The following is a 115,111-nucleotide window of genomic DNA, read 5'->3' as shown; positions in this document are numbered from 1 at the left end:
CTGATGCGTGAGTGTGCAGTTGTGGTACAAATCAAATAATGTTTTGCTGTGTGAAACCGTGTATTGTGGATACGTGTTTACAGTTTTTTGTTTATTTTATTTATTTTGTTTAGGTAATATATTTTTGCCGGTGGAAGAGTTGATTATTTTTGTACAGTTTGGGACTCGCTTGTAAATAAGTTTCACCTCTTTATAAATAAACCATCATTTTGCACCATAGTGCATTTGCGAGTTGGGCCATCATTTTTATCTTGGACCATACTACGTCCAGGAAGTGGGCCATCAAAACCCACTTCCCTACAGTGCATACGAGGCAAGGGGGTAATCCATCAGCCAGAAACCGAAGCTTCCCTGGGGGCCGCCATTGATTAGCAAGCCATCACCTGCTGTTAGCATTCCATTGACTCCCATTAATTTTTGCGTCACTTTGACAGCGAATAACTTCACATCTGAGGCATTTAAAGAGTCAAGACTCCATTTGTCCATTGTTTATTTCTAAAGAAACACGACAATGTATAAAAGGCTCCATTACCTTGTATCGTATGTTATGGCCCCGAAGAAGCAGTTTTTGTAAAAATAGGCTAACGATTGTGACATAACCACACGACTCTCTGTCGCACAATAGAGAAATTACCGTATAGACAGGAGGAGAAGCTTGCGATCAATCGGGGGGACATGGAGGCTTTAACGTCCGATACAATCAAGGAAGAAGCCCATAGAGAGTCATGAAGTTGATCCTGCTGATAGCTCATGGACAGCTCCTACTCACGCTCTCAGTCTCTGCAAGATTCGGAAGGGAATGATTCAGATTCCTCTTGGCACAGCTACTAGAAGACTTACAACTGTCAGACAGGTTGCTCACGTCACATCTACGTCGTCAAGCTCAGTTTGAGCCTGCGCAGTACGCTCAGCCATCAGCAAGTGAGTGCTTCTAATTGACTTCACTTTTCTCCATTGAAGTCTATGGGGTCGCTGTGTCCATTTCTTATACTGTCTATGATATGAGGTATTCCATTCGGTGCAGGGCCATAGATGGGTAGATGCCCCAACATGCCTAATAGTGCCCCCTATACCGTATAATAGTGAAAACACGGAAAGCCATGATTTTGTACATGAACCTTTCACTATTAGAAATGTCTCAGGTTACGTATGTAACCCTGGTTCCCTGAGAGGGAACGAGACGCTGCGTTGAGACGCCCCTGCATGATTGCATCGTGAAGCATGTGTATAATCAGTCCAATGGAAAGACGAGACGTCACGGGTGACGTCACCGACCAGGAAACTATAAAGCACACCTGAAAAAAGACCGCACTGGAGTGGAGCCAAGATCCAAGTCATAAAAACGAACAAATGTATGCGGTGAGGACCAGCCTGCCGCATCACAGATGCCATGGAGGGAAACCCCCGATAATAAAGCCTTAGAGGCAGCCATACTCCTGGTAGAATGGGCCCGGACAGCCAAAGGTGAAGGCTGACCGGCTGCGTCATAAGCAAGTGAGATAGCCTCGACTACCCACTTGCTCATTATCTGCTTGGAAGCAGGGTAACCTTTTCTAGGTGACCCGAAACAGACAAATAGTTGGTCCGAATTACACCAAAGGGCAGCTCTGTGAACATAAGCATCCGAAGCCCGAACCGGGCACAGCAGATTAAGCTTTCCTGATCTGGTGTAATAAAAGGTGGAGGACAGAAGGCCTGCAGCACGATAGGGCCCGAAACATTAGTAGGGACCTTAGAAATATAACCCGGCCAAGGGTGAAGAAAGGCTTTCACCATACCCGGAGTAAATTCCAGGCACGAGGGAGCAACCGGCAAGGCTTGCAAATCTCCAATTCTCTTGATAGAGGAAATAGCAATGAGAAATAAAGTTTTTAGAGTAAGGAACTTTTCTGAAACTTTTTCAATTGGCTCGAAGGGAGCCAAAGACTGGCCCTCCAAAGCAATGGCCAAATCCCAAGCCGGTGCTCTATTGCGCAGTGCAGGCCTCAGCCTCAGGGTGCCACGAAGAAAACGTGTAATAAGAGGATCTCTCCCCAATGATGCACCACCCAGAGGAGTGTGGTAAGCAGATATAGCCGCCACGTAAACTTTCAAGGTGGAGGGGGATAACCCCGCAGTTTCCATTTCAATGCATATAGTTTTCTCCTGGAGGGAGCTCTAGATTGGAGTATGGTCTCCACGACCTCAGTCGAGAGACATGATTCTATGAGCTGGGCCCCCTCAGGGGCCAAGCCCACAGTTTCCTCAACTCCGGGCGAGGGTTAAATATCATGCCCCCTGCTTGGGACAGCAAGTCCCTCCTGACAGGAATCTCCATGGGAGAGCCGTCCAGAAGGGACACCAGGTCCGAGAACCAGACTCTGGCCGGCCAGTACGGGGCTACTAACAATAGACGGGCCCCTTCCCGGCGAACCCTCTCCAAAACTCCTGGAAGCATAGATATCGGGAAGAACGCGTACAGGTGTAGCCTCGGCCACACCTGAACTATCACATCCAGCGCCGAGAGGAGCTGGATGCATGAGGGAGAACAACAAGGGACAATGCGTTGTATCTGACGATGCGAAAAGGTCGACTTGAGCTTGACTGAAATTCTCCCAAAGGAGCTTCACCACCTCGGGGTGAAGTCTCCATTCCCCGGGCCTCAGCCCCCGCCTCGACAGGATATCCTCTCTCAGATTTAGATGCCCTGGAATATATACTGCCCTGAGAGACAGTAACTTCCCCTGGGCCCATAGGAGGATCTGATGAGCCAGTTTTCAAAGATGACGTGACCTCAGACCCCCCTGATGGTTGATATAAGAGACCACCGATGTGTTGTCTGTGCGGACAAGCAAATGGTGACCTCTCAGGTCTGGCAGGAAGTGCTTGAGAGCTCGAAACACCGCCATCATTTCTAGCCGATTTATGTGCCAAGAAAGTAGATGGTCCTGCCAAAGACCTCTCGCCGAGCGACCACTCAGGATCGCCCCCCAACCTGTGAGGGAAGCATCCGTCGATAGCGTTACGCGTCGACAAGAAGCCCCCAGCACTGGGCCTTGGGCGAGGAACCAAGGTTTGTTCCACATGACTAAGGCACGTAGGCATCGCCGCGTGACCATGATCATGCGAAACTGATTTGCCCTCGGAGAAAACCCCTTGGTCCTGAGCCACCACTGCAGGGGTCTCATGTACAGGAGGCCAAAAGTAATTACATTGGACGCAGCTGCCATGAGACCCAACAGACCCAACCCATCTCTGAAACTGTTTCACAGTGAGTGACTGGCCTAGTTTTACCCCATTTATGGCTGAGAGAATCGAAGTAATGCGTGTTGGTGACAATTGTGCCCGCATCGATATCGAATCCCATACCACACCTAGAAAAGTGGTCCTCTGGGATGGGAGGAGCACACTCTTCTTGGCGTTGAGCCTCAACCCCAGCATCTTCATGTGGGACAGAACGACATCTCGATGCCGAACTGCCATCTGCTTGGACTGAGCTAAAATCAACCAATCGTCGATATAATTCAACACGCGGATGCCCTGGAGTCTCAGAGGAGCCAGAGCTGCATCCACGCATTTTGTGAAAGTGCGGGGTGATAAACCTAGGCCAAATGTAAGGACCCGATACGGAAACGCTTCGCCCCTAAAAGCGAACCTCATCATCCTCCTGTGATGAGGATGGATGGATACACGGAAGTAAGTGTCCTTCAAGTCTATCGTGACAAACCAGTCCTCGGACTGAATCTGTGACACGATCTGTTTGAGTGTAAGCATCTTGAACTTGAGTTTCTGAACCCTGCGGTTTAGTAGGCGCAGATCTAGAATAGGAAGCAGCCCCCTATCCTTTTTTGGGACAATGAGGTACCGGCTGTAAAACCTTGACTCCCTAATGGGAGGAGGAACCCTTTCTATAGCCCCCTTTTTTAGAAGAGTCTGTACTTCCTGCTCCATAACCAGAGCCTGCTCGGGGTCCACCACTGTAGGGAGGACCCCTTGAAATCTGGGTGGATGAGAACCGAACTGAATTCTGTAACCCTTTTCTATTATATGCAGGACCCAATGAGACATATTTGGCAGTAGTTTCCACGCTGACAGAAACATTTGTAAGGGAACCAGTCTCTCGAGATCTAGTCCTCAGATCTTGCCTGCCTCTAACTGGCTTTGACTGCGACCGCCACTCAGGCCCCCCCCCCTAAGCAGATCAGCCTGGTATGCCTGCAGAATTGACATAGTGTGCAGACATGCCGCAGCCTGACCTGCTGCCGAATACGCTTTACCCACCAGCGCTGAAGTAGCTTTTAATGGCTTGGTGGGTAACGCCGGGGCTTTAAATGATGACGCTGACTCAGGAGAGACATAGCTCGCAAGCGTCTCTTCAGCCCGAGGCATTGTCACATAACCATGATTTCTAATACCCATAACATTGCTGTAATTTGATGTCTGAGGATTAAAAACTTGAAATGAAACCTGTTTCTTCCACGACTTTGACACCTCAGTGTGGAGATCGGGAAAAAACAGCAAACCCCGGCGAGGAGGCTGTGATCTAGATGGTAGAAATCTTTCATCTAGTAAACTCTTGTTTTCATATTGTTCCTCGGCTGGCCAGTCAATATTTAATCTGGCAACAGCGCGAGTCACAACCTCCATAAGCTCCAGATCAACATCAGGGGTATGAGCTGGCGAACTCTCATAATCCCCTGCATCAATGCTGACGACATCCAATTCCTCAGAACTGGATAGTCGCAGCATTGGTGCCTCATCTCGGGGAGAAGAAACCGCAATGCGTGCTTCTCCCTGAGACAAGGCACTGGATCTGGCAGGTGAAGGCTGAGATAGGGCTGGGCCCATCTCAAACCCCGCTGTCAGATCCATTTGCGAACCCCAAGATTTGCGTCGCCGCTGTGCCTCGGCAGCAGCGGGACCTACACCCTGGGGAGCGCGCACCGAGCCGTCCTCCTGGAAGAACGCTCGGCGAGAGCAGAGAGTCCTCACGGACAGCTTCTCGCAATGCTCACAGTCAGCTCCCTCGAGAACTGACTGGGCATGCTCCACTCCCAAACAAACAACACAAAGCTGATGTGTGTCCCCACCCGTGATGAAACGAGGGAAAGGAACAACACATCGCTTAAAATCTTGCTTGTTGGCCATAATATATATATATATATATATATATATATATAGAGAGAGAGAGAGAGAGAGAGAGAGATTGTGCTTGCAGTGACAGACAGCTTTATAGTTTCCTGGTCGGTGCCCACACGTGCTTCCCACATGTGCTTCACGACGCAATCACGCAGGGGCGTTCCCACAGCGTCTCAACGCAGCTCGAGTTCCCCTGAAAGGGAACTGGATATTTGTAAATAGGCTATATGATTATAATAATAATGCATTTTATTTCTAACGTGCTTTTCTTAGACTCAAAGCGCTACAATATACAAAAAGAGAATGACAACAATAAGATACAATAAGACAAACACATTCAGTTGCAATAAGCAGCTCTAAAAAGGTGTCTTTAAAGAGTTCTTAAAACAGTCCAATGTTGGAGAGTCTCTAGTTCCCGATGGTAGAGCATTCCATAGACGTGGTGCTGAGACCGAAAATGCTCGACCACCCATTGACTTTAATTTATATCGAGGCTGCTTAATGATTTATGATTTAACAATTTCAATAATAATTCTCCTACAAATTTTGAGAATAATTTTGTTTAGATAACATATTTTGTGTTTATTCTTCCTATACTTCCCCATAATAGCAAATATTTTATTTAAAATATAAGTATAAATATATATTTAAGTTTTTTCCCCGTCAACCCTGTGATTAACCGCTTCATAATTCACATTAACATGATGTATAATTTAAAAATATATAAAGAGCATTTTGTGCAATGGAAAGGTTCCATGCATGTTAAATGTTCTTCATGGAACCATTAGAACACAAGAGTGTTGTTGAGCAAGGAACATAAGGCCCAGGTAGCTTTGACAATATCCATTCAGCTAGTTTAGCCTACTTTAAGTGCACAAACTTGGTCACATAATTGAAAATAAAAAAGTGAAAAACAACCCGAATTTACAATGGGTAAACAGCGTAGCCTACTACATTTTTCGTAATATATATATATATATACATTTTTTTAAAATATATTTTTATGTTGCTACTGTAGTAGGCTACTGTTCAGGGATGCGTTTCCCGAAAGCATCGTTAGCCATATGGTCGCAAGTTCCGTCGTTACCAATAGAGTTCAATGGAAATTGCGACCAACTTGCGACCATAGTTGGCTAACGATGCTTTCGGGAAACGCAACCCTGGCCTGCGTTTCTAGATAACGATGGATCTTAGCATTTACGAGCATTTTCTACGAGCAACTTTACTAACTTCTAGGCTTACGATGCTTTAGGGAAACGCAGCCCTGTTCAATTCAATGGACAATAGAAATATTAGAAAGTTACCAAAAACAGAGCATCTTCATATTATGTCATTGGACCAAAATGAGGGTTAGGTTTAGTTCGTTAGAAAGATAACCACCTTTTTTTTAGAGATAAACAAAGACTGAGATGCATGTCTGTAGGCATACTGCTTGGATGCAGCAGGTATCATCGATCTAGTCGTCTTTTTTTTTAGAGCTCTAGCGCCCTCTGTCTGTGCCTAATAAAATACTGACAAAAACAGTTGAAATAGAGTCTACCACCTACAACATAAAATAACATCCGATTAATGAAAAAATATAGAAAAACAAGAATAAAAACACGACACCATTCAATACAAATCTTTTTACTGACATACTGTTCCATTCATTGTTCCCAATCTGCAGTGCAGCTATAAAGGTTTAGGAAACTCCTGGAGGCATGGGCTATCCACTGCTCGTTTTTGAATTGGACAGAGGGTAAAAGTTTGAGTTAGAGGCCTGATCTAGCAGTTGCTTCAATGCAAAGTGTCAAAAATAACAGTAAAGAAAATCTAGACATTATGCAACTGTTGGCTCTGGGGTACCAGTACAATGTAGCCTATTACTTAGCAAGCTGAAACGGTCAATGCAGATGATTGAGAAAAGATGCTCTCTTTAGTAAATGGGCTATTCAAACCTGATTCATTAAGTACTCAATAACAGCAGAGGAAAAAAACAAAACAAATGCCTTTACTGCAGAAATAAAACTGAAAAGTGAAGAGAGAAAAACAAGGTCATCAGTTTTTTATAGCAGCACTCATAGTCCATGATGTTTACATTCCATAAGATCACCAGTTTTGACCCAAGATTTTCATAATGGAAACAGCATTACGCTGAGGGCTAATTCTAGACCTAAATCCCACAGATTTTGCTGCTCCTTCATGAAAATGCAAAAAAGGAAATTGCATTATTTTAAATGAATGAATACCAGGAGGGAAAAGCCCTTAGCATTAGCCCGCAGCACGCTTATCTTCAGCCTGCATTTCACCATCTTGCTGTAACGTATACTCACAGGGCATGTCAGGCTGGCAACTGTGGCAGAAATAACCATGCTATTAATCCGTAGCTTATTACCGTTTCTTTTTCTCTCCACGGAGGAGCCAGGGGACATGAACCATATGGTCATTAGATAAAGGGTATAGCTAAAAAGGAAAGCTAATCGAATAAATTAAACAGACCAGCATCCAAATCGGCAATGTTTTCTATATAACAGTATAAAATTGGTTAGCACTCCTCATACTTGTTGACAAACATGCGCTTGGTCATTTGAGTTTATATGATCATCTTTAATCCCCACCGTGGCATTTTAGCAGCTGCCCTGGATGCTTTTCTCCATCTCTCTCTTTTCTTTCACGCTCGCCGACTCTCTGCATTTGCAGGCAGAGGCTGGAAGCTCCTGGTGGGAGTGTAGGTGAGTCGTGGAAGCCAGTGGTTTTCCAGGAGTCGCTCAGACGCTGTCTATCTCAGGAACTGGTACGGGGTCGGTGCTCCCAGGCTGTTGAGAGGCACACAGAGGTTCACAGGGCTGGCTGAGAGATTCTGCCGACAGGCTCTTGCTAGACAGAATACTGCTGAGACTCGGCTTCCGGCCGCCCCGTGGCTGGGCCTCAATCTCCACACGGACCTCAATATTGGTCCCTTCCCTGTGGTAAACAACAAAAAACTGTTTTAGGAAACAGGAGTCAATGATGTGATGCTTATTTATTTTTATTCCATCTAATAATTTATACAAAAATATCTTTTTTTCCAAAAAGTAAAATCTGGCATAAAATGGTTAAAATAGACCTCTTCTATGATGATCATCTTTTTAATCTCTAAATTAAAAATCATTTTGATATAATTTTGAGGGGGTATATTGTCAAAAATGTCAGAGTAATACAAAAACGTTCTGTTCAGCAAAGAATCCTAGAAAAAGAAAACGAGAGAAAAAAAAAAAACTATCACGGTTTCCACAAAAATATTAAGCAGCATTTTCAAAATTATTAATAATCAGAACTGTTTCTTTTTTTTTTTCCGATTTCTGAAGGATCATGTGACTGTAATGATGCTGAAAATTCAGCTTTGTCATCACAGGAATAAATTACATTTTAAAATATATTAAAATGGAAAACTCTCATATTTCATTAAAAAGATTTTCATTTGTGTTCCGGAGGTAAACGAAAATCTCATGGGTTTGGAACGACATGGCGGTTAGTAATTAATGACAGAATTTCCATTTTTGGGTGAACTAACCATTTAAATTGTAATAATATTTCACAATATTACTGTTTATATTGTATCTTTAATCAAAATAAATGCTGTCTTGGTGAGCATAAGAGAGTTATTTCAAAATCTTTAACTTTTAAACAGTAGCGTATATGTTTTAACAATCTTGCTTACTTCTTCTTCTTAATATTTGAAAAATGATTGCCTGCAAAATCAAGCCATTTCATGACATTTGCTGACCTCAGAGCAAATGTTTGTGTGCTGCTGAAGGCACACTCCTCAGCTACATCCACATCGTCTGACTGAACAACCTGCTCAGTGCTGTCATTATGTCCATCATTAGGGAGCTCAACGGAGCCCTTTGCTCCAGGCTGGACCACACTGGTGCTGGGAAGCGACATCACTTCCTCCACATTCACACTCACTTCCTGTACGCTTCCCTCAGTTAGAGCGGGGTTAGGCTGGCCAGTCCAATGATCACTGACTACATGAGAAAATAGAAGATCTTCAAGAGAAGTTTAAATGTCATCAGATCAGGCCAAACTGAGAACTTAATATTGCAATACAAATCTTTCTGCACTAGAGTTACAATGTTTGCATAATCAAATACAAACTCATACAGAAAGATAATCAATTTATAATAAAACAGGATCATGTTCAAGCAAACAGAGTCGTGGGTAATGTACAGTATAGTGCTGGGTAAGCAATTTTTTAACTTGCTTTCCAAGCTAAAACAATATTTATAATCTCTTTCAAAATAGTAGTTAGCTATACAAATGAACAAGTAGCTAATTAACATGAACAGATACTTTAATTAGCCACATTAAAATTTCAACAAAAAGTAGCAAACTACAGTGAATCTCTTTAAGGTGGTTAAACTTACAGCAAAGATACTCTTAAAAGTAGTCAAAAGTAAAAGTATCTAACTACATTGAACCCATCTATCAAGGAACGTTCTCAGTTTTTTTTGCTAATGTTCTGGTAAGGTTTTCTCAAAGTTATAAAGAAAAGTTTTCAATTTACGTTTATAGAATGTTCGCTCAAAGTTATCTGGTCATAACATGTTCTCAAAATGTTTGTGGAACAATTTTTTTCTGAAACATTTTAGTTGGTCTACCATTTTTTAAATGTTACTAGTTTCAAAATGTTTAGAGAACATTCAAAAGTAACGCTCCCATAATGTTTGCAAAATTATAAAATGGAAACGATTTTAAAACATTTAAAAAACTGGACCTGTTGAACGTTCAGAAAATTATGTTTTCAGAACTGGGAATGTTAGCAAAACATTCTTAGAACATAGTAGTTAAAGTACTCTTTAAAAAAAATGTTAGCTTCACTATGAGCTACAGTATTAGCAACAAAATAGCTACAGTAACTTCACTAAAGCTATGTAGAAGCAGAACTATCTTGCTCTATTATCTAATATCTGTATTATATGATCCCCATTATTGTATCAGCCATATAGCCATTATCTAGCACAAAAAAACGACAAGAATCTCTGCTAAATTGACATCAATTTCAACTAATACTGCAAAAAATCTGATTTTTCTTTTGATTTAAACATCAAGAGCAATTATTTAATTTAGAAAGCAGCTCAACTTTTAATTTGTTAACTGAACTTACAATTGGCCAGATCTTCCAGCTGTATGTTCCGTACTTCAGGAGGTTCAGTTTGTGGCCTGCACCAGCCGTTACGGCACAACGACATGGGCACGACCCCGTAGACATACGTCAACATAAGAGGCACCCCTACACCTTGAAACACAGAAGATTTACTAATTTAGAAATAATTAGGAAGTTGTTCCAAAAGAGTATTACATTGTAAAAAAATATATGATCAATAAGTTACGACAACATGTTTTTACATTGCTTTAACTCATCAAAATAAGTTAAGCAATTTTCAACTTTTTTTTAAGATATAACTCATTTAAAAAAAAATCTGTTTAAGTAATTTAAGTTGAATTGATACCTACAAATTTAAGGCAGCAACTTTTTCCTTACAGTGTATTATATTAATTATTAAAAAAAGTTGTATAAGTGTACAAGTCCCTACTGTATATTATGCAAACGAATACATCAAATCACAGACATATTTACCTCAAAAGTGAACTTATTTTCAGATGAATCTGAAGGAAAAGGGCAGTAATTCACATGGCAGCGTAAATACACAGAGGCATAATGCTAGCAGCAAAGACAAGGACAACACGCAATAAAGAAGACAAAAGGCCATGATCCTCCTGGTTCTGGATGAGAACAGTGTGGCATTGTTGATGAGGACATTGTAGGGGACAAGGCCCCTCTGTGGCTCTCCTGAGGAGAGGTCAGAGCCGCAGAACAGACAGGGCTATTCACAGGGGCGAATGAGAGGGAACACAAGCTTTGGGTTTGCGAGGAGAGCACCGAGTAGTGAATGTGCTGCGCTCAGGTCTTCACGCTATGCCATGGAGATCGCTCTGACATTTTAGTCACAGCCGGCTGCTGTAATCTTCCAACTCTCACAGGAGTGCCAAAGCAGAAGATAGATGAGTCATCAGAGATGACCTGTGTGTGTGTGAATGAAACAGCTGCATGCACATATGTAGGCTAAAATGTGTGCAAAATGGATGTTTAAGGATTAGTTCACCCCAAAAAACCCCGAAAAAGGTTATTTACTCTGAAGTCATTCCAAAGCCATATGATATTCTTTCTTTTGTATAACACGAAATGAGAAATCTTTATTAATGTGCCAGCTGCTCTTTTCCATACAATTACGATTGAGACTGGAGCATTTAAGCTTCATAGCAGATGCAAAAGCACCATAAAAATATCAATAAATCACCATAAAAGAAGTCTTCCAGAGGCGTGCAATAGCTTTGCTTGATGAACAGATTGATGCGCAAGTTGTCATTCACCCAAATCAACTGATTACTGAAAAGATCTGGTTCAAAATAACTTTTCACAAAGTTAAGGTAAATTATGGCTTCAATTTCAGTCCGTTTTTTGCATTTCAAAGAGTGGCCGGAATATTCTTCAAATCCACAGAAGAAAGTCGTACAGGTTTGGAATGACATGAAGGTGAGTAAATGATTGTTTTCATTTCTACCTTTTTCATTCAAGGTCTCAGCAGACTTGTGTCTTAAATAGCTTCATTTGTCTGAACGCCAGAAGAATCAATACAAAGAAATAACACTTAAGTCAGCACCTTTACATTGCCACCAATACGACCACTAAAGTGCTCCTTGACTTCTTAATACACCCATTTCTTATATTCACATTCAAAAACATAAAAAAGACAAACACTACTGTTTAAAAGTTCGGGGTCAGTAAGATTGTTTTAATGTTTTGGAAAGAAGTCTCTTATGCTCACCAAGGCTGCATTTATTTGATCACGAATACAGTAAAAGTGAAACATCATTACAATTTAAAATGTTTTCTATTTTCATATATTTTAAAATGTAATTTATTCCTGTGATCAAAGCTGAATTTTCAGCATCATTACTCATGATGTCACATGATCCTTCAGAAATCAATCTAATATGCTGATTTGGTGCTCAAGAAACATTTCTGATTATTCTCAATGTTGAAACCAGTTGTGCTGTTTAACATTGTTGTGGAAACTATGATTTATTCAGGATTCTTTGATGAATAGAAAGTTCAACAGAACATCATTTATTTGAAATATAAATCTTACATTATAAATGTCTTTACTGTCACTTTTGATCAATTTAATGCATCCTTGCTGAATAAAAGTATTATTTTCATTAATTTTTTTTTACTGGCCCCACACTTTAGAACAGTAATGTCTATAATATAAAACACAACATATTAGATAAAATGACCTCTCAAATATATTAGTAGCCAAAGTGGATGGATGAGTTTCTTACCGACAGTAATGGCCGCTATGACTGGAGACACAAAAACAGACATCATGACCCCACTGGCCACTGTCAGATAATGCTTACTTCCTGAGATACTGTTTTTCTTACAGCGACCATGGACCTGAAAGGCAAGCAAACAGATACAGAAACGGAAATGAAACGGAAATCGTGATCACCCTTTCTTTTTTGTGACATACTATATATATAAGTGAAACGGCTTCTCATGCGGGGCTTGATTTTGTTTATTGATGTTGTGGTTTGCTAATTAATGTTTTTGATTAAAGTTTACAAGGGCACTAGGACTTTTTTTTTGGTAAATCATTTATAACATACACTGCAGGGTTTTTAAGAGACTAAAAATTAATCATCACATACAAAGGAAATAATCAAATGAGTGTTTTCTGATTAATCTGATTACTCTAAAAATATCCTGCTGTTTTTTTTGTCATGGGGTCCCAAAGAGCAAAATTGACTCTATAAATAAATGGCACAGTGAAGCACTCTCTACTTTCTTTGCAAACATTTTCTATATATCACATTCACCTGCTGTGTGAAGGGGTCTGGTGGATCTACATACATTTACATATATGCATTCGGCAGCACTTTTCTCATGATGAGCATACAGCCAGGGGCATGACCTTGTCTTTTTATCATCCTAGAGCTATTAAACGGTCACTGGATGCATTTCTCAACAGAGAGGACAGACATACAGTAGCAGCTCACTTTGATTTAAATAATGCAGCACATTTTTCAGTCTTTACCTTGCGGCCCATATAAATCGGGATGCCCACAATGATGACCGGTATCGCAATGCCTGCTATGAGTGAGATCACCACCGGAGCCCCGAGCAGCATGCCGACCTGCCACAAAACCTTTCGGGTCTGTGACCACGGCTTCTTTCCCCAGAAAGTGCAGCCTGAGGGACTGTAAGGGAAAAAAAAGACATTTATTTTTAATGTCATGTACATTCTCACACACTGTGGCATGTACATGACATGGGGTTAAAGATAAGACACACACACACACACACACACAGTCTCATTGGATCAATATTTTATGATCTCATCCTCGATTAGCCTCATGCACTGCCTGGGTGAATTACAATCCTCTATGGTCAGTGTCACTTCCTGTTTTGTACTGTGTGGCAAAGTGTTACAAGGTTCAAGCTTAAAAGTGAATTTGAAGTAAATATTTGAAGACAACACTTTATTATTGATGAATGTTGATCAACCACCCAATAGGCAAGTTTTCATCCAAGGATTTTTTGTTGTTGTTGTTGTTTTTGCAGAAAACGGTTAAGCACATCAAAATGTTTACCGATTTAGCTAAAAGAAATGTGAATTATTGATTAAATTTCCATACTATCTTTTTTCGTAACTTCTGTCAATATTTCAAATATCGCAAAAACACTTTGGGCCCTATTTTAACGATCTAAGCGCATGGTCTAAAGCGCAAGGTTCAAGTGCACTTTGTCTTAGGGCGTATCCGAATCCACTTTTGCTAGTTTAACGATGGGAAAAATGGTCGGCGCGCCTGACGCATGGTCTTAAAGGGTTGTCCCTATAGGCTCAAACTACAAATGCACCCTTTAAATACGGTAACAAAAAAAACACTGCGTCATTGACTGCGCAATCTATTTCAGTCGCCTCAAAATGGGCGCAAATGGATTTGCTATTTAAACAACGTGGCGCAGGACGTGAAAAATGATAACTGCGTCAGGCTGAAACTAGCAATAAACACTTGTGTCGCGCCCGTATGATAGGGCCCTTTATGTCTACAAAAAGGTTTTCTACCTTTTTCAAAAATTAACACAAATAAATGTGGTGTCACATGACAGGATTAAACATGCATCTGTATGTTGCTCCCATTAAAATAATAGTTCACCCAAAAATGAAAATTATATCATCAAGTTTCATACTCACCCTCAAGTTTCTTTCTTCTGTTGAACACAAAAGAAGATATTTTGAAGATTGTCGGTAACCAAACAGTTGATGGGCCCTGGGTCTGTTTGGTTACTTTTAAAGTTACATTCTTTAAAATATCTTCTTTTGTGTTCAGCAGAAGAAAGAAACTCATACAGGTTTGGAAAAACTTGAGGGTAAGTAAATGATGACAGAATTACATTTTTTTTTGGTAAACTATCCCTTTAAACCGCCAAATCTCTGTGATGTTCAAGGGTGTGTTACATCTAAATACATACACAATTTTTCACTCTACCTGTCTTGTCTTAAATGGCTAGTTTAGAATTATGATGAAAATGATGCATTCTGTCATTTAATAAAAATCTTTCTCCGGCCAGCTGGAGCCTAGCAGAATGGGGTGTTCATTAAATTAAGAAACCTGCTTCTGGCAAATCATGGGGGTTGGGTTGCATGGAAAGGGAAATATGAACCGAGATTTGTACTGATTAATTGACAAGCGTTGGTGCTGGCCAACATCCAAGAACGGAAAAATCTATTCGAAATCAGCTTTGGTGCAGCGATAGCTTACTGAAACTGGAAGCAAAGTCGCTATCTGAAAGATCAGACCTCTAAAATGCCTCAGCTTCTGTGAGACTTGTTGATTAAGAGTAATTAAGCAAATCTGATAATCTGCAACATTCATGAAGTCGGCTACAAAAGCAACTCGCAAACTCAGTATTCCAGGGCCAGAAAAACATATTTGACATTCTTGTGCAGCAGAATTACCCCTGTTTAGCTTGGACCGAATGTGTCAGAGAGTAGCTTAATAACAGATCACAAACTCTGGTGACTGCTTGTGATGAATGTGGGCTATGTGCTTGCAGGCAAATGTCCTATATTTGGTTGTGAAAGCTCTGCACACTGGATGAATATTCTGTAAATGTTAATTACAAAGTGTACAGTAGCCAACAGGAACTTAATCAATTAATAAACGCAGGTTGATTTAAAAACTGTATGAGTTTCTCCTACCCACAACTACTACGGACCAAATTTTGCATTCAAAACTGCAGGCACATTCAGAAAATCACCCAAGGATTGTTTGTTTTTGAATTAACTCTAGTCACATGTATTTGTAACTGTTATCAACTGTATTCTTTTTTTTTTTCTTAAAGTGTGACCCAAAGCCCCTTAGGTCATCATCAGGTTACGGTCTCATTGGCTCTCCATGGGGTGTCATTGTCATTGTTTGTGGCACATTTGTTACCAGGTATAAAGGTCTGTTACACAGACAGAACTTTGGGTTAAGATTATTTGAAGGCAGACAAGCTAATATCGCTGCTGAAGAACTGTGCTACACTACTACTTTCAATAAATGATTCTCCACACAAGAACTCTGGTCAAACTTACTTATTTTATGTATTATTTAGAGAAATCAAATACATTGGCGAGCCACCCAAACAATCGCTCGGCCAAATATAGAGAAATCTTACACTGTGCTTATGGTTAATGTGAATTCCAAGGGTAGGACGTTTTATTTTAAATCAGTCTGCCGGGAAATAAAGTATTTAGAATGTACAGGGTGGATACAATGAGCATTTGAGAGGAAGAGTTTTCAATGTTAGAAGCATCAAATCTCCAGAACAGTTTGAGTCTGCAAGAAAATGAGATATTTATGATCAAAACTGTATATTCTCCACCTTTTTTTGTCTATGAAATATAATCTGTACCTTTTTTGTCTACGTTTTCAGTGTCTTCTGCACCATTACGTAAATTATTTTCTATATGACTGTTCACAGAGATTAGCAAACTATTATTTAAATTAAAAATATTTTTTGTGGCATGATTTACATTCAAGTTCGAAAGTTTAGGATAGGTACGATTTTTTGCATGTTTTTGAAAGAAGTGTCTTTTGCTCACCAAGGCATTTATTTGACCACAAATACAGAGACATTGTGAAATATTATTACAACTTAAAATAACTGTTTTCTATTTTAATATATCTTCATTTATTCATGTAATGGCAGCAGCCATTACTCCAGTACTATTCAGTGTCACATGATCCTTCAGAAATCTTTCTAATCATTAATACTGATTTGCTGCTCAGGAAATATTTCATATTATTAATTATCAATGTTAAAAACAGTTGTGCTGCTTACTACTTTGGTGGAAACCATGATACGTTTTTATTCAGGATTCTTTGATGCTCAAAACACAGCATTCATTTGAAATCTTTTATAACATTATACATGTCTTACTGTCTCTTTTGCTCAATTGAATGTGCCTGTCCTTAATAAAATAATATAAAATAATCTTTCTGACCTCAACCTTTTGAACTGTATTGTATTTCAGATAAATCCACCTTTAAAGGGATAGTTCGGCCAAAAATGATATTTAACCCATGCATTACTCACCCTCAAGCCGTTCGAGATGCATATGTCAATCTTGTTTCAGACGAACACATTTTCAGTTATTTTAGAAAATGTCTTAGACCCTTCAGTGGATATAATGTGAAGCAATGGGGTCCACCTCCTTCAAGTCCCAAAATGTGCATACATCCTTCACAAAAGTAATCCATCCGGCTCCAGGGGGATAAACGAAGGCCTTCTGAGGGTAATCCGTGCGGTTTTGTCGTAAAAATATACATATTTAAAACTTTATAAATGAAAATATCTGACTTCCGGCAACGATCGGCACGCGTTCACGGGTGATGGAAGTCGGCGTACGAGGTAGGACGAAGCGTAGGAACCGTCGTGACGTAGAACGAACGCGCCTGCGCAGCCAGAGAGCAGAGCGAAACAACGTCTACGTCACGACGGTTCCTACGCCACGTCCTACCCATAGGTCCTACCTCGTACGCCGACTTCCATCACCCGTGAACGCGCGTCGATCGTTGCCGGAAGTCAGATATTTTCATTTATAAAGTTTTAAATATGTATATTTTTACGACAAAACCGCACGGATTACCCTCAGAAGGCCTTCGTTTATCCCCCTGGAGCCGGATGGATTACTTTTGTGAAGGATGTATGCACATTTTGGGACTTGAAGGAGGTGGACCCCATTGCTTCACATTATATCCACTGAAGGGTCTAAGACATTTTCTAAAATAACTGAAAATGTGTTCGTCTGAAACAAGATTGACATATGCATCTCGAACGGCTTGAGGGTGAGTAATGCATGGGTTAAATATCATTTTTGGCCGAACTATCCCTTTAAAGTGCATAAAATCTAAACTGAGCCGAGGTTGGTTGCTTTACATGTCAATCAGATCTTCCTGTCTAAATGGGCAGTTCTTGTACAAAATAAGCTGCAATGTGGACGAGACCGTAGCTGTTAGCCATTAGTCAAAGATCTGGCTACGTGCGACAACTCTTACAGTAACTTGATGAGCGTGTGTTCTGTATGTGTGTACCTGAGGTAGTGCACATCAGTGATCTCCTGCATGCACAGCCAACAGAACTGACAAGCACACACTGTACAGTTCATTCTATTGCAGCTGCCATCATTCGTCTTCATGATGTAGGCCCCACACCGTGGACAGGGCTTGATCTCCTCTGCATCTTAAAGAGCGAGGGCAGAAACAAACATCTTAGCTGCGACCCCAAATGGATATTAGGTCAGTCCCTCAATATTCGCACCATACCGCCAGGTTCCTCGTTGAACACGTAGAGTGTGGAAACATCATTGCCTCCTGACGTGTGGCGAGCGCGCTGACGTCTGGCTTGGTCGCAAGTCTGGTCTGGGTGCCACAGCTGACGGCAGTGGTAGCAAAACTCGGTTTCACAGCCTTCCCGACCACAGCTTAGCTTGGGACACTCCGCACAGCCGTAAGCTATCACTGCATAGCTAATGAATGATAAAACATATGGATTAAGTCAATTATATTTCAAATTTAAACAACAACATGCAGCTAGTTAACGTGTGTTAATCAATATTTTAAACACACATCATTTGATATGTGAACATAAGCCACCATCTAGCAGACGGTGGTGGTTACAGCTAACATCATTGTTTTTTGTGCTTCAGTCACAGTAGTAAAGAGAGAGGATGCTCTCGGTCCCATGTGGAGTGACTGCAGGCGATACCTAATACTGTCTTGTTGACAAGAAATGCCAAACAGCCATGGGTTCCCATCACTACCCCGATCCGGTTACCTTTACGAAACCTAAAGCTGGCCTCCAGAACTATACATAATGTACCACAGAGGAGAACATGCTTCACTCTGCACTGCAGCGTGCGTGACATAATGATCTGCCACTGTACACTTGCTCATTGAAAATCCAGGTAAAACCCACTTCACATGGGGGAAGTCGGGTGATCAGCAGGACTACAAGCTGGTGTGACTGAGGATGACCTAGTAGACCATTTCAGTCAAGCTGGTTAGAGTCGATAGACCACCTTGGCTAAACTGGTGGAGAAGCCATGGTCTAACTAACTCCCAACAACAAGCCAAAAAAACAGTTTGACCACATTTTAAAATGATTGAATTTTATTCAATATACAACTTCTCACAAGCAATTCCATTGAGTAATATTATGTGGTGCCTTTATGTCAGCAAGTTTGTTTTATGAAACACAATCTAACTTGTTGTGACTATACGGTGTAAAAGATTTAAGAGTGGATTCAGAGCGGATGCAGTATTGGTAACAGTTATTGGATGATCCGGTTTTTATGAGACAATATAATTTAATGACACTGCTAAATGTAATCTTCAGCGAATCTCAAAATGAATATCCATTTTTTATACTGTACATTATAATGTGGTGATGCGTAGATTCACTTCACTAGCTATAATATATTATTATATCATAGCTATTATTCAAATGTTATTTTTCAAATTTCTATTTTTTATATTACAAAATAAAAAATAATATAGAATTTAAAAAAAAAATCTATATTATTAGCCATAATGTGAAAACCAAATCTTCCGGTATCGGCCAGAATATTAATATTATAATCTCAAGTTAAATTTCTGCTTTATATTTAAAATCAAAGTTACAAACCGCCAAGCTAAAATCATTACACTTTTTTCTTTTTACCACTTTTAATAGAAATTATAGATTTTTTTAAAAGTGCAGCTAAAAACATCTTTTGTAGATATTATCGTGACAAGTTCAATAAAAGGAAATTATTACAGTAATATAATATGTCAACTTGTAATATTAAATCAAGGGTTGGAACAATATCCTTCAATAGAGAGCCTAAGTCCCTACCCTTCCGGTCGACCACCATGGGACCTTATTTCGGAAAAATATTGCATGGTAGTCAATGGTGAGAGACAACAAATATTTTGATCTCGTTTGAATTGTGCCCTGAATTACACATATGATGTTTGTCAATTTAAAAGATACATTTTAAAGTCAAGAAAGTCGCAGTTTGATGTAAAACTGTTGAGGTATAAGACTGTGAAAATACGTAATTAAAAAGACTACAAACCCCAAAGGCGCACATTTTCTCTCAATGACTGAAGCTAACTTTACTGAAGCTAACTTTACTGAAGCTAACTTTACTGAAGCTAACGTCTGTCATTTCGTCTATAGTCTTACGTTATAATCGTAACGTTACGCCGTCATGCCTGAGTGTTTTGTACCAGACTGCACACACACGAGCAGCGGATCTCGCTCGTTGTTTCGCTTCCCGGGAGATGTAGTTCATTGAGCGATTTTCACATAAAACTAAATGTCACTCTTCTGTTTTATGACAAACTGCGACTTTCTTGACTTTCAGAATTATCTTTTACATTGACAAACATCATATGTGTAATTCAGGGTACAGTTCAGACGGAATAAAAAGATAAGTTGTCTCTCGCCATTGACTACCATCCATGAGCCGGAAGCGGAGGGGCGGGACTTAGGCTCTCTATAATGGCACTCTTGCAGAGGATGGGACACATTTATGTGCTAACCTGCAGTCTGGGGCTGGGCACCAGCGCGTGTCCGGGTCAGCAGCCAGAAAGCGGCGCAGCTGAAACTCTTCGAAGCGCTCCAGCAGAGCACCGTCATCCAGGATGGCACGGACGTCGGGCAGAGCCAGCACTTCAGGGCACTGCGGGCAGGCGATACCCACGCGGCTCTCGGAGATCTCGATGCGTAGGTATTGGCGCAAACAGTCGGTGCAGGCACGGTGCTGGCAGGAGGACAGGCGAGGGAAGTGGCCGCGTGGTTGACTCAGGAGGCAGAGCGGGCACTCCACCAGGTGCTCGAGCAGCTGATCCTGACTGGAGGAGGACAAGGACAGTACACCCATTGAGCCACTGCTCCCACACTCCACACCTCCCTCGTCATCTTCCCCCTTCCCAGGGTCTCCTCCATCCCTGCCGCCCTCTAATCCGACATCACTGTGAGCCCGGTCCTGGGAGGAAACACAAAATGATTCAGGGCAGAAATTAAAGTTAGGACTTTTTCTGTCTAATGAAGAATAATTATATTAAATGAGAAAATGACACGGTCTAACAATTCTGTTTCTTGGCAAAAGGGCCAATGAGAAACTCATGTGAGACGTCATGCATCTAATTTCTCAGTGGGTGTGAGCCAAATGGCGTCCCAAATGTCCAACCTGGGAACAGTTTTACTTTCATTGTATTGAAAGAACAGCTTTCACGATTTGAGAACATTTCCTTTTGTGTTCCAAGAAGAAAAAGTCATGTGTTTGACTTTGATTGAACTAGTGAATTCTGCCACATCATTAAAGATTTTTTTTTTTTTTACAATAATTATGCTATTCAATAACTTTTTTTTCCCAAATCCACTTGGCTCGACAATCTGAGGGAGCATGTTTGATTGGGCATGATGCTTCTGAAAGGAACTGAGATGTTAAAGTGTCTACCAGGTAACATGAACCATTACAGCAACTGCTTACAGAATACAGAGATTAAATTGAAACGTGTTTAAGAGTTAAAGATGTAGCTAAAGAGAACAAATGTATAAATGTCATCTTACTTGTACCACATGTTCATGCTCATTGGGTGTGAGAGTGATGGCCACTTCCTCCTTGTTCAAAGTCCCGGCGGGCTTCTCAATCCTGGGATCAGATTTGGGCTTTCGGCTGAAGAAGCTGAGAAAACTAAGGGACTGTGACTGCTGCTTGGGTCTCTTCATTGTACAGAGCTGGACAGTCCAGCCAAAACAGCATGAGTGGATCAGGACCCTTTTGTTTGTCTGTCTCGGTTTGTTGCTTATGGTCTGACACTGAACATTGGCAAATAGACCATTGTGAGGAAGTAGAAAAATCGTCCACAACAGCGTTTCCTGATCAAGGTCATGCTTGTTTTCTTCTTACATTAAATGTTTTATGTTCCTTTAGTTATCCAAACGATTCACAAATGGTGGTTTCATAACTGAAAAACAAAACAAAATATATAAACAGCATCAGTGCTAGATTGTGAAGTAAGATTGTTGTGGAAAACATCTTTCAGCGCAGATCCATTACAAAGTTTGGGGTCGGAAAGGTGTTTTAACGTTTTTGAAAGAAGTCTCTTAACTGTTTTCTGTTTGAATTTTTTAATGTTTTAATATTTTTGTGGAAACTTTGATACATTTCAGGATTATTTAATGAATAGAAAGTTCAAAAGAACAGCACTTGAAATATATATCTTTGGTAATGTTTTGTGTCTTTAGTATCACTTTTTTGATCAATTTAATGTTTTCTTGCTGAATAAAAGTATTAATTAAAAAAAAAATCTTACTAATCCCAAACTTGCACATACAGTCATACACTTACATACACATCTTTGTAAACATATTTTTACCTTGAAAAATAATATATATATATATATATATTCAAGGTAAAAATATGTTTACAAAGATGTTTCCAAAGGCCCTGATTATTTCCTGGCTTGTAAACCTGGCTCCCACCTACAGTATATGCAAAGACAACTGCATAGTGCACACTTTCAGAGGTAGTTATTTTGTGTGACAAAGCTGGTGGAATGGAGAAGTCTGAGCTGTATTTTATCTTGATACATGATCATGTGAAATTAATCAACCAACTGACCAACAGTCAACATTGTAATGGAGAAGGAGATGCCAGACAGACGAAAAATAGTGAAAACTGACTTCTTTTTTCCCTGGAGGTTTTTTTTTTTTTTTACTTTTGTTAATTGTCAATTTACTCTCCTCCAAAAGTAACACTCATGTGGAGAGAGCCAGCCAGATATGAAGATGGACACTGATGCACCGGACTCCACATCAGATCATGTTCAAGCATTTCAAAATTAAACAGACATATCTGGCTTAAAAAACTGTTGTAGAAATGTTGTCTTGGCAACTAACTAAAATAAAATAAGTTGAATTTAAAGATTACTAAAACTAAATCTGAAATTAAAAAAATAAATTAAAAAACTAAACTAATGACAAAAGCACGTACTCAAAAAAATGACTAAAACATGAACTAAAATTAAAATAAACGCTAAAAATATATAAAATAATAGAATATTTTTATAAATATAAAAATAAAAAATAATTCAAAATACGAATAAATACTATAACAGTATACAAATAATACAAAAATAACACTCACTTTGACATATTGTTCATAGTTCTTTTGCTATATAAGAGAAAACAAACTGCTAAATGATTCAATATAAAACACTAAGATAAAAAATATATTCATGAGGATCAATCTATTTCAGATCTTTTCAGATAAACATTCTGATGTGGTAAATCTGATTAAATCGCAGATTAAATTAAGAGATATGGCCAATAAAGCTACTTAAAGAATTCGAATTTTATGGTCATTAGAAATAAAATGGTCAATCGAGAAAATCAATGTCTTGATTCAGGTCTTAATAGCAAAACAACTATATTTCTTTCACTTACCCTTTTTAAAACAATCTCAAGAAAATCATGGTTTTGTTAAATAGAGAAAAACATGAAATCTCATGGGCCACAAAAAAAAGAAAGAAAAAAAAAAGAGTCAAGATCTGCTAAAGATCAATATTTGGATCTGAGATAAGCAACATCAGCCCCTCTGGCAGCATTACGTAATTAACGTGAGGGTCTGTGTCTTGCCTTTGACTGCATGCATGCTCCATCACTCAACAGAACAGAAACCAATAAGGAGAATAGACCTATAATATCAAGGTCATTCAACACTCTGACAAGCAGGGTTTTAAAATGCACAAGATCGAGCTTGAAGCGTGAATAAAAAGGGTTATACAATTCTAATGGAGGGAATACATTAGCCTATGATAGATGAAATTATTACAAAGGTGCATTTAGACATTCTGCTTGACTTCTAAGAGACAAGCAACGTGGCTGATTTAATTGCATACCATTGATATCTTAAATAAATAATTTCCACCAATGCTATAATATGTCTCATGCATGCATAAAAATAAAAATAAAACTTTTATCATGCAGAATGCAGTGCCAGTGGGCCTCAATGATGAGACAAGCTCAAATGTGTTTTATAGCTTCTTTGGCCATAGAGCAAAATCCTGTGGCTGAGATCTTTGGATTGGCTTTGTTGTGTTTTCTTTCTCTCGGTTCCCTGGACTATTCCTGGACATGCACTCAACGGCTTTCTTGTTTAACCACATTAAGCAAAGTTGGGCAGCAACTTGGCAAACCCAAAATACCAAAAGCCGATGAAATGCTATCATAGCTCTGTTTACAATTAGGCCTATATCAGGATCTTTTGAAGAAGGAGGGGATCCCATTAATACCCTGACTAATAACTCCCTTCAGGAAAGCATCGTGGCAATGCCGTTTAGGGCGTTATATGAGGACACACCTCCACATTATAGTGCCAGGAGCACATCAGTGATCCGATATTTACACCAACTGTTACTTTAATGATACAGTAGCCTACGAATATTTATATTAGCCTACAATTCACGTACAGAATAACATGCACTTCAGAAGACCTCTCGATTGTGCAGAAATGGGGCTGTTTATCGTTGCTTTAAAATTCATTCACTGAAATTCATTGTCTACGAACAGAATTTGTAGGCTATTATTAATTAATAAGAAGGTCTGGCCAGGGCATCACAGCACTGCAGGGAGTGGCAAGGTTATTACGTATGACTGTTCACCCCTGCCAAATAATACACTTTTACGCGTAAATGCAGCGTATTATGCAGTAAAGCAGAAGACTAAATCACCTTCTGACCAAAAGATAGCGCACAATAAATGAATGAAATCAGCCTCTTACCTCCGCTCAGTGCGTTATCAGCTCAACAGCACCATCGGCTGGGTGCTTGGCTCCTCCCACAGAGCGGCTGAGGACGGCTCCTCCCACTGCTGTAAAACGTCGCCTGTTGGGTGTCTTTGAGCGTTTTTCTGGACCCTGTGGTCCGAGATTCGCCGCATGACGTTAGCGAGGAGATCCCCTTGAACCTCGAGGTTCCCTTTTCTCTGCACACCGGCGTCGCCTGCTGCTCGAGAGCTTGTAACGGCCTGCGGGAAAGATGCTGCGACTGCAGCGATCATCGGAATCAGTGCGATGACGTACAATCACTTACTTCATTCAATGACGAACCACATTTTAATGAAACAGTACCTGACAACAGCGATCTCTGCCTCTGAACACAACAAACGGCAATTTTTTTTTAATTTTTAATTAAAATTTTTAATTAAAAATTAAACAGTTTTAATTTTTATAAAAAAGCTATAAAAAGGCTTAATCTGTTGTCTGTTCAGTGAGCTAATTTAGCTAATTGTGCAAATAAAGAGTATGGTTGTCATTCTAAATTCAGTATTATGTAGGCTGTTCAGTAATTTAGCAAAATATGAAAATTGAGCACCACTGCACCAGTAATTATTTTAATTTAGCCTAACGGTATTCTATTAGCCCATTTCATAACAAGGCAATATGATACTAATAAATATATAATATATAGGCTAATTAACATTAAGTGAAGACATGTGTGTATAAAGGACTGTACTAGTTTGAATAGTTTGCTACGGTTTACGAATAGTAAACAAAGAAAATATCAAATTGATCGTCGTTGTATTAATAATGTAATAATATAATAATGTTGCTGCTGCTGTTGTTGTTATAATATAGCAGTTATTAGTTATTACGCCCATATGAATCAAATGCACTAAAATTAATAATACAAAAACTAAATCTAACATTAGGCTTTCCTTTATTATAGTTTTTTTTTTTTTTTTTTTTTAACATTCCATAAACATTCCATAAAAAGAGAAAAGTAAAAATAGAGAGGGAGCAAAGTACCCGGAAACGCGTCACTGGGGAAGCGGAAATACGCAACGGTAGCGGAAGAAAAATGTATACAATGGCAATTTGGAAATCAATTAAGTTATGAAAAAAGAGCATTAATTGCCTTTCTTTGTGGTCGCTGTGTTATGGAATGGCGGCTTGTGAGCAGTAGTGCACCGTCAGACGCCGCTGTTTTGCCTCGACGGAAACTGTTGTTTGACGTGTCAGGCAGAAAGAGCAGGTATATTTATGACATCTGCTGAGCTTGACAATATAGCTGGAGTTGAGTGTTTAGATTTGTGTGCTGCATGTCGACAGAATAAACGCACAGACTGGGCGGAAAGAATCTTGCAATTCATGCATTCTGTCGCACTACGAGTTTAAAATATCCTGTATGTGCTATAAATAACACCAGCCTTATTTATGTTAAATGACACTGTAAGAGTAGCACGTTAGCCCATGTATCTGTTATAGAGGTTGTGTTGACGTGCATGCCAGTACTGTAACGTCTGTTATTTCAATGCTTTCAAAGGCTACTTTGGAGAATGAGTTGATTCTTTTCGAGGGAATCCAGAGGAGGTTGCAAATAAAAAGGCTGACTGGAAGATGCCAAGAAGAAAACAGCAGAATCCACAACCTGTCAAGTGTAAGCTGCTTTTTCATCTAGTATTTTCAGCTAAATGGTTTGCTTCATTCCTTTCACGTGCGTTTTGCTTTCGTAAGTGTTTACTAATTCACAGAAAGATTATTAAACTGGTCATGTGGTCTTCCCTTATAATTAAAACTGGCATATGCTCTTGAGCCATTTAAACTTGGACATATCTGTCCAAAGTCTCCTAAATGTTAGCTATCAATAAGCAGACTCTTTGTTACAGTAATAGCAGGGACATCTAGACTGTGTGGTTATAGTATTATAATATAATTATAAACTGTATAGAATTATAATGAATTATAAATAAATAGTAATTGTTTTTATTGACAGGTCTCACAGAAACATAATAATTGCACTGCCGTCTGTTTTGATCATCTTGATTTTGAATTGTGCTTTCAGGTGTCAGACAAGAATCTCCTTATGATTATATATGCTGTAAATCTGGTGTCTTGAAATGTATTATGTGGTTAACAAAACTAGGAGTTTTTTGTGTTTGTGTCATATTATGAAGATAAGCTGAGTTTAGCTCTATAGGCTGTACAGTGTAATTCATTTAATAGGAAGTAATTTTAGATTTAGATGGTGACTGTCATAGTAAATAATTGGATAATGTTTTAATTGCTTTAAACATTAACTCCTGCTAAAGTATTGGTTGTTCATTGTTTGTTCTTTTCTTCTCAAAAAGTGTTCATTGTTTTCAATCTCGCCCAGTAGATGGCAGTAAATCTACAGTAAAGCCAGGGCCAGTAAGAAGTCAGTACTGCATAATGGGCTGCTTATTTTCCCTTTTTGTTATATGAAGGTCACATTAAAACTGTCTTGGAAACATTTTATATTGCCTTCTTTATTTATCTTTACTATTACTTTTCATGTATAGTAGCTGACTGTTTCTTACACTTGCCAATTTTAAAATATGAAAATTCATTATAAAATGTTATTACGTTTTTAAAAGTTAGGATCATCTAGCTGTTGTGGTTTTATTTTCACAATGACCAGCAATTTTTCTACTTGTAAAAATGAACTAAGAAAAAGACAAATCAAGATGTCACAAATTGATATTGTATTTCCAGTCAAACTGTAATTTTGTCAAATTATGCAAAAAGAATGAAAATATAATTTAATTGGAGCCAATCATTTTCTTCAGAAAATGTTTCAAATTAATTACATTTTAACCCCAGAATGTTTTTAAACACAAATGCATACATTGTGACTTGGTTGAAATGAGAAATGAAATAAACTAATCAGAGTTTGAAAAAGTATACGGTAATTAAAATCTATATATATATATATATATATATATAGATTTCAAAAATTCCACATGGGTGAAAGTGATGATAGTTGATTAAATGATTTCTTGTTGACTAATTGTTACAAATGTACATGATCCCACAAGATGGTGTGCAGTTTACTGTAAATCTTGTTTGTATAATACATGTAAGATTCAGTATTCCTCTTATGAAGTTTACAGCTGCTGAGTGAGATTCACAGGGCTTTAGTAGATCATTTTACATCCTTTGATATATATTTTTTTTTTATTAAAAGAAGAATAAATTATATAATAATAAACAATTAAACCACAAAAATAATAGGTAAGTAAATAGATTTATAACATATACACACATTGACATCAACAGGCATTACCACAAAGGTAAGGACAGAAATGGCTCAAAAAAATATACACAGGTCAAGTTGCATGATCTTCTTTCAATGAACGCCATTGCTGCTGTATTTAACCATGAGCCTTTGCTTTCAGTGGATTCTGAAGATGGTTTAGGCACTGTACGTCCAGCAAGCCTTACCTTTGAGAGCGACTTACTCCTGGGACAAGAACTCGAGTTCTCAGATCCTGACAATGACAACAAGATCATAGGCCTTGAAAAGTTCTCAGGTGAGTTACTTGAGTTTTCGAGCCCTACTTTGGTAGGGCCGTGTTCTTGTCATCCAAATTCTAATCTGTGCCACTGTTTGAAGGAGAATTGCAATTGTTTCGTGCAATATTTTTTTATTACAAAGACCAAATTTAACTCCGATTTGGGAGACTAGCTCATATTACAGGGTTCCAACTATCATTGAAAATCTGGAAATATTGAGGAATTGTAAAATTATATAACAGTTAGAATTTAACATAGAAATTTCTAGTGACCATAAGTTTTTTTTTAAAGTTTTGAAAACCGTTGTCTCTATAAAATGTATTACTTGGCTATGACTATTATATGATGGCTACTGACAAATCTTGAGGATTTAAAACATATGCTTTAGATGATGTATTGCTGGCATTCATGAAGAGCCATATGTTCTCAATATGGATATTAACTGCAAAGACTGACCTGTAATGTTAACGCTATTATGCAAACGTGCTGCATTTTGTCTGTCAGCAAGCAGTGTGCTCTTTCATGTACAGATGAGAGAAGAATTTTCCTCCCTGGAAAATTTTACTGGTTTTGGCATTCTGACAGAAAATACCATTTCAAAATGGCAAATCAGGAAAAAATACACTATTATATAAGGGTCATCAAGACAGTCATCACCATCAAGGACACATTATAATAAGGCATTTAGTCCATCATCATCATCATCATCATCATCTCCTCTCAGGGTCTTTATCATAGTTGTCATCATCATCATCATCATCATCTCCCCCTCATCATCATCATCATCATCATCAGCAGCAGGACCATTATAGTCATCATCATTATCATTAGGCTGGGTAATCATCCACCTGGGGTTTCTGAAACGGGCGATATAAAGGCCCGTTCAGACTTCAGACTCACACATTTTTACACATTGCATGTGCATGAGGACAACCCTTGCAGAAGGAAAACGTCGTTTCACAGAAAGACTGAGCAGAAACACTGTAGCCTTGGGTTTTGTTGGAGTACCACTTTTTATTTGTTTCTATCAGAATTTACGTAACATTTGTCCACTGGCTTAGTGGGTAAGTATAAATGAAATATTTTTCAAAATATCAACTTCAGCTGTTGATATTTTGTGCTCTACTTGTAATTTTTGTACGTTTGATACAATTATAGTTTTCCTAAACCATTTTGTGTGTTTTTAACTCGTAATACTAAGATACTAGGGTTACTGTCAACTTTACTTGCTACAGATACTGAAATAGTGTGAATATTTTTCTTTTAACATTTCTGTTGTATTTGAATGCTTGCACACTGTCTCAGATTGCAGAACACATATCTATACAGCTGCATAATGTAATGCAGTGTCCTGCTATGGTCCTGTACAGCTGACATCAGTCTGCCTGGCTTCCCCCTGGGAGACGAGGAGAGCTCCCCCTTCAGCCGCCTCAGTATGGAGAGTGACGCTGACGACCTCCGCGCAACCGAAAGCGAGCGCGAAGAGAGGGTTTCTGAGTCTGCCTTTCCCTCTTACCTCTCTTGCAGGGGCTGTGGTCAGCTCCTGGAAGACCCCCTGGGACCCGGTATGGACTTGGTGGGGCCCTACTGCATGCGCTGCTGCAAAGGGAATGCGGATGGTGTTGTGGACAGGAAGCTCTGTTTGGGCTTAGGCTTACAAGCGGAGTCTAGAGGGGGAGGGAATGAGGGCGCTGGTGGCGAGGATGGCTCCCTGAAGCTCCACTCATGCACGCTCTGTGGTTTCACTTCACGCTACACTAACCACGTTAAGAGGCACATGAAGACACACAATGGCGAAAAACCATACGGGTGTCCGCTGTGCTCCTATGCTTCGGCACAACTAGTGAACTTGCAAAGGCATTTGCGCATACACACCGGAGAAAAGCCCTACAAATGCAACCACTGCACGTTTGCATGCAGTTCCTTAGGGAACCTGAAGAGGCACCAGCGCATGCATTTAGCTGTAAGCCCGGGTCAGAGTGCCACTCAGCCGGTCAGTGGCAACTGTTTAAATCACACTACTGTGGGCCAGAAGGAAAAGGAAGCGGCTCCTGCCCCCACCGAAGGTAAGTAAGGTCCTGCTGTGTGTGTGTGTCCCCTTGAAAGAACATTGAACAGAGTTTTACAATGAGTTGTAATCCGACATCCTTCAGTTGCAGGTGCTGTGCAGTCTGTCTCACGTCCCCACGTGGGAAGGGATGGGAACTACTTGCAGACCTTTGATGGCCTCAGGCTTGCACAGCCGTCGTCGACGGGGGTGTTGCAGTCAGGACAGGCTCCTTCTGAACCTGCTTCCCTACCCCCCACGTTCTTCCCCTTCACTTGTCGTCTGTGTGGCATGGCCTTGGATGACGAGGACGGGTCCTCGGCCCAGATCTGCGCCAAGTGCACTCTGGAGATGCTGACTAAGGACACAACTGGATGCCCCGCTGAGCGAGGGGACAAGGTCTACACCTGTGCTGCCTGCCCCTTCCTCACCCACTACCCAAACCACCTGGCCCGCCACATGAAGACCCACAGCGGAGAGAAGCCATACAAGTGCCCGCAGTGCGACTACGCCTCCGCCCACTTCGACAACCTCAAGCGGCACCATCGAGTGCACACCGGCGAGAAGCCCTACAAGTGCCACCTGTGTGACTATGCCTGCGGCAACCTGGCGAATCTCAAGAGGCACCAACGGGTGCATTCAGGCGCCAAACCCTTTCAGTGTGCAATCTGCAACTACAGCTGCAATCAGAGTATGAACCTGAAGCGGCACATGTTGCGCCACACAGGCGAGAAGCCCCATAAGTGCCAAGAGTGTGGGTACACCACTGGCCACTGGGACAATTACAAACGGCATCAGAAGAAGCACAGCCTGACTACAGATGGCTGGGTTAAAGCGCAGATGCCTGGAAATGAGGAAGAGGTGGAGGAGGACGAGGAAGAGGTGTAGACTAAAATTGCAAGACAGTCGTCCATATGAGATTTTACTGTAATGGCATAAGCGTTGTTAGTTGTCCTCCTTTTCTTTTGTGCCCAGAATTATTTGGGGAATTGATAACAAGCTGCTACATGAAGTCAAATTCAAAGACAGTTACCTGAATGTCCTAATGTAGGGACTGTCCAATCCTGCTCCTGGAAGGCCAACCTTCCTGCAGACTCTATACAAACACACCTGAACCAGCTAATCAAGGTCTTTAGGATTATTCGAAACTTCCTGACTGGTTTGGAGCCGGTTGACACTAAACTCTGCAGGAAGGTGGTCTTCCAGGAGCAGGATTGGACATTCCCGATTAATGCCTTTGAACGAGGCAAAACGTTTGTTACCCAAAGCTCTCTAAGAGCGTTCTGAGCCCGATTGTGGTTCATTTATTAGTGCCAAACACACTACTGCACCGTACTGCCATAGGAAGTTCTTCTTTAAGCCTGGCACAACGTTGCATGCACTTAAGTTAACCTTGGTTGACTGTTTTGAGGTTTTATGTAATTGATCATTTTTCCATCTTCTCAACCATACTGGTGGAAATGCCTTCACAGATGAGCATAATGTTCTTTATAGCATAGTGATCTTTAATCTTGTGTTTGCTCTCAATAATTCTGGGGGATTGTGTTGCCTTTTGTTGCGTGTGTTTTATTGTCTGTGAGAAATGCCATTTGTCTGAGTTTACTTGAAGCAAAATGTTGCGTAGTGGATTTTAGTGTCATGCTAAACATAGAGCTTTTATTTTTGTATGTGATTTTATTTTTTATCTCTAAGGAATGTTTGGCATGTATTTGCCACCCATGGCATTGTTAGCTATACCGAAGGACGACAGTTAACGTAAACCCTATTATGCAGTTAAACCTTAAGGTTGCCAAGAAATGACCGAACATTGGAATATTGTAGGTGTGTGGTGCTTGAGTGTTTTCTTGTTATTATGCAGTGGTTTCATTAATGCCTTAAATATCCTCAAATAAAACATTTGTGTTGAACCTTGCTTAACTTCTTTGTCTTAATTCAGTTTCATCTTCAGTCACAGAACCGAAGTGAAGTTACTAGTAGCCAGCAGGATGTGATTAAGATGCCTAGACAGGCAGTGTGCATGTAATCCTCACACACTTTCATAACGAGAGCTGTAATCTTCCCCTCGCTCTGCTGCGAACAGCACCGGTAAACACGCTAATGATGACAGAGCCCCGGCCAGCGAATGAGTTTGAAGTGCCAGAGCCTGTTTTGAGCCCAAAGCTTATATTGAAAGGAAATTTGACATTCAAATCATAGGTCAAAAAGCTACATTTCATGCTAAGGACCTTTTGCGGTAGGATTCCTGTGTGGGATTGTACGCACTTACTACAGGCAAGCCACATAGGCTATATGATAATCTCATATGCTGAAATACCTCAGAAAACGACTCGCATACACAGAGCAGCGTTGTTTGGCACCTAAGTTTATTGAAACCCAGAAGGCTCTAAATTCCATTCTAAAATGAAGTGACGATTTAAAAAATAAATCATGCTCATACGCTTTATGAGAGATGTACAAGATTTAAGAGTACAGACGGTTTACTCTTTTCATCCTAGATGATGCTGGTGAACATATTAACATGGCAATCACAAATTACAGTCATCAGTTAAAAAATAGTCAGCCATACAGCACAAAGTATCAGAACATTTAAACAATCTTTGCATTAAACATTCTGCACAAAGGGGAATCATCTGGGATGAAAGATATGAGTATTTCATTTAGTATGACAATCAATGCAGACAGTCAAAACCCCAGCATAAATGTGAAATACAGCCATTTCCCAAGCACAATGTGATCAGTCCTCTGAGATGATTGCCATTTGTAAAATACAAAATGGATTTTATGTATATATAAATGAAAAATGAAAGTCTGGAATGATATTCTACAAAATAAAGTGTACAAAGACAATCACTGAAATTGAAATGTGAAATTTGTAAACACTCCTTTTTTGACAATTTTCTACAATTTTGTAAACACTGATAACTGTTAGTTAGTTTTTTTTTTTTTTACACAGCCTGGATTATATTTGATCAACTGTTCATTTTTTGTAATATACTAAAGATAATACAGGTATTAGTAAATATTCAGAATACTTTTTTAATTGCATGTACATTTATAAAAGTGACATTACCATAATTTTACTTTTCTGTGCAAAATGCTTTAGTGAACTATAATTTTGGCATTTATGACAAACCTTTTTTTAATATATTGGTTTGAATAACAGAACACAGACAAAAAGCGCAAAAAAAAAAATCAATTGACAGACCTACAAACCTCTTGCGAATGTTCCAGGATGTTTTCCCACAGTCAATATCTCAATAAATACCCAAGTCATCTACCTTTCTTAATACTGTGCAAAAAAAAAAAAACATGGGTTCAGCTAGTGCAAACACCAAAACAAAGCGAGATTCAGGACACAGCTGAGGCCAGAATGAGAAAACTTGTGTCCGGCGCTACATTTTATTTTCATTTTGAGAAGTTGAACTGTAAGGCGGTTGAATCAGCGTAAGGCAGAGAACAAACAGGCCACAATTTCATCTAGAATATGCAGTAGGCATCAGGTCGAGTTAGCTGCAAGATTACCTCTCCTGAAAAAAAAAAAAAAAAAAAAAACGGGAATCTGCAGAGATCTACCAAGCTACAGGTCATATTGTTGCTACCACACAATAGGTTGAGCAACATTGACACACTGCACGATACGAAGCAGACCACTTCTCTATTAAATAATAATCTTAATAGATTTTAAAAGTAACATATCAACACAATTTGCTGGTATGGATCTTGCTCTAGTAGGCAACTAAAGTCAGGAGCAAGAGAAAATGAGATGACAGGAATTTGTGCCTGCAAGAAGACATATTAGAGGAAAAGCACAATTTTGTGTCTCTTGTAAGGAAGTACGATTCAATGAAGCCGTCTGCCGAAGAAACTTCCATCACAGCCTTAAATTAACATCTTGCCTGAATGCGGTGACCTCCCCTGAGCTAACCTTTGAAATCTCCAATTATGCCTCAAATCTGAAATTATCCTTTTTTTTTTTTTTTACTTTAATTGAGCGAGCACTGAATCTGAGGCCTCTCATAAAACTGATGAGAGGCTTCATAGGCCATTTCTGAGACCCTTAATCTAATTCTTTCAGAAAGGCGTTACACTATTGCAGAACTGGGCATCTATTAAACTACACTCAACGCAGAGAAACCGCTAAATGAATCAGACTCCTTCAGTCCAGTCTATGAGGACGACTCCATCACAGGTCATCGTCCCCTATTCCTTCAAAAGCGTAGTTTCCATGGAAATCATTGCCACTGATGTCACTGGCTGAGTTGGAAGAACTAAGTCCTCTCAGGGAGACAGAAGACAGCTTGGTCTGTGAAAAAAAAACAAAAAACAGAACAGGAGATGAGTGTAAAAAACTGTTTTTGTTAGCTAAACCGATTACAAATATTTATTTTTTGTTCATTTAAATGACACTGAAATAAAATAAAAGACAAATATTAGATGAAGAAGAACTTGAGACTAAACTAAAAATTAGAAACTGTGCCTTAGCAACTACCTGGGGAACAACCCACAAGCCTTGCCATTTTAGAGATACTCTGACCCAGTTGCCTTGCCATACCAATCTGGCCCTTATCAAAGTCACTCAGATCTTTATTCCTGCCAATTACTCCTCCATCCAACACATTTTTCCGAGAACTGACAGTTTGTTTACCATCTAATCTACCCAGACCTTAATATGTGGCTTCACCTGTGCCTGGTCATAAAGCTTTGGCAAAACAAAAGTTGTATTTGTTAACATTACATAATGAACAGCTTTATTTTTATTAAACTAACATTAATGCCTTTATTAATGTTAACAAAGATGAATAAATACTATACAAATTGCTCATAGTTAGTTCATGTTAGTTAATACATTAATGTTAACAAATGAAACCTTATTGTAAAGTGTTACCAAAATAACACTGGTATGAACCAGTATAGAAGATATGCAAGTTGATTATAATGAAATGAAAAACAGAGACCACTCACAGAGAGTTTGACTACTTGTTCACGGCTGGGATCAGGGGAATCCTGAAAAACATTCATGCAAAATTGCATATTAACAGATGGTACATCTTCCATATCAAAAGTAGCAAAAACCTCCATGCCCACCAGTAACGGAGGAGATTTCACAGCTTGCTGACTGTCAGACCGCTGGAACGTGCCGTTCAGTCGCTTCTTCTGCATCTGCTGGAAACACATCACAATCACACACTTAGAGAATAAGAGAGAGAATGCTCTTCAAATAAACATGACCACATTTATTTTCATAAAACACATTCCTGGTCTTAATTTGCAGGATTCATCGAAACACATTATTCCAGAAAAAAATGTTTCATAGTATTTCATTAAAGTGCAATAACTTGAAAACAACAACAAAAAAGTTGTTTTTTGCACTGTTTTTTGCAACTTTCAAGGGCTTTTTTTCTGTTGTTGCAGTGCTTACTTTTGACGTTCTCATGGTGCGTTCACGTGCTATGGAAAATATGATATTTTCCACTTGTGAACTGGTATTTACCAGTGTATTGCGTTCAAGTGCTTTTGTTTTCGTAATGTGGTAAAAAGATGAAGATTCAGACCTGTTATTTAGCTAAAACTATTTTAGATTGCTTAAAGGTGACCTATAATTCAAAATTGAATTTACCTTGGTATAGTCAAATAACAAGAGTTCAGTGCATGGACATGACATAGAGTGAATCTCAAACTGGACTGTTTTCGCGTTCTCATTTAATTCACGTTTATGAAAAACACCCCTGAAAAACGGTCGGTTCTCCACACAATACCGACTGTGACGCAATAGTCGGGATCATTAATATGTACGCCTCCAAATATTTGCATAATGCCAGCCCTCAATGCCAGGCGGAACTGTGCAGCCGAAGCATGGCAGTTGCTCAGTGTGGATGTAGTACACATGAACACAAAAGTATTTTTTAGTTCCTTCATCTGAGCCTCTGAAGAAACAATGGGTTAATTTTATTTTCTCTGGAAATTTCCAAACATTTCACCGACTGTTTCCTCAACTTGGGCCAATACAGAGCTGGCCTCGGATCGAGCTACCAAGCAACACTTTCTGATGTGTAGTTGTTCGAGTTCAGACAGGTAATCTTTCTCTCAAAATCGTTCAATACTGTTTATGCATCAGTAAGTCAAGCCAGTGACTAAAATATCAGCTTCACATCGTTTCTTTTAGTAGGATGAAAATAATCGTATTTAAATTGTGAACAAATTATATACAGAAAGCGATCAAAGAACAATCTTTCCACACAGCGCGAGTTTATCTGGACACTTGCCAAACTCGTTATGAAATCAATGACGCACGTTACTGCACAACGAAGCTCTTACTGTATTTACATCATCGTGTTTGCATTGGTGAAAGCAGAGAGAGTGCAGAAACTGCTTTGCAATGATAAGATCTTCAGTCTCGCGATCAACACTGTCATCTGCTCAATGCTCATCACGGCAACATTTTATGTGATGGGAATAGATCTAAATACTTTAAAAACATCTCACGATTCGTTAATCTCGATAGCTGTTATAGTAAAAACGTATAATAGCAGTAGTAAAAGTATTCGGGAGAGAGTTTCACATGTAATGTGTTGCTATTTCATATGCAAGCATGTCAGCCAATCACAGCAGTGGCCGCGGTTACACTGAATCCCACAGCAGACACGCCCCTTCAAGAGTGTTCAAATCAGAGGCTAAAAGCAGGCTAGGAAAAATGCCATTTATTTCTAAATTATGATTATTTTTTATCTAAAAAACATACTAACATTATAAGGGTAACCCAGGAAACATTATAAAATAAAAATAAAAAAACATTCTAGGGCACCTTTAAGTCATCTGCTACAGCAAGAAAATGATTTATCAAAACTCAAACGGTTAATAATATGCTGTATATTTTCTAGATCATGAATAGTACATATTTTTACCATTCACAACTCTTGCGTTGCTCTCCGCCATTTTGAAAAGGTCAAAGGTCATCTCATCTCGGCAACTCGTGCATCAAAATATTCTACGAGTTACCCAGTGGAAAATACCACATGAGGGGGTGTTCATGTGCATTTTCCATGTCGGCTTTTGGTATTTACCATAATTACCAGAGCACGTGAACGCACCATCATTCATTTAATAGCTTGTTTTCATATGACATCATGCCACTGCGTTGCCATGGCGCGAAATGCAAATGGAGGGCAGGAAGTGATTTGCTGTATTTAGAAAGCTCTATAACAAACTCAAAATGCCTATGTTTTGCGTCGTTTATGGTTACTTAAATCGATCAAACCACGAGGAGTTTTTATCGTGTACCAAAAGTTGTTGTTCATAAGGGGGGAAAATGCAAGAAATTGACCGAAAAACTCCGGGAAAAACGGCTTGCAAACCTACGTCTGCGGTCGGGAGGAGCCGAATGGGAAAATGCCCGTGTGTGCAGTGATCAGTGTTGCCAACTATTTTCAAAGGAAAGTAGCTAAGGCCTTCCCTAAAAGTCGCTAATTGTCGCTAGATGACATCATACGTCAATTAGCATATTAATGACGTCATCGCGTCGTACTTGCGTTCTGTCAGCCTAGTGCGTTTTCTCTCTAAATTAATGCTCTATTCAATATAATATAGCCGAATGTCAAATAAAGCTGTTCTCATTTCCTATTTTTTTGTTGTCAGACAATTGAACGAGTAGCTATAATATAGTGAATGATTACATTTTTTATAGGCCTATGTGGAACATTATCTGAATTGAGAGAGTTAGGGAACCGGATGAACTAAGCTCTGTGCTAGTGAGTATTACAAGTAATAAGCACAAGAAAAGAAATAAAATTAAAATGGTCAAACTTAATTCTTTAAATATAAAACAAAAGAAAATCAGATAAGTGATAAGTCCATGGAAAAACATTGCTCATTCGCGTCTGTCAGCGGCCGTGCGCTCCTCTCAGTCATTCACTGAACAGGGGAGACGCAGCTAGAGAGAGTGACGACAGGGAGAAAGCAAGACCTCGCGCTCGCAGGACAGTACTGGCAACATTTGGAGGTTACTGAGATTTGTCCAAAAAGTCGCTAAAATTGTCGCTAGTCGCTTTTTTGAAAAAATGTCGCTAAAGGGGTCTGAAAAGTCGCTAAAAATAGCGACAAAGGCGCTAAGTTGGCAACACTGGCAGTGATCACTTCGTCAAAGGTGAGTTAATACAACTTAAGTGACTGTGTTTGTGTAACGTTTCCGAACTTTGTAAAGTCAAAGTATGTCTGTAAGACGAGGTAGTTGCTGATATCTAGCGCCTCGATGGCAGGAAAATCTTTCAATTCAGTTGAAAAATCGCTCCTCTTCATCTCTTCATAACGTAAGGATCACGTCCAACATATGTTTGATTTTTTGTTTATATCTTTCTCTTGTAATAGCGTGTAAAGTAGTACAGTGCGGACTTTCCTCCATCTCGTCACTCCCTGCCCTCCATCTGAATTTCGCGCGTCATCATAATCACGTGACTGAAACCCAGCTATTGAAAATCCAGTTTCAAATATACCACATATTAAGCCTATTATCCTGAAAGGGTTTATCATGCCAGTTCCATGTGACAAAAACAAATCCATTATGACAAACTTAAACTTAAAAAAAAAAAACACAGTCACATCAACCTACTGAAAGATATTCCCAGATATTTGACAGGTCTTTACAAGAAGACAAACATAGATCTAGTGACCTTTTTAATGCTTCCGCCAGATTTCTTCACCATTAGCTCATCCACCATAGACTGCAGACAGATACTCATCATGATGGCCTGGAGCAAAAAACAAACAAAAAGTCCCTTAGTCCAGCGGTCTAATCTCAGTAATCACCTGTAGCGTTTAAAATAATTCTTTATTTTTAGCATTTCATTTTTCATTTATTTAGACTTGAAATAGTATTCAATTTCAACAGAATTCTGCGACTGACCTGTGGACTGGTGATGGTGACCCACTGCAGACGGTCTTTACTCATCAAGTACTCGAAGGCCAGCTCTAGTTTCACATCACATTTACTGGAGCTGCTTGGGTTTGCGGTACCGTTCGCCACAGGCACCTGCTGTAGAGTCAAGCCGGGTCATCACAAATACCATCATCATAATCATTGTTATTTGTGTCGAGGCAATTACAGCGGCCATTTCTAAACTCCTCTACATGGCAATTACCTTCAAAGCTCAACTAGTCATCATTAGCTCTGCTCTAAATGTCATTGTCCTAATAATTACATTGGATACGAGCACAAAACATAAAAGTGTCTCATTAGAATTGTCTCAGATGACACAAAACACACAACTTCTTTACACAGACAAAGGAAACTCTCTCAGTCCCATTAGAAAGACATGGCTGTGCAGTCCCAGCATCCTCAGCGCCATTCTGACCTCATTAGATTGCCTTACTATTCTAAGGCAAATACCAAGCCAAGACCACTGAAGAAGAGTGGAGCATAGACAACCTCCACTCGCTAATGAAACACCAGAACGCGCATTCATCCATTTTAGAATGAAGATTTTTGATAATCTTTATTTTGTTTCCTAATTCTTGTATACTAATATGGCTGCCGAAAACCATAAAGGGATACATTTAGTGTAAATGCAGGGCAGGAGTCTCATGAAATAAATATGAATGGATAGATGAATGGATGGATAGCTGACAGTTATAAGTGAACAAAGAGACAAAGAGCACAGTCTCTTTTCCTTCTGTAAGTGGCTTTTTGGTTGTTGCAACTTCCCATTTTCAGAAATAGACCAACCAGACATGCCTGAAGGAACAGTCATAGAAAGAATTTGGAGAAGAGTTGTCTGGAGATGCAAAAGGAATGTTGCTACATCTTAACTGTAAAAAGTAGAACAGATCATTTGGAAAAAAAAGGGTTTTTAAATAAAGCAGGCTAAAATAAAATTAAATACTGCTCGCCTGTTTATATCTATTTAAAACAGACAAAAACAGTGTCTAATTAGTTCTAAAAATGCAGTTCTTCCTTAAAAAAACATGAGCTTATTTGATTTCACAAGGTCAAGAACCTTAACTAACTACTCTTAAACTTTAGGAAAGTACTCTGGTACTGTGGAACTGCTAAATTACAAGCTTTTGTGCAAATTCAGCCTCTGAAAGACATTTGAAATGTCTAACGTTGACAACAACATACTATTTACATCATACGACATCACGGCGGGCATTGTAATTTACGAATCACCACGACACCCTACGTCAAACGGGTTTTGCCAAAATCGGCCTGATATCGTGCATTGTGAATCCGGCATAAATGTGCGCTTATATTTACAGTTACTTATCCAATAATTTGAATTGGAATCTGCATGAAGGCGAACAAGTTCCCCACACATATTTCGCTTGTGTTCAAATTGGACAAGCCAATGCGCTGCATTGACCAACAAAAAAAGCTGCTTGGTTTGAAAGTGGCTTATGTTTGAGCTGTGCTTCATACATTGCTACACAATGGACAATGGACAAGTTTGCTAATGCGACTACACCTTAAGACTTTGTATTGTAAAAGCCCGGCCTTATCTATCAAACTTACAGATGAAGTGACCCGCCAGCATCTCATGCGCGTGACTTTGAAGCTTCCCTCTTTCATCTGTTCGCTGGGCAGTTTGACATGAAAGTTGAGTTCATTGTTGCCGGCACCGACTATAACATGACAGCCCTTCTCTGGAAAATCTGTGATGCAGGGATCAAACTTGATATAGCCGTAGTACTTCAGTGTCTGAGCCAATCTGATGAACTGTGGGAGAAAACATAGTTGGACACACAGATGGTAAACTAACAAGCACAAATGATTAGATTAACGAAGCTTCATCATTATACAGTCAGTCAGGTCTCAGAATGGACTTCAGCTTTTATAGAAGCAGTCCATTTCTTCCCAGCTCATAGACACTAGGGAGATCAAATAACGTGTGTGGTGGAGCTCAGCCGTACCTCCTTCTTTGAGCCCTTTTCCTGTAGGGATTTCAGCTGTCTGTGCTGCTCTTTGTTCACAAGGATCCATCCCCGCTCAATGTCAGACACCGTCTGAGAGGAAGAAGGGGGAAAAAGGTTTCTCACACTCTGAACTTGACTTTTGAATAAATGATATGTTTTTAAAGGATATTTGTGTAGTTTAATCAAATAAGTCTCAATCCCAGCACAATATGCAGTCGGTTTAGTTTTTATTTCTAGTTTAAATTTAGTTTTCATGCAATTATTTTCATTTTACAATAGTATTCAATATGTTCAAACTAGTTTGGTATCATGAACTAACAACGAACAGTATTTTTCTGCATTCATCTTAGTTTGTTACTTAACCTTACATGTTACTTAATCTTACTGTTGCTCATTGTTAATTCGTGTTAGTTTTTAATACAATAATTTAAAAAATTTATATATAAAATTAACTATCCAACCTCTTAACCTTCATGGGCCCACCGGCGGGCCCATTTGCCATTGCATGTTTAAAACAATAATATCTTAGTAAAAACCTAAAGTAATATTGCCAAACTATATATCATTTGAAAGCTTAAAATCTCTAGTTTTCATGAAAACGTGGCGGCTGTTATCTAAAATAAATTACAGAGGAGCAGTAATTTATCAATTTGCAACAAGAATATTTCATATTCATTAGGAGTATTTAGGCCTTTATTTTGAAATAACAATAAACACGAAAAATCATGAAAGATTGGTAGAAACCTCAGTTTGTTTTCATGCCATGAGTTCAAAAGATAACACCAATTCCATTTTATGAGAAAAAAAGGACTGAAAATGTTTTAAATATAAAGAAAAATTTATGGATTCTCGATTTCTGATTGGCTGCGAGCTATAACGCTATAACGTAGTCTTTTTATGCATTTATTAGAGGTTGAATTCAAATCAAATACTGCCAAACCACCCATACTACTTCTGAATAGGATGTCTACTTCATAAATTGTATGAAAATTATGGAAATACATGGTTCAGATCACTCAAAACATATATGAAAATGGAGGCGCCCTTATATGGGTAGTAATGGAGTCTAGTTAAAAAGTTGGGTCCTGCGCCCAAATAAAATCTTACTGAAAGCTCATTTTTTTAGATATCAACCTAAAATTTGGAATACAACTTGTTCAGATTTTTGTCTTTAATTTTCTTGCAGTTTTAGAGTAAAATATATTTTGTAATATATATATTTTATATAAAATATTAATAATTATATTTTTACATTACACAATTTCATAAACTCAAACTTATGTAACTTTTTTTCTGTTTCATTTTTTATAATTTCTAGACTTCTACAATAATCTGCAAAATGTCTTCTTTAAAACAAGACCAGCCATAGGTCTATATTCCAAAGCATTCCTGAATTACAACCATTTAAGTTTGGATAGTGATTTTTATGTCTATGCAAAAAAAGGGGGGTGACAGTTAACAGGCTAACTAATTATCTAAGATTAATAAATGTTAGCTGAGCACTATTGTAAATTTGTACCGTTTCAGTATTTTATGGCTTTGGAAGTTAATACACAATACGCATAGGTAAAACACAACTGGCATTATTTTAAAATGTTTAATGGCGTATTCATTTCTCAGCAGTCTAGTGTTACTGCTATTCAGTAAATTATCTATATACAGATAGGTTGTCAGTTTTATAATATAACATTACATTTATTTTTGTTTAGTTAGTGTTAGAGTCATAAGAAATAATTTGACATTTTTCTTAGGTTATTATGTCTTTATTCAAGTTAGTAAAAATGTTTAACTTTTCGATTTTTGATAACGAAAGCAACAACACTGGCAGAGACAACTATAATTAAGCCTTTTTTGGATGAATCCCACAAAGTGTAAATAACTAAAAAGAAATGACCAATTTAGAACATAAGCAACGTTACTTGCCAGAACCATTATGCACATTGACAACTTTTAAAACCTTTTAAAACAAAAACAACCTTTTAAAATATGAGACTGTTACCTGAGCATATAACAAGTTGAGTCCCACACGGTCGTCCATGACATCACTGTCGTACGCTGTGTCCCAGTAGCTGAGAATAGGACAAGAGACAATAATGATTTGAACATTATTTCATGGACATACTATAATTGACCTTTTGATCACATCCGTTGTCTGATCTATCATCTAAAACCATTAAGCACTAAAATCATGTGCACTGCAATTTACTGCATAATCACACCCTTTATGTACACATGCCTGAGGATCTGACAAGAACAAAGAACAATTGTCTACAAAACATTCAATTAAATATTTCATTAAGTTAAACGTAGACAAAAGAAGAGTTCTGTCCTGTAACAAAGCATCTGCCTAAATCTATATGGAAATAGTATCTTATATGCTATTGAACAAATGCTGCTGCAGTGCCTAGAAGCAAATGATAATCGGGCAAACAAGCAGTCTTCAGCTCAATGGCCATCCTGAACGTCCATATCAAAAACTATTTTCATCACGCTGTGGGCAGAAATATGTTTTTAGCAGAGTTTGTAAGAGCACAGAGATACAATCTTGCATAACAATAGATATTGTTCCCATAGCAGCCAAGACTGGATATCCGTTAAATCTCATTTGAAAGCTTTTAGCGATTGATGATTGAACATTTTTTTTAACCCTAGAATGCATAAAGGGACATGCTGTGATGTTTTTAATATTTTATCAATGAGAACATTTATATAGAAAAATCGGCACACTGCTACTTTCTGCTCCCAAGAATTTATTAAAAAGAGCAACGTTTCGACCCAAATGGTCTTTGTCAGGCATTGTCAGGTTTTGGGTTGAAACGTTGCTCTTTTTAATAAATTCTTGGGAGCAGAAGTAGCAGTGTGCCGATTTTTGTTTATTTTGAGTTTGATGCTTTATTTGATCGAGCACCTGCCAAAAGTTTCTGGATGTGCACACTATTTCTTTATTGAAAACATTTATATATATTCCATGAATTCCTAAAAAAAAAAAAAAATGTTTCTGACCCTCATCAATGTCATTTTCATATTTCTATGTCATGAATGTGACAGATCAGATTCTTCGTCAAGAATGCATAAAGGGGGTCAAATCGACCCGTATTCATTTCCTATTGAATTTGGGCTCACGGTATTTTTGGATACGTTTCAGTCAATAATAAAATTTATTTTCTTGACATTTTATGTATTACTTAAAAATCTGTGCTGACTTATTTTCTCCGAGCCAAGAATTTGCCTCAGACACCAATCACGTGTCTGAATACACATCTTCGTACTATATGGTAGGTGAAAAGCAGTATGTGAAATAAGTAGTATGTCTGAATTCAGTTTTCAAAAAAACTGTAGTAAAAAAAAAAAAGAACATTAAAAGAAAAAAAAAGTATACCCGGATAACCTTCTAGTTATGCCAAGATTTGGAATTTCACATCCAATGGACACTACTATCCATGGAAAATTGGAGAGGAGTTACAAATGGCAGGGAAATGACAACACTCACTCTATAGCTCACATGACGATGCTAACATGGCAGCGGATGTAGTATATTCAGACTGCATCCATACTACACACATTCATGCTTGATAATATTTTATTCATACTATACACATGCATCATTTTTAACAGTCATGAAGTTCTCAAATGTAGAACCTACTCAGACAGTATGCAAATTCAGATGCAGTAGAGAAAAGCTACAAGAAACAAAGAAAAGGTGCAAACTCTGCTCTGCAAATCTTATGTGAAATGTTCTCTCTGTCTGAAAAGATCATTTTCACATGGTCTGTGAGAAATGTGGGGAATATACTCTATAGTATATCTAAATAAGAAAATAAAGAAAAAGTACAACTGCATTAAAAACAATCATCTTTTATAATAAACATGTTTGATATATTAAAACATCTGTGTATAATCAATTAATTAAATGATTTAATTTATAGGACATTAATTCCAGTACGGGTCACTTTGACCCCCTTTATGCATTCGTGCAGGACTTTTAGTTCATGCATTCTAGGGTTAAACTATACATGACAGACAGCGAGCAGAAAAAAAGACATGGGAACTTTTCAAAAATGTACTCCTATGTTCACAAAGGCTACATTTATTAGATCAAAAATGCAGTCAAATTTATTTACTCTATTTAAAATATATCTGTACTGTTTTATACGCATTTCCGGTCACTGTTAGCAGCCAGATCTATATCCCATTCCTGATGTAGTGAACAGGTGGATCTGGCTGAAGGCTGTCTGTAAGCTCCTGTAAAGTAGGTCAAGAGGCCTGTGGTTCTCCTGAGGGGACTGAAAAGAAATGCACCTTTTTCAACCGTACATGATGAAGAGGTGTGAGATTCAGAGGTAAGGATATATATAAGAGGTGAAAGTGGAACCATTTTAGCAAAATAATCCCTGCTGAGCTGTGCTAATATGCTAAAATGGGAAATGTATGTTCACATAACACCTTCACACCTGCTTCCACTACACATGGTGAAACACATGGTGTTTTCTATGCCCATGCTTGTGGTTTTACATAAATAATCTCCCTCGATTCTCTCAAATTATGGCATTACATAAACCGTGCACTCCAAAGGGCATTTGATGAATATACTGCGGTTCATAAACCACTAGCAACATCCAAATGTATAAGCTGTGAGCAGATTGGCCCTTTCCTGTGAGTAAATAATGAAGTTTGAATTGCTCTAAACTACTTCAGAGATTGTGTAAAGCGCAGTAGTTCAGAGTTATAAAAGACATTTGAGTTACAAAAGAGATGTCTAAATCAAGCTGTCCTCAAATCCAAAAAGTCTAAAGTGGGAAATACGAAAACGACTGCTGCACAGAACCGCACGAGCAGTTGGCTGTGGTAACTATAATACATTACCCACCACTACAACAGGAAGGCAAAAAAGTGCCTCTCTAGGATTTAAAACAGGGTGAAGATGGATCTACCCCCTGTGGGGTACCTCTTCCTAAAGCAAATATCCATGTGTTGAATAGCCCTTTGAGAGGACTTAAAGTTAGACTTCAGGAAGTTCTGTCATCATTTACTCAACCTTATGTTATACCAAATCTGTATGACTTTATTCGGTAGAACATTTTTTTATATCTTGGACATTATTATTATTATTATCCATTTAATAAAACCGAATAAGCACTGTAGCGGTCAAGCTCAAAAATGACAAAACACATGGTTCATGTGACTTCTGGGATATTACAACATATCTGATAACTTTGTGTGAGGAAAATAACACGATTTAAGTCATTAATCGAAAATCAATAAGTCAGATGTTTCAGTTCATAAAACTGATCCGAATGGTTGGTTCATGAATCAGAATATTTCGTTTTTGATCTGTTCTTCAAAGTACGGCTATCATATGGCTTCCGTAGACTTGAAATGACAATGTTTATGGTGCTTTTGGATCCTTTTTGAAGCTTAAAACACTAATATGGTCTCTTCAAAATAACATAGCTACAAAGTCATACAGGTTTAGGATGAGTAAATCATTTTTGGGTGAACTATCCCTTTAAACAGGCTGTTTTTGTTATAGAAGTAGCCAGAACATCAAATCACTTCATCCCTGAGCTACATAAATATATTCTCTTGTTATACATACCCTGCAATTGGACATAATGCTCAAAAATCTCTTCCAAAATGAGTTTTGTACCTTTTACGGAGGACAATACGGTAGTCGGGACTATGCAGGCTGGTGATGGACACGTAGGGCAGCTCAAATTCTTGCAGTTTTCTCACGTCTGGGGCACCGTGGGAGGTCGGAGAGGTTTGGATGGAGGGAATGAGAGACCAGATGAAATGTTTGAGTGCCTTCAGACTCAAGGACATTTGGAGAGTAATAACAATGACAACAAACAAAGTGAGATGGGGGAGAATCCATCTGGCTAAAGCCGTAGAAGGCACAATAACATGTTTATCACTTTGTGCAAGAGAGGAGGAACAGAGGGAGGGAGAGAATAAATACTGCAGCTGTTAGAAAAAGACGTTTTCTCTAGAGTTGGGAAAGAGGGAGAAATGGAAGCCAGGGATTGAACTGAAATGGGCACTGAGCTTTTAGAAACATTAAAAACAGGAGTGTGAAAAGAAGAAGAGACGACAGTTAGATCTATAGCATAGTGCATGCCATCACAACAGTTCATTCTACTCTTTGGCTTACCCTTTCAGTAGTTGACATTAGACAGCATGTTAAGACAAGAACGGTATTATGTGATGGGAATATCTTAACAAATACATATGCACTACATCACCACGTTTCTAATTGCTTTGTATGGTTATTGCATATAGTTGTCACTGTAAAGATCTCAAATTATTGTCATTATAATATTATTATTACTACTACTACAGTATTTATTTATAATTGTTTCCAGTATTTATAATAATAATACTAATAGAGTAGGATTTTTTTCTGTTTTTAGAACAGACATTCTTTGGCACATATTTCTTTTTTTTTTTTGGCTCCACCATCACTCAATAGAAAATCAGGTTCTGTTAGCAGGCCTTTATTTTTCTCCATGCATGTTTCTGCCAAGAAATCATTTTTTGGGAAGGATTCTTATGGGGACTGTTTTTCATCCTATCAGGCAGAATTAAGATCATTTCAGGTGAGGATCTGGCAACCGAGTGGGAGGCACATAGCATGTCATTCCTCAGGGATGCGTGAGGATTCTGTGCTAAAAGTAGTCGAACAATGACAGCTCATATAAAAAAAGTAGACATGGAAAGTTCCACACAAACAAAACGGCGTTACATGCAGACAAGGAGAGCGGCTGCCAGACATCTGCATTAAATCAGAGAAGAGATGCCCTCCAGTTTCAAGAACTGGACCGAGTCTGTGAAGTCTAAAGAAAAATAACAATTCCACTTCCAATAACTCTACTGCCCTCCAAGGGATTTATCCTTTGAAAGATTTTCAGTTCTGTAACACGATGACGGCAGAATTGGAAAGAGAACATTGGAGGAAAAAATAGCCTGTTCTTTACAAATTAATTTGCCCTGCGCACTGAACTGATACGTATTGCACAAGAAAAGAAAGATTCTGGACTCAGGAAATTCATTTATTTTGTCTCTGGGGGGTGTTCATAGAAAAATGATAGATACACTCTTGGTCATTCGAAAAGGCGCTTGAAGCCAGAATATTATTAAACATGATCTTGAGCAAACACAACTCCTCGCGGTGAGTGTACAATCGGGTTAATTTCAGATGGAGCAAGTACTATTTCTCTGCACAGGACATTTCAGGCCATACACAATTAATCAATACAGTGACAACCAATTTGAATACTGCTGCTGTTGCATTTACTCCTGCCAATAAAGTCTCAACAAACATTGTTTATAACAGACTAACGAGGAAATTTCTATTGAAGCAATGTTTCATGTTGTCTTTCAACCTCTAGGCAACTAAATGCAGAACTAAATGTCCCCTCTCAAGAGTATGCAATGTGTTGTTTTACCACAAAGCTGATAAAGGCATCATCTTTGAATGCTTACAAAGAAAATAATGATTACTGGTTAGCAGGTAACATTTCTTAATATATTTCTATACATTAGCTTTTCTGTGCAAGACTCATCATCACGATGCTAGGGTGTTACTATGCAGTTTCAGAGTGATTTCAGTACGTTGCTATGCAGTTGCTGAGGTGTTCTGGGTAGTTGCTTATTGGCCCTTATGGGACTTTGTTTGTCTGTCTGATTGTCGGCAAGGTGAAAATTAACGTCTTACTGCTTAGAACAGGGTTTCTCATTTGTGGGTTCCTATGGGAATTTTATTTTCACCAAGCTCATTTAGTTTTCACATTTGCATGATTTCCAACATTTTTGTGGACATACGTTGTCAGCATTTTCACCAGACTTGTAACAAGAAGCAAACCTGTTGTAAACTAAACACAGACTTGTGTACGCTTGGGGTATGCTGTCAAAACGATCTCCGTTCATACAGATCTGCTAAAACGACTAAAAATGCTGTATTTATGCATGCCAGCCCAGTCACTTTGTAAAAAAACACTACGCCTATAGACCAAACACGCAATATGCATGCGCATGACGTCACCGTTTTCACAAATAGACTCGAAGAAGACAATAACGCTATAGTTTTCAAAAACTGTTCAAAAGTTAGCATTTTCAGGTCCCCAAAACGCAGTTGTCATGTACATAAATGGTCAAAATATCTAAGCTTTCCTTTTAAACCTGCAGTTTTCGCCAAAATAAAAGCTTGAGGTTTTAACATTAAAGAATTTAAGACAAATATTATGATTGTAAGTTGTAGAAAACAATAAATTAATTGTAATTATCAAATATTTTTTATTGTACAGTACAACTATCATTACAATAGTATTGTATTTTAAATTAGAGGTGACAACAACAACACTAATAATAATAATATCATATTTTATAGGCCTGGTTTCATAGACAGGGCTTAGATTAAGCCAGGGTTAGGCCTTAGTTCAATTAGGACATTTAAGTAGCTTTTATCAACATGCCTTAGATACAAACATTACTGGTGTGCATCTTGAGACAACACAGTGGCACTGACAAATTTTAAGAGATGTTAGTGCAAATTGCTTTCGTTTAAAACGCTTAAACATGCATTTTAGTCTGGGACTATTTTAAGCCTCGTCTGTGAAACAGGGAGATGTAATATTATATAATAATTACTGAAATGATTGGGTTCCTAAAACAACAATGTGATGTGTATCTTTTACCTGCATGTCATGTGACTATTAACTGATGTGATAACAGAGAACTGTGAATATGTGAATGTGTTGTTACATTATTGGCATATTGATATTTGGAGCTAAAACAATACAAGACAGGTTACACAAAAAAAGTTGAATACTTAGGGTTTGGGCTTAATTCAATTAATGTAAGTACAAGCAATAAAAATGACAATGTTTGCCTAACATGCATTACAGGCCTATAGCAGAGCTGCGTGTGCCATTCCAACAACAGCTTGACCGAAGTTTCATCTACTTGACCTCAGTTTACTTTTGAAAAGAGTGGGCGGCCATCTCAACAGAACACAGACCCTCTTTTTGAGCTGCAAGGACTGCATTTAGATCCAGTCCAGAGGAAGTATGTTGACTTTCAGATACCATTTAATAACAGCCAAGTCACTTTCCAAATCTTGTGATGGCAAATATCTGTACAAAAGGTCCGAATTAAATAGGTCAAATGTTATACTCACACGTGCAGCCCCCATCCCCCCGCTCCTGAATCAGGAAGAGGCTGAAATATCCCACCAGCTCATCAGGAAGGTCAAGCTTTGAGGCCACAGCCTGATGAGGACATTAAAACATCATTAATCTACACAGCGCGCATTATTACCCACAAGAGAAGAGACTAAACCTATTCACAAGACATGCATATGTATTCATAGGCAAAACACACAATCTTGATAAATTATGCGTGTATGTGGATTTAGAATAGACGAGTAAATGCCCATGCTGTGTTACCATGCTTTTACAGTGGTTTTTTTTTTTTACTACTGTAGGATTCATATTCTATTTTATAATTTCGTATTAAATGATATGGCATTTTTTAAACATACAAGATTTTCTCATGTCAAAACTTTCCGAAGTGTTTTCTTTTACAGGAGTGTTGTGCGATCAAGTGTTAAACATTACACCCAAGGAGGTCCCATGATCAAGTTACTCTTCACTACATTTATGCACAACACTTGACTTTCTCACTTCCATCAGGTGCTAAAGGGCACTTTGGGCCATCACTGTGGTTGAATAGCACAGCGGAGAGCAGTGTGTGCTGCATATGGGTGCATGGGGCATTTTAATGAGAGCTTGGATCTGCTATGGCTCTGTGCGGTGCACGTGGGAAAACTCTGATCCACAAAGAGCTTCTTAAAGCCCTTAAGACTTAAGCTGGAATATGTGTTACACTGATTGGAGAGCAGGTCTAAGTGAAAAATCAGGTAAAAAACACAAGATGGACTTTTATTGTACAGACTAAGACTTGTACAGCACAACATTATTTATATTCAATTGCATTAAAACGGATCATGATTCATTGCATAATTATTTGCCTTCTAGTTAATGCATTCCAAAGAAATAATAAACGGGTTTAGTCTGTGTTACACTTACAGTGGACTATATGTGTACATATGCTACCAAAAGTGTAGGGTCAGTGTTTTGAAAGAAACATTTCTGTAGCTTAAACGGTACATTATAGTGCTAGCAACGCCAAGGTCATGGCTACAATTCCCAGGGAATGCTGAACTGACAAAACAAACGTGTACCTTGAATTTAATGTACAGTAAGTCGCTTTGGATGTGTCTGCCAATTTGCCAAATGTATCAAAGTAAAAGTCTCTTATGCTCACCAAGGCTGCATTTATTTGATCAAAATTACAGTAAAAATAGTAATATTGTGAAATATTATTACAATTTAAAATGATGATTTAGTGCTCAAACATTTCTTCCTGAAAGTATTTGAAACAGAAATCTTCTGTAACAATAGATAAATGTATTTACTGTCACTTTTGATTAATTGAATGCATCCTTACTGAAAAGTATTAATTTCTTACCAACCCCAAATGTTTTAACAGGTGTGTATAAAGACAATGGACAGACAGGCAGATTGTGGTGCTCTTTTCTGATCTCATTTGCACAAAAGCAATTCTGCAATAACTTTTGTCCCACTTTAAATTTAAGATGTATTTTTATTTAGAATTTAAACATTTATTTTTTAAATGTATCATTTACACATTATTTGAAATAATTATGTATTTTGAAATTATTTCAAATATTTTTATCATCATACATTTTTCAATAAAAAGTTACATTTTCTTTACAAAGAACTCCACAATAATATCTGGAAAAATACAGGAAACTGAACATTATTAGTTTGGTTTATATCATGAGACTATACCTATTGTTGAGCAATAAACAAATTGAATTGTGTTCACTTTGAAAGTGCTAATATAAATTCTTTACTTGTTAAATCAGAAAAGTGTTTATGTCCTGTTTTTATGTATGCGAGTTTATTTTTGTGACAAGATATGAATGAACATGAGTGTACAGGATATTCATGTTAAGCCGCATTTCCACTACAGGAACTAGGGACATTGGGGTGGCACTCGGTGTGTTTTGACCGCAGGGACCCGGGTCTAAATGAAGGTCCGGATAAAATTTTCCCCATTAGAAAGTCCCTGCTCGCGAGGTAGTACTTTTTTACTTTCAGGGGTAGGACTTGGGCGCTGAACATGCTGATTGGTTGAGTTCACGCAGCATTGATGGAAATGCAGGCAGCAACAGGTCTGGGGGGAAAGAAGTTCCTGGGACAAATTATTCCGGGTAATTTCGGTGGAAACGTTGCTTTTGCTCACTATAACAATGAAAATGTCGAGAACTAAATTACTATTCAAAACTACATAAAGGCATAAACCTGACAGTGAGAATGTGCTTTGAGAACATGAATCAGATCTGTGCTTTGGAAACGGTTACAAGACAACATTCTCACCTCCAGAACATCTTCGGTCTGGTCAGATGTGAGGATGTTGACTTTGACCTTCTGGCCATTGGACAGGTAGATTTCTAGCTGCACCTCCTCAGTGGGGATCTGCTGGGTCTCCTGTGGCAGAGTGAAACGGTGATAAAAGTCTTTATACTTTCTTTATTGTGTAATGTTGCTGTTTGAGCATTAAAACGGTCTGCAAAGTTAAAAAGCACAAAGTCCATTCCAAAGGTATTTATTCTCTATAGTAGTAAGAACTGTTTCTGAAGTCCCTGAGACACCTCGATTGCAGTCTTGTAGTTTTCTTCAGTGAATGTACGTCACAATATTCCCGCCCAAGGCATGCACACAATATCGGGGACAAGGCCTGGTTGAGTTGCATTATTAGTGTGTTGTCGCCCATGTCCAAGAGACACTGTTTTTACCCCAGATCTAACACGGTTACGGTAAGGGGTACAACATTTCCAGAACATGCTCGAAGCGGTTGACCAATCACAACACATGGGTGTTGAAGGTTCCTACCTATTTTACTCTGTTTTCTGTAGTCAGGTAGCAACGATTAAAAAAAAAAGCTTTGCCTTTCTATTGTTTAGGCAGCCAACTTTTCTTGAAAAGTTGTAAAGACCAGTGGTAAAGAACCCCTTTAAAGGTTTTGGGGAAATACCCTGTGCTGAACTCTAATTCAACTTCTGATGCTTCCTGTTCAGCTGATCCCAGAGTATTTTGATGAACATGCAGTACTGGTAATATAAAATCACAGCCTTTCACACAGAGCAGTTTCATTTCCTGTGTATTCCAGCTTACATGTCATGAGGGCATGTAATGTAATGCTTTGATTTCGGTGTGATTTACTGTATAGATTCAGGCTTATTGCACGATATAGGTGCTTATAGATAGGACTGGTGATTTGATAATAAGATATTGGAATTAAACACAAAGCCAAAAACACAAAAGGTCAAAACACTACAGTGCTGACTAGCACAGTTTTTATGGATAAACAAAACACTGTTCTCTCACTATTCTATCTTTCACTTCTTGCAAATTCATCTCTTCTTTTTTTTTACCCCTCTTCCTGCATGTTTCATCTCCCACTGAGGCAGAGGGTCTCAGAGCAGCAGCTGATCCTTACAGACATTTGTAAAAATGAAAACGCAAGGCCAATTCTAATCTCTTATTCTGTTTCTGCAGACTGCACTCTGATGGGCAGCTGGGGGACGAACAGGATCTGACAGCAAAATTACCAAAAATCTATGTGGGCTGGGAGATGAAATTCCCAAAGAATGAATGCAACCTATGTGATTAAGGCAACAAAAGTAGTACAGAATGGTACTTGAAAGTAAGGAAGTGAACAGAGAGGAACATGAACCGGTTCTTCATTCAGCACACATGATGATACATTAAGGAGGAAATTAGATATATCAGACCCACCAATATTTAATTCTTATACTGGATGACTAGGCTTATATTAAATATATATATATATATATATATATATATATATATACACACACACTCACCTAAAGGATTATTAGGAACACCATACTAATACTGTGTTTGACCCCCTTTCGCCTTCAGAACTGCCTTAATTCTACGTGGCATTGATTCAACATGATTTCCATTACACAAGAGTAGATGTTAAAACTTCATGCTGATTTGTACTCGGCTTTCGCCAAGATGAGCACAAACTAAGACGTAGCTTTACAGTAACCTATGCTTCTCCATCCATTTATGCTTCCTTCCATATGGTGATGTGAATCTCCTTCCGTCCGGCGTTAACGGCTACAGTGTACTTGGCGCGTCAGCACACACAACGGCTGCAACTACAGTGTGGTCTCCCCAGTGGACCAGCACGACAACCGTCTGTGGATTGAGCCGAGTAGGGGACATCTCTAGGGTCTTCAAGTGGCACCTTCCGTCCTCAGTGTTTCGTCGACTAGCCCACGACACCTCAAGAGGGCTCGACAGTGACTCTGGCGTCCCAGAGTCACGCCCCTCCGTCCCCCACTCAACAAGGTGCTGAAAGCATTCTTTAGAAATGTTGGCCCATATTGATAGGATAGCATCTTGCAGTTGATGGAGATTTGTGGGATGCACATCCAGGGCACAAAGCTCCCGTTCCACCACATCCCAAAGATGCTCTATTGGGTTGAGATCTAGTGACTGTGGGGGCCATTTTAGGACAGCGAACTCATTGTCATGTTCAAGAAACCAATTTGAAAAGATTCAAGCTTTGTGACATGGTGCATTATCCTGCTGGAAGTAGCCATCAGAGGATGGGTACATGGTGGCCATAAAGGGATGGACATGGTCAGAAACAATGCTCAGGTAGGCCGTGGCATTTAAACGACGCCCAATTGGCACTAAGGGGCCTAAAGTGTGCCAAGAAAACACCCCGCACACCATTACACCACCACCACCAGCCTGCACAGTGGTAACACGGCATGATGGATCCATGTTCTCATTCTGTTTACGCCAAATTCTGACTCTACCATCTGAATGTCTCAACAGAAATCGAGACTCATCAGACCAGGCAACATTTTTCCAGTCTTCAACTGTCCAATTTTGGTGAGCTCTTGGAAATTGTAGCCTCTTTTTTCATATTTGTAGTGGAGATGAGTGGTACCCGGTGGGGTCTTCTGCTGTTGTAGCCCATCCGCCTCAAGGTTGTGCGTGTTGTTGCTTCACAAATGCTCTGCTGCATACCTCGGTTGTAACGAGTAGTTATTTCAGACAAAGTTGCTCTTCTATCAGCTTGAATCAGTCGGCCCATTCTCCTCTGACCTCTAGCATCAACAAGGCATTTTCGCCCACAGGACTGCCGCATACTGGATGTTTTTCCCTTTTCACACCATTCTTTGTAAACCCTAGAAATGGTTGTGTGTGAAAATCCCAGTAACTGAGCAGATTGTGAAATACTAAGACCGGCCCGTCTGGCACCAACAACCATGCCACGCTCAAAATTGCTTAAATCACCTTTATTTCCCATTCTGACATAAAGTTTGGAGTTCAGGAGATTGTCTTGACCAGGACCACACCCCTAAATGCATTGAAGCAACGTGATTGGTTGATTAGATAATTGCATTAATGAGAAATTCAACAGGTGTTCCTAATAATCCTTTAGGTGAGTGTATATATATATATATATTTACAGTGTTTTGAATTCTTAGCATTAATGGGAGAGGTAGAGGAAATTATCAAAGGGATAGTTCACCCAAAAATAAATTCTGTCATTAATTACTCAACCTCACTTTTGTTCATCTTCGAAACACAAATTAAGATCTTTTTGATGAAATCTGAGAGCTTTCTGTTCCTCCATTGGCAGCTACGCAACTACCACTTTGACACTTCAAGTTCATAAAAAGATCATAAAACTAATCCATAGGAATTGAGAGGTTTAGTCCAAATTTTCGGAAGAGACTTGATCGCTTTATATGATGGATTAACAGATTGAATTTTTAAGCTCAATTATGCTTGCTTGGCGTGAGAACCAATGAGGTTCGTTCTCGTGTGACGCAGCACGTTTGAGCTTTAGCAAGAACCAATGAGCTTAGTTCTAGCGTGTCAAGCAGGTTCGGTTGAGCTTTTTTCATGTTCGCTGATCAATGTTTATATGTAAATAAAAGACTCATTTTCATCTGTTGACCATTTAAAGCAATCCAGTCTCTACAGAAATTTTTGACTAAATTCATATGGATTAATTTTAGGTTTTGGGTGAACTACCCCTTTAAGGTTTATGAAAGGCAACAATGTCACTTCTGTATTTAGAGAGCATAAAATTTGAAAGACATATCAGAAATGATTCAAATAGAGAAGCTAATAGCAAAATGGCCTAAACATTATTGACCATGGAAAGGGAAACCTAATTCAGTTATATTTTGAAGGTACCCCTCTGAAATGCTTAAGTGGACAATCATGCAACAATTACCAATAATCATACAATCTTACAATAAGTTTTCATATGTAGCCTATGTTTACAATATTTCAAATAGCAGAATTTAAACTACTATATTTACAATTAATTTTCAAATTATAATAAACACTTTCAATAAACAAAAATAATATAGAAATTCTACCTGTTGAGCTTTTCTCAAAAAGCTGTTGAACACCTCGCTGGATCCCAGAATGGGGTCCTGACGCACTGCAAAGAGAAAAGCTCATCAATAAAGGTTTAAAGCTAATATAATAAAAATGTAGTTAAATAAACTGAATCTACTTATGGGGTAATTGTTTTTACTATTATACTCTCATATCAGAATAGCACGCTATGGAAACACGAACACAATACATAATGAATAAACTAAACATTTATCCTACCATTGGGGTCAGTAAGATAGATTTTGTAAAGAAATTACTCCTTTAATTCAGAGCAGGGATGCATAAGATTACTCAAAAGTGACAGAAGGCTTTTACATTATTAATTTAGATATCTATTATAGATATCTATTTCAATTTATTTATAATGGCAATTCTTTTGAACTTTCTATTAATCAAAGAATCATGAAAAACATATCATAGTTTCCACAAAATTATTAAGCAGCAATTGTTTTCAACATTGATATTAATAATAAATGTTTCTTGAGCCCCAGCTCAGCATAATACTGATTTCTGGAGTACTGATGCTGAAAATTCAGCCTCGTGAGCATAAGAGAATTCTTTCAAAATCTTTAAACAATTTACCATCCCCAAACTTTTGAATGGTACTGTATCTCACTATCAAAAAGTACCCATAAAAAGCAGCGCAAGGGCTTCAACAATGATTCAAATCATCAATTTGTTTTAACAAGCTCATCAAAACAAACCTCCCAACCAATTCACTTAAACAAATTGAACACACCATTTCCACTTGAGCACAAGGCCAGTGTTTTAATCAAAGTATTAGATAAGTGGTTGGTCTGTCCTTTAAAAAGTTCAAGGTACAAATTTTGTATGGAAACGTTTGTAGATTGATTGTCAGAATATTTGTGTGTACCTCCTTGAGGTAATATTTTAAACCAACTTTCTTAATCTTGTGTTTCGTCTCAATTGAACTATAACGTAAAACTCAAAGTTTCAAAATCCATTTATCAAAAATCACGTTAACTCAAACTAATCTGAAAATAAAATGCATACTTTTCTTTGAAAATACCACCATGGCTCCCTGACTGATAATAACCTGAGTTTTGTGGGAAAAAAAGATGCTGGAGGCAAACTGACCACATAAACTATACTGTTTACTTTTACTTCCAATATAGCACACGAGCAAACAACCGCAAAACATTAGCACAAACTAACAAAATATTCCCTCTTGAACAGCTTGTGTGTTTGTGTCGGTTAATTTTCCATAACCATGTTTCTCAGTGATGTAACTGCAGGAGCTCCAGCCAAGAGCAGCTCCAGACTGTGAGCAAATAAGCTCAACAAGGCTTAGCTTGTTCGATGGAGAGTGCCAGTGCTGGAATGGATTAGAGCAAACGGCTCTTGGTGCTGCCAGCACTGCTGATTTCCTTTTGTGATCAGAAAAACTCACCTATAACCTGTTAAATGACATGCATGGCAAAATTCTTAACCCTCTTTCATGTAGTGTGTCTTATGTTTTCAGGAATGACAATGTGGAACATTAACAAGCTCCATCCTCTTAGGAAGAGCAGAAAAGTCAAGACATAAAACCCCATACTAAGGATTAAAGCTGACAAACAAGTTTTCTATACTGTTGACGCATTTCCAGTTGAAACAGGGTGTTTTTTTTTTAAAGAGGGGGTGAAATGCTATTTCATGCACAGTGAGTTTTTTACACTGTTAAAGAGTTGGATTCCCATGCTAAACATGGACAAAGTTTCAAAAATTAAGTTGTACGTTTGATTGAGTATTTCTGTTCTCAAAATACTCCTTCCTGGTTGTCACAAGTTTCGGAAAGTTTTTTTCGAGTATGGGCGCGCATGACGTCAGATGCGCCGGGATTTCCTTATACGGTCCTAAGGGCACTTCTCTCGGAAGGGCGCGCGCGCAGCTGTAGAGCGATAGCCGTAACATATGCCCATCAAAGCGCTGTGCATCGGCTGCGCTGCAATATGTCACCAAAGAAGTGTGTTTTCGGTTGCCAAGGCAAGACAACACTGCACAGATTCCCGAAGAATCAAGCGTTAAGGGACCAGTGGATGGAGTTTGTTTTTCCAGAACATCAACACAGTTGTGCAAGTGTTCAGGGGCGTAGCCATCATTTCAAAAGTGAGGGGGAAAGAATGTCAAGTTTTTTTCTTGAGACTTTTGTTGACAGGTTTTTGCTTAATTGGTTTAATATGCAATTTATTTTTAAAGCAATAAAACAGAAAGAAAGAAATGCAGATGTTCAGTACTTTATATTGCACATGCAGGGTTTTTGGTCGAAAACGAGGCGGAGGTGGTAAAATCCCGACCATGTATTTAAATTAGATAATAAAATGTTTATTTTTCGTAGATCACCATATAGCCTACTGTGTTACCCACATTATTTTTGTAGGTGTATCTCGGTACTTCTAGGGGGGTCCGGGGGCATGCCCCCCGTAAGAAAAGTTTGTAATTTTTAAAGATAAATTCATTAATCTGGTGCACTATGAGTCCCCAGAATCCACTGTTAAAAATAAATAATCCACCCGTCAACCGCCCAAACATATGATATTCTCTGATTTATATTTTATCATCGCATTACAATTATTAAAATTATCAGTGTTAAACATGATAATATGGTTAAATATCACACTGAAGTAGACTGATTTAAAAATAACATTTAGGTTACTTAGAATAAAAGTTCTTCTTTTGGCAAAATTAAATTTCCTTAAAAGCCTAAACAATGTCTGTCTTACTAAACTTTCCAATTGAAAACCTTCAAACTTCAAGCTTTTAAAACTACTTAAAACTTTCTAGTTAGGCTTTTTCAAGAGAACTTAAAGTTTGTCTATAACTTTTTTATCTAAATGTAAAGTGTTACCGAATTATGGTAAACATCATGTAAATGTTACAACGCTGCCTGATTCAAGCAGATCGTGGCTGTTATTGCATGAAAATACAAATTCAGCATTAACAATCACCATGTTTATTCTAATTTGAAGGGCTTTGATAACATATCTGTGAAAATAAAAGACATTACGAATAAAAAAAGATTGAAAATAGTGCACGTTTTTGCGGGTATAGTGAATATTTTCAATTTACAACAAAACTTCTTAATTCAACAAGAGAAATAGGCAGAGTTATTCATCATTGTGCAACACAATTCGGATACCACATGAAAACTTACTTACAGTGCTTGACTTTTTCGTGAAAAACGAGTGAAGAGTTTTTGCCGTTTTGAACTGATACTGATGGATTGGGCGCAGGTGCGAGCATGGGCGTGTCGTAGGCTAATGTACGAGTGAATGATTACCATGGAAACGTGAAAGTCACGTATGTAGATAGACTATCCTTGACTCTTTGGATTTTAAATCTCGATGTAGGCTACACACACCCGCGAAAACCTCAGCTTGTTGTATACACACTTGCCCTATGAAAAAGTGCGGGGGACGAATTTACATTTTATAAAAAGTATAACGTAAGTATAACACGTCCCCCCCGTCCCCCGCGTAATCTACGCCCATGCAAGTGTTCTTGTTTGTTCCATGCATTTCGAGGATGATTTTTTTTATAAACAAGGTAAACAAGGTGCTAATCGTTTAGTTCTCAAGGATGGAGCAGTCCCAACACTAAAGGTTAACGGTCTTGCGTTGGAACCGCAGGTGGTGAGTAGACCTGCTTCAAATATCTGTGTGTGTGTCTATCGGCGTCTTAGCTCTGCCCACACGGCACGCCTCCACCCGCTCGGCTTTTTCCGGAAAGACTCGTTGCAGCCTATCTTTCTTTTATAAATATAATAAAACTAAAGACTTTTTGGAGATATGATGGATGCAATATTACTCTATAGGTACTCAAGATTAACATGAGATTGACTGAAACTGAGTGTTTCACCCCCCCTTTAAATCACAGCCTTGAGTCATGGCTTGCAACTTGCAGTCGCATTCTATCGAGCATTCGATTGGACAAAAATCTGTGCAGTGCAGGATGAGTCATCAACAATTTTGCCGTCAAATTTAAATGCCTATACTGCCGATCATGTGACACTGAAGACTGAAGTAATGATGCTGAAAATTCAATTCCATCAAAGGAATTTTAAAATATTAAAAGAAAAAAAAAGCTATTTTAAATTGTAATAATATTTCACAATATTACAGTTTTAACTGTATTTTTGATCAAATAAATACAGCCTTGGTGAGCAGAAGATTTAAAAAAAAAATATCTCACCAACCCTAAACTAGTGAACGGTACTGTATAATCTGTTAAGTGAATTTGGTCAATTTTAGGTGAGCTCAAAGATAAAACAAATGGACCACAAGTCACAAAGATCATTTTGAATGTGAACTTTTCAGGTAAAAGAATGTTTTTTCTTACCAGCTTGCATGTACTTCTCTAGCTGTTCTCTCCTCTGATCGACTTCAGCCGGTGTGAGAGTGAAGATCTTCTTTGGTGGAAAAGCCGGCACCACATTATTTCCATATTCTTTTTTTATCTGAAAGAACAGAGAGGGAGAACTTCATTTTAAATCTGAAAACAGAACATTTGGTTATATTATAATAAATCTGTATACACTTCACAACATCTACTAAAATGATGCCTGCTGTTGTTCCATCTGTGTCATTGGCATTTTATTCAATGGCACAAGCAGACAAAATAAATATATCAATCAATGTTGCTATCGTTAACTAAAACAAAAACCATGTTTAACCCCTTCGCTGTCACCCCCCTTTTTGAGAATGGGGGTTAAAATGCACTATTCAAATTTAAATGGTTGTAATTCAAGAATGCTTTGGAATATAGACCTAAGTTTGGTCTTGTTTTAAAGGAAACACTCAGCAGATTATTGCTGAAGTGAAAACACTTCAAAAAATGAAAGTATGAAAAAGTTATGGAAGTTTAAATTTACAGTAAATCAAATATACTGTACTATATATTTTTTATTTTATAAAAAAATATGTATTTTACAAAATATTTTTTACTCTAAAATTACTATAAAATCAAAGCCATATATCTAACCAAGTAGTGTTCCAAATTTGAAGTTGATATCACAAAAATTGAAGTTCCCATGAGATTTTGTTTAGGCGTAGTACCAAAAATAGCCACCGGGAGACATACATTCCATTGAATTTAGTTGTATACATTCTGCCTTAACAAATTAATAAATTTCAGTCCAAATATCAATTCTGTCACAAAATTTGGAACCTTGAGACTCAGACCTTTCTGACAATATGTGTTTTGTCAAGATTAGAAAAAGTTTTGATCATAAATAATGAAATATAATGATGCCCAAAAGGGGAGGAGCCTGATAAAATAATTGAGAGTACGTTTCTATGGTAACGCAACGTTCAATTTCAAAATGGTTTTCACAGGATAAATTCTGAGTTTGTAAGCTTTCAAATGATACCCAATTTATGATAACTACTAAAATATGTGATGTAATAAAAAAGGCGATAAAAAAAGATATTTTTTTTAGAGGATAATATATATATATTGTACTTTTTAGAGGATAATATTATATTATTATTTTTTATTGAAAAATACTAGATTATTTGTTTTATTATGAACTTTTAGCATGAAAACCAAAGTTTCAATTATTAAAGGTGTGTGTGTCAACTTTTTGTGACAAAGGTCAGAACTCCTGTTATGATGCAGATTTTTTTGAGGTGCACTCTTGTCAAAAATTCATCGGTTACTCTTCCTACATAATTTGTAGCAAAAAACAGCAGTCAAATATCTATTTAGGAGTCTTAGACCTTTCTAACCATATATAGTTTGTCATAATTAGATTAGGATTTAATAGTAATATAGCGAAGTAAATTTAGGCGTCCCGTATACGGGACGGTGACAGAATACTTGTCTTGAAATATAGCTGAAACTAAATAAAAATGTACTTTTAGATTAGATAATATTTGAGGTCCATTTTAAGGGTTAACTTCAAGCCTCACACCATGACAGCCTCAACGGATTGCATCATATGACCACGTATGATCTGACTAGGCCCTCAACGCCCTGTTACCTAGCAACAGCGGCTTTGAAACAACACAACATGCTCTTAATGCTGAGATCACTGAAGTTCTCTTTCATTCATAAGGAAACACAGAATTTGTGAAATTGGTAGGTGTAAGAAAGGTAATAGGCAGATCCTTTTCCGAGAATGAGGCCTCACTTCCAAATATTTGGAAAATATCTGACCTATTCAATACTGGTGAATATGCTCACAGCTTTACCACTTCACAATTTGGACGAGTTTGTGTTTCACAAGTGTACATTGTGATTTTAATCCAGTCCAAAACAAACATGCCTGTGTTTTTCTCACACAACCTCAGGAAATAATATGAAGCAAATTACTGACGTTTTTGGGCTAACAGAGAACACGATCACGTTCAAATCAGTACAAAATTGAACAGACATCCTATATTAATTACTATATTCATTAAAATATCTTAAAAAAAATAATCCTGTCTGAATAGTGCTGAAATAGATTTACCTTGCCTCACATCAGAAAACTATCCATTTAACGTCACAACAATCCAATTTCACACATATATACCAAAAATGATCCTCTTCAATCAAGCTCAACATTATGCAATAGTTTCACTTTCACTTTAGTTACTTACTTTATAATCACGCTTACTACAATAATGAAAAGTTTAATGAAATATGAGTGGTGCTCTGTCTTTGAAGTTTAGATTTAAATATCCACAAATCATTTCACTGGCTCTCCATCCAGGCACCAAGGTGACTAATCACATTAAATCCCAATGAACAAGAATATATTTGAATTAAATCAATGTACTATAATAGCTACTGTCTACTGTAATTTCTCATAATGTTTCATTTCCTCAATTTCAGTGAAGCGGTACATTTTCAGAATACATTTCCCAATCTCAGGCAGCACTGACTTATTAATTGGATGATTTTACAGCCAGTGATTCGTAACTAGTTGTTTAAGTATTGTGTTTTCTTGATGTGTGTGTGTTCACCTGTTCATGGAGGCCCAGGAGATGACTGTAACGTACTCGACAATGCAAGACACCATTCACATGGATATTGTAAGCCTGAAGAAAGAAGGAACAGACTATGTTAGTCTTTATATACGGTACACAATAAAAATATACACTCAATACTACATATTCATGAGTAAAATCTTTAAGGCCCATCAATAACTACAAGAAGGTTTTCACTTATAGATGCTACAAACAAAAGTTTGGAGTCAGAAGATTTTTTTTTTTTTTTATGTTTTTGAAAGAAATCTCTTATGCTCGCCAAAGCTGCATTTATTTGATTAAAATAATGCAATATTGTGAAATAGTATTACAATTTAAAATAACAGTTTTCAATTTTAAAATATAATTTATTCCTGTGATGGCAAGGCTGAATTTTCATCATCATTATTCCAGTCTTCAGTGTCACGTGATCCTTCAGAAATCATACTAATATGCTGATTTGATGCTCAAGAAACATTTATTTTTATTATTAACGTTGAAAACAGTTGTGCTGCTTAATATTTTTGTGAATATTGTGATAATTGTTTAACAGGATTCTTAGATAAATGCTGTTCTTTTGAACTTTCTATTCATTTGAAATAGAAATCTTTTTAAACATTATTTATGTCTTCTTTACTGTCACTTTTGATCAATTTAATGCATCTTTGCTGAATAGAAGTAATTTCTTGCTTTAAAAAAAAAAAAAAAAAAAAAAAAATCTTACTGACCCCAAACCTTTGAATTTGTACAGGTGTACATTATAAAAAGAAACACTCGATAGGTAGGCCTATTCATGAGTAATTTGAAAGGCCCATCAATAAAAAGCTGATTTAACCATGTGCATTATTATTTTTTTAAATCGTAATTTACATTTATTATTTTATATCAAATTATTAAATAAATTCTAAAGTGAAACATTTTGACGCTGAACTAAAAAAAACGACATGTCAATTATGTACAATCGCTTAGTAAATGAGAAGATTTTATATCAAAACAGCTTGTTTAATGGTGGTGCCTTAGTATTATTTGAGCCTTTCTTCAAACCCCCTACAAATATGCATGGACTTAACACCATTTATTGTCAAAGGAATGTAAGCTCGCTGAAAAAGCTATGTTTATAAAATTGAGGGACTTTTGCACTATTGCCAAACATCCTGATTTGTTATTGTTTTGACTATTCGTCATGTTGCACATCGTTAGGTGTTGAGATAATGGTCCATTGTTCTTTATGGAGTAAAAAAGACTGAACTATTACTTAAATTACAGAAAACATGCAATGTATCAACTAGACACAAACCAAAATGTGTGGTACGGGTACATTCAAAAGAAAGACTTTGACCTCAGAATGGGAAAACAATATGATGAGTGTTGTTTCAAAGACACTAAGTTTTAGGTAGAGTGAATACAGCAAAAACAATTCTTGAGCCATTCTTGTGGATTGTGTGGCCTTTAGAATCTGCAATCAAACCAAGTATGTTACGTACAATACTGAACGGTTGTGATCCAAAAATATTTTACTTTATTTTGTTTTGTTTCAGGACAGGAGGTTGCTGTGTAATGTTCTCCGTCTTATTGTGGCAAACTATAAAAATGGTCTCATAACTGACCTCACATAATGAACATGCATTCAAGCACCATTAAAAAAGACCCTGACGGATGCGTACGAGACGGTATGACCCAATTAGTGAAAGCAAAGCTCTGCTATACAACTCATACATACAAGTCACCAAAGATATCAAAGCTGGAACAAGTCTGACAGAGGTAGGATGAAACTGCCATGTCCTTACATGTCTCCAAATCAAAATAAGGAAGATTGAATATGCAAGTCTTCAGGAAGTAAAAACCATCACACTTTTTTTACCCTTTTGTTTGAACAGGAAGCATGCCATTTAAAACGCAGCCCACTCATTTCTGTGGCTCTTCTGCAAAGTATGCATATTCTGTGACATATACAGCTCCAAAGTATACTACACAACTTCCTGCCTAATACAGATCAAGACAACATTACACTTTAGATGTCTGAAGAAAACCTCCTCCATTAGAAAATTTGAGCAGGGTCGGTGTTGTTATCGTTTACTAAAATGAAAACTATTAAAACATTTGTTCAATAAAATAAAGCTGAAATAAAATACAAATATTTTAAAAGAAAACTTTGAAATGTTGCCCTGAAATAAGGTTAAGTTACGGTGGCCGAGAGAGCTCAACGCGCTGCAACTGAAGAAAACACATGCAAATACAAAAAAACACATGCAAATAAAATAAAACGCATGCAAATAGAAAAAACGCGTGCAAATAAAAAAAAAAAAAACCGCAAATTAAGAAAACATCTTCATCAGTTTCACAACACATGTGTGCTCCAAATACTCACAACACAACCAAATACAAACGCGCTGCAAAAGCTCACAACACAAATACAGAAAACGCGCTGCAAATAACACAGAGCACAACGGAAATGTTTCCAGAGGAACCAAATAAGTGACGAACCCGGCTGGGACGTGCTGGCATAGATATCCATAAATCTATGCGTCCATACATATAGTTTTATGTCTATATGTATGGACCCTCTTGAAAATGAGATGTTGCATCTCAAGGGGCTATCCATTAATAAAATTGAAATTGAAATTAATTTCCTCATTATTTTCACCTGGGATGTTCCCATGACAACGCAGCACGGTGTCCATCAGCTGAAGAGCTGTTCTTACCACAGAAATATAATGCTGTTAACATAACGGATGCAAATACATTTTTATTTTTATTTTTTACAAAAAAGCTTTTAAAATATGCGTTATATATCTGTGTCTCAACTTAAAAATTTTGGACCCTACGTTACCTAACATTTCTTACGAAACTTTTCTTTATGAAAATGTAATAACATGAAACAATTTGTACAGTGTAACTGATGTATAGATAAATATCTTTCCTTCATGATTTTCTTTTTTATTTATTTATTTTATTTTCCAGCTCATTGTTCTTTTCTCATTTGTATTCTGATGACATTGAACACATTGTTAATACATTTTGTACATTGTATACAAGTTGTATGTCATAAAAAAAATTTAATCTCTGTATGTTTTGCACAAATAAATAAATAAAGTATAATTTTAATCTGTAAGCACCAGCACGCATAGATTTATATCTATGCCAGCACGCACGTCCCAGCTGGGTTCGTCACTTATTTGGTTCCTCTGGAAACATTTCCGTTGTGCTCTGTGTTATTTGCAGCGCGTTTTCTGTATTTGTGTTGTGAGCTTTTGCAGCGCGTTTGTATTTGGTTGTGTTGTGAGTATTTGGAGCACACGTGTGTTGTGAAACTGATGAAGATGTTTTCTTAATTTGCGGTTGTTGTTTTTTTATTTGCACGCGTTTTTTCTATTTGCATGCGTTTTATTTTATTTGCATGTGTTTTTTTGTATTTGCATGTGTTTTCTTCAGTTGCAGCGCGTTGAGCTCTCTCGGCCACCGTATTAAGTACTAAAATCACTAACTGAAAAAAAAAAAAAAAAAAAAAACATTCAGAAAAAAAGAAGAAAAAAAAAGGCAAACGTACATAACAAAACGAGTAACATTTTGACTAAAATTAAAATTAAAATATATAAATAAAAGCTCATTTGAAATAATTATAAAACTATGATAGTGTATAAATATATAAAATATCACTGAGCAGGGGGAACCAGTCTAAATCTATAAGACACTTACACAATTGTGCAAAACAACAAGGCTAATATCTAGTCAGCATTAAAACAAAGGTGAGTGTGAATCATACACCTGGCCAATTTAACTCACAGTGGCCTTGAAAGACTCATCTGTTGAGAGCATTACTGACCGTCTGTGTCTATGGAGAAACTCTCTCTGAATTCACTGTCACAGAAGGACACAAACAACTTTTGCAGTCAATCTGTTAGGAATGATTCATTCATCTTCACGTCAGTGAATTAACACTATTGTGGATCTACCGGAGGTGTTTTAGGTGTACTGAGAGCATCCATGTGCACAGAAGAGCTCATATATCTCAGCCTTTATTCAAATAATTTGGTGGCTAAAGAGAGTCAACGCCACAGTCTGTACATCTGCAGACATCTACGAGAAGATTGGACAGCAGAGTCTGTCCTTGAACAGAATACGCTTTGTAATCAATCCACAGTTCAGTACAATACAGATGTAACCTCAGGAGACGAAGCTGTCTGTTATGGATAGGCTATAGCATAGATAAATGAAGAGTCATGTCTTCAGAGCAGTCAGCCAGCTATTCCACTTACTGAATAACAACGTATGCTGAAATAAATAGCAATCTTGCAATGCATATGGCTTAGGGAGAGAAGCCAGAAGAACTGAGATATTGTGAAATTCATTTCACACAACAACAACAACTCTGAATGACCATTCAAATAGAAATACAAAAAGTGACAAAGCTTCCCAAACTGATTGCACCTTCAATGCAATAATTCCTGGTCTTTGTGCCCTTTTTGTTATTCATTAAGTCATATGGTTTTCACAGACACGTTTTTAAGTCTCCTACACAACAGACATGAATATTCATCTAATAAGTTTTGTGTCATGTAGATTTTGAAGAGTTTTATTAATCCGTCTGTTCACAACAAATTATCATTCAGATTCGTTCAGCGGTGCTTTTTTTGCAGGTTATCATTATTATGCAAGGATGTAGTGGTGGCAAATGTTTTTTTTTTTTAGTCATTGAATCGCTTACTAAACCGATTCGTTTATAAACACCGAGTCTTTTACAACTTAAAGAGGTCGTATCTTTTATTTTTAAAAATTGCGTTTACAAAACTACGAAGAGATTTCAGAAAGAGTGTTACTGTTTAAGCATCATATACGTTTTCCCTTCCAATGAAAACAAAGCAGATCTATAATTTCCTCCATATTTTATCAAATAGAAAAATAATAACAATAACCTAAACAAACACATTTTACTTCTATAGCCTGTTAAATTATCACAATTTTTGTTGTTAACACGACAATGACTCATATGAAATCTGAATGAACGTTCAAGTCAGTCAGCAGAAGATTCGTTCGCTTAAAAGATTTGTTCAAAACACAGATTCAAAGCAACACTATTCGTCGGTGTCTCCGAATGTAAACGCTTGGCGCATCGCTTATTTGACCTCCAGTAGCCTACACTTACCACATATGTAGATCCGTTTTCATCAGATCGGACCTCCGTCTCGGGGATGGAGAAATGCATTTTCTACTGTAAGATTACACGTCTCTGACGAAGCTGAAAATGCTGTTGTGAGCGAGAAGGTTCACGGAAAGCTCTCGGTGTTGGTTTGCTGTCATGTAGGGACCAAACTGAATGACGGCGAGCTAACGTTACACTCGCTCTGATCAGTCCAGTCCAATCCTGGGTCGAATTATGCCAGAAAAGTTATTTTTCGCGAAGTGGATTATTTAACAAAAAACTTTCTTAATGTTCAGGGCTGAACTTTTTCAATAAACATCTAAGCAGCAGCCATGTTGCAACTGGAGGTAATTCCACGTTCATTGTCGGCAATTTCTCGCCAAATCTGTCCTCTCACTTCCTCGCGCACTGTAAAAGAATGTGGAAAGCGAGTCTGCAAAACACCGAAGTGTCGACGCGAGGCCCACGATCCAATTAACTTTCCAGATTACTCCACGTAAAGGTGCTCCGCGGTTGTCTACAGCCTACATTGGTAGGCTACATACGAACGAGTATGGAGAGGGAAACAAATGAAGAAATTGTTTGTCGCCGGATGCATTTCGAGATGCCGACACAGTGCTCGTACTTGTTAGGGCGTTAGGAAAAACACAACACATAAGTCTACATTGTAGCGAAACGTTCTTCCAGGCAGCACTCTGTCTGTCTGCTATAATGTATTCAATATGTATATCTGCGCGCTCCCGAAGCATTGCAACAGTCTGGATCAAACCATTCTTCTTTAGCCGGGGGTGTTATTGCGTAAAAACGTTCATTCGAGGTCCTTTGGCATGAACATGTTGCAAGCGTAGTTTGTAGAAAACAATTTCTCCATAACGATGCAAACTTATATTTAATTCTGGTTGAAATTGTTTACACTCAATATTAAGTTCAACATTTAACTCCACAGGGCAGCATAGTAGTTTAGAACCATATTGTTTTGTAATTAATAGTGTAGCCTATAATTCCCATAGCCTAAATTAAAGAACATGTGTATTTGATCATTTTTTCTAACAGTAACATTGATAACAGTGTTGAATGGTTAAGCTTGACCAAGGCACTCAACACTATACCATTTTGTCTAAAATTGAGACAAGCGAATGAGGTTATTTGTCTTCCTGCCATCCTAAAATCTACATCCGGTCCATAATGTTATCATCACAATTTTATAGAATCTTACCTCTGAGTTGGTACAGTCCAAAATCCCAATTTAAAGGCGATACAGATATTTATTGTAGCCTAAAAATACTTACATTTTATACTAGGTTATTTCTATGTTATATAATAGTTAATTTTAAAAATGTATGCCTGTAGCCTACTGTTTATAAAGTCATCCGTAGTAGCCTATTCGTGGGGTGTGCCTTTCAATATCCAGACTGAATAAATGTAGATTGGCTGAACTAATATTGGAGGTATGGCGAGGAGGATCTACATCAGTCCAACAAAGTGAATTATGTAAAAACTGCAGTGTTTTGTAAGCGTTTCGTCTCTATCAAAATTTTACAATGAGAAATGCAAAATACTTGCGCCGCCTTGATGTCATGAATAGGTCGCGGCCCTTGAACGTCACATGATCATGGTGTCACATGACTTTGTTTTTGGCGAAAATGACAGCTAGCATTACAACATATGCGGTATCTACAGTGTATTTATGTACTGTTTTATTTGTTTTATTCAATGCATATGTCGACAGTCAGTATATTGATGTACAGGTGAGACGACAGTTGTAGAGCGAAATGATTATAATGAAACATGCTATGCTACATTGTTGTCATCATGTTGTAAAGTAAAACTCATTGTAAACACATTTTATGCACGCATGTTGTTCTATAATGTTTTGAAAGCTTTCACCTTTATTTTCGATAGTTATGTCAAATGTGCGAAGGGACTGTACGACAAGACAGTCCTGTCTGGGATTTCTGCCTTAAAAAGGGCCAGATTAAAGGACGCTGCTGTTTTGAAAACAATACCAGCAATATAGACACCATTATAGGGTAGGAAAACTCTCTAGTATTCCACTTTTTTTTTTTTAAATTGTGAATATGTGTGTGTGTGTGTGTGTATCCTATTTGTAAATCTAACTGTATACGATTATCTTTATCCTGTTTTAGGTTGGACCTGTCAAACTGCTCTATCAGTCATGTAGAGCACCTGTATAATTCATTCACAGCAGTCATAATGTAAGTACCAGATCAGGTTTAATTAATAATCTGTGCATGTGTCTTGTTCAGCATTGAATGCAATATCTAAACGATACTGAACTGTATTTACACAGAGATCTCTCCAACAACCCGATCACCAATCTGAGCGATTTCGTATTTCAGGGTTTCAGCCATCTTACCCAATTGTAAGTTATGCATGAGCAGAGTATATCAAGTTCATAACATTAAAAAACTGAGGTCTGGGGACCCCCAGGGGGCCAAAATTGCTTGGGGTCAGTGGACAAATCTAGAAAAAAAGTGTAACAAATATATAATAAAAATAAAGTAATTAAATAATAAAAGTAAGATTTAAATAAAAAAAATAGATTGATTAAAATAAATGATAATTCTTAAAATAAATACATACAATATTTAAATAAACACATCTAACAGTAGTGCTATAGTAGTCGGTGGAAAAAAATTATTGTAAGTAATAAAATCGAAATATTTTCCAAATAATATTGTTATAAAACATGTACATTTTAGGATGGGGTCCCTCATACAAGGACGATGATATTTGGGGGTCCGTGGCATCTACAAGATCGAAAATCCCTTATTTAAGCTAACAAGGTGACTTGACAAATCTTTACTTAGATTACTACCCTCAAAACTGGAGTGTCCGGGGGGCAATGCATCATGGGAGACGGTTGAAGTGAAAAACAATGCCAGAATCTGCGAAGGACAGAAAAATGTTTGCAATCAGACGGCACTGATGCGTAAGTTATCAGTAAACTGGGATCTCAATCTTTAAAATATCTTTAAATGCATTTATTGAATGTTGTTTGTCTCTTCAGCCTGGAATTGCCCTGAAAACTCATTCTGCAGCCCATATGGTCCAGGGTTCTTTGAGTGTGGTTGTCTCCATAATTTCCATGGATACAAGTGCATGAGACAGGTGAGACCCCTGACAAATCATCCTTAACAGGTTGGCCATCACTTCTTTATTGCACATGTTCATTATTTGTTCTCAATTGCAGGGAGAGTTCCCCATAGGTAAGGTGCTTGGGATACTCACCGGATCAACAGTTGTAGTTTCATCGTTACTCTGGTTTACACAAAGACGAAAGGTCGAGACCACTTGAATTTTAAAGAGAAGTAACAAAGGTGCACAAGCCACAAAATGCATCAAGCTTATTAAAAATGATGCAAGAGAAGAGATGAGAACAGTTTCATACTCTGGAAGCTTAACCATCGGATGAACATTTTACTTTGTTTTTTAAACTTGTCAAAAGCAGGTTTGCATGGCATTCTTTCCTTTTTTTAATAACTTAATGCACAATTTTTTTGTTTTAAACTTTCACTTTCTTTTGACCCTCAAGGTCCTGAAACCTTTTTATTTGTACATTTTATCAAATCTTTCAGTGAATACTGACATTTTCACAGCCTTGAAGAGACTGGTCTGTAAAGAGAAAACTGACCGCGGATTGTCTTTGGAGGGCAGCCACATTTCTGACAGAAGTGAAGCACTGACATATTTTAAGGACAAATATTTTGTGTTGCTTTAAAACAAAATTATCTTGATTTCAAAGATATTTAAAGTGCTTTCATTTGACAAGGGAGGGGGAAATGGATGTCACTGGACTGTTATAATTTGTGAAATAAATGTATATTACTGCCACATACTGCTTTTTACAGATGTCACATGTTAGATACTAACCGATAACCATTTAACCTCTGAATCCGTATGCTTTTCCTTTTTGGCAGAGTAAAGGGAATCGGTTTCATCTGCTAATGTGAGATTTATATAGGTACACACTATTAGTGTAATACTGACAGTACATGTTACATTATGCAAATCTCATTTCTTTCAATGTAGTATTTTGTTGAGGAATTCAGCATGTACCTCGGTAAACCAGTACCAAAAATTAAAGACTTCGGCAAACAACAGTTTATCTAAATTATTTATTTTTCAGTAGCCTTTTCAAGGTTTCAGTAATACAAACAAAACCCCTTATCTTCGGCTTTTGCATGGTCTTACATTTGCACCATGTTCCTTTTCCCTTACTCACATCTATGAAAGGAATTCAGCAACTATCCAAAAGGGATGATATATATATATTTATTTTAATGTTTATGTCTATGCACTGACCATCATGAAAAGCCAAAACTGAAAGCAAACATGCTTTACTGACACTTTCTTTAAATTTTTTGGTTTTGACAAGAACAAGCGAATCTGATATTCTTGATCTTGTGTACAACAACTAGAAGTGATTTGAGAATTTTCCTTTAGGTGGATTGAAATGGACTGCGTCATTTTGGACCAGTTATACAATTCAAAATGAAACATTTGAAAGGATCCCGACAGTGAGAACATAAACAATAGCTTGATTTGAAAAGCTTGTTCCATTTCATAGATGTGTTTACTTCATGCTAGAAGCCCTGTGTGCACACACTCTTTTATGTGCAGATGCAAGAGGGAAGCCAAACCGTGTTCATCTGCTCTTCACTGATCCACGTTCTTGACTCGCAGTACCACAGGCACGGAGGTGCAGGGGATCATGCCCAAGTCAGTAATCACAAGGTCCACAAAATCTGGTGGCGTCACGTCATACACCAAGTTCAGAAGCCCCAGTGATTTAACAGTCTGCCAATTCTCTAGATGGGTCTTCCCATTTCTGGTCACAATCAGGTCATCGGGGTCATCTGTAAAAATCCATTAGGATTTACTTTTTTTTTTAGTAAATAATGTTAAAGGGATAGTTCACTTTGAAATTAATTTTTGATATGTTTTAGCTTACCTCAAGGGCATCCAAGATGTAAGTGTCTTTGTGTCCACAGTATTTTCAATTTTGATATTTTTAGGTCAAGCCGTTCTTGTCTGTCAGTCATATAATGCAGGTCTATGGGGTCCACCTCAAAGAGCATGCACAGAGAAGTCCAAATTAAACATGATTTAATGACTCGTAAATGTAAGTACACATTGATGGCCTAAGACACGAAACGAGCGGTTTGTGTGAGAAAACGAACAGTATTTATATTGTTTTTACCTCTTGTAAACACAGCCAGGTCCAAGTGATCTGACGGCGCCGGCGGTTCGGTCTTTTCCGGAAAGCACCGGAAGTGAAACATCGCGCGTGTACGTCACTCATTGTTTACACAGAGCAGAGATTGTAGGTAAGACGGCTAATTAAAATGGTACTAATTTGTGCTTATTCGGGATGTTTAAACCGTCGTAAAAGAAAACAATTCCAAAAAAATAAAACAATTGTATGAGTGACGTACACGCGCGAGAGATCACTTCCGGCGCTTTCCGGAAAAGACCGAACCGCCGGCGCCGTCAGATCACTTGGACGTGGCTGTGGTTACAAGAGGTAAAAACGATATAATACTTTTCGTTTTCTCACACAAACCGCTCGTTTTGTGTCTTAGGCCATCAATGTGTACTTACATTTACGAGTCATTAAATCATGTTTAATTTGGACTTCTCTGTGCATGCTCTTTGAGGAAGTTACCATAGACCTGCATTATATGACTGACAGACAAGAACGGTTTGACCTAAAAATATCAAAATTGAAAATACTGTGGAAACAAAGACACTTACATCTTGGATGCCCTTGAGGTAAGCTAAAACATACCAAAAATTAATTTCAAAGTGAACTATCCCTTTAATAGCAAAAATGATTATAGTAAATTTACCCATCATGCTACACATGCTAGTGTTACCTAATTCATTGGATACAAAAGAGTCCGTCTGCACTCGTTCACAGAACTTGTAGGTCTCACAGCAGACCAGCACTGGTACGTTGTAGGCCTTTGCTACCAGAGCAATCTGGGAAGTTCCTACGCGTGACATCACATATCCATTGGCAAGAAGTGCATGGGCACCAAGAAATACCTTGGATACCTGGAAATAAGAGAGTGCAGAGTCCAAGTACTGATTCAGCATTCATGGAAACAATGTTTATAATGACAACATAAAGGCCAGTTAACTGTAGTTCAAGTACACAATTCAAAAGTTAGTGGTCTGTACTCTGTAAGACAATAAGATTTCTTGTGAACTTCCTATTCATCAATTAAAAAAATAAAAAGTGTCACAGTTTCCACAAAAATATTTCAACCATTTTCAATATTAGCTATGTTTCCATTTAAAGTTAAAATTGGAATATGGCATGAAGCATTTGCGAATTAAACAGCATTTCAAGAGAACAAAATAGTCACTTCCTGGAAAATATCTGTAATAAAAATTGAAGTTGCTGAAATCGGAGAAGCCACCTTTGCTCTTTTTTCCTACATCATAGATGACTTGCGTCCCTGAGCGCACAGACAGACAGTGGTCTGCTGGTTAGTCCAGTTATATCATGTGCAGGTTTTCTTATCAGATAAAAAAATAAAACAATGTATCCACTTCAATTGAGAGCACACGTTTTTATGTGCATTTTAAAAATGTATGAGCATCTTGGCGTTTCCATCCAGCGTTTTTGGTACCATCAACGATGATACTTAAGGGATAGTTCGGCCAAAAATGATATTTAACACATGCATTACTCACCCTCAAGCCGTTCGAGATGCATATGTCAATCTTGTTTCAGACGAACACATTTTCAGTTATTTTAGAAAATGTCTTAGACCCTTCAGTGGATATAATGTGAAGCAATGGGGTCCACCTCCTTCAAGTCCCAAAATGTGCATACATCCTTCACAAAAGTAATCCATCCGGCTCCAGGGGGATAAACGAAGGCCTTCTGAGGGTAATCCGTGCGGTTTTGTCGTAAAAATATACATATTTAAAACTTTATAAATGAAAATATCTGACTTCCGGCAACGATCGACGCGCGTTCACGGGTGATGGAAGTCGGCGTACGAGGTAGGACGTGGCGTAGGAACCGTCGTGACGTAGACGTTGTTTCGCTCTGCTCTCTGGCTGTGCAGGCGCGTTCGTTCTACGTCACGACGGTTCCTACGCCACGTCCTACCTCGTACGCCGACTTCCATCACCCGTGAACGCGCGTCGATCGTTGCCGGAAGTCAGATATTTTCATTTATAAAGTTTTAAATATGTATATTTTTACGACAAAACCGCACGGATTACCCTCAGAAGGCCTTCGTTTATCCCCCTGGAGCCGGATTGATTACTTTTGTGAAGGATGTATGCACATTTTGGGACTTGAAGGAGGTGGACCCCATTGCTTCACATTATATCCACTGAAGGGTCTAAGACATTTTCTAAAATAACTGAAAATGTGTTCGTCTGAAACAAGATTGACATATGCATCTCGAACGGCTTGAGGGTGAGTAATGCATGGGTTAAATATCATTTTTGGCCGAACTATCCCATTAACAAGACGGGCAATTTCATATAATTTAGAGTGAATGTGTCAAGCTCAGGAATGAGTATTTGCGCGCTGTGTGAGGCGGCTTTCCGGGTGCGTGCTTTGGATGTGTGTTGCTGGGCACACAAGACTTATCACACAGTGCGCAAATACCAAACTGAGAGACACGGGTTATTTAGCATTTACGTGCGCTTGAATATTTAAATTGACAAGGCTTAAAAATGCGCAAATTATCAACTTCTGTGAAGATGCTGCACTGGCCCCATCGGGCAAGTGACAGTTCCCTCAACTGTCCCTAGTGTTTTTCACGCGCCCTGAATATTTAGTTTAACACAATATATAACGTAATCTAAACATTCAGAACCTCACAGTGCCATTTAACTATTTGAAATAAAACCATAATAGCAATCTAAGAGTGTCATTATCAAAAGTATACCTATGTAAATAAAGTCCATATGCTGTTCGAAACTCTATAAACTGAGTAGTTATCTTTGTCAACCCGTTGCTCTACTAGCACCACTGCAGTTGATCCTGTGTGTCTTTAAGAACAAAAGTATCAATCATAATTAAGTTATATTTTTAGCTACTGCTGAGGTCACACACACAATGAATCCTTTGAAGGTACAAGCACTTTGGAAATAAAGCACATTACCTCGCAATGAGCTAAAAATAAAATGTGCTTGCAAAAATCCCAGCAAGTAACAAGCTTAACTGAAAAGAATGACTCACTTCAGGCAGAATGTAGGACAAGGCAGATATGAGCACATAAGTACATCGGATGCCTTTCTTCACCAGACGTCTCAGCGCCTCTCGGCCCTCCAGCCTGGGCCGACTATCAACGACTATGACTCTGAACTTCCTCTGCTTGTCAAAAGCATCGCACAGAATGTGATTGACAAGAGAAGAGCTGGACAAATACAAAAAAGGCCTTTTAATGCATTAATCCAAACTATTACAGGATTATAGCAATTCAGTGAAAAATCTTACCAGCCATAAACAAGAATGACGTCTCCATTACTTATCTTCTCAATAGCATACTTAGAAATGGCTTCAGAAGCCAAAATGATCTTCTCATTTACGTAACTATCAATACATTCCTGGAGTTTCCCTTTCGCCTGTTGAGAAAACGTTGCTTTTAGACACTCACAGGAACAGGAAGACGACTGCATATTAGGGGTGACCCCGAATAGTCGAAGATTCGATGCTTCGACAGGAGGAGCCTGCTTCGACTACCAATCTCACGGTCAAATCTTAGCAGAGGCGTTATTAAACGAGGATCATGTCATTTCGGCTATATAAGGGGGCTCAATGTAAGATTTCACATAGAACTACCGGTTTTCTGTCAATACATTAACAAGTTTGTTTTCCTCGGGACATTCTAAAACGTTTAACGTGAAAAAAGCTTTTAAAAACGCTTAAATGGCACTTTTACGTGCTTAATGCATGTACACAGTAGGCTACACACCTTATTAAGAAACCATACCATGTGCAGATGAACCCAGAATATGAACGCAAAGCATTCTTCCTATAGAAAGTCACGTAAAACGTTTTCTTTAACGGTTTTCTATGGGAGGAAAATGCTTGCGTTGCATTCATATTCTGGGCTCATCTGCTTTTCTTTAGGCTATATGGTATGCTTTATTAATAAGGTGTGTATAGAATTTTTTAATATAACAGTTTTAGGACATTGAGCCGTTAGGGGTGTAACAATACATCGATATGGACCGATAAAGTAATAAAGTATCACATAAAGTATCGATGTACGGTACCTTTATTTTGACACACTCCACATCCTCACGTAACTTTTCTCCGCTGAAATAGACGCCTGACAAGATTGACTGAACCCTTTGTCACAGAAGCCGGTATTTTCCACTATCATCGCGAGTTCATGTTTTACAGCAGAAACAACAAGCCCCGAAAAGTCTGTTTTAGCAAATCAGTGTGCAGTATTCAGGTCAGGTGACAAGGCTGCTTGTCACTTTGAAAATACGCGCTAGCTGAGAGGAGTTTCGTCAAGCTGACTAAAAGTGATCGAGGATGGATTTCAGCGAACTTGATGAACCCGTGATATTCGGGGCGTAAAAGTAAAATAAAAGCTGAAACTTTGTCACGGAATCTTGCTAAAACAGCACGTTTAGTGGTGAGTGAATAGATCTCTGTATTTTGTGTACGTTAATCACAACAACAAAGTTTGACAGGCGTCTATATCAGCTGAGGAGATTAGCGTTACAAAGATTAACCAAGTGTTTTATTATGTATCATAGCAAATACTTGGCTTTGTTTAACTCTGAAACATGAAATGTGGAGTTATCTGCTTTTGCCACACAATATTATTTATATATATATATATATACATCCTTTCAATGAACTTTAATATAACAGAAGAGTTCATTTGCAAAAACAGATAACTGCGTTCTTGTTCATTTTCATATAGGCTATCATGTTTTTTTTTTAACTTGTAAATGTCCCAATTGGGAGAGGGTGTGCAATTTTCAAAGAGTTTAATTAAACATTCATGTTATATATATATTTGGATATATTGTGAGTTAATAAACGTAACCGGTTGTGTACACTTAGCACATAATATCTAAATATCGATTAATCGATCGATATAGCCCTGAATCGAATCGAATCGTAATCGAATCGTAGCATTTTTTGAGGTACCGGCAAATATCGTATCGCTGGCTGAGAGAATCGATATCGTATCGTATCGTGATTAACTGTCCGATTTACACCCCTATGAGCTGTTAAACGTTTTTCACTTTAAGCGTTTTAGAATGTATTTTATCCGCGCACTCAATTTGAAAAGACTCAAATGGACACAGACAGAGTGAAAGACAGGATTTTTTTCTCGATCAGGTGTGGGTAGTGATTTCAAAACATTTCAGCCGGTTCGAATTTGATTTTTGGATGCTGTGAACATGTTTAGCTAAAAAGACTGCCGCTCCAGTTTAGCGTTTATTGTTGTTTCTGCAGTTAAAAAGACAAAGTTGACAATTCTGGCCATACTTTCGTTATTTTAATCATTTCTTTATTTTTATTTGATTAATTGATCACTGAGGGTGATCTAATTTAACTATTTGTGGGTTGTGTTTTGAATATGTTCCCCTGCACTACTTTGCACACATTTGTTCTGCATCTTGTGACTTGATTCTGACTTATTTCGTTTTGTATTTTTATTTATTAGAAATGTATATTGTGTTTTTAATTGTTGATTATTTTTCAGTGCATCGATGTTGCGCTGTAGGCCTACTTAAAGCGTGCTCGCACCGGCAATTTAGCCGATTTAATTTGATTTGCATGTGAAATGTAAATCCTATCTGCAGTGTGGCCTTTCTGCAGTTATGTTATCTCTTAGTTTTATTGATCCGAAATGTTTTTATACATTTTCTACTATATCTTTGTGTGATGTTCTGTACATCGTGCCTTAAAAATGTTAAAGACCCGCCCCCAACCCCACACACGATTCGACTATTAGTCGACTATAGGCAAGATTTGATGACTCGACTATGAAAATCCTTAGTCGGGGACACATATACTGCATATAAATGTCTCTAACTAGTGATTCTGAATACTCTTACCTCCTCTTCTTTGCATTGACTGGGTATATTTGAAATTTCCTTCTTGATGTACTTGATGGCATTGCCCATGCTGGCTGAAAGGGGCCGACACTGGCTGAGAAAACTGTAGGGGTAAGGAGGATTGGCAGTGTCTGTCAAATAACCATTTCCATGTAAGATCAGAGTTCAAATTAAATAATATACATCTGAGCATGTGCTATATAAATTTTCACAAGGAAGAAAGTAAACCTGATATAGGGCGAAAGCTTGTTCACAAGGTCCCTTGACAACTCCTCATTTGGAGGTGTGCTATAGTCTTGAATAACCTATAAAATGATTTCTGGTTAATTAAATCCAAAAATTAAGAACTTATGAGCAATTTTATAGGTTTGATTATGAATACCTGTTTAAAGGCATGTAGTAGGGCCACAGATCGAGCATTGGATCCTGCTATAATGCCCTGAGAGTACTGGAGACCCAACCGAACAATGGATGGGTGAATAACTGTGGCAGGGATGCTACAAAATAAACCATATCAAACAATACAAGTCAACCAACTAATGCATTTAGGTTATACATACTTCATTTCTAATATGTCTATCCCCCCCACCCCCCAAAAAAGCCTATATGTTGTTTTTTTTGTGTGTGACTGAGGTACTTACGTTAGTTTAGTTATGCCTTATTTAAATTTTTCATGACTATTTTCATCCTAACTATGAGACCTACAATTTAATGGCCAAAAGTTGTTTTTGAAGCTTAGATTTTATCAATTTAATAATAATACAATAAAAAAACTTTAAGGAAGTTTAAGTTCTGGAAGTTATAGTATGTGTCAAGTTACAGTACTGTGCAAAAGTAAGATTTTCTGAAAGAAATTAATACTTTTACTCAGCAAGGATGCATTTAATTGATCAAAAGTGATATTAAAACATCTATAATATAACAAAAGATTTCTATTTAAAATAAATGCTGTTCTTTTTAACTTTCTAATCATCAAATAATTCTGAAAAAAATATATCCGTTTCCACAAAAATAGCAGCACAACATTTTTTTTTAACATTGATATTAATAAGAAAAGTTTTTTGAGCAGCAAATCAGCATATTAGAATGATTTCTTAAGGATCATGTGACACTGAAGACTGGAGTAATGATGCTAAAAATTCAGCTTTGCATCACTTTGCAAAATTATTTAAAATAGAAAACAAATATTTTAAATTGTAATTATATTTCACAATATTACTGTTTTTACCAGATTTTTTATCAAATAAACGCAGCCTTAATGAACGTAAGAAACTTCTTTAAAAAAAAAAAAATACTACCAGCCCCAAACTTTTGAATATAAATGAATTTTGTCAAAGGATAAAAAAAAGGCGGAGATTTCTCCTTTTATGACCCTTTTAAGTCAATATTCTAACTAGAAGACGTCACATTTGTTACATTACCTGATTTGCTGAGTTGGAGGGTTTTTTCGGCTGTACTGATGTAGATGGGAGAACAGGCTGACCTTGTAGCCATAATCGGACCTCAAAGGAACCTAAGAGAACAGAGCAAACAACAGCTTTTAATGTGAATATTTTGTTCCCTCAGGGACAGATGTTGTGGAGGTCACATCCTCCCTCCTCAGGTCAAGAGCTGAGGCTGCAACAGAACACTGTGCATGAAGACATACATGACATGCACTACTGAAGAAGGGCTCCACAGAGGACTTCCAAAGCTTTACGCTAGTGTTATAGATCTACACCTAACAAATGAAAAATTATGAATCAAGAAAAAAAAAAAAACTCACTCAAAAGTTCACCCACATATGACATCTAGCTCATCACATGAACACAATGAAATGAAGATAATCACAATAAAATCACCAATCTCCAACGTACATTAAAATCAAATTTGAGTTAACAACTTTCACCAAGAATTAAAATTACATTAAACAAAGAAATAATTTAACAATTCACTGCACACAAAAGTGTGGAGCCAGACCTTGACTCCAGTTATATTTAAACCGCATCCTTGCCCTGACTTCTGTAAGACATGGGAAGGACTTGGGTTAAAAACGCTGCAAAAGAGATCTCAGAAAACACCTAGATGAATCCATCCTCTGTCAACGGGTAGTAATCAGAAAAGAGGCAAAGCAGGATGGCATTGGTTTGTCTCACCTGCTGTCTCTCAAGCTTTTTGGCCAACTTCTTCAATGCAGCGGGGTCGTCCACCTGAACGTGCTCCGGTAACCTTTTCACTACTAACAAGAAATTTGTAAAACTGCTCAGTCACAGTCTCTACATGAACACCAGTCAAATGCAGGCACATCTGTGAGTCATTGTGACTCGTAAAATATCTCGCAATAACATTCTGACAAGAAATGCTGCTGTTTGATTAAATGTTTGCAAAGTTTTTTCAAAAACTCAATTTTAATATAAGTAAAATATGCATTGAAACATGACTGGAAAAAAATACTGAAGTAATGGCTGCTAAAAACCAAAAGCTTTGCCATCATAGGAATAAGTTGCATTAAAAAGTATAATTTAAAATTATAATAATATTTCACAATCAAATAAATGCATTGTGTGAGCATAAGCATGAATGAATTGGCATTTATACTAAGTACAAATAGCAACAGACGCCATTTACACCAAATGAACAGTTAAACACTTTATTCCCAATATTAAAAACCTGTTAGGCACTTTATTCCCGCTTTTTGAACATTTTCTTCATTTTATTTAAAATAAACGCATCTTCAAGCTGATATGCGAAAAGACATATTTGAACTTAACAAAATTCTAGTTCCTTTTGTAATTTTGTCTGGCTCACAGACAATGGTGGGCGGAGTTAGTGTAAATAGCCTCTGCCAACAAGGCAGGCTATTTGCACTTAGTGTAAATAGACAAACATTTTTTTATTTAAAATGAGGGAAAAAATGGCTGCAAAAAATATTGGAATGGCTGATAAAATTAGGCATTCATCAGCCACTGTGGGAATGCCCCAAACTTTCCATCCTGGATTATTCTTCTCCGAAGCATTAAATTACCTGGCTGAAGCTCACTGGGTGAAGCTTTAGGCTTACTGGTGGTGGATTGCTGCCCCCCTTCTTTCTTGCCCTGTTTTGATGTCCGTTCTGAGTCTTGCCGTGCCCGGCGCTCTGCTCGCAGCTCTGCTTTGGTCTTTACAGGCTTCTCTGCAGCCGCAGGAGATTCAGATGCACTTACAGGCACAGGAGCCGCTGCTGAGATCAAACGGCCCATCAAATAAAAAGCACCCAAAAATGGACTATAGACTAAAAAGGCTATTAAAAGACTATTTAAGCCAATTCATTTGCATGTCTGTTTTTAAATGGTTAGTTCACCCAAAAATGAAAGTTATGTCAGTAATTTCTCACCTTTATGTCGTTCCAAACACGTAAGACTTTTGTTCATCTTTGGAAAACAAATGAAGACTTTTTAAAATGAAATCTAAGGGGACTGTCCCTCCATTGACAGCTACGCAACAACCACTTTGACACTTCAAAAAGTTCATAAAGAGATTGTAAAACTAGTCCATATGAATGGAGTGGTTTAGTCCAAATTTTCGGAAGAAACTCGATTGCTTTATATAGGGGCGGCAGTGGCTCAGTGGTTCATGTAGGTTGTCTACAAACCGGAAGGTTTCCACCTGACCAAGTGTCGAGGTGTCCATGAGCAAGACACCTAACCCCAGCTGCTCCCGACGAGCTGGATGGCGCCTTGTATGGCTGACACCGCCGTCAGTGTATGAGTGAGTGAGGGAATGGGTAAATGTGAGGCAAATTGTAAAGCGCTTTGGTGGCCATTGGGTCTGTGAAAGCGCTATATAAATGCAGTCCAGTCCATATGATGAACAGATTGAATTTAGGCTTTTATTCAAATATAAGCATTGATCAGTGAACATGAACAGAAGCTCAACCGAACCTGCTTGACGCACAAGAATGAACCTCATTGGTTCATGTGGAAGCTCAAACGTGCTGCGTAACACACAAGAATGAACCTCATTGGTTCCTGAGGAAGCTTAAACGTGCTGCCTAACACACGAGAACAAACCTCATTGGTTCCTAAGGAAGCTCAAACGTGCTGCGTAACACACAAGAACGAACCTCATTGGTTCCTGAGGAAGCTCAAACGTGCTGCGTAACACACAAGAATGAACCTCATTGGTTCCTGAGGAAGCTCAAACGTGCTGCGTAACACAAGAATGAACCTCATTGGTTCCTGAGGAAGCTCAAACGTGCTGCGTAACACACAAGAACGAACCTCATTGGTTCCTGAGGAAGCTCAAACGTGCTGCGTAACACACAAGAATGAACCTCATTGGTTCCTGAGGAAGCTCAAACGTGCAGCGTAACACACAAGAATGAACCTCATTGGTTCCTGAGGAAGCTCAAACGTGCTGCGTAACACACAAGAATGAACCTCATTGGTTCCTGAGGAAGCTCAAACGTGCTGCGTAACACAAGAATGAACCTCATTGGTTCTTGGGGAAGCTCAAACGTGCTGCGTAACACACAAGAATGAACCTCATTGGTTCTTGAGGAAGCTCAAACGTGCTGCGTAACACACAAGAATGAACCTCATTGGTTCCTGAGGAAGCTCAAACGTGCTGCGTAACACACAAGAATGAACCTCATTGGTTCCTGAGGAAGCTCAAACGTGCTGCGTAACACAAGAATGAACCTCATTGGTTCTTGAGGAAGCTCAAACGTGCTGTGTAACACACAAGAATGAACCTCATTGGTTCCTGAGGAAGCTCAAACGTGCTGCGTAACACACAAGAATGAACCTCATTGGTTCCTGAGGAAGCTCAAACGTGCTGCGTAACACACAAGAATGAACCTCATTGGTTCCTGAGGAAGCTCAAACGTGCTGCGTAACACACAAGAATGAACCTCATTGGTTCTTGAGGAAGCTCAAACGTGATGCGTAACACAAGAATGAGCCTCATTGGTTCCTGAGGAAGCTCAAACGTGCTGCGTAACACACAAGAATGAGCCTAATTGGTTCTTGAGGAAGCTCAAACGTGCTGCGTAACACACGAATGAACCTCATTGGTTCCTAAGGAAGCTCAAACGTGCTACGTAACACACAAGAATGAACCTCATTGGTTCCTGAGAAAGCTCAAACGTGCTGCGTAACACACAAGAATGAACCTCATTGGTTCCTGAGGAAGCTCAAACGTGCTGCGTAACACACCAATGAACCTCATTGGTTCCTGAGGAAGCTCAAACGTGCTGCGTAACACAAGAATGAACCTCATTGGTTCCTAAGGAAGCTCAAACGTGCTACGTAACACACAAGAATGAACCTCATTGGTTCTTGAGGAAGCTCAAACGTGCTGCGTAACACACAAGAATGAACCTCATTGGTTCTTGAGGAAGCTCAAACGTGCTGCGTAACACACAAGAATGAACCTCATTGGTTCCTGAGGAAGCTCAAACGTGCTGCGTAACACACAAGAATGAACCTCATTGGTTCTTGAGGAAGCTCAAACGTGCTGCGTAACACACGAATGAGCCTCATTGGTTCCTAAGGAAGCTCAAACGTGCTGCGTAACACACGAATGAGCCTCATTGGTTCCTGAGGAAGCTCAAACGTGCTGCGTAACACACGAATTAACCTCATTGGTTCCTGAGGAAGCTCAAACGTGCTGCGTAACACACAAGAATGAACCTCATTGGTTCCTGAGGAAGCTCAAACGTGCTGCGTAACACACGAATGAACCTCATTGGTTCCTGAGGAAGCTCAAACGTGCTGCGTAACACACGAATGAACCTCATTGGTTCCTGACTGTGCGTTCACACCGGACGCGAATAGCGCGTCAAATTCGCGTCTACCGCGTCTAGTTTGACGCTTGACCACTTTGTGTTAATTCGCGTGTCAATGGCGAAATTGACGCGCGTAACAACAAAAGTTTGAAGCGAAATTTACGCGCGTCAGAGGCGAAATCCGGAGGCGAAAGTTTCGAAACCCGTTGGCGGCCATCTTTTTAGATGTTTATCGAGCATTAGCATTAGCATTATTCGAGAGAGTCACCGCTCGTATATGCTCTGGAGAGCAGAAACAGCTGCGTAGGGGACATCGTCGCTGTACTCGGGTCCACCAGAACCTCCGGAGGGTTTCAAGAGTTTCACAATTTGCTCCAGGAGCTAGGTTTGGTGGACCTAATGGTGAGGATGCTGACGAGGACAGCGTAGGCCGTATAAGCCCTCGGCCTCGAGTGGTCTATGCCTGTCGAGCCCGCGCTCTACAGCCCGGCGCGAGGTTCACCCTCATCCGCATCCACCTAATCTGTCATTTATTTTTGTTTTGATAATAAACGAAGCCAGCCTCCAAAAGTGATTAATCTGTCCTGTGATTTTTTTCTCTCTCTCACACATCACTGTCCAGACACTAACTTATATGTTGGTTGTCTTTACATTATAATAATATTTCATATAATCTAGATATGGAATAAATAGCATTCAATACAAAATGAATATGTCTCATATATTGAAATCAAGTTTTATGTGATAAAATATTTGCTTTGTTGTGCATTAGAACCACAGTCATATATTACAAAATAATTTATTGAAGCATCCAGATACTTCACCACGTGACAGCAGCAAGCAGCTAGCTCCTGATTGGTTAACGCGGCGCGAATTGACGCAGAAGTTCAGATTTTTCAACTCGGGCGGCAGACGCGAATTCGCGTCAAACGCGTGAATGCACAAATAGCACTAACTAAATCATTCGCGCTTAACGCGCCAGACGCTCAATTCGCGGCATTCGCGCGAACTCGACGCGCGAATGAGGCGTATTCGCGTCTACCGCGCCGCGCTCTACGCCTCATTCGCGCCGCAGGAATTTTTTACGCGCATAACGCGTCTTTGCATTGACTTAACATTGAAATCACTCGCGCCTGACGCGCTATTCGCGTCCGGTGTGAACGCACCATGAGGAAGCTCAAACGTGCTGCGTAACACACGAATGAACCTCATTGGTTCCTGAGGAAGCTCAAACGTGCTGTGTAACACACGAATGAACCTCATTGGTTCCTGAGGAAGCTCAAACGTGCTGCGTAACACACGAATGAACCTCATTGGTTCCTGAGGAAGCTCAAACGTGCTGCGTAACACATGAATGAACCTCATTGGTTCCTGAGGAAGCTCAAACGTGCTGCCTAACACACAAGAATGAACCTCATTGGTTCCTGAGGAAGCTCAAACGTGCTGCGTAACACACAAGAATGAACCTCATTGGTTCCTGAGGAAGCTCAAACGTGCTGCGTAACACACAAGAATGAACCTCATTGGTTCCTGAGGAAGCTCAAACGTGCTGCCTAACACACAAGAATGAACCTCATTGGTTCCTGAGGAAGCTCAAACGTGCTGCGTAACACACACGAATGAACCTCATTGGTTCCTGAGGAAGCTCAAACGTGCTGCCTAACACACAAGAATGAACCTCATTGGTTCCTGAGGAAGCTCAAACGTGCTGCGTAACACACAAGAATGAACCTCATTGGTTCCTGAGGAAGCTCAAACGTGCTGCCTAACACACAAGAATGAACCTCATTGGTTCCTGAGGAAGCTCAAACGTGCTGCGTAACACACACGAATGAACCTCATTGGTTCCTGAGGAAGCTCAAACGTGCTGTGTAACACACCAATGAACCTCATTGGTTCCTGAGGAAGCTCAAACGTGCTGCCTAACACACAAGAATGAACCTCATTGGTTCCTGAGGAAGCTCAAACGTGCTGCCTAACACACAAGAATGAACCTCATTGGTTCCTGAGGAAGCTCAAACGTGCTGCCTAACACACAAGAATGAACCTCATTGGTTCCTGAGGAAGCTCAAACGTGCTGCGTAACACACCAATGAACCTCATTGGTTCCTGAGGAAGCTCAAACGTGCTGTGTAACACACGAATGAACCTCATTGGTTCCTGAGGAAGCTCAAACGTGCTGTGTAACACACGAATGAACCTCATTGGTTCCTGAGGAAGCTCAAACGTGCTGTGTAACACACGAATGAACCTCATTGGTTCCTGAGGAAGCTCAAACGTGCTGCGTAACACACGAATGAACCTCATTGGTTCCTGAGGAAGCTCAAACGTGCTGTGTAACACACGAATGAACCTCATTGGTTCCTGAGGAAGCTCAAACGTGCTGCGTAACACACAAGAATGAACCTCATTGGTTCCTGAGGAAGCTCAAACGTGCTGCGTAACACACGAATGAACCTCATTGGTTCCTGAGGAAGCTCAAACGTGCTGCGTAACACACATGAATGAACCTCATTGGTTCCTGAGGAAGCTCAAACGTGCTGCCTAACACACAAGAATGAACCTCATTGGTTCTTGAGGAAGCTCAAACGTGCTGCGTAACACACAAGAATGAACCTCATTGGTTCTTGAGGAAGCTCAAACGTGCTGCGTAACACACGAGAATGAGCCATTGGTTCTCGCACATCAAGCGAACAGGAGCTTCAGTTGGTTTACCACAACTGATGTGTGAGTTGATGAATGTTTATGTGAATAAAATCCTAAATTCAATGTGTTCATCAAATAAAGAGATTGTGTCTCTTAAGAAAATTTTGGACAAAACCACTCGATTCACATGAACTACTTTTACAATCTCTTTATGAACTTTTTCAAAGTGGCAGTTGCGTAGACTGTCTATGGAGGCACAGAAAGCTCACAGATTGCATCAAAAAGATCTTCATTTGTGTTCCAAGGATGAACGAAAGTCTTACGGAACGACATGAGGGTGAGTAATTATTGACAGAATTTTTATTTTGGGTGAACTAACCCTTTAAGTCCCTACTTCCTTCAAAATAGCCAACTCTGAAACAAAATATTAATCTAGTCTCAATAAGAGAGAAAAATACCCTTCCCTTACATAAACAAACAAATAAACATAAATAAATAATTCTCCTCAAATTATCCTATTTTAAATCAAAATTCCAATCAAAATTAAATTAGTTTTAATAAACCTTAGGTTGCAGGAGAATAGTTTTTTAAGCAACAGCACAGTGGACTGAAGTACCTTTATGTGTTGGGCTCTGTGCGACAGGTTTTGATGGAGCTTGAACAGATGCTTTCTCTTTCTCTTTCTCCTTTTCCTTCTCTGTAGGAACCTTGTCATCTTTTTTATTCTTTTTATGCTGCTTCTTCTCTTTCCTAAGACGCTGCTTTTCTTCTTTGGTCAATTCCTTACCTTCAGTCTATAGATTAAAAAAAGAGAGAATCAGTTTGCACGTCTTTAAATAATCCGCTGTCTCTGTAAACTGATTTGGCTTAAAATTGGCTTTTTTTTTTAAACCTAGTCTGCATTTTGGGCATCTTAGCATATTGATTCTATGCTGAGAATGTGGCTATGATGCCCAAAAAGCTGTCCAGGTAACCTCACTAGGTTTTGAGAGACAGCCATTGTGTTTAGTTTTAGTAAATTGTAAAAAAAAACTTTTTTTTTTTTAAATTTAAAAGACAAAGAAATAAACTGTGATTGTTGTAAAATTATATATAAAAAAGACCTACCTTCGCTCGTACAATTTCGTGCACCTTGCCATCTCCATCTATGACACATAAAATGATTTAAAACGTATGCAAAGTTAAAATTGCTCTATATTTGCACAAACGATATTGGTAGAATATAAAAAAATTGGTTAGAGTATAAGGTTGAATTAATGATGCTAATTATGTCTATGGCGACAGGGAAACATCGACACTGACTTTGCAGTGTTATTTCATAATACTGGTTCACACTCGATCATTACCAAACTAATGAATGTTGCATAAAGATTCCGTTAATCTTACAGAGACACTACGTGTTACACATGCAAACAATATGGAACATCGTGATCCTATCTATATAATTAGATTTTAATATGTTCAAAATGTCAAACACTGCATGATGTAATTTCCACTGTGCATTTGTAAAGTCAGCTGTGACATGGCAGAGTGGTGATCAACGGCGTAACTAGCGGTAACACGAGCTCTCTCTTAATACTTTAAACGACTGCTTGTGTACGCGTTTAATTCAGTAACAGCACGGGTAAAAAGTTTAAATATCTGTATATTTAACCTGCAGCATGGTTGATGCTGTCAATCTGTCTCCCATCCGAATCCGCCATGTTTCACTTCTTCGTGACTTCTCGCTGGTAATCTGATGTGAAAAGCAGTCGTGAGGAATTCCGTCGCCCTCTAGCGATTGAAACGAGTGAGCTGAACTTTTTTTTTTTTATGTATTTAATGCCCAAGCTGAAAAAACGTCCATACGTTTCTTTAATTAAATAGACGCAGCATATGCGCAACAAGTTCTCATCATGTTGGAAATAACAAAAAGTTGTTGTCAGAAGTGGGATTCGAACCCTCGCCTCCAGGGGAAACTGCGACCTGAGCGCAGTGCCATCCTCCTGACGTACCCCACGTACTTACGTCATTACGTTAAGTAGTAAACGCTGATGTTTTTTTTTTTTTTTTTTTTTAATACAGGTTTTGTCGTTTTTAGTAACGGTTTAAGCTTTAAAATATTGTTGTTTGCTAATTAAATGGTGAATTAAAATACCATTAGGCGAGTTTGTTTCAATTATTGTAAAATATTTACAAGTTATCAATAAATTGTAAAGATTTTAAATTATCAATAACTTGTAAATATTTCATAGTAACTTAAATAAACATTCTTATTTAATGAAAAACAATCACAAACAACACTATTTCAATGAATTAAACATTACTAAAAACGACTAAACGTGAAGTTCACAGACTTAACAAAGGCAAAACAAACTATTCCGTTTGACTATATCGCATGCAGGCGTTGTTAGGCAACTCTCAGGCAACTAGAGTTAGTTTGCCGTTTGACATTCGTAAGACAAATGTCATATCAAATCAACTGTAAATTACTCTGATTATTAATCCCCATGTTGCACAATGATTGTTTTTCAGATTTTTTATCTGGTATTTTTTATAGGCCTATAGGGCCTATTAGCCTCTTAACTACATTATTAAACAAATTGCATTTAAATGAATGAATAACCTAATATTTTCTAATATAGTAGGCCTACTGAACACTGAACTCATTTAAATGCATTAAACACAACAACACTGTTTGACCCATTTAAATGGGTTTAGAATCGTATATAAAAAATACCAGATTAATAATATGAAAAACAAGCCGTGTGCAACATGGGGAATAATAATCTGATTAATTTACAGTAGCTCTATTCAGAAACAGCACGTAGCCTATTCATACGTTTACATTTGTAAATTTTACCTGTAGCATAATTTATGCTGTCAACCTAGCTCCTATACCCGATTCTGAAGTTTATTTCTTCGCGACTTCTTGCTAGTAAACTGATTTTGAAAAGGAATTGGGATAATTTGCGGTGCATTGGACTCATCTGGTGACACAGTCACTACGAGAATGCGTGTTCGTTTCGAAGCACTCCAGAGCCCTCTGGTGGTCAAAGGAATGTAAACATAATGGTAAAAAGTGACTACGACAAATCAGCTAGACACAAATGTTTTGAAATTACTTAAAATTACTAGTCTCATTCATTTGATGTTCTTTATACAAGGGTTATATTATACATAAATGTATAGGCCTATAACATTTAGGATTCTAGGCTAAATTGAGGCTTCTAGGCACAGAGCTTCTAGGCACAGAGACTGTAGCCTACCACAGAAGATAGTTTTCATATATTTATCCATTAATAATATTTATTAAAAAAATAATTGATGGTTGAATGCTGAGATTGACCAGTACGAATAAAGTAGTGAGCTGTGTAAACAATATTTTATAGGCTACTTGGTTTGCAGTCACCTAGTTTTTACTAGTAGGCTATTTGTTTTACTTGTTCCATTAAACTGTTGTATAAAAACCATATCACATTGGCAGTCAAGTCGTGCGATATGGCTCTATCAGCACGGCTGGGACTGATTACCTGATACGGCACCCCTGCTTATCACAACCACCTAAATCTGGTAACCTGGTAATAAACTGTGAAGTGTTTGTGATGGCATAGTAGCTTACTCCCTGTGCTATCATTGAGCACCCACATGATAAAGAATGAGCAGAAACTCAATCCCCCTAAAAGTCCCTAACACAATTTCTAATCTAACTGAAAGCACGAGAATGTATCAGATTATTAAAACACAATGATTTAAAATATAATTTAAAACATTAACACAATATTATTAAAACATAATCATTTAAAATGTACTTTTAAAAAACTTTTAATTTGACATTATTCCAAAGTGAACTTTAAAAAAAAGTGTGCTTAAGAAAGTGTCACTCTATGAGTACACTTAAATTGTCTTTTATTTCATTAATATTATCCGCAAGAACAGTTTTTTAAAGATTTGAAATACACTACAAGTGCACATTCAATACAATGCTTTTTCACATGATCACTATTCCATTCAAATATTATTGAATGAAAAAATAATTAAGAAAGGAGAAAATGAACACAACATTGCGACAGTAAAATAGTTTATTGAATTTTCACAAAATAAATATATATATATATATTTTTTTTAAATAACCTAAAAATTTTATATCACAAAAAAGCACACTTTAGTGAATAACTCTCTTATAATCTTTGGTCTATGTTGGCTGTATTCACGACGCAGTAGCTGGTTGAAGGGGACCAAACCTCGCAGAAACACCTGACTTGGTTCCATTTGACCAGCCACAGCAAGGCGTGCTTCAGGAAGAGAGAACGGCCAGGCAGACTAACATACATAGACATAATGTATGTTGACATTCTTCAGTTCAGAAAATCATTCTTGGTGCTTACCTGTTGTGAAGACAAAGGAAAAATAAATAATAGGCCTAAAAATAAAATTGCATCAATAGATTGCATAATTTACAAATTGTTTCTTTAATAAGATTTTTTTTATTTCCTGTGCTATTCAATGGATGAACATTCCTACCAACATGAGTTTAGCGTTGTTAATTACTGTTGTTATTTTGATTTAATGTGCTGATATTCAGCATAGCATCTTCTTTAGGAAACCTCTCTCATGTGGATTAAGTAAGGGACAGCTGTACTCTATCATTCTGCCCTGATCTTCAGTAGCTGTGGGTCAGTGAGAGATGATCAGGGTGTGGAGGCCTATGGCCAGCCAACTCACAGAAACAACAGCTTCACCACCTCATCCACTATACCGTCTTAGAAATAAAGGTCCCAAAAGGGAATTTTCACAATAATGCCATAGAAGAACTACTTTTGGTTCCCTAAAGAACCTTTCAGTGAACAGATCTGAAAAGAACCTTTTTTTTTTTTCTTTGTGTGAAGAACATTTTAATAATCTAAAGAACCCTTTACCACTATAAGGAACCTTTTGTGCAACAAAAAGGTTCCATGGAACCACAGATGCCAATAAAGAACTTTTATTTTTAAGAATGTATGTGCATGCAGCTGAAATGAAGTATTCATCTCAGAATAAAACAATTACACAAATGTGTGTCAAACTATAAACTGTTCGATTTAGGTTTAATTCATCCGGTTTTTATCCATCACACTGTGTTTTATTTGCATGCTCTATTCCGTGGTGATGGATTCCCCCTGAAACCACACACTTCCTTACATTCCATAACTTGAGTATTCATATGGGCATATAAGGAAGCATGTCTTCACAAGGGGCACATTGCAGTTTCCCTCACAGAATAGACAAAGCTGTCAGGAAAAATGCACAGGTCATACAGAGAGAAGAGACAACATTACTGTCTGTTTGTTTATTTATTTATCTTTACAAGTCATTATCATTTTTATTCTGCTTCATAACTTTTGTTATATAAAAACTTCAAAAACATTGGCCAGAATGATCCAAAAAAGCAAAGTTTAAGTGCTCTTTTGCAACACACATTTGTCCTTCACTAAAGCAAACAAACAAAAAATGACATACTCAGTTGAATGAGTAATATTAGAGAAAAGCTGAATTTACCTGTAGTTATCCTGTTCTTTGTGTTGACACGTATCTGTACAAGGAGGAAAGCAGCCAAGCAGAAGAGGACTAGCACATCTAGCACTCGAACATCTTTCTCACATTTAAATAGACCAGAAGGTTTCTCATTCTGCCATGTAGCAAGTCCAATATGCACAAACTGACCTTTTTTTTTTTTTTTTTACTCCTTCTTGATATAGTAGCTTGATTTACGGTGGATCAAAGATGCGCTACGACACCTCAGGTGAAAACCCAGTGACACGCTCATACCTCCATTTCCTTTAACAGCACCATTTCCAGTGGAAGAGGTGTAAAATCTTCCATTTGCTGCCTCGTAAAACAGAGAGATGTCACCCAGGATCTCAGTCCAAATCAAATTGGAGCCATATACACTTATATCTTCATTCATTTGTGCTAAGAAAGAAATGGAAAATTTCAAAGAAGATGTCCTTTTAATTCTTATAAATCGTAGGTTGTTCATCCCAGACGTGGAATGGACGAGAGTTTGGCTGCCCTCATTTAATCTGAAATAATTTGGAGATTTTTAATCTAGACTGCTTCGCCATGCAATTAAAGAATGAGAAATGACTTTAAATGATTTTTGTTGTTGTTGCAAAATAACAAAAGTTCGAGATGTTGTAATTGACATCATGTAAAAAAAAAAAAAAAAACCCAATCTACCAATAAATGAACACTCTCCCCACACCTTTCTGTTCCAATCTTTCCCTCTTCTCCTGAGTGCTACAGTGTATCGTCCTCTTTGCATGACCGGTGGATTCTGCCCAGACATGGCCACATGCTCCCGGCCTTTTCAAGCGCTCAGCCTCCCTTAAACTCCCCCCTCTGCCCCTGCGGTCCCCCACCTGTTGGTGTCTTTTAGGAGCCAGGGCCTCTCCTATGCCTTCTGTCCAACCCAATCAGGGCCGTGTCAGCGGAGAGCGAGCCTGTGAAATCGCACCTCTCAGCTGTTCACACTCGCCTCGAGACACCCTACACCCACTGCTCCCCTTTTTACACCCAATCTCAATGGCTCCTTTAGAGAGAGAGAGAGAGGGGAAACCAGGAAACAACTGTGGGCGAGTGACTTCTGTACAGTAGTGGGTTAGTCACAGCTGAAACAAGCTAGTGTTATTACTGTCTGAGATTTGGTAAGCCAGCGGGCTTTAGGCTCAAGGCTTGAACGATTTGTGATCAAGATGCTTCAGTTTATTTTGATAAATGAATGACAACAAACTGTTTTTCTGAGCATCGATGTCGACAATCAACATTATGTCTAGATAAAGGGCACTCAAGGTATTCTAACTTAATAAAATACAGCCTTTACACTGGGAACAGTTTTAAACCTGCTAAAAAACGACGATTCAAACTTTTTTATTTGTGCAAATAACAATTTAAGTGAAAAGTTCAATAAAAAATGTCTGTATTTCTAATCATCATGTTATCTAGCAAGATGATGATGTAAATAGTTTATTAATTAAATGTTAATTTATATATTCATGTAATATAGTAATTGAAATATTATTACAATTTACAATACTACATTTATATAATATGTTTTATATATTATGAATTTTCAGCATCATTACTCCAGTCTTCAGTGATCCTTCAGAGATCACTCTGTGCTGATTTTGTGCTCAAGAAACATTATTATTATCAATGTTGAAAACAGCTGTGCTGCTTGATTTTTTTTTTTTTTTGTGAAATGATACCAGAATTCTTTGATGAAAAAAGAACAGCATTTATTTGCAAAAGAAATATTTCGCAACATATACTGTAACACATATGAATATAGTTTAAAATAAGAACGAATAGAGTGAATATATAGAGAAAGTTCAATAAACAGAATTAATTAGCATTTCTTAAATGTATTTATTACCTTTTTTTAAAGAATTTAATAAATATAAATCTTTAACATTATGTCTTCACTGTCACAATTATTTTTATATATATATAGGCCTACTGTATATTTCACTTAGATAATTCAAAATGAAAATCTTACAAATGACTAATCACGTCATATTTGTTTAAACCAATATTAGCCATACTTCTACAATAGACATTTAAATATTCATATCTACTTATAAGTGTAGATTTTGTAGATGAAATAACTAGCAGTGCCTTGATGACCACGCGATTTCACGACTGATCCGTCCACATCACGAACCCCGACCTAGTTCTCTGGAGGAAACGGGAGAGATCTGGTACATTTTCCCCCGCAACAAGCATGCCAGTCCCCCTGAAGTCAGCACCTGTGTTCTAAAACAAGCCCAGGCAACAGGAGACCCAGCCCTATTCACAGAGACCTCAGGCCAGAGATGAGGCTTACTCTGAAACCCAACACTCTGCACCCTTTTAACAGCATTAAACCACCACAAATAGCCAGCAGCATTGCTCTTGCAGGAATAGCACCATGCGTGCTCAACAATTACTGTTTCCTGTGGCTGCACATGACAGTAACAAATTAGACATTTCCATCTACATCATTACTGAGGATGCCGTCAGGTCATTGTACACCTGTCAGTGAAGATATTTGTGCTTCTAAAGCTACAAATCTGCTGTGATTCCCCATTATCCTGAATGTTTTGCTGTTTCATGCGTTAGATTTCATTCAAGAACTATAAGAATTGAAACTGATTGGTTGTCATTTTCAGTAGCTAATCCCATGAAGGCTGTGAAACAATTGTAAGGGTGTGTATGCACTACGGAAACAATACAAAGCGCAAGTGTTCACTTGGGTCAACAGCAGAGCCGGACAGTAACGGAGTACATTTCCTTGAGTACAGTACTTAAGTACAATTTTGAGGGATCTGTACTTTACTCGAGTATCATTTTTGGGGAGTACTCATGACTTTACTCAAGTACATTTGAGAGGCAAATATTGTACTCTTTACTCCACTACATTTCTATCCATAACCGTGAGTACCCGAGTAAAAAAAAAAAAGAAAAATCTCGGAAACCCTCAATTTGTTGTTTCCCTCTCAAACGTGATTGGATTGTGCAGGCGCCACTGATTGGGACAGCCTATCAGCAATCACCTTCAGCTTTCCGCCAAAGTCAACTCCATGGTCAGATTTTATATTACACATTAAGCTAAGCATTTGCTGTGATGTTCTTGAGTATGCGGTGTGTTTAACACAGTCAGGTTCAAATGTGGCAGTGGCGTAGCCACGAGGGATTTCTGATTGCTTAAAAAAAACAAAAAAAACTTACGGAGGCAAAATATATTTTTTACTGATTATGTGAATTACACTGCGCAAACCAAAGTAGGCTACTACCCAGCGAAAGAAAACAGACGACAGACTGCTCTCTGCTTATGTCATCCGTATGAAATGTGCATTTCTCTCTGACGCGTTCACTACTGAAGATCGCGAGTCAGCATCGTCAACTTCATCTTAGCCGACACTGACAAAGAAAACTCTTGTTTATTAACAAGTGTTTATTAATAAACAATTAAAATATCTCCTTGCTATATTTTACATATTCATAATCATTCCTTTTGCCGGTTCTTTGTGACAGCTTTTAGGTGCTTTATTGGCAGCGCCACCCTTACATGTGATGTGTGTGTGTTGTCCCCGCATTTAAAGATGGGACCCCCCAAAAATTAAATTAAATTAAATAAAGCAACATGGTAAAAAGATGAAAATGACTTGATTTTACTTTCAATTCCTTTTACATTCTCCAAGGTATTAACATTTACATTTTTCATAACTCCATGTAGGACGTTTCTGTGCATAAATGTAAGCACTGTGGCAGTAGATTAGTAATGCAATATTTAGAAAATCTACTCTTGTACTCTTGATACTCAAGTACTTTTAAAAACAAGTACTTAAGTACTTTTACTTAAGTAGACATCTGACTGTAGTACTTTTACTTGTACTTGAGTAAAATTTAGCAAGGGGTATCTGTACTTTTACTCAAGTAACAAAGCTCTGTACTCTGTCCGCCTCTGGTCAACAGGAAAAAAAGAGAACGAGAGAGGGAGAATGCTCAGTGTTCGAGTAGAACGTAAGCTCCAAATCTGACCGCTCGATTTATTTTTACCACTGGCAGTCAAGCCGGGCCCCACGGTGCTAATAACTTTGTTCCTCTCTGTCACTAGAGCAGCAGCATCCAAGTTTATTCTAAGAGGTCATTTAGCTCTCTCTTTTTCCAGAGGCTGACATATAATTTTTCAGGCAGTGCAGTTTAAACAGCACAGGACTTGAAGCAGATAGCCATAATCTTTTTGGGTTACATTTCTCCTCAAATTTAGGCCCTGTCCACACGGACACGGGTATTTTTATAACCGTGACTTTTTTTACGCGGTTCGGCCGTTCGTCCACACGAAAACGCACTGAAACCGAACATTTTTGAAAACCCCTGCCAGGGTGAGGATTTTCAGAAACGCCGGTTACAGTGTTGTCGTGTAGACAGTGAAACCGGGGTTTTTGCCATAGACAGTATAAGAAAGGGACAGAGCCATCTCATTGGAACTCAGTTGAGACAGTTGAAGCCCATTTTTAGCGATTTTTGAGCACTTCCGTTCCTGACGCGCAGACTCAGACCGACTCAAACTAAGCTTGATGACGTAAGCAACCTGTCTGACAGACGTTAATCTTCTAGTAGCTGTGCGTGAAAATTGCCAACGTTAATCTTGCAGAGACGGGGAACTTGAGCAAAGCGTTCTTTGGCGTGAGTGAGCAGGAGTAAGTATTCCGTTGCTTTTATGGACTCATTATCTATGGGCTTCTCCCTTGACGGGACGTCCCCCCGATTGCCTGCGAGCTTCTCCTCCTGTCTGTACGGTCATTTCTGTACAGCGCGACAGAGAGTCGAGTGGTTATGACGCAATCGTTAGCCTATTTTTACTAAAACTGTTTCTACGGGGCCATAATGTAACATAGAAGGTAATGGAGCCCTTTATACATTGTCGTGTTTCTTTAGAAATAAATAATGGACAAATGGAGTCTTTAAACGCCTCAGATGTAAAGTTATTCGCTGTCAAAGTGACGCCAAAATGAATGGGAGTCAATGGAAATGCTAACGCAAGTGAAGTTCTGCTACAACATGGCGGCACCCGGCCGGCTTCAACTTCCGGTCGATGGATTACCCCCTTGGTTTTTGCCTTGCGACGTCAGAGTGTGCGCCGTTATCAGCTGTGTTTGACATGAGATTTGCGCTTCTGATTGGCCAACGTGGCTTTAGGGTTAAGGTTTATATCGCCGCCTGCTGGCGTGGCATGCTCTTGACCGCGCTTGATTGCGTGTTTTTGCGTTTTCATGTAGACGGAGACCGAGCACGTGTGGACGGGATTTTTTTTTAAAACGCTGTAGGAAAAACTCCGGTTATAAAAATACCCGTGTCCGTGTGGACATGGCCTAAATAGCTAGAAATGATGATATTGGAGCTTATTAAACATCTAACCACAGTTTTTACAGTATGAACATCCACGTTTTCCCCCAAATGAGTCCTTACTACTGTTGACAAATAATTCCCTTCTCTCAGAAGAGTGTTTTTGGCAGATGAAGGCTAGGTTTTGAACTCATGCTCGGTCCCATGTAACTCATTTTTTTTTTTTTATAGAAATATATTATTATTGCACAGAATGTACCTCGTGAAGCAATAAAAATAATACTATTTTTAAGGAATATCTATTTATATGTTTTAGTTTAAACCTTTAATTTAAACCACTGCTGTGCAGTACAATTGTTTGCCAAAATATGAAAGCAATTATTCAAATTTAAATTGTTAAAATGTTATGCATTCATTTGATTACCACCATTTTTGATAATCATTTTTAACACAGAATCTAGAAAAATGTAAACTGACAACACAGAATTTCTGGGGGGAAAACACTATTTCTTAGGGTACTATTATTGGTAAAATTAAATTAAATAGGAAAACATTAAAATAAAATAAAATAGATTTCATAGGGCACTAAATGGTCCCATTTTATATGAGATGTCTTTAACTACTATGTACTTTAATTGAAAAATTTAAATTAATTGTTTGGTGCAATGTGCTTACTGATGTTTTCTTAAGGACGGATGGGTTTTTTATTTTTATTTTTTTATTAAATATACGTATAATGTAAGAACATGGACAGTATATACAATAAATACATTGTACAAAATGATTCATTTAAATGTTAGTATAAGTTCCTCATGTTCTATTTTGCATAAATGTCTGTTTTTTGTTTTTGTATATGAAAGTCAATAGGGTCAAATGTTGTTTTGAATTACACTGACTTTTTTATTTCATGATGGACAAAACACTTAATTTATTAATCATTTAAATAAATATCTTCTTCCACCAAAGAAAGAAAGTCATTTTGGAATGAATCTAGGTAATGGATGACAGAAATACATTGTTTTATGTGATTCCAGGGTAGGCCATCTTGTCTGATGTGAACGACATCAATTCACATTTAAAAGTGGAGTTGGTCAAGGCACGCCATAATTCTTCAGCTTTAAAAGTGTTGTCCTTCCTTAGGTATGACAGTTGCTCCCGCTGAGGTTGACACAGCTGTCTGTGAGAGTCTGGTGCTGCTCTGTGAAGCATGGGAATAGAAAAGGTCAAAGGACACTCGCATTTCAGTAGATGTCAAAACAGGTGCTAGCAATTGAGAGGTAAACAGCTTATTCCCTGTCCCACAAAGATGCTCAAAATGACTCTTTGGATACAGATAAATACATCAGGAAAAACATATGATATTTATCTATATGGGTAATTTCAAATTTACTTTTCTCACTTTTCCCGTGAGAAGCATTTCTGTCCCTGCTGTGATATACAGTATATAAATTCTATAGCTTTTGAACTTTTTCACATGCATTTTTCCAATCAAAAGTAGGCTACAATTTCAGTAATTGAAGGCTAGATATTATTAAACAGCGGACCAATGGTCATATGGCAGGAAATGCACCTCTGACCCCATCCTGTCACTCCTTAAAAGACCTACATGAAACAGACAGGGTGTCAAAATGGGATATGTGTTGGTCCAACTGGTGTCAGCAAACTCATTCAAAACTGAATGAACGTGTGTGAGCCATGGTGGTGGTCAGTCAGGGTAAAGTTGGGGTAAATAGGTAAAAACTGGCATAATTACACAAAGGATATAGGTGTGTGAAAATCAATACATTAAGGTCTATTTACTGCAACCTGGAGCTGTGACATGTGAGCCACTCAGTGTTAAGGAAATAATCCACAACAAGTCATCAAATGGATTTTTTGGGATCATATTTTATGTCAGATAAAACTCTTAACATATAAAAGGGCACATTAATTTATAGGGCACATAAAAGGGGAACATGTAGTAACACATTTATAGTTTCAACATTATTTGTTCTTCAGCTCGTTCTCTTTCAAAAAAAAAAAAAAAAGAAAAAGAAAAAAAGAGTCAGCTATAAAGTAAACCATATTTGGGTTTTAACCACTGAAAATGTGCATAATTTAACAATTTACTCTTAGAGCTTTTTGAGATACCAATATTTCCTGGATTTGATTATGGATTCCAAAAGAAAAGTTTGTTAAGAACCAAAATCTAAAAGGATATTAAGATCTCGTTAATAATAGGGCTACTCTAGTTACAGGCATGCAAACTTCAGGCAACCCCCCCCCCCCCCCCCCCCCCCCCCAAAAAAACCCAGAAGAAGTGCTTTTTCCCATCTTTTAACCATTAGCAAATAGCCTAATGCAACAAACATCGCTAAAGTCAACAGATTTTGTTAATAGACCTACCAATATTTGTGTATGGTGTACAAATAAAATAATGATGCTGCCAATCTTAAAGACTTTTCTACACCTGTAAGCTGGCTCAAAATCTAATAATATTGACGGAAACAAGAAAAGGCACGGAACAGCATTGGTCTTAAGATGTCTTTAAAGTTTAAACAAGCATAGATAAAAAACTTTTTATTCGAGGTCTTGTTTGTTTTGTTTTAAATCGAATATTAGCTATTGTGTTTATGTTGTTTTTTCTTTGTAGATTTATTGACAACAAGCATTTGAATATCAGACAGTTGGAATTTTCCTGAGCAGCTGCGCGCTCTGTTACTTCCTATCTATGTTTACTACAGGGCAAGATGGCGGCGCCCATACAACCCACAGCACGGAGCTCGTACAGTTTTTAAATCGAGCTGTGTTTTTCGAACTGTGTTTACTTTGAAAACACATTTACCTCCAACTGATATATCGAACGTTTTTTTGGTGGATCGTGTACATTGTATAAGTTCATTTAACTTGTTGTACCATATATTATTGGTCTGAACTGCGCAGTGAAGTGTTCACGAGCACTCATGTATGTTTAGATCTGCTGGTTAGCGTGTAACTATACACCATAGATCGATCCGTAGACCAAACACGGGGAAGATATAAGCCCATTAATGCCTTTTAGTAGATGTGAAATCAGGAAATTGAAGCCATCGCAAGCATGCGGTGTGTGAAGGCACTGCAGCTCACCCTCGCGGTCGTCAAACCAGATGCTGTGGCCCATCCGCTCATTCTGGAGGTGAGATATGCTGTTTAATGAACACCTCTGTCCGATTATATATATAAAAAAATTTAAATGGCATTGCCAACAAACTAAACGTCCATTTTCAGGATACCTGATTTTAAAGATAATTTTGTAAAATTCAAATAAGCTTTACAGATTTTTTTCATGCTTGTTGAATGAACCATAAACATTGTTTGTACATGCATCTGTGGAACAGTCATTAAGACACTTACAGTTTATAGGTGGTAGACAAATAAAGTCACAATAACTTAGGACACTAAAGAGACCTTTCTACCGACTCTGAAAAACAGCAGGAAAAATAAACTGCAATGTCCATAGTGTAAGACGTCTAAGAGGGAGACAGGAAGGACAACTGATCATTTTTGCAGTGCCAAACCACACTTAACCAGATTTCCGCCCAGACGAGTTTGAGAAGTGCCTTCACTGCCTTGGTAGAAGAGTCGGATAACATCTGAGAGTAAGAACTGGTAAATCTGCTGCAGTCCTTGAGGATTCACTCTAGCAGTTTGTGCTACGCCAAATACTGACTGCTACTTTTTAGATTTAAACTTTGTTCAGGGACTCATTGTTCCATTTCTGTTCATTAAATGTATGTGAAACGTGTTCAGGTTATGTTTCAGATGTTGATCTTTTTATGTTCAATACAAAAATGTACACATGTTAAGCAATTTGTTAGAAAAAAAAGCAGTTGAATGTAAGAGGAGGTTGCTGAGTTTGTGGCAATGAAAATGGCATCATTAATTACCCTCATGTGGTTTCAAAAATAACTTTCTTTCTTCAGGGAAATGAAAAAATATATATTTTGAAGAGTTTTGTATCCAAAACAGTTTTGGTGACCATTGATTTCTGGTGAAATGAACAAAAAGCACTAACAAAATATCTTCTTTTATGTTCCACCCAGAAAGATCATTCATTTTTTATTTGGGGTAAACTATCCCAAAATAACAACCCTTTACATTGATTAAAGGGTTGTTTGATAGTTCTGTTACCATATGTTTCATGTTGTTTCACTGTTTTAAATTTCTTGAAAAGCCCTTAAAGGCACAATATGTAAGTTTTTTCCGCCACAAGAGGGCGCAGTTTCCAACAATAACAAAGGCGTAGGTTTATGACGCAGTGATGAGCTGAATGATGGGACTTGCTGTCAAGCTGATGGATCTAATAATGTTTATGGATGAGTGCAAACATTCAGGTTTTTAACATTACAGTGGTATGAAGCAGGTCGCGATTGCTAAAGAGACAGATATCACACGCGAGTCCTGCGGATATAAAGAAATAAGGACATTTAATTCTACCAAACTACCCACAAGTGCTGGATTACTCACACAGGTCAGTTTATTAGACAAATTAAACTTGTGAGGTAACGCAGCACTGCTTCACTTGGTCTAACGTTACACTATCACACTAAACGGCATTTAAATGTGTGTTGAAAGTTATAATGTTATGCTACGGGTTAGTTCGTTTGCTATACGAAACTAGCAGTAAGCTAGATGAACATTAGAATAACATACTGACCATATTCTAACATTTCATCATGTTGAGCTAACGTTATATAACATTGATTTGTTTAATGTACATTTGCTCACCTGTCTAATAAAGCTGTCAAGTCGTGACTCGTGAAGCTCTGTCAAGTCCAAGTTAGTCGCGGACGTGGAGCTCTCGACATCTCAAAAACGCCACTCTGATATTGATCCTCATTTTAGTTCTCCTTGTTTGTCTCCTTGTTTGAAAGAAACAAGAACTGCGTGATGCTAAACGTTACGCACTACGCAGTTGTCCACGTCTGTCGCCATGGTTACGTCATGGCTATGGCAGTATGAACGGAAACCGAGGATAGCGCGGATATTGCGTCATTGACAGGCGAAATTTTTTTCCGGGACGGCCACTTATTTAAAATTGGAATTTCTCTGAAATAAAAAATCTTTGGAGACTTTTGGGATATTGTAAGTACACAACTGCAGGAAATATATCACACTGTGCAAGTGATTTTTGGATATTTTATTACAAAATTCTTACATATATTGTACCTTTAATTGCAGTAGCACCTCATTGCAGTACACGAGATCCAGGGGGCGGAGTTGGATCCAGATCTAAGGGGTGGAGATGGGTAGGATTAGGGGTGGGGTTAGGGATCAGGGGGTGGAGATGGGTAGGATTAGGGGTGGGGTTAGGGATCAGGGGGTGGAGATGGGTAGGATTAGGGGTGGGGTTAGGGATCAGGGGGTGGAGATGGGTAGGATTAGGGGTGGGGTTAGGGATCAGGGGGTGGAGATGGGTAGGATTAGGGGTGGGGTTAGGGATCAGGGGGTGGAGATGGGTAGGATTAGGGGTGGGGTTAGGGATCAGGGGGTGGAGATGGGTAGGATTAGGGGTGGGGTTAGGGATCAGGGGGTGGAGATGGGTAGGATTAGGGGTGGGGTTAGGGATCAGGGGGTGGAGATGGGTAGGTTTAGGTATATGTAAGGTGGGAGGAGTTGGATCTGGATCCAACTCCTCCCCCTGGATTTCGTGTTCTGCATTGAGGACCATTTCCTTAATTGGGCTGTTCTAACATGATAGTGTTTCCCAAACTAGGGTTCATGAGTTGACAAAAAGCTAATGATGAATTAAATAAATAAAAAAATAAAAAAATGAAAATGAAAATACAAACAATTAACATGAAACAATAAAAAAGATTAAATATTTTGTTCACCTGCATGCCTTGTGAACAATTAACATCAGAGAACTGTGGTCATGCAAATGTTTTGTTAACTTATTTAAATATAATATTTTTAAATCTATAAATCTTAGGTGGTACTTTAAGTAATAACTATTTTATACGGTATATATCCCGAACAACAAGTGTGATAACTAGCCCTGGTCTCCACATCCTGCGGAATGTTACTCTTTTAATGAAGAAAGATAGTATGTAGAGGCTTAAGGCTACATAATAATTTGTCTTTACTATTAAAACATTTTTTAAATGTAAAACTCGCCTGATTTAATTTCCTCTGTCTGTCGCTTCAAAGAGATAAAGGTGCCGTTAATTAGCAACAATTTCCTCATGCAACATGGTTTGAAAGCTGAAGCCCAGACTGCTTTAATTTACACCAGCGGATTCTAAATTAAATGTTTGTGTTTTCATTAGTCTGAGATATACTTTCATCACTCAGCCTTTACCCTTGTTCTTTTGGGAGATTACAACTCTAAATTAACCCTATTTTTTATTTTTGCTGAGATCCTTTGTCATGTTGTTGAGGGAAAAGATGAAATGAAAAGCATACAGCAAAACTGCAACAGGCCAACATTTTTTAACCACCAAGAATGAGTTTTGGTTTAAAGAAAGGCAGATGGCCATTGGAGCACAGAAACATTTTAATATATTATTTATTTTAATTTCAGGCTCTTCATCAGAAGATTCTCGATAACTTCATTATAATCAGAAAGAAAGATCTGATGTGGAGGACAAAGGATTCAGAAAAGTTTTATGCTGAACATGCAGGTAGAAAAAGATCTTTCTTTCTATAAAATGCACTGCATGAATGAAAATGGTCTGTGTTTGTAACAGATTGAATGGTCAAGTACATGTGTAGGTGGGTGTCTATGTGATTTTAAACAGGGTGAGTCATAGTAAAGGCTTCACACAACCTCGAGATATAATGTTGAGACAACCTGTGGAGAGAGAACATGTTACTCACTCTCAGCTTATCATATCCTGCATCCAAAGAAAATCAGCTGTGTTGCATTTAGATGTCTGTATTATCTGTGCAAAAGCTTGCCTAGACCATGTTAACAGATTGCAGCAAAATCTGCTGCATAAACCACATCACCCTTGTTGGTTCAATCCTAGTGGATAAACTGATAAAAAGACATATCAAAACAGTCAGCAGGTTTTTTTGTTATCATCCCTTTTTTTTATTTTACAGGACGATTTTTCTATCAAAGACTGGTTGAATTCATGTCAAGGTAAACGGTTATTATCATTTTCTCACTAACAATAAAAGTGCCTACAATGCAACTTAAAGTTCTAGGCTAATAATAATTTTGTGAGAGAAAAAAAAGAACAATTATTTGATATGCTATATCTGCGAAGGAGCCATTAGCAAGTATTATAGTATTATACACAATAATTTACAGGTTTGTGGACATATTTGTATATATTGATTAATTAAATTAAAACTGTAAGGTATAGTAATAAAGACCACAAATGATCATTAAATAATAGAAAAACAAATCTTTCTTTTAGATTTACTTTAATTGCTTATATTGTATTTATTATGCTGGAAAGCACTTTGGTCAACGAGTCAACGACAGTCGTTTTAAATGTGCTACAGAAATAAAATTAGTATTGTATTGTAGTTGTATTTCTTGTTTTATATAATACATGGATCCAGCATTTAATATAGTATATTTGGGCTTATTATTTGGCAGTTGTTCCTCTGTGGCAATTACAAATGACTTCAGCCAAAAATATTTTTGTATCTGTATCAACACTTTTCTAAAATGTGTTACTATCATAAAACTAATTCTAATTTGCATCAGCATCTGCTTGTGACTGAGCTACAGTCATGTTGCTCGTGCAGTGATATGTTTGACAAGGTGTGAATCGCTGCTTCTTTATTTCCTTTCAACAGTGCCAACTGGGTTTCTAAATTGCCTATTTTCTTAAGCAAACCACGATAGCCCATCTTTCTTTTGTGTGAAAAGTGACACTGTCTTGCCTTGTGTCCCATCATTCCACAAGCAAAACAAACAACTTCCTGATCTTCCTTTCTTTTCTCCAAACAGTGCCTTGCAATGTGACCATCCTTTCCACATGCGTGACAGACAAAGCTTTGAAGAGGTCTCTCATTGTCTTGACAATGTCTAGCAATGTGACCAGCTTTTCCACATGCTTAGCAAAGAATAACACCTTCTGGATTTATTCTTGCAAATCTCCTTGGTCTATGATGGAAACCATTAGACAATGTAGTAGAACATTCTCTCCCACCAAAGGCAGCAACTGGTTGTCTAGATTTGGCAGTTTTCATTTGACTATTTGCATTAGCATTATTGTTGTAAAACTGTGTCATTTTACCAATAATGTCATTATATTCAGAGAGTGGTGTCACAAGCATTGTCACAGCAGACCGGGTGAGTGGGTCACATTTGTTAATCAAGGCAGACTTGAAACTGACATCATTCTTAGTAATATCAGGATTGCCACTGAAAGTTTTAAACATCTCCAATAATCGTTCCTAAAATGCTGCTGGATGCTCCCCTTTCCTCATGTGCATCTCAGATATTTTATCCCAATCAACTGACATCACACCTAAGACTTCAAGCAGTGCCTTTTTCCTCTCTGACTTATTAGCCTTTCTGTCCTTTACTTTCTGAGTTAAGGCTCCAGACAAAGTGTCAGGCAAGCACATTCTATACAAAACGCACACATCACCATCTGTCAAATTGTCCAAGTTTTTCAGAAAATCTAATGGATCTTGTTCGGTAGGATCAACTTTACCAATATTCTTGATCACATTTTCTAGTTCAGTTGGATAGAGGTCATTGGTCCTTCCATTCCTTCTCTAGCAGGCATAGTCGTGGTAGTATGGACTGGTGCCATGGGAAATCATCTGTCTTCCTGCAAATCTGGCATTTCTGGAACTGGGTTACACAATGTGACACCTAACAATGTCTTACTACTGTTTTTCTCAGTTGGGCCATTCTTCATAAACTGACAAGCCGCCTTCACTTCCTCCAAATTGTTGGACAATGTTTCCACAGATGATTTAAGCAAACTATTGTTAGTTCTAAGAAGTGCGATCTCATTCTGCATCTTGACCTTTTCTTCTTTCCATATCTCACTAGCCAGGTAATTTTTTGTAGAAATTACCCCAACACTGAGTCGCTCCTTTTCAGCATCCAACTCATCTACTCTCCTCCTAGTTACTTTGTATGAAGCAAAAAGTGCTTGAAGTGCTTTAGCAATTTTCCCATTTTTGTTCTTAGGCATTTTGGGATCATTTTCAAACTTAGAGATAGCCCACTTGTATGGTTTATCAACAACATTCTCTATTCTGTCAAACATTCCCTGAGAACCGTGTTTAGCGATGTATTTAACAATAATTTCTTCCATTTTCAAAAGTCTTATCGGCTTTAGATTATCATCGGCACGATAGTGTGACAAACTCCATCCCTCTCTACATTTTTCCTGGATGGGGGTGTGTATGTGTGCAGTGCCTAGGCTTGCTACGGTAGTCGGTGTTACCGGTGTTACACGGTGTTCAGTTGCAACACCGGTTTCATCACTTGCCCACCGCGGCACCGCAAAAAAAATAATATATATATATATATTTAACGCAATTACGCAGTATTTGAAGATCAGAAAAGAAAGGAAGATCAGGGTGGTTGGGGCGAGAAGGCCACCATTCAACCCGAAAGAAGTCATATAACCATTTCAATAACTCTGAAGCTGTTCAGTTAAGCTAAAAAAACTGCATAGAATCCCTTAAATCTTTGTTAATCTTTGTTTTTGTAGATCTTTCCATATGTAGCACTTCCCCATGGACCAGTCCATATATTTGTATTTCCACAAACTTCTCCCTATGGGTTGTGGCCTCCATTAGTGATGCACGGGATGTGGGCCCCGTTAGTGATGCGACTTGTAACCCGCGGGAAAGAAATTGTCACTTTACTTGCGAGTCATTACATTTTATTTTTTTTATCCATGTATGTTGCGTGCAATTTCCAGCCTATATTAAATATTTGGAAATTTCTATTTTCATATTTTATTAGGTTCTTTGATAAGGTTACAATACGAATGCCTTAGCAACATAACTTGAGTGATGTCCCCAAACCTTTGGCGTCACGTGACACGTCACGAAAGCGGCGCGTAAAGCAGCTCCCACCGCCAGCCACGACAACAAGAACGGAGAAATAAAAGTGAAGATGGAAGATGAGGTGCGGGAGAAATTAAGGTCGGGAATGTACATATTTAAAAGAAAAAAAAGGTCAGGCTGCTAAACCTAATGTTTTGGGACCGGTTCTCAGAAATAGTTGCAGCAGGAGACAACAGCAGTATCGGCTAAAGTTACGTGAAGTGCAACTCGTGTGAAAAATATACAAACAGGAGAGCCACAAAACGGGCATTTCCAGCATGTTAAGACATATTTGTACAGGGTCTAAGAAATAAAAAATGGTTTAGCCTATTAGATGAATACAAACGCTGCTTTGTAAATGTTGAAAATGTTTATTAGTATCTTACTAATGACCTGATTTATGGTTCATATTCATAATCGTCTGTTGTTGCCAGTTTACAGGTCGATGTTTCCAAGCACTTTCTGGCTGAAATAAAGGCTGTTATCATTTACATTACAACACCTAGTATGTCTATTTAACAGTCGCGGGTGCGGGGCGGGTTGTAAAAATAGATACAGTGGTGCAGGGCGGGCCAAATAATTTCATAAAAGCGGGACCAGCGGGTTGGAAAAAAAAGCCGACCCGCGCATCACTAGCCTCCATATCATCCCTCTCCATTGGACTAGGTACGCTTCCCCAGCGTTAACACTGGCCATGGCTGAAAACAAAAATGGGAATAAAGAACTGAAGCACCCTTCCCATGGAGTAAACATACTATAGGAACAGCAGCTACTACCATCTCCATGATAAACCTTGTCCCTTCCATCTCATTGGCATGGAAGTCTGTTATTCTTTGGGCTTACATGGGCCACTGGGTAAGTTATATGAGAGCAGTTGCCAAAAGGGCATGCTACAACTTGCCACCATTTGCGTCTCCAACACTCTTAACAGTTCAGTGGCTGTGGCACTTTTCATAGGGACCCCATTTGTCAGTCTTCGACATAACGTTGAACGTGACTGACAGATAGGGAACTTCTTGGTTACTGATGTAACCCTCGGAGATGTTATGTCCCTCCTGCCACAACCCTCAACCACCCAGCTGAATGGCCGGGCCTCATCTCGGGTCATCAGCATTAACCTGAATGCGAGTATTCCACTCGCTAATTCCATTGGTCGTTTTTCTCCCAAGTGAGACCTCGTTTGTCAGCAACATAACGTCTCCATTCCCACCATCAGGGAACAAGGGATACATCGGTAACCGAGACTTTATGTGTATAAATTGTTAACATTTAAGCTATTTTGTAAATAAGTTCATGGTTACACCTGTTTACAATACTGGGAAAAGGAACAACCGATGTAGAAATTCTTCGAATTTTATGTTATTTGACTGAACATGATTTATGGAGGTCAAAAGTTAACCTAATAACAACTAGCTTCAAGAGTCTCGAACCTTCAGAAATCAATTTCATCAAATCACCCTTTGAGTGGATTATCCTACAGGTTCACAGACATTTTTCATCAAAGACATTGGCATTTAAATTACTGCATTTAGAAAGAATGGAAAGAAATAGATATTTACATATCTTTTTGTTCTTCCTGAATATTACCACATATACTACAATTCAAAATGTGGGGTATGTACATTTAAAGAAATTACTACTTTCAAGTGACAAATGACAATAAACACATGTATAATGTTAGAACAGACTTAAATTTCAAATTCAAATAAATAGTATTCGTTTGAACTCCTGACGACAAATTTAAGCAACACAACTTCTATTTCAATATTGATAATAATAATAAACGTTTCTTGAGCAGTAAATCGGCATATTAGAATCATTTCTAAAGGATTATGTGACACTGAAGACTGGAGTAATGATGCTGAAATTTCAGCTTTGCCGTCACAGAAATAAATTAAAATTTTAAAATATATTAAAATAGAGAACAGTTATTTTAAATTGTAATAATATATCACACCAATATTACAGATATTATCTCTAAAACATTCTTTCACAAAAATTCTTACCAACCCCATACTACTGATGCTGTATTCTGGACTACCCCTCTTTCTTTTGAAGGGAACAATTAATGCAGATATTAGATCTGTGGAGAAGGACATCAATGCTCGTTGTTAATGTAGCGGTTAATCTAGTTTGGACAGTGAGACGAGACCAATGTTACCATGGCACCCTGTCCTCAGTACGTCTTTGTCTGTGGAAGATAAAACATTAGTGCCGCACACGTATTTTAGTCTACGTCAGAGTAATTTAAAAATAAGCCACTGATTACTCCTTCATTTTTTTGTTCCATTTGCGTGCCGACTTAGTGCCACTAAGTCATTACTAGTCTTTATTGACTAGGCCTGTATGTACGGTACTATTGACGTCATAGAAGAAATGATCACACTTTTCTGTTTGAATTCAATTCTATTTATCCATCTAGGCAAAGATAAGGTTGTCACAGCTCTCTGTTTAATCCTGCTATTAACATGAACTCTTATTCCCACAATAGTGGCCCAATGAGAGCGTACGTCCTAGCCAGGGAAGACGCTATCACTCACTGGAGGGGGATGATGGGTCCTACAAAAGTGTTTAGAGCTCGTTTCACTTCACCAGACACCCTTCGAGGCCAGTACGGGCTGACTGACACCAGAAACACCACTCATGGTTCAGGTAGAGTAACATGGACTATTTTGATGAAGATTTTCAAGACTGAACAGTTAACTGGGTGAATAGACTAGATCAGGGGTACCCAGTCCTGTTCCTGGAGATCTACCTTCCTGAAAAGCAAACACAACTGAACCAGCGTCCTAAGATCTTTGGGAGCACTTTAATTACAGACAGGTGTGTTGGATTCAGGGTTTGATCTGAACTCTTCAGGTAGGTAGAAATCCAGGAACACGATTGGGCACCCCTAGATCAACTAAAAGCTGGATTACTCTGCAATGTCCCTGTCCTAAATTATATCTCCATTTTTATCAAATAAAGACTAATTTCTTAACAATTCTAAATACTAATAATTCTTTCTTTCAGATTCTGTTGAATCAGCCAAGAGAGAGATTTCATTTTTCTTTCCAGAATTCAATGCAGATGAATGGATGGTTATGGAGGAACCACGTTTTAGGGTTGGACTTATTGAATATAATGAGGAGAGACAAATTCATACTCTCCAGAACACGTGATGATCTCTAGGCTGATGGTACTTCTGCAGTGCTACATGAATATGACTTTCACCTAATGTTTCTCTTCTGCTGCATTTTATTATTTATTTTGATGTTACTCTTTTGTGACTACTAAATATCTGTACTTCACCTCTGCCAACATTATATTAATTTGCATGTGTTTTATATATGTAAGCTTTGCAGTAAAGGTCAATAAATATTTTCATCAGCATAGCAAACTCTAAGCTCAATTATAAGGACTTTTCAGGTAACAATAATATAAACAAAATAAAAGGTTTTAAAACATTCCTTTCAAAAAAATGTATTAAAGAAAAAATAAAATTTGAATCCAAACAAGAGCTATAAATTTCTGTAATGATTGTTCAATGCTCAGTGGACACTCTCTAAAGATTCCCTTTATAGTGGGTGGTTTTGAGATTCCTTTTTATGTTCACCCCCAAAATAAAAATAAAAATATACTGACAACTATATTATTCTATAGATTACCTGCTAATACTTTACAGTAAGGTTCAATTCATTAACATTAGTTATAAGTACTCAATAAACAATGCATTTTTAAGCTAATGTTCATTTGTAAATATTCATTGATAGTTTAGGTTAATCATAATAAATTATTCAAACAATATTTAGGCCTAAACATATTCAAGATTTAAATGCATACACAATTTCCAACCATTTTGATTGAGCTGTTTTAATATTTAACTTAATGTGATGCATATTTGACAGTCATACATAAACAAAACAAGAAAGAATTAGTTGATAACGTTACTAATAAAAAATATGTTTTAAATACACAATAACCAACTGTACATACCCTTTAACTGATTAAATACAATTTTGTTCAAAATTACCTGAATTAATACTGATTCTAAGGAATTTGAATAAATACATTTTGAAAATTTGATTAAATAAAAACAAATAGATTTGAATATGTCAAAAGGGTACCTAATGTTATTATTTAAATATGTTAGTATATTTAGAAATTAACAGTAACCTATAATAATAAATGCTGTAATAGTATTGTATTCATTGTAAGTTCATATTACCTAATGCATTAAGGTTAATACATAGAACCTTTGTATTGTAAAGTGTTATCAATTCATTCTGAGACTGGACCAAGAGAAAGGTTAGGATACAGTAGAAGTTATTATGCGCTTTCAAAGTACCGCAATAAATATTTAATAACTCAATAAACAGCATCTTCCAGTCAGTAAAGCAATCAAACAGTATTGGAACAATTGAATAGAGGTTCTCAATCTTGCACACTACCCTTTTTACAGTATAATGCTAACTTGCTACAGAAACTGTAATTAGGTTTTGAACAAATGTTTGCTCTTGTTAAAAAAAAAAAAAAAAGGTTTGAAGGCAACAATTGTGTGGTAGTAAGTGTACGGGATATACAAAAAAGCCCTGATTTTCAAATCTAAAATCAACATTGAAGCAATGCATCAACTTCAAAAAAACAAACTACTTAAAAATACACTTGTGTTGTTCCTATGTTTTTAAACAATGTAAATATATATATTTTTTCAAAATCATTCAGTAAGCCGAGTCAAGTGTCCACCTCTCGATTACCCTCCCTGATCTATCCTGTGCTTTCAGTGTATGTACAGCAAATGCGTTTACTAAGATTCTTTTTGTTGGCGTCAAAAAAAAAAAAAAAAAAAAAAAAAAGAGAGATCATTATGACATAGACGTTACAAGGGAAAATTGTACATAAAAATAAACATTATTAAAGAAGAATGTGACTGAATGATGAAACAAACAATCAAATGACCCTTGAATGAAACCTGGTAATCACTGATTAAGCACAGATGAACTTGTTCATTTAGGTCATCCCTGCTTTTTACTTCTTTGGTCCATGACATCTTCACCAAAGCTCTCAAGAAATCCAAGATACAATCTTCACGAGGTCTTGCGTATCCACCTCATTGAGGCACTGAGTCAACTGCCTTCAGACAATCCACCGGTTTCATGACCTCATAGGTGGTTTGCGATGTCTCCTTGATCTTCCCGCTCTTGTCCACTTGCCGTATACTTTGAGTCACAGTGATGGTCACTTGCTTGGTGGACATCCTGTTGTCCTGCCATTTTGTCTAATGAAGATGACATAGAAAGATTATCAGACATGACAGATACCAAATCTTTTTAACATTTTACTACAGTTTTCCCTCTGTTGCTTTCACAATTCCTGAAACCTACACTATCCCTAAAGAACCTTTCAGTGAACAGTCCTTAAGAGAACCACCTTTTTCTTGGTGTGAAGAATATTTCGTCTTTAAAGAACCCTTTGTGCCAAGGAAAGGTTCAATTGATGGAGCTAACTTCTTTATGGAACCATAGAAGCCAATAAAGAACCAGTCATTTCTCAGATAAATAAACAAAAGGTCATATCCTCCTGGGACCCAAGAATAGACTTTTGTCCACTGTAGCGGACATTATATTTTAGTGAATTTCTCTGACATCATACATGTCACATGACACAACCTGGGTGTCCTGTAAAGAGCGCATTCAGGACTTTTCCGAGATACCAAATGTTTGGAGGTTTCACCATGAAAACAACTTCTCCTTGGTCTTTAAAAATGGCTGACATTAATTTAGTGATCAAATGTAGCATTCTTATGGAAATATGATAATATATTGTAATTATAATTTAAATTGGACTACTTTTTCAAATTGTATTTCATAAAACAACATCTCAGGAAAATGTTAAGGGGTTTCAAAAAAAAAAAAAAAACTTTGGCATTGATTTCAAACGTGTCCACTGTAGAGGACATCAGGACTAAAATCATGTTTATCAGGCATTCTGGGAGACACAACAAGTGAATATGGAAATAAATTATGCATCAATATTCCTATGAAATATTAGATATTATTATTAAAATGTTGCCAATTATTACACTTATTTTTTCGTTAAATGTTGCTCCAAGAACACATTAATGTGCAAATCAGATACAGTGTATATACATTGC

At 37.9% G+C, this 115,111-nt stretch overlaps 7 protein-coding genes across 13 annotated transcripts in view; 3 read left to right on the top strand and 4 right to left on the bottom strand.

The window, feature by feature from the left end:
* Positions 1–7,616: 7,616 nt before the first annotated feature.
* si:ch211-278j3.3 (E3 ubiquitin-protein ligase RNF19B) lies at positions 7,617–24,788 on the bottom strand. Of its 2 annotated transcripts, none has more exons than XM_056264478.1 (10): positions 24,531–24,788; positions 21,317–21,714; positions 20,284–20,729; positions 18,022–18,224; positions 17,791–17,938; positions 13,242–13,404; positions 12,487–12,601; positions 10,247–10,378; positions 8,864–9,128; positions 7,617–8,061 (listed from the first exon to the last, which is right to left on the bottom strand). In XM_056264478.1, exons 2-10 carry the CDS (start codon positions 21,473–21,475, stop codon positions 7,866–7,868), a joined length of 1,827 nt encoding a protein of 608 aa, XP_056120453.1. In that variant the 5' UTR covers positions 21,476–21,714; positions 24,531–24,788; the 3' UTR covers positions 7,617–7,865. The 2 variants fall into 2 exon arrangements, with proteins under 2 accessions (XP_056120453.1, XP_056120454.1); XM_056264479.1 differs by having other exon boundaries at positions 8,864–9,107.
* Positions 24,789–25,576: 788 nt separating this feature from the next.
* On the top strand, positions 25,577–32,023 carry znf513a (zinc finger protein 513a). 3 transcript variants are annotated; one of them, XM_056264474.1, is made up of 5 exons: positions 25,577–25,782; positions 26,074–26,187; positions 27,947–28,081; positions 29,435–30,130; positions 30,218–32,023. In XM_056264474.1, exons 2-5 carry the CDS (start codon positions 26,148–26,150, stop codon positions 30,997–30,999), a joined length of 1,653 nt encoding a protein of 550 aa, XP_056120449.1. In that variant the 5' UTR covers positions 25,577–25,782; positions 26,074–26,147; the 3' UTR covers positions 31,000–32,023. The 3 variants fall into 3 exon arrangements, with proteins under 3 accessions (XP_056120449.1, XP_056120452.1, XP_056120450.1); XM_056264477.1 differs by lacking the exons at positions 25,577–25,782; positions 26,074–26,187; positions 27,947–28,081 and adding an exon at positions 29,011–29,128; XM_056264475.1 differs by lacking the exons at positions 25,577–25,782; positions 26,074–26,187; positions 27,947–28,081 and adding an exon at positions 29,017–29,128 and having other exon boundaries at positions 29,370–30,130.
* Positions 32,024–34,177: 2,154 nt separating this feature from the next.
* On the bottom strand, positions 34,178–69,378 carry snx17 (sorting nexin 17). Of its 2 annotated transcripts, none has more exons than XM_056264472.1 (15): positions 68,658–69,378; positions 63,512–63,586; positions 60,903–61,020; positions 56,543–56,607; positions 52,476–52,586; positions 50,189–50,279; positions 46,661–46,748; positions 43,013–43,082; positions 41,011–41,103; positions 40,613–40,816; positions 39,008–39,136; positions 38,775–38,852; positions 35,197–35,274; positions 35,074–35,115; positions 34,178–34,414 (listed from the first exon to the last, which is right to left on the bottom strand). In XM_056264472.1, exons 1-15 carry the CDS (start codon positions 68,715–68,717, stop codon positions 34,295–34,297), a joined length of 1,422 nt encoding a protein of 473 aa, XP_056120447.1. In that variant the 5' UTR covers positions 68,718–69,378; the 3' UTR covers positions 34,178–34,294. The 2 variants fall into 2 exon arrangements, with proteins under 2 accessions (XP_056120447.1, XP_056120448.1); XM_056264473.1 differs by having other exon boundaries at positions 35,197–35,271.
* Positions 69,379–70,250: 872 nt separating this feature from the next.
* On the top strand, positions 70,251–72,149 carry atraid (all-trans retinoic acid-induced differentiation factor). Its single transcript, XM_056264471.1, has 7 exons — positions 70,251–70,402; positions 70,557–70,684; positions 70,802–70,870; positions 70,966–71,037; positions 71,486–71,607; positions 71,686–71,786; positions 71,869–72,149. The coding sequence occupies exons 1-7, from the start codon at positions 70,277–70,279 to the stop codon at positions 71,971–71,973; spliced, it is 723 nt and encodes a 240-aa protein (XP_056120446.1). The 5' UTR covers positions 70,251–70,276; the 3' UTR covers positions 71,974–72,149.
* Positions 72,150–73,195: 1,046 nt separating this feature from the next.
* Positions 73,196–89,924, bottom strand: eif2b4 (eukaryotic translation initiation factor 2B, subunit 4 delta). Of its 3 annotated transcripts, none has more exons than XM_056264468.1 (13): positions 89,789–89,924; positions 89,242–89,279; positions 88,751–88,928; positions 82,747–82,944; positions 81,878–81,960; positions 81,164–81,255; positions 80,125–80,239; positions 79,971–80,047; positions 79,743–79,845; positions 77,149–77,276; positions 76,891–77,068; positions 74,555–74,735; positions 73,196–73,534 (listed from the first exon to the last, which is right to left on the bottom strand). In XM_056264468.1, exons 1-13 carry the CDS (start codon positions 89,835–89,837, stop codon positions 73,335–73,337), a joined length of 1,620 nt encoding a protein of 539 aa, XP_056120443.1. In that variant the 5' UTR covers positions 89,838–89,924; the 3' UTR covers positions 73,196–73,334. The 3 variants fall into 3 exon arrangements, with proteins under 3 accessions (XP_056120443.1, XP_056120444.1, XP_056120445.1); XM_056264469.1 differs by having other exon boundaries at positions 82,747–82,941; XM_056264470.1 differs by having other exon boundaries at positions 82,747–82,938.
* Positions 89,925–101,716: 11,792 nt separating this feature from the next.
* On the top strand, positions 101,717–112,357 carry nme6 (NME/NM23 nucleoside diphosphate kinase 6). Its single transcript, XM_056264467.1, has 5 exons — positions 101,717–102,136; positions 105,524–105,623; positions 106,048–106,087; positions 111,470–111,630; positions 111,991–112,357. Exons 1-5 carry the CDS (start codon positions 102,059–102,061, stop codon positions 112,137–112,139), a joined length of 528 nt encoding a protein of 175 aa, XP_056120442.1. The 5' UTR covers positions 101,717–102,058; the 3' UTR covers positions 112,140–112,357.
* A 1,447-nt stretch (positions 112,358–113,804) lies between these two features.
* Positions 113,805–115,111, bottom strand: part of baalcb (BAALC binder of MAP3K1 and KLF4 b) — a 3,586-nt gene continuing 2,279 nt past the window's right edge. The window contains exon 3 of the mRNA XM_056264399.1: positions 113,805–114,235. Coding sequence (XP_056120374.1) covers positions 114,068–114,235 — 168 coding nt within the window. The 3' untranslated portion in view covers positions 113,805–114,067. The remainder of the gene's footprint in view (positions 114,236–115,111) is intronic.

The sequence above is a fragment of the Rhinichthys klamathensis genome, unplaced genomic scaffold (genome assembly GCF_029890125.1).
Source record: "Rhinichthys klamathensis goyatoka isolate OS25496 unplaced genomic scaffold, OSU_Roscu_1.1 h1tg000221l_1, whole genome shotgun sequence".
Classification (NCBI taxonomy): Eukaryota; Metazoa; Chordata; class Actinopteri; order Cypriniformes; family Leuciscidae; genus Rhinichthys; species Rhinichthys klamathensis.
Note: the sequence above shows the minus strand (reverse complement) of the source record. Positions and strands in the feature narration are given on the sequence as shown.

What these genes read in the sequence shown, in the direction of transcription:
- si:ch211-278j3.3 (XM_056264478.1), bottom strand. Translation starts at nt 21,475, where the DNA reads ATGAAGAGACCCAAGCAGCAGTCACAGTCCCTTAGTTTTCTCAGCTTC. An exon ending in AGCATGAACATGTGGTACAA is followed by an intron (nt 20,730 to 21,316) that starts GTAAGATGACAT and finishes GTTTCCTCCCAG; the next exon opens with GACCGGGCTCACAGTGATGT. An exon ending in CATAGCGGCCATTACTGTCG is followed by an intron (nt 10,379 to 12,486) that starts GTAAGAAACTCA and finishes CTGTGTTTCAAG; the next exon opens with GTGTAGGGGTGCCTCTTATG.
- znf513a (XM_056264474.1), top strand. Translation starts at nt 26,148, where the DNA reads ATGCCAAGAAGAAAACAGCAGAATCCACAACCTGTCAAGT. An exon ending in AGGCCTTGAAAAGTTCTCAG is followed by an intron (nt 28,082 to 29,434) that starts GTGAGTTACTTG and finishes GGTCCTGTACAG; the next exon opens with CTGACATCAGTCTGCCTGGC. An exon ending in GGCTCCTGCCCCCACCGAAG is followed by an intron (nt 30,131 to 30,217) that starts GTAAGTAAGGTC and finishes GACATCCTTCAG; the next exon opens with TTGCAGGTGCTGTGCAGTCT.
- snx17 (XM_056264472.1), bottom strand. Translation starts at nt 68,717, where the DNA reads ATGCATTTCTCCATCCCCGAGACGGAGGTCCGATCTGATGAAAACGGA. An exon ending in TTTTGAGAAAAGCTCAACAG is followed by an intron (nt 52,587 to 56,542) that starts GTAGAATTTCTA and finishes ACTCTGCCACAG; the next exon opens with GAGACCCAGCAGATCCCCAC. An exon ending in GCTGGCGGGTCACTTCATCT is followed by an intron (nt 39,137 to 40,612) that starts GTAAGTTTGATA and finishes TTGACTCTACAG; the next exon opens with CAGGTGCCTGTGGCGAACGG.
- atraid (XM_056264471.1), top strand. Translation starts at nt 70,277, where the DNA reads ATGACTTTGTTTTTGGCGAAAATGACAGCTAGCATTACAACATATGCG. An exon ending in GTCAGTATATTGATGTACAG is followed by an intron (nt 70,403 to 70,556) that starts GTGAGACGACAG and finishes TATTTTCGATAG; the next exon opens with TTATGTCAAATGTGCGAAGG. An exon ending in GATACAAGTGCATGAGACAG is followed by an intron (nt 71,787 to 71,868) that starts GTGAGACCCCTG and finishes TCTCAATTGCAG; the next exon opens with GGAGAGTTCCCCATAGGTAA.
- eif2b4 (XM_056264468.1), bottom strand. Translation starts at nt 89,837, where the DNA reads ATGGCGGATTCGGATGGGAGACAGATTGACAGCATCAACCATGCTGCA. An exon ending in CAGCATCAACCATGCTGCAG is followed by an intron (nt 89,280 to 89,788) that starts GTTAAATATACA and finishes TATGTGTCATAG; the next exon opens with ATGGAGATGGCAAGGTGCAC. An exon ending in ACCCAGTGAGCTTCAGCCAG is followed by an intron (nt 81,961 to 82,746) that starts GTAATTTAATGC and finishes ATTTCTTGTTAG; the next exon opens with TAGTGAAAAGGTTACCGGAG.
- nme6 (XM_056264467.1), top strand. Translation starts at nt 102,059, where the DNA reads ATGCGGTGTGTGAAGGCACTGCAGCTCACCCTCGCGGTCGTCAAACCA. An exon ending in CCCATCCGCTCATTCTGGAG is followed by an intron (nt 102,137 to 105,523) that starts GTGAGATATGCT and finishes TTTTAATTTCAG; the next exon opens with GCTCTTCATCAGAAGATTCT. An exon ending in AAACACCACTCATGGTTCAG is followed by an intron (nt 111,631 to 111,990) that starts GTAGAGTAACAT and finishes TCTTTCTTTCAG; the next exon opens with ATTCTGTTGAATCAGCCAAG.